At 43.2% G+C, this 129,314-nt stretch overlaps 1 protein-coding gene and 1 non-coding gene across 3 annotated transcripts; one reads left to right on the plus strand and one right to left on the minus strand.

Annotated features, from left to right (window-relative positions):
- Positions 1–16,108: 16,108 nt before the first annotated feature.
- eogt (EGF domain-specific O-linked N-acetylglucosamine (GlcNAc) transferase) lies at positions 16,109–114,804 on the minus strand. 2 transcript variants are annotated; one of them, XM_078543690.1, is made up of 17 exons: positions 114,716–114,804; positions 110,981–111,079; positions 109,784–110,006; positions 105,427–105,527; positions 87,760–87,868; positions 87,512–87,606; positions 86,358–86,462; positions 75,322–75,428; positions 74,801–74,904; positions 43,296–43,388; positions 43,122–43,193; positions 41,341–41,427; positions 40,311–40,379; positions 38,270–38,325; positions 25,096–25,215; positions 18,654–18,756; positions 16,109–16,412 (listed from the first exon to the last, which is right to left on the minus strand). In XM_078543690.1, the coding sequence occupies exons 1-17, from the start codon at positions 114,748–114,750 to the stop codon at positions 16,266–16,268; spliced, it is 1,725 nt and encodes a 574-aa protein (XP_078399816.1). In that variant the 5' UTR covers positions 114,751–114,804; the 3' UTR covers positions 16,109–16,265. The 2 variants fall into 2 exon arrangements, with proteins under 2 accessions (XP_078399816.1, XP_078399814.1); XM_078543688.1 differs by lacking the exon at positions 114,716–114,804 and adding an exon at positions 114,480–114,666.
- On the plus strand, positions 77,210–77,350 carry LOC144682343 (U4 spliceosomal RNA). The gene has a single exon (XR_013576996.1). It is a non-coding gene; the product is annotated as a U4 spliceosomal RNA (small nuclear RNA).
- Positions 114,805–129,314: the final 14,510 nt, after the last annotated feature.

Consider the following 129,314-nt stretch of genomic DNA (forward strand, 5'->3'; position numbering starts at 1 on the left):
ATTAGTGACTGTCAATACAGATTGATAACCGACAATATAGTATGAGTGACTGATTGACAGTACAATATTAATACCGGCTGACAATATAACCTTAGTGGACTAACAACACAGTATTAGTGACTGATCGTCAATACATTATTAATAAACGACACTACAGTATTAGTAACTGGTTGACAGCATAGTATTGATAAACTAAGCAAAGAAACGATGACTTCTCCCATTGATACTCATTGGGTGATTTAACCCATATTTTCAGAATAGCTTCCTGCCGTTTGCATGAAATGTTACAAAAAGATACCCGGTTGTGTTTTATGTTTTCACAATAGGTTCAAATAGTGCACTACGTAGTATGTACAATAGTATGTTCTGTAATCTTGTCATTTGAAGGAGGTGCCCCAGTATTACAGATAGCAGCAGGTTTCTCAGTCGCTGCTTTGATTCTCATTGGTCTGATTTACACAACCTTGGGAACAATTGAAATGATTGTTATATAGTTCAAATCTCCTTTCTCTGAGGCTGTCCTCTTCAATAGTATATATAGGATTTCCTTTCAGCGCAAATAGTGTATATAATGTCATTATTTCGAAACTATACCCCATTCAAGTTTAAGGGAAAACGATTAAAAGCTGCAACAGGGTGAACAGCAGAGGTTTAATGGTCTTAGGTGAACATAAACATCACTTTAATAGGAATGTCCCTGATTCTATGTTTTATTTTCAACCAAGAGTTGTTCTTTCTCTCGTGTTAATGTCCACGACTACTTCAGCTTATACAACAGCAAACCTATCTCTTTGCTCTCCACTGCCGATGTGTAACTCACTAGACTTTCAACTAATTAAATATTTATCATGCAAACCACACACACTCTGTCTGTTGTTTTCCTGAGCCATTTTCTGCAGGGCTGATCTCTAAAGAATCATCATAAATCTAAACTTCAAAATCTGATTGCAGTTTCTCAGGAAATACACGTGTGTGGTTCGGTCGGCAGATTTATTTCTTAGCGGTGATGTTATGCTTTCTGTTGCCTGCCAAGAGGCTGCATCTTTAAATGGACACCACATCGGCCTCTGCAGACAAAAGCTGGGAAATACCGGGGCCAACGTGCATTTTCCTACAGAAACAGGGAGCAACAACCATCCTTTTCAGTCTAGTTTTGTCGCTACTGTTGTGCCTTGATCAACCACCAGAATCTTAAAGCTACTTACATTTCTTTAAATAGCTCCAACATCTGCAACCCCAACCATCACCCTTCCCCAGTTCCCCCTCTTTTTTTCTGGAAGTTGTTGTTGGGATAGATTTCCAAATATCTATAAATTCAGTAGCCCTCCGATATCTGGCCGAGATGAGCCCAGACAATTAACTTTCATTTATATAGCGCTTTTGACGTACTTATGTGGAAAGTGAGAAAGCTGTAGAACTATCAGGGGCATTAATAGCCCTTCCCTGTCCTGCCTTCCACGTAGACACTTTCCAGCAGGAGGTTTTGACAAGAATGGGACTGTGACCTCTAGTTGGTGTGAGATTTACTGGGTTTGGCACCCTCTGGTAGGTGCCTTTACAATTCTACTCAATCAGCAATGAAGAAAATCAAATGGCAAAAGTTTGCTGGGAATTTATTAATGTTCTGTAATCTTGTAATTTGAAGGAGGTGCCCACTATTACAGATAGCAGCAGGTTTCTCAGTCGCTGCTTTGGTTCTTGTTGGTCTGATTTACACAACCTTGGGAACATTTGAAATGATTGTTATATAGTTCAAATCTCCTTTCTCTGAGGCTGTCCTCTTCAATAGTGCTGACATTTAAACCAAGCCAAGTTTAGATTGCCCACTGTTCCCATTGTAAATGGCTGATGTCATTTGACTGACCACTTCGATTCATCATAATTCCCTAGAAAGTTCTTCAAAATTAGATTGCACTGATCCCACATGTCCTCTATCTACCCAAATCTGAAATCGCCATAACCCAGCATCAATATATTTTAATTTAATTCTCAAGACTTGTTTCTAACATAATTTCCCAATTATCAGCAGCTCCGATTTGCTCTGACAAAACGTTCATGGAAAAACTATAGAAAAGGAACAGTCTTTGGAGGACCTACCCCTAATCCTAGTGTGATTCCCTCCTCCTCTGTTTCCTCCCACTTCTTCTCTTCCCACTGCAAGATAATATTGTTGGGCTGCTAGTGGGCAGATTGAAGATGCAAAGCTTCAGCCTGAAAATATTCTTTCGTGACTACGCTGCCAAGCCCAAAACAGAAGTTACATTAGGCTGGGCCAAAACACATGTTGCCATTTGTTATAGATGTAACATGCCTGGTCATAATAGAGGGAACAGCTATAGTCTCCCTTGTTTCATTACCACCCATATAAAATATAATAGTCCTGAATTGGTGTCAGCAGCAAAGCAATGGCAATCACCACTGACCTTGAAGAAAGCTGTTCACAAAGATCTAACAAACTCTTTTTTTCCCCTTTCCTGCTTGCAGTTTAAACCTGGTGTCAAGGCAACGAGGTGCCTTGAGGTGCTGCAGTAGTGATGTCAGCAAGCAGGTAAGCAGCCAATCACATTAAAGTATTCAAACACTGCAAACCAGGAAGTTAAAAGCACTTATTAACCTTTGCTTTTAATTTAAATCATCAGGTGGCATGGTTGTATTAAGATTGTATTGAGATGGAAGCTGAAATAATGATAAACAAACTTTAGAAGTGTTTTAAAAATATATGTGGAACTTTTTATAGTTATGGAGGAATTTGACATTCCACAATAATAAAATTAACATTTCAGGGCCAGAGAGGATGTTTAGTAGTAATTATGGTGTTAGTACACTGGTAGAAACCCAGTTAGATCTCATGTGACACGATATAAATTTTTCAAGGTTTTTCAAGATCAGAAAAACTAACAGGTTACTTGTTTGTTATTATGTTAGTTCTGATTGATTGTAGTCTGGGAGTGCATCAACAGTGCGCCATATGGAGAAGCATAGAATCACTGACAGCAGCTTCTGGATTTCCATGCTATTCTGCAATGTGTGGTCTGTCTCAGTAAAGCAATGACAATGAATGTTGCCATTTTAGTCATCATTACCACTGCAAAGTATGGACCAACATATGGAATAAATGCAATGACTGTGGACAAGCCAGTACCCCACTGGATCCCTCACTTGAATGCTGATTCATTGCTCATCAGAATGCTAAAATCTAACTGAATTGAATGTATATTCATGAACAAGAATGGCAAATTGAATAACTCATTAATTCATATATTCATTAATGAAGGACATTGATTTGACAAAGCAGAATTTATATAATACTGCATAAAAGGAGGGATCTATGCACAAATGGCACCTGGGAGATAAGGTTTGGCTAAAGATTGTGTTTTCTGGACAGCCAGTTAAACTGCATTACCTTTCTGTGCCAAGGTAGTTAAAAAGCTACATTGCAAGAACTTTTGCAAATCTGTGAGTTCAAACGTAACAAACTTTTTTTTTCAGAATTATACATGGGATTATTCTTCTGCACCAATCCTTGGCATCTTGTTTTTAAGGAATAAACATTTGTAAATATGTTGGGGCCACATTTTAAACAATAGCAATAAAAAATAACACCCAGCAGTGGAAACAGCAGAGTTTTGATTATAGCCCAGCAAACAGAACATTATCAGAACACCAAGCATCTGACAAAAAGTCCACACTATGATTTCTCTTTAAAGGTACAGAGATCCTTTCCCTGCACATTTCCAGCATTTTCTGTATGTGCATTTTTTTAAAAAATAAGATGTGATCCAATAGCTTGCATTTATTTAACATGTTTAATGTAGAAAAATGTTATGAGGCCCTTTACAGAAGTCTAATAAAACAAGCAAAACTATTTTCTTTCTCATTTTTTTCTTTTACTCTTGTACTCTGGAAATATTAAATCGCTGCCAAGTTACAGCTCCATAGGCACCAATCACCTTCTGGTGCCTTGTGCGCTTGAGACATGAGAGAAAATGTTGGTAAGATATCACATAGGATATTACAGTCAGCCATGTCTTCACCATGTGCAAGGTTTGGTGGATAATGATCAAAAGTATAAACATTGGCCAATTTGTTTTTCCCTAACCCAGAATATTGAAGTTTACTTCATTACCCTTTCCACCATTCCGGTTGAGATTAGTTAACTCAAAAAAAAAAGAAAGAACATATGTTAAAACAGTGTGTTTCACATCCCCAGGATGTCCCACTCACAGTGCACTCACTGTAATTATGTAGGCAAACAAGAGAGCCAACATACCACAAACTACAACTGAGATGAATGGTCAGGTCATCTGTTCTTGACCATTTTGGTTGAGGAATAAATGCTAGCCAGAATATCAGAAGAACTTCCCTGCCCTTTGTGTAATGTGAGGTTATCTTTTATATTCACATAAACAAGCAGACAAGACATCAGTTTAAGATCTCTTCCAAAAGATTGCACCTCCATCAATGAAACATTCATTCACTACTTCACTGTCAGCCGAGATTATGTGCTCAAATCCTCAAAGGAGCCTTGAGCTCAGAATCTTCCAACTTAGAAGTGACAATACTGCTACTGAGCCAAACTGACACCAATTCAGCAAAGCAATCAAACCTGGAGCCATTCTAGTCTGTATAACTCAACTACTCACTGGATAAATTTTCTCGATTATTGGATTTCATCTTTTAAAATCAGATTTGGGATAAGCAGCATGACGCTACAGGACAGGGACAGGTGCACACTCGAGTCATGCTGGACTGGGATGTGGGAAGAGAAACCCAACAGGGAGACTGATAGCTCAACATGCCCTAACAGCTTCTTACTTAGAAGGTGATAATATTATGGAAAAGGAGCACATTTATCTAAAACGTCAGCAGAGGAATGTTATTTTAAAAATAGTGTGCCACTTCTACTTAGAATCAAAAGCCTTTAATTGGTGACTTGTTTGTTATTGTGTCAGAATAATAGCTGCCTCCTGGGTGGAGGTTGCGTATTTATCATGCCTATTTTGTTTTTCAAAGTATTGCAGTAATGGTATTATGCTATTGGCTTTATTCCGTCCATAGGCACATTGTGTAATATCTGTTAGAAGACACAAAGGGATTGTTGGAGATGAGATATGGAAACTGGGATTTTGTAATTTAATACCTGGAGTGTTTGAAGTTCAAAGGTGTGCTGCTTTTGTTGCAGGAGAGAGAAGACCAGGAATAGGTAGTTTAAATTTATCGGTTCATGTGAAAGCATTTCTTTTATTTTATGTTGCACGCTGGTGTTGAATGTTTAGCTAACAAAATGTTTCGTAGCGCTTTTTGATAAAAGCTGTTCCCTATTAAAAAGCTCTGCAGAAGACAGCTGTAGCTCTTCACCGGAGAATCTCTTCATATATAAAGATATAAAAGACCAAAAAGCACCGGCCCACCATCCAGACCTTTTCTCGGGCTCCTACTTATCATTTTTCTCACACCACCCACCCTTTGCTGAATCACTAATTGACCTCATTTTTGAACGTTGAATGTTCATTGATTGTGCTTATTGTGTTTGGCGCTGTTTATTTCAATCACCGTAAGTCATCCTTCAAGCTGCTGTGGTGAAACTCATGGTCTCACACCGCTATTCAGTAAGTGTGATGTTCAGCCACCGGACTGAAGTTGCACAATCAGTTGCACAGTTGCCCAGGTGACAGTAAAGGCGGCCACAAAGGAATTGTATGCCAATGTATTTGAATTTGTGCCCCAAACCCTGTTGCTCTTGTAACAAATTCCTAATGTTAGCAAAGCGTGATCGGGAGCATTAATCCTCCCGCTGCATGCAAAGTTTGGACAGTTCCCAAGTGGTTTACAGTTAGATACTTCTAACATGTGACTTCAGGCTAGCAGGTGTTATCCTACCCTTTACTGGGGTCTCACACCTCTTCACTCTGGTGGACCCAGCCAGTGGGTCTGACACTCAAGCTCGACTGCCGTTTTTGTATTGACGTGCAGCCAAACACCGTTTCCAATAACATGAACGCAGCAGCAGAGCTGCAGATATTTAGTTGGTTCTCCTCTTGCAGAAACACGTTCTAAATTCACAATATCGCTTTCCCTTTGTAGTCTTTCTGAACACTTAGATCCTATTTCGGGCCGTTATTAATGAATGAAGGTAAATTCAGAAAATGTATCCGTGAAAGAATGACTTCTGCCGGTACTTGAGTGTGAAAGTTTTGTTCAGCCACCTGCAGAGGCGGTTTATGCCACAAAAAGTAATTCAGGTTTACACAATCTAAAATGCCCGTACACTCAATTGATTACATGCTATCATTTAATTTTACAAACCTAATCCTGGTAATACGTATGCGATCAGAGTTCGTGTCTTACTTTGAATAACCTCAAAACTCTATTCCTTGCCCCAAAATAATTGTCCACTTCTCAGTTTCCAAAACGCAAAAAGGTTTAAATTTGCTTATCTAAAAACTGCCTAACGCTAATGGCTATTAATGATTTAGTGAAGTCTCAGCAACAATCGACAGTTTCTTCCAGTCTGCAAATACGTGAAGCAGTAGAATCGTGAACAATTTGTTGTTACTTCACCATAATTTGCTCCATCCTCGTATCTGATCATCCAAGTCCACACTACAATGGACAATGTGCAGTGTTCCGGCGCCATCTACTGACCGCAGTATGCTACACCGGCAGATAATCCTTAGCTCCTTCCCTGGATTCGTGCCACATCTAAATTAACCAGCTTTCCGATTTTTAAGGTGATTTGTGCCCCTCACACTGCAGGATGTAATTGCTGTGATACTCATTTCAGTCACTCAGTCTCAGCATAGTGGGTCAGATTCAATGCATGCAGGAGACCATAATGTGAACTGCACATCGGGCGTTTGACACTCGCAGTGTGGGACACTGGGGCTAACCACAAGGGAATAATGCACCTGCAGCGCCGAGTCTGTGCAGTTGCCCACTCGGCTCATTGCACCGTCCAAAAACATCAAAATTAATGTTGTGCCCTGTTATGAGTCGAGAACGCTCCAACAGCGTCCAGTTAGTCCAAAACTGCAATAAGGTGGACCACTCCCCGGTCCCCCACTCGCGCCCCTTTATGTTGGTTCATCGCTCTCCGAAAAGCCTCAAGATTGCTCCAAGTACCTGTATTTATTTATTTGACCCAACCGGGAAAGATATTTCACTATTTAACTGATTTGGAACAAACTATCGGTTGCTTACATGTGCACTCTTTCTGCTAAATCTGCTCGTTTCCCCAGGGATGTTTCATGATAGCCTGGTTATGGAGACATCCTGATATATTTAATTATTCATCTACGCAGGACCGTGAAGTTGTCCCTGAACAAGGCCCAGACACCGCAAATCTCAAAGGTAACTACCACAAAACTGCAAATACTTCTGCAAAAACCGAGATAGCAATTCCTGGACACGCCTGACTGCTAGTATCACCTTAACAGATAACTCTCAATCTGTCTACTGGACCCTGCCAAATGATGACAAGAGAATGCCATATACTTTTAACATCCCATACAGCCACCTACTCCAAAGCATTTCCCTTCATGGGCACAAGGGGTTTCCGCTCCATGAATGTTAAACTGCTCTGGAACCATAGGTACAGAATCATGCTGAAAAATGCCTACTATCTCACTCATCTGAACCATCCCCACCATTTCCCACACCCTTCCATTGGCACCAAGTAACATTTGTGCTCATATCTCGCACTAGCCCAACCAGGACACATTATAGTATCATTTAAATTAAATGTTATTAACCATAACCGTGTACAGGGTACAGTTAAGTGAACTATATGGTGTGTGTCACAGTACAAAAGATTTTCCAGTGGGAGAAGGGAGTGACATGGATACCAACTGGACATGGATATTAACTGTCACTGTCCATTTGTGGAAATTGAGATATCTGGAATTCTCTCCTGCTGGGTAAGTAGATGGCTCTGCATGTACTTTGGTTATTGTTATTTGAGCGTCACAACTGGATATTACAGATGTGGAGTCATCGAGAGGCATAGCCATTATTTGTGCCACTCAAAATGCACTCCCTCTTATGTGCATTCCCCAGTTGTATGCAGATCCAAAAAGGGCTTTTTTTCTGTAAGAGAGTAATTTGCTATTCACGTGCCCACTAGACATATGTGGGAAGATATGACACTCTGGTGTCTTGTGCTGACGTCATGAGTCACAGTGTTAACAAATCATTATGCTAATGCTACATAATGCCTTGGAACAACATAAACATAATTCTTTTTTTAGAAAGCACATGAAGAGTTGGCAAAATGAATTGGTGCACCAAGTTTACTGTAAAGTGTTAAGATGCACTGTAAATCAATGTTAGGATATTGAGCTATGTATCAGCACACCTGCCTGAGCTACCCATGTAGCTGAATAAATTTCTTCCTCACTTGCTCCCAAGTGAGAAAACATACTCCTGAAGCAGTTTATTTCCAGCAATAATGTATTACATATGCATGATCATTTTTCATCCTAGTGATGTACACAAGACAATGGCCCTGATATTTACAGAGAGCTGGGGAGGCAGGAGAGACTGTTTTGCATTTGGTAAGCCTGGATAAATGGGTTTCCCTCAGGCCCTGCCGAATTTAGTGGCAGTAATTGATTAACAATCTTTGTTTCCGTTCCCTGGCTGCTGCCAGCCAGATCGAGAGAATGACTAGCTATCGGTGGGAAAGCCATAGCCAGGGAGCAGAGAACAAGGAGGGAGAGTCAGAAGGCAGAGGTTCAGGCAGTGGGGGGCAACGTCAGAAGCTGGGGGTTAAGGCAGGGAGATCAGAAAGGCCAGAGGATTGTGGCAGGGGGGCAGATTGGAGTGGAGGGAAGAGATTGAAAAGCAGAGAGTGGGGCTAGGGGAGGGGGTGCAGATCAGAGGCGGGGAAAGGAAATCGAAAAGGCCAGGGGAAAATTGAAAGGAACAGAGGAGGTCAGAAAGTTTGATGTCCAAGATAGGGGAACGGTGGTGGGGGGGGTCAGGGGAGGGGGAAATCCAAGGACAGCTGTGATGTTTCAAGAAGGCCAGGTTGGTGGGAAGATTGTGGCACAGGTGTCTGATGGCGGTCATTGGGCAACTGGCTGATCCTGGGAGTTGTTTACAGGTAAACTTGGGGGTCAAGGGGAAATACTGCAAATTGCTGGAAAGGCATTTACCTCATGGTTCCAGCAGTCCTCGTCTCCCTTTACCCCCCGGGTTTCTTGAGGCCCAGGAAACCTGGCTGACCAGGTTAAAACCAAAAATGGAGAAAAGACATGAAGAATGCAGCCTCACTAAAGTGCCTGTTATGAGCTACCCCACTTCCTGGAAACGGATTTGTCACCCCCACCCCCAACCCATCTTCCTGCCTTTGTTAAAACAAGAAATACATGGGTTGTGTTCATGTTTGTGATTCCTCCAATGTTCTAGTTCACATTAACCACCTAGATTCCATTTCTTTATTTTTCAACTACCCCAAGCTTAGTACACAAAGGATTTATTTTGCATGATTTTAATTTGGAGGTTGTTTCATTTTCAGCTGCTTCATCAATGACCTTTCCTCTATCATAAAGTCAGAGGTGAAAATGTTTGCTGATGATTGCATAAAATTCAGTCCCATTCATAACTCCTCTGATACTGAAGCAGTCCGTGTCCATATGAGGCAAGACCTGGACAACATTCAGGCTAGTGCTGATAAGTGGCAAGTAACATTCATGCCGCACAAGTGCCAGGCAATGACAATCTGCAACAAGAGAGTCTAACCATCTCCCTTTGACATTCAATGGCATTATCGTTACCAGACACCCCAACATCGACATCCTGGGGGTTACCATTGACTAGAAACTTAATTGAACCAGCCATATAAATACTGTGGCTATAAAAGCAGGTTAAGGACTGGGAATTCTGTGATGAGTAACTCAATTTAGGATTCCCCAAAGCCTGACCACCATCTGTAAGACACAAGTCAGGAGTGTGATGGAATACTCTTCACTTGCCTGGAAGAGTGCAGCTCCAAAAGCACTCAAGAAGCTCTACGCCCTCCAGGACAAAGCAGCCCACTTGATCAGCACCCGTTCCTCTACCTTAAACTTTCATTCCTCCCACCAACAGCGTACAATGGCAGCAGTGTGTACATCTACAAGTAGCACTGTAGCAATTCGCTAAGGATCCTTCCAAACCTGTGACCTCTACCACTTAGAACAACAAGGGCAGCAGATGCATGGGAACACCACCACCTGCAAGTTCCCCTCCATGTCATATATCATCCTGACCTTGAAATGTATTGTCGTTCCTTCATTGTCACTGGGTGAAAGTCCTGGAAATCCCTCCCTTAAAGTACTGTCGATGTACCTACACCATATGAAGTACAGCAGTTCAAGAAGATGGCTCACCATCAACTTCTCAAGGGCAATTAGGGATAGGCAATAAATGTTGGCCTTGTCAGCAACACCCATAGAATTAAAAAAAAAGAGATAACCACCCGGAAATAAGAAAACATTCTGTGAATTGAAAAGTCTTAGGTTTAGACCAGGGCCAAATGATTTTGCCACCTGAATTGTGAAAAGATTTGTAGGCTTTTTTGTCTATAACATTACAAGCATTTAGGACAAACTGAATAACCAAATGTTTCAGGAATTTGATTATATTGAAGTATTTATTTATAAAGTCACAATTCCATTATTTAATTAAAAAGCAGTAGCCACTTTTGGCACATTGTTTTTTCATACATGTTTATAAACACTGATGAACCTCCACAAAGTACTGAACAAATATTAACAAACGATAAAAAGGTCAAAAATCAACAGAATAATAAACTAAACTGAAATTGGATTGGAAACTGTTCAAGAGAACATACTGGTCATAAGGGCAGAATCCTCAATTCCTTGATGAATCTTTTGGTCATCTGTCCTAGTATCTCCTTATGTGGCTTGGTGTAAAATTTTGTTTGGCAATGCTTATGTGAAGCACCTTGGGATGTTTCAATGTGTTAAAGGTGGTATATAAATGCAAGTTGTTGTTGTAGTACATGGTGGCCTATGTACTTTGCATGCTGTTGATGACAATGCTCGAAAATGGCTGGATTATGTGCGAGTCTGCATACCCTAAATTACACATTTTTCACTTGTGTCATACCTTCAGTACCAGCTTGTCTCCCCTATGTATCATATGGTATGTTATAGAGATTTAATTATGGCTTAAGTATGAAATCTGAAGTAGCACGATGCAAATCAACTCAATTCTTCAGGTTCTTGACAAGCAAATTGACTGCAGTAGTTTGTAAAGCCCATCGGAAATTGAAATACCAGATTAGAATTTCAACTGGAACTTTGTGTATTTTCTTTACATTTCTTTCCCATTAGAAATCATTACTTATTTGAACATTCTTAGTTTCATAAAGGGAGATCCATCGTTAACCCAGTGCATGGCTACATCAGTGAATTACTGCTCCAATTTACAGTGTATATCAACTGCAGCTATGTCATGTGTTGTACATGCAAAAACATTGGAGAAATCTTTAATAAGTCCCATACCACAACTCTTCCCTCAGTATAAAGATAAATTATCCATATCAATTGCAGAGTCCAAAAACAACTCTGCACTCTAATCAATAAACAAGATTCCTGTAAATTCACTATTTCAAGCCAAAACAGTGGAGCAGCAAACTTTAAATAGTAGGTCAAAAATTCATAGCTGCTTGGCATCTTTTATTCTTCTACACTTTACAATGTCTGTTATGTTGCATTTTCGTGTTCAGTTAAGCATGTCCTTGAATATATAGTGTTTTGGATAAATATTCATAATCTTAGAGCTGAATAAAATATTTACCATAGATTAGCCAGTGTTCAAATCTAGGCTATAGACTTGAGTGTATCTTGTGCACAAATGATTTAGCCAAATATCATCAGATTTGGCTGGACCACATCAAGCGCTCTTCTCCATCAAGATTGTCCACCATTCCAGGACCATCATGGAAAGCCTTACCCTACTTCTCATTTCTTTTCTCCCATTTCTTTGAATCCCTTTCACAGACCCTTCACCCTCACCAAGTGCAATGGGTGCATGGTACACCTTTGTCCCAAAAATTCAGACCATCCATTCCACTATCTCTGCTGTTCTCCCCATCCCCCTTCCCCTTCCACCCCATCCACTTGCCCACCAAGCCAAACCTCTCCTAAACTACCCACCCTGCTCTCGCCGGAACCTCACATTTCTTGATAGTTTCTCTCCTACCTTTTCTCATGCCCTAAGTTCATCTAGTTCCTGACACCCCCCTCCTGCTCCTAAATCCTTGCTCCTCTTTCCACCAACTCCATGTCGGAATCTTTCCAAACTGGTCCAAACCCCATCACAATACCAAAACAACCCAACTCATAAAGTCATAAATCACATTCTCTGATAATACAACTGTGGTGCATTTTCTTGACCTCTCTGCAGCCTTGGGCATGATCGACCATACCATCCTACTCTAACATCTCTCCTCTAATGTCTAGCTGAGTAAAATATCCATTACTTAGGTCCACTCTGACCATCAAGCAATGGCTTCTCCTCTAACCTGGGCACAGCCACCTCTGGAAGTCTTTAAAGATCTATCCTTAGCCCTTTCTACTTGCTCATCTACATGCTTCCTCTTGGCAGCATCATCCAAAAAATATGGTGTCAGCTTCTAAGTGTACACTAACGACACTGAGATCTGGCTCTCTACCAGCTCTCTTGACCTGTTCACTGCCTCCATGCTGTTAAACTGCTTGTCCAACATCCAATCTTGGAATGAGCTAAATTAAACATTGGGAAAACAGAAGCAATTATCTTCAGCCGCCGCCACAAACATGTTGGTCAGAATTTTACGCTGGCGGGATTTTACAGTCCCACCAAAATCAATGGGGTTTAGAATGGCTCACTGCATTTTATGGCCCTGTATGTTTGCCACCAATTCTTTCTCCCTCCCAGTGACACTCAGTGACCAACCTTCCATATCCTCTCCAACACAGGCCACTCATTTCCACCTCCATATTTTCATCCGCCTCCGGTTCTTTTTCAACCTATTTGTTGCTGAAATTCTAATCTTTAGCTTCATCACTTCCAGACTCAGCTATTCCAATGCTCTCCTGGCCATCCTACATACTCTGTAAATAATAGCTCACCCAAACCTCTATATCCTATTCTGCATCAAGTCCTGCTCAATTATTAGTCCTGTTGTTACTGACCTTCAGTGGCTACCTGTTTCTCAACACCTCCAATTTAAAATTCTCATCCTCATATTTAAATCCCTTCACCGCCTTATTTAACCCAATCTTTGTAATCTGCTCACCCACCCACACAGCACCCCCGCTCTGCCCAATCACTTGCAGTCATGCCTTTTGCCATTTTTCCCCACTCTCTGGAATTCCCTCTTTAAACCCTTCCATCTCTCCACCTCCCTCTCCTCCTTTAAGACCCTCCTTAAAAACCACCTCTGACTAAGGTTCTTGTTCTCTCTCCTAATATCTCCCTATTTTGCTAAACATTCATTTTTGTCTGCTTACTATGTTAAAGGCACTAGATAAATGCATTTGTTGCTGTAAACTCAACAGTTTGACAATTATATTCTAATAATATCTGATTGCCTGTATGCATCAATTTAGTGAATTTCCCTACTTTTAAACATTTGATTTGCCTTGATTACGCCTACTGAGGGTAGCAGGCACACAGAATGTACTCTGGATGGGGGACTTCCACATCCAAGACCAAGAGCTACTGATGGAGCTGGTCAAATCCTGAAGGACATATCTGCTAAATTGTGCCAGCGGCAGGTTGCGTGAGGGCCTGCTGCAGGTGGTGAGAGAACCAATTAGAGGGAAACATTTACTTCACCTCATCCTCACCAATCTGTCTGTCGCAGATGCATCTGTCCATTTCAGTATCGGTACGAGTGACCGCCACACAGCCCTTGTGGAGATGAAGTCCCATCTTCACAATGAGGACACCATCCATTGTGTTGTATTGGCACTACCACCGTGCTAAATGAGATAGAATCAGAACAGGTTTAGCAGCTCAAAACTGGACATCTGTGAGGTGTTCTGGGCCATCGGCAGCAGCAGAATTGCATTCAGCTACAATCTGTAAGCCTAGGCTTAGCATAACTCTTACTCTACCATTCAAATCAAGTCAGGGGATCAACTTTGATTCACTGAGGAGTGTAGGAAAGCACTTCTACACAGATATACCATAAATAGATGCCAAGCTGGTAAAGCTACAGCAAAGGACTATATGCATGCTAAACAGAGGAAGTAGCATGCTTTAGATGGAGCCAAGCAATCCCACAACCAAAGGATCAGATCAAAGCTCTGCAGTCCTGTCACATCTGTTCCTGAATGGTGGTAGACAATTAAACAACTAACCAGAGGATGAGGCTCTGCAAACACACCCATCCTCAATTGTTTCTGATGATTATAGAGTCCAGCACAGCAGTGCAAAAGCCAAGGCTGAAGCATTTGCAACCATCTTCAGCCAATAGTGCCGAGTGGATGATCCACCTCAGCCTCCTTCTGAGTTCCCCACCATCATAGATGCCAGTATTCAGCCAATTCGATTCACTCCATGTGATGTCAAGAAATGGCTGAAGGCTATGGATACCGTAAAGGATATGGGCCCTGACAATATCCCAGCTATAGTACTGAAGACTTGTACTCCAGAACCAGCTGTGGCCCTAGCCGAGCTATTGCAGGACAGCTACAACACTGGCATCTACCCAGCTATGTGGAAAATTGCCCAAGTATGGTCTGACCACAAAAAACAGGGCAACTCCAATCCAGCCAATTACCGCCCCATCAGTCTACTATCAATCATCAGCTAAGTGATGGAAGGTGTCACTGACACCTACTCAGCAATAACCTACTGACCGATGCTCAGTTTGGGTTCTGCCAGGGCCCCTCAGCTCCTGACCTCATTTCCGCCTTGGTCGAAACATGGACCAAAGAGCTGAACTCAAGAGGTGAGGTGAGAGTGACTGCCCTTGACATCACTGCAACATTTGATCGAGTACAGCGTCAAGGAGCTGTAGAAAACTGAAATCAGTGGGAATCAGGGGAAAAACTTTCCACTAATTGGAGTCATACCTCGTACAAAAGAGGATGGTTGTGGTTGTTGGGCGCCCAACATCTCAGCCCCAGGGCATTGCTGCAGGAGCTTCTCGGGATATTGTTCCAGGCTCAAACATCTTCAGCTGCTTCAATGGCCTTCCCTCCAACATAAGGTCAGAAGTGGGATGTTTGCTGATGATTACACAGTGCTCAATACTATTTGCAATTCCTCATAGAGTGAAGCAGTCCATGTCCATATGCAACACGAGCTAAACAACATTCAAGCCCTGGCTGTTAAGTCACAGGTAATATTCATGCCACACAAGTGCCAGGCAATGATCATCTCCAACAACAGATAATCTAACCATCTTCCCTTGACAGTTAATGACATAACCATTCCTGAATTTCCCCATCATCAATATCCTGGGGATAACCACTAACCAGAAACTTAACTGAACAAGCCATATAAATGCTACAAGATAATTCAGAGGCTGAGAATTCTGCAGGACCCTAAAGCCCATCCATCATCTACAAGGCACAAGTCAGGAGTGTGACAAAATACTATCCACTTGCCTGGATGAGTGCAGCTCTAACAACACACAAGAAGCTCAACACCATCCAAGACAAAGCAGCCTGCCTGATCAGCATCCCATCCACCGCCTTAAATAATCACTCCCTCTACCACCAGCACATTGTGGCAGCAATGTGTATCATCTACAAGATGAGCTGCAGCAATTCACCAAGCCTTCTTCAACATCACCTTACAAACACAACCTATCACCAAGGAGAGCAGCAGATGCATGGGAACACCACAACTTGCAAGTTTCCATCCAAGTCACAAAACATCTTGGCTTGGAAATATATCGTCGTTCCTTCACTGACACTAGGTCAAAACCCTGGAACTCCCTCCTTATCAGCTTGTGGGTGTGCCGACATCACATGGGCTCCAGTGGTTCAAGAAGGCAGCGCACCACCACCTTCTCAAGGGCAATTAGGGTTGGACAATAAATGTTTATCTTGCTAGCGAATCTCACAACCCAAGAACAAATAAAAAAAAATCTGAAAATATATTTTAAGAATGGTGCATTTAATATGGTACATGTAACATTTAAAAAGACAATCTTATTTGTCCTTACAGGAGTGTTAAAAATGTGATCAATAGCCTTTTAAAATTCAACAGCAAAATTTAAACAGATATATAAATTAAGCTTATATAGGTATATGATGTCATAGTTCATCATGATATCGTGTAAAAGGCCATCTTGGGTGCTGTGTTACTCTCTGTGCAGCAGACAGCACAAGACGCATAAATTCAGTTACATCAAAAGAGTAGTTGGTAAACTTAGGATGGTCTCCGAGGGTTGGATGATGACCCTACATGAATTAAATTGGAAAGAAAGTTGAAGAACTACTAAATCAAGAGATTCTGTCAAATTCTAGAGATGGGGGAAATTAAAGTAGTGCAATAAGGAAGAAGGCATTGTTCTTCACTGTAGATATCAGACAATGACAAAGGATTCTTTTCAAGAACAGTAGCAATAATTTTTTGTATACTGTGATGGAATGGATACACTTCAAAAAGGTCTCTTTAGCAGGTTTTCGCCCCATGCGATCATTTGGTTATTCCAGTTGAACAGATTGAGCAGGACTGGGGACATGAATTTAAACTGCCAGAGTAAGAATAAAATGGATGTTAGGTAGTTCTTCCTTTCCCAGAGGATATTCAACCTCTGGGATTACATTGCCAGCTAGTATGGTGGGCCATGACTCTGCATGTCTTTAACAGAGAGCTGGATCAAGTTCTTGATTGAGGCAGAGATCCCATCATATAGAAGGTAAACATCTGTATAGATAACATTTGGTCCATGTAATATCCCAGACTGGTTTCAATCATCTGAGACGGATGGAGTCAAATTTTACAGATTATTTTTTCCCTTATTGGATTTGTATTTTTTTTCATTATTTTGTCTCTCCCAGGAGATTATTTTGAGGGGAGTGGGGTGGGGGAGGCGGGGGTCGGGGGGAGAGGCACTGTCTAGTCACAATGCTTCAGCTATAACAGTGTATGGGGCAACCTTGATGAACCAGCTGGTCTTTTCCTGCTCATCAATTTTGTATATGCATATGTTTATGCTTTCTTTTTGGAAAAAGAGGCAGCTAAAATATTGGACTCCATGAAGGGGTTTTATAAACAATGATTTTAAAAGCTGAAACTTACAAACTCTAAAGAAATGAAGGGCATCTATAGGTAAGCACCTACTTATAGAGTTATCTTCTGCCTTAAACACATTGTCCTAATGTTTACATCATTCTGTTTACTATTGGGAACAATGACAATGGCGTACTTTATAAACGGGCCATGGTTGGTGCTAGCATATCTCTACAAAGCACAACCACCACCTAGTCACAGACATACCTTATTTTCTATTAGCGTCTAGGCAGATTGCTCGAGTCGAGCTCACTATTTAACAGGAACAATGATGAAAAATGAAGACTAATTGATTAAGAATGAGATTACAGTTAAACAAAATTCAAACCTTGCAGATTGTTACATAATTGGGTCTTAATTAATTCATTTTTTTCCATGCATTTTAAATGGTAGATAGGTTTTCCAGGTATTCTGAAGGGTGCTATTTCATAACATTACAAGATAAATTTTAAAAATCTACAGACTATCCCCTCCATTCTTCCCTCTTTCTTTTCCTTTTCTGAGTTAATTTTCTGGACCAAAGAAAATTGAGGGGAGATTTGATAGAGCTGTACATGATTCTGATAGTTTGGATAAGATAGACAAAAAAAGCTGTTCCTGTTAGTTGATGGTACATGGTCTAAGGGAGATTTAAGGTTTTAGACAAGAGATGGAGACAGGATGTGAGGAAGAACTTTTTTCACACAGTGAGTGATGATGACCTGGAACTAGCTACCTATGATGGCGATGGAAGCAGAAATCTGGATGGGCACTTGAGGGAAATAAATTTGCAGGATTATGGGGATGGAGCGGGGGAATTGGGCTGACTGGATTGCTCTATGAAGAGCTAGCATGGACTTACTGTGCCATAATGACTGTATGAATTTCATTTCAGTGGAAATCAAAATCACATGAAGTATCTCAAGATGCTGCATCTTGATCTCTCTCACCAAGACACATGGAGCAGTTAATAAATGCATTGCATGGTGTGCCAATGCTCCATAAAGACAATGAGTGCTAATTCAAACTCTATTTGATGTAAGTTAGCCTTAGTCAGAATGATAATCATGCTGCTGCAAAGGGGATGTAACTCACAACGAGAGGTGAAAAAAATTATCAGCTGGTAGCATTTGAGAATATTTTCTCATGTGTACTGTTAAAGAAATTGTTTTTTTCTAACTGTCACTGGTCAATTAAAACTGAATAGAAAAAGTATGTTTTCTTAATTTTTACATATAGAAAAATATGGCTCTTTGTCTCTTAGGTTTACTTTGGTTAAGGTTATTTTTCTTTATTCTTTGATTAATTTTTGTAAAGCTATAAAGTTAAATCAGTTCACTATCACATTATTTCCTTTAGGTTAATTTATTGAATATGATTTGAAGACCTGGTTGTAGATCACAGGTGACAATAAAATTATCACAAACCTTATCCTGAGATATGACTTTGTCACTTTTTTCCCAAGTCATATAATGAATTCCTCGGAGTCGAGCCAAATCCAAATAGCAGCGCTCATCTTCACAGTTATACCTGAAAAAAGAACTTGCATTAATATAACAACCTTATCAAATCTCAAAATGTACCCAAGTGTTTCATAACCAATTCATTCATTTTGAAGTGCAGTCACTTTTATGTCGACAAATGCAGCAGCCATTTGAATGCAGTTATATTCAATAAATAGTGAGATACTTGATGAGTTGGCCTGTTTTTATTGGCGGTTGAGGGAGGGACATTACTCCATGTGAACTCCTTACTGTCCTTTAACTTATTCTGTAAGATGTTTTTACATCCACTTGTGCCACCAAAGCAAACAGACAAAGCTTTGGTTTAATGTCCTTTCCTACGATAGCACCTCCATCAATACAGCACTCCTTCAGCGCTGCATGAAATATCAGCCCAGATTTGTGCTCAAGTCCTGGAATGCGTCTTGAAACTACAACCTTCTGACTCAAGTAAAAAAAGTCACTAAATGATATAAGCTGATACACTGGCACCACACATTTACTGTAATGCCTGTTATAGTGCTTTGTCTGCATTGATCAAGAGAAAAATCCACTGCGCTCTGTTCCACATAGCTTGATTGCAAATGGTCACCTCTATTCTAAATGGCATTAACAACAGAAAAAAAGGAGTGCAAAAAATGTGTAGCCATTGCTTCACAAAGAAACAGCAAATTCAGCAGAAAATGGTAAATAACTGATTAGTGTACTGCAATTTTTTTTCAATCTATTAAAGTAATTCATTGCTTAATACTGAGGTAGGAGCTAAAAAAAAGTATAGAGTAGTGCTGTACAAGTATAATTAGTCAAGAAACAAGGTTCCTAGCAAACATAAATAAGGCCCCGAGCTAGCGTATTTTTTAAGGGAGTAACTAGCTTAATCGAGAGGGATGTCATGGCAGGAGAACTCAGACCCATGATATGCTCCTCCTGCAGGATGTGGGAAATGAGGGACGCTTCCAGCGTCTCTGGTGACCATGTGTGTGGAAGGTGTGTCCAAATGCAGCTTCTAGCTAACCGGATTTCGGAGCTGGAGCTGCGGGTGGACTCATTGTGGAGCATCCGCAATGCTGAGCAAGTCATGGATAGCACGTTTAGCGAGGTGGTCACACCATAGGTGAAGATTACACAGGCAGAAAGGGAATGGGTGACCATCAGGAACAGTAAAAAGACTCAGGAAGGTAATGCAGGAGTCCCCTGTGGTCATCCTCCTCTCTAACAGATATACCGCTTTGGATACTGTTGGGGGGGATGGCCTCTCAGGGGAAAGCAGCAACAGCCAAGTTCACGGCACTGTGGGTGGCTCTGCTGCTTAGAGGGGAGGGAGGAAAACAAGTGGCAAGGCTATAGTGAAAGGGGATTCAAAAGTTAGGGGCACAGACAGATGCTTCTGTGGCCGCAAACGTGAATCAAGGATGGTACATTGCCTCCCTGGTGCCAGGGTCCAGGATGTCACGGAGCGGCTGCATGACATTCTGGGGAGGGAAGGTAAGCAGCCAGTGGTTGTGGTACACATAGGTAAATTAAGGGATGAGGACCTGCAAGCTCAGCACATGAAGTTAGGAGATAAATTAAAATGCAGGACCTCAAATGTAGTAATGTCAGGATTACTCCCAGTTCCACGTGCTAGCGAGAGCAGGAATAAGAGGATAGACCAAATGAACACATGGCTGGAGAGATGGTGTAACCGGGAGGGATTCAGATTCTTGAGGCACTGGGACCGGTTCTGGGGAAGGTGGAACCTGTACAAACCGGACGGGCTGCACCCAGGCAGAGCTGGGACCAGTGTCCTTGCGGGGGCTTTTGCTAAATACTCCTCTGTTGGGGAGTATTTAAACAAGTGTGGCAGGGGGATGGGATCCCAGGAGTAGGATCAGATAGGTCAGATTCAGATCAGAAAAATGGAGGTAGAACATTAGCTAGGGACGTTGTGATAGACATGGAGTTACAGGAGAAGCAAAGTTTACAAAGTGTCCAGCAAGGGAAATTGACAGGGTTAAACTGTTTATACATCAATGCAAGGAGTATTACAAACAAGGTAGATGAGTTAAGGGCACAGGTAGACACATGGCAGTAGGATGTCATTGCTATAATGGAGACCTGGCTAAAGGAGGGACAAAACTGACAGCTTAATATTCCTGGTTATAGAGTCTTCAGACATGATGGAGTAGGAGATAAAAAAGGAGGGGGGGGTAGCACTAATGGTTAAAGAATCAATTCCAGTTGTGAGAAGGGATGATATACTAAATGGGTCAACAAACGGGCTTTATGGATTGAGCTTAGAAATAAAAAAGGGGCAGTCACACTACTGGGAGTATACTACAGACCTCCAAATAGTGAAAGGGAGTTGGAGAACAAATATGTAGGCAAATTTCTGCTTCTAAGAACAAGAGGGCAATAATAGTAGGAGACTTCAACTATCCAAATATCAACTGGGATTCAAACAATATAAGGGGCACTGAGGGAGAAAAATTCATGCAATGTGTCCAGGAAAATGTTTTCAACCAATTAGTGACAAACCCAATGAGAGGAGATGCAATTCTAGACCTAGTCTTGGGGAATGAAGAAGGGCAAGTGGGTGAAGTGACAGTTGGCGACCATATTTGGGACAGTGATCACAATTCAGTTAGATTTAGCATTACCATGGAAAAGGACAGACATAAGGCAGGAGTAAAAGGCTTGAACTGGGGGAAGGCAAATTTTGCAGAAATGAAAAGGGACTTGGCTGAGGTGGACTGGACAGCAACTGCTGGAGGATAAAACAGTGGAAAACCAGTGGGAAGCACTGAAAAGCGAGATCCTAATTGTACAAAGTAGACATGTCCCCTACAAAAATAAGAGTAGTACTGCCAAATCTAGACCCCCCTGGTTGTCTAGAGGAATATAGGGGGAGATCAAACAGAAAAAGAAAGCATACGATAGCCACAAAGAACTAAGCACTGCAGATAGCCTAGACGAATATAGGAAGTGCAGGGACGAAGTAAAAAAGGAAATAAGGAAATCAAAGAGAGGGCATGAAAAAAGATTAGCAAGTAAAGTTAAAGATAACCCAAAGATGTTTTACCAATACATTAATGCTAAAAGGTTAGTTAAGGAAAAAGTGGGACCTATCAGAGATGAAGATGGAAACTTATGTGTAGATGCAGAGGCTGTGGGAAGGGTTTTGAATGAACATTTTGTCTCCGTGTTTACAAAGGAAAGGGAAGATGTAGATATAGTAGTCCAGGAGGAACACTGCGAGATATTGGACAGGATAGTCATAAAGGGAGAGGAAGTACTCGAAGGGTTGAAATCCTTGAAAGTTGATAAGTCACCAGGGCCAGATGGATTGTTTCCAAGGCTGCTGAAGGAAGTCAGGGAGGAGATAGCAGATGCTCTGAGGATGATTTTCCAATCTTCACTAGATACAGGGGAGGTACCAGAGGACTGGAGAAATGCAAACGTAGTTCCATTGTTTAAAAAGGGATCAAAGGAAATGCCAAACAATTATAGGCCAGTTAGTCTTACATCGGTGGTGAGCAAATTAGTAGAATCAATCCTGAGAGATAGGATTAATTGACATGTGGAAAGGCATGGACTAGTCAGGGATGGTCAGCATGGATTTGTTAAAGGAAGGTCTTGCCTCACAAATTTGACTGAATTCTTTGAGGAAGTGACAAGAAGGGTTGATGAAGGTAGTGCAGTGGATGTTGTGTACATGGATTTTAGCAAGGCATTTGACAAGGTCCCACATGGCAGATTGGTCAGGAAAGTAAAAGCCCATGGGATTCAGGGTAATGTGGCAAACTGGATAAAAGGTTGGCTTTGTAACAGGAAACAAAGGGTAATGGTCGATGGATGCCTTTGCGAATGGAAAGTTGTCTCAAGTGGTGTTCCACGGGGCTCGGTGTTGGGACCCTTGCTGTTTGTCTTATATATTAACGATTTGGACATGAACGTGGGGGGCACGATTGGAAAATTTGCTGATGACACAAAGATTGGCTGAGTAGTGGATAGTGTAGAGGATAGCCATAATCTCCAAACGATATAGGTGGGTTGGCGGAGTGGGTGGTAAAGTGGCAGATGGATTTTAACATAGAGAAGTGTGAGGTCACACGTTTAGATATATAAGCATATGGAATGCTCTCCTTCATTGGCAGAGGCATAGAATATAAAAGTAAGGATATAATGTTGGAATTGTATAAAACACTGTTGAGGCCACAACTGGAGTATTGTGTGCAGTTCTGGTCACCACATTACAGGAAGGATGTGATAGCTCTGGAGAGAGTGCAGAGGAGGTTTACAAGAATGTTGCCGAGGTCAGAAAAGTGTAGCTACGAGGAGAGATTGGATAGGTTGTGGTTATTTTCCATAGAACAAAGAAGGCTGAGAGGTGACTTGATTGAGGTGTACAAAATTATGAGGGGAATAGATAGAGTGGACAGGATAAAATTGTTTCCCTTGGTGGAGAATTCTAGAACCAGGGGACATAGATTCAAGATAAGTGGCAGAAGGTGTAGGGGAGACATGAGGAAGAACTTTTTTACGCAGAGGGTAGTGGGTGTCTGGAATTCACTGCCCACGTTGGTGGTAGAGGCAGAAACTCTAAACTCTTTTAAAAAGTACCTGAATCTGCACCTTAAGTGCTGTAAGCTGCAGGGCTATGGGTCGGGTGCAGGAAGGTGGGATTAGAAAGGGCACCTGGGTGTCCTCGGGCTGGCATGGACAAGATGGGCCGAATGGCCTCCTTCCGTGCTGCAACTTTTCTATGGTTCTAATTTTCTAACTTAAAATGTACTCAACTTCCCCATCCATTTTTTTGGTTTACTTTATGTTGTACACTGTTTTGCATCTAAGAGGGTAATCAAGCAGGGAATCTTTTCCCAGGCCAATGCCAATTCCCATTTTTGGGCATCTGGTTGGATGCACATGAGAATAGACAAATAACAACTTCTCACCTAATTTTTTAAGCGCGGTTGTGTGAACACAAGATCGAGTTTAATTATAATACTGTGCACAGTTCAATAATATTCTGATATTAACTGCTTAGATCAGGCGAGTTCACCTGTCCATTCAGTACTCAAAGAACACGCGCTCTGTCCTATTTATTTTTATAGTTTTATATTTCTTATTGCTAGTTTGTCCTTTTAGAATTTTGTGGCCCTGGGAATTTTGCAGCTTTGTCTTATTGATGGATATATGATAAATCAGAATACCATGATCTGTTACTATCTGAAGATTGGGATACATTCAAACTAATGGTCACATGGATTTAAACTTTATGGGCAGAATTTCACCCGTGTCGGGCAGGCTCAGCGGGGGCTGGTGGGGGCAATCAGGAAGCCAACTGTGCCCACAATTGGGGCCGGAAGGTGATTTCACGCTGGCGGGCCAATTAAGGCCTGCCCAGCGTGAAATGCGAGCGGCAGTGCTCAGCGCTGCTTGTGCGGGCGGGGAGAGGAGGGCAAGCGCGGACTTCGTGCATGTGCGCGAATGCACGCTTCATAATCTCCCTGAGGCACAGAGCTGCCTCAGGGAGACAGGGAGTTATATTAAAAAAATGAAAATAAAAATGTAACGAAACATGTCCTCTCATCTGACTCTGGCATATGAGCAGGGACATGCCACTAATTAAGATTTAAAATTTTAATTTTATTTACATTTGCTTTAGGAAACCTTATCCTGCCAGTGGATGAGGCTTCCTAAAAAGTACAAAGGTCGCTTGGGCTGAAAAATCCAACTTAATTGATAATTTAATGGCCTTAACAGGTCTTTTAATTGTCGACGGGTGTGCTGCCGACTCCGGCGCACGCCCGCCAAATGAAATATCGCTCAACTGCACAATGACGTCGGGACACTTGCCCGACATCAACGCGCATCATTTTACACTTGAGCGGGTCGGGTGCACGCCCGCCCCCCCGAGCTAAAAATTTTACCCTATGTGTGTTCTCAAGGTTCCATGGTACTCATCAATACGACCCACAAAAACAAAAAGCTCGGACACCTCTGGTCAAGGCATACACTTTAGGAAAGAGTAAGGTATAGGAGGGCTCCTGGCACTCACAGATGCATGGGAACAAAAGTCGCAGTCTCCATGAAAGGCAGGGATAAAAGGGAAGGATTTTTTTTACTGAAACGTGAAGTAGCAGATGCAGCTAACACCTGACAGATATTCTAGATTAGGAAAACCTAACCTAACCTTGTAATCTATCAATTCATGTGCTTTACTGTAATTATGTGCAAACACAGTTCAATTTTTAAACAGATACATCAACAGAAGGTTGGTATTGCCACTTAAATAAAATTACACAGAAAAGCCATATTAACACATGAAGATTCGACTGCAGCATAAATGTTTATAAGAATATATTTTTAAAAATGAAATACATACAATTCAAAAACGACAGCCCAGACAGGTAGAAAAAGCAGATGAGTCAGTCCAGCTCCATGTATGGAGATAAAAATGTCCGAATTGTGCGTTATTTTCAGTTGCTCTAAAAATCTAATGTCTCTGAGAGAAGTAAAAGATGGGCAATGTAAAGACTACACTATACAATAAAACATAATATAATTAACAGTAGCAACTAAAAGACCATTTAGTCTCTTTCACCCATCACAATTTTTCACCTATTTTCAATGCAGCGAGGCAATGAAAGAAAATAGATTTAGAAACTATTCTGACTCAAGATAATACAATGTCTAATGTCAGTACTTAAAGCACAAACCAACTGGTAGCATTTATTTGATATCGCCAGATACTAGCAGTTGCTAGCCAATATGAAAGACTTTTCAAAGTTAATTTCAAACAAAATAAAGTTATGGATTTTATTCAGCACATCATTTTCTATAATGGTGTACCATTTAGCTTCAAAGCAATTTACTCTTCTGATTTTATTTGGATTTGCGTGAAACAAGTAGTTAGATCAGCGTATGTTCAATAATTTCAATATACGTCCAGATTCTTCAGGGTGCATGCTTGTTGAGAAGATTAAGGCCAACGAAATGATAAATAAGATACTATATTTGGTGTGAAATTGCACTTGAAAAGCGAAGTTAGACTAAAGAAAACATTATACATTTTATTTAAGAGGTTCTGATTGAAAAGCTAATCATGATTCCTGCTTAGATGATATTTCAGGGATTTTTTTGAAGCATGAAAATCATAAAGTACAATGCAATTAAATAAAAAACAGCTGTATCACAATATACTCCAAACAATTTACTGCTTTATTTGTCAATTTCATGTTTAATTTTTTAATTGACATGTTGATTTTTCAAAACTGAAAACAAGCATGAAATAGTTCTTAAAAATTCAATGCAACTTTAGAACACTGGCTCATTTAATGATGCAAACTTTATAATTTTGAGAATATTAAATGATATAACATAACATTTTTTTGGATGTAAGCTTACATAGCTTTCTAAATAGATATTATAGCAGGGAAATATTACTATAGTAGAAAATAGTTGTTTGGTAGTACAGAACTTGAGTATTACTGAAAAAAGACATGCTATCAAAGCTTTTTGTCTTTCACTCATCAGGACAGCTCGCAAGATAAACCAACAGTAAAGGCAACAACAACATATACTGCATAAGAAGAGAGTGCAGACTGGTAGGCAAGTGGGCTCTGATTGGTAGAAGCATTGCCCTGGAGAATATAGCAACGAACAGTTAACTGCCAGGCTTTTGTTTAAATCCAAACCAGGCAGGTCGACTCTGATTGGTCAAGGCATTGGCATGGGGAATGAACCAGGGAATGGCTGTCCCCAAAGCTTTTGTTTAGTTGGGAAGGGTGCAATGCGTGGACATACTCCTTCTGTCTGCAAAGGACAGGGCCCTGTGTGCGAAAATATGTGGCTTGTACCGTGCATAAGTGAGCCATACTGCAATCCCAACTGATAATCTTAAATTGGTTTTCAGCGTAATTCTAAGCACAGTCAGGGAGTAGAAGACCTACATTTAGCCTGGTGGATAGCTACAACATCACAGAGTTGGCCAACTGGCCAGACACAGTGTTCTTGAATATGATTTGCTCACATGTGCCATGATTCAGAAGCTGTGGTACAGATATGGAAAGAAAGAAATTCACTATTTGAAAGGCCCTTCCTAGAATGACCATCAAGGAGCTGGATCAACTATGTCCACCCCACCCTTCAAGCTGACAGGATAATGTAGAGAGGGAAAGGGGGTAAGATCTAATTATCTGAAGAGATGACATTATGCTATGTGTTAGACCTAACATTCACAAAGTGCAGCTTAACCCTAGCAAGTTTTAGTATTGGTATATATTTTGAGTTAATTGCCATAAAGCAATTAAAGTCATAAAAAGGCCTAAGTAATGACTTCATACAGATATTCCTTCCTAGTATGAAAAACCATTAACCCTAATTCAAACCACTTTAAGGTGGCACCTCTCCTTATCTGTGTGAAACACCTCTTGAGAAATTCTAGAACAGTAAAAGTTATACGGCACAAAATCTGTCCTCCTGGGGAAAAATTATGCTTCAAATGATAACAGGATCTGATCCACAGAAGGGAATGAGGTCCTCTTGTACCAGCATCATCCAGATAGGTTAAGTGAAAGTAGGGAAACCTCCTTTAAATTAAGGCACTAAAGTAGACAGCTCTGCACACTTAAGGTCAATCAGTGTTAGTCAGTAATAATAGCAACAATTGACAATCAATAGTAACTCCTTTCTAGGGAGAGCAGATTAACTCTCTCTGTCTTGGCAGAAATCAAAGTCTGTTAGGTCACTTGGGTGCTCTTGGTTATGTATGCCTTTACAGACAGCGCATATTAAGACAAGGAGTAAAATACGGAGTTCGCTTGTTACTGCACACAAGCCAGGTCCAGGCAGAGGAAAGTGTCAGAGCAGAGTGGAGCAGTGAGAAAGGCGAGATCAAGCACAGAGCACTGCAATGAGAAAGGCAAGGCCAAGAACAGAGCGCAGCAATGAGAAAGGCAAGGCCAAGAACAGAGTGCAGCAGTGAGAAAGGCAAGGTCAAGAACAGAGCGCAGCACTGAGAAAGGCAAGGTCGAGAACAGAGTGCAGCAATGAGAAAGGCAAGGTCAAGAACAGAGTGCAGCAATGAGAAAGGCAAGGCCAAGAACAGAGCGCAGCAATGAGAAAGGTGAGGTCGAGAACAGAGCGCAGCAATGAGAAAGACGAGGTCAAGAACAGAGCGCAGCAATGAGAAAGGTGAGGTCGAGAACAGAGCGCAGCAATGAGAAAGGCGAGGTCGAGAACAGAGCGCAGCAATGAGAAAGATGAGGTCGAGAACAGAGCGCAGCAATGAGAAAGATGAGGTCGAGAACAGAGCGCAGCTGTGAGAAAGGCGAGGTCGAGAACAGAGCGCAGCAATGAGAAAGGTGAGGTCGAGAACAGAGCGCAGCAATGAGAAAGGCGAGGTCGAGAACAGAGCGCAGCAATGAGAAAGGTGAGGTCGAGAACAGAGCGCAGCAATGAGAAAGGCGAGGTCGAGAACAGAGCGCAGCAATGAGAAAGATGAGGTCGAGAACAGAGCGCAGCTGTGAGAAAGGCGAGGTCGAGAACAGAGCGCAGCAGTGAGAAAGGTGAGGTCGGGAACAGAGCACAGCAATGAGAAAGGCGAGGTCGAGAACAGAGCGCAGCTGTGAGAAAGGCGAGGTCGAGAACAGAGCGCAGCAGTGAGAAAGGTGAGGTCGGGAACAGAGCGCAGCAGTGAGAAAGGTGAGGTCGGGAACAGAGCGCAGCTGTGAGAAAGGTGAGGTCGAGAACAGAGCGCAGCAGTGAGAAAGGTGAGGTCGGGAACAGAGCGCAGCAGTGAGAAAGGTGAGGTCGGGAACAGAGCGCAGCAGTGAGAAAGGTGAGGTCGAGAACAGAGTACAGCAGTGAGAAAGGTGAGGTCGGGAACAGAGTGCAGCAGTGAGAAAGGTGAGGTAGAGAACAGAGTACAGCAGTGAGAAAGGTGAGGTCGAGAACAGAGCGCAGCAGTGAGAAAGGTGAGGTCGGGAACAGAGTGCAGCTGTGAGAAAGGTGAGGTCTAGAACAGAGTACAGCAGTGAGAAAGGTGAGGTCGGGAACAGAGCGCAGCAGTGAGAAAGGTGAGGTCGGGAACAGAGTGCAGCTGTGAGAAAGGTGAGGTCGAGAACAGAGTACAGCAGTGAGAAAGGTGAGGTCGAGAACAGAGTACAGCAGTGAGAAAGGCAATTTCAAGAACAGAGTGCAGCAGTGAGAAAGATGAGGTTGGGAACAGAGTAGAGCAATGAGAAAGGGGAGGTCAAGAACAGAGTGGAGCAGTGAGAAAGGGGAGGTCAAGAACAGAGTGCAGCAGTCAGAAAGGTGAGGTCGAGAACAGGGCGCAGCACTGAGAAAGAGGAAGCTGAGAGTGTGAATGTCACTGGAGAAAAATCACAGTGACATCGCAGCACAAGGAGGGACACATAGTAAGTCTGCAGGTAAAACATCTAAATTAAACTAAATCAATGAGTAGTTTAAAAACTAAAACAAAGCCAAGTTGATTAAATACATAAACTTTACATAATTAAAGAAATACAATAGTGCAGATGATGTGCAGCAATGCAACACGTAGGAATTTATGAAGTGCATCGATACCCCAGACAACCACTCCTGCAGTAAATGGTTATCTTGAAGAACTCCATTTCCAACTCCGAGGTGGAGAGGTTGGGAATTCTACAGTGAGTAACTCGTCTCCTGACTCCCCAGAGTATGTCCATCATCTACAAGGTGCAAGTCAGGAGTGTGATGGAATATTTTCCATTTGCCAGATTAATGCATCTCCAACAATGCACAAGCTCAACACCATCCAGGACAAAGCAGCTCGCTTGATCGGAAGCCCAACCACCACTTTAGTCATGGTTAGACCACACTTAAGAGTAATGTGAGCAGGTCTCATTGCCATATTATAAAGAGGATATAGAGGCACTGGAGGGTGCAGAGAAAATTCACAAGGGTACACTTATCAGGAAAGCATTGTCAGGCCAGATCTCTCTTCTCTCAAAAAAGGCTGAGTGGTGACTTAATAGGATTCTTTAGAATTGTGAAAGGGTTGGATAGAGTGGTTACAGAGAGGATATTTCCTCTTGTGCAGAAGAGCATGACTAGAGGCCATCAATATAGAATTCAGAAGAAACTACTTTACCAAAGAATGGAGAGAATAAAGAACACTCTACCACAGGGAGTGTTTGAAGTGAATCGTATAGATGCATTTAAGGGGAAACTAGACACGCATATGAAAGAGATGGGTATAGAGGGCTCCCATGATAGATTTAATGCAAAAAAGATGGAAGAAGGCTTGATTGGAGCATAAACACTGGCATGAACTGGCTGGGCCAAATAGCCTGTTTCTGTGCTGCAAATTCCATGGGCAGGATTTTTAGGTTGGCGTGCGGGTGCGATTGGCAAGCCTGGGAGCGGCCAGGGAACAGGCCGCTGCCCACAATCAGCCCCCAACTGTGATATGATCAGCACTGCCTGGGTTGGGGGCAGGAGGAGGGCGAGCACTGAAGGCAGCGTGGGGGAATGCTCACAGAAAGCTCCCTGAAGGCAGAGAGCTGCCTCAGGGAGCTGAAGGCTTCAAAAGTATCAAATAAAGAATTTTAAATCCAGAAAAAAATGTCCACGCAACACAAGCAGTCACCTGAGCAAAGACATTATAAAAATTCTGTGCTTAGATTTTTTTAATTTAATAATGGAAACCTCATCCCGCCCTTGGATGAAGTTTCTTGAAAAATGCTAAGGCCGCCTGGCCAATTCCGCCCCCCCCCCCCCCCCCCCCCCCGGCCAACCATAACATTGGGCGGGCAGTGAAAAATCCCAGTTAATTGCACCATTGATGGGCTTAATAGCCCTGTTAATTGCCAGCAGGCATGTTCTGAGTACAGCGCATGCCCGCCGACCGAAATATCGTGTGAGTGCGCAATGACGTTGGGACACTCGCCCAACATCATCATGTGCTATTTTACATTCGAGCTGGTCAGGCGCATGCCTGCCTGCTCAGTGAAAAATTCTGGCCTATATAACTATTCACTCCCTTTACCATCGACACACAATGGCAGCAGTGTGCACCATCTACAATATGCATTGCAGCAACTCAACAAGCCACCTTTAACAGCACCAACAAATCTGTAACCTCTACCACCTAGAAGAACAAGGGTCGCATGGAAACATCACCACCTGCAAGTTCCCCTGCAAGCCAGACACCATCCTGACTTGGATCGCCGTTCCTTCACTACCTCTGGGTCAAAATCCTGGATCTCCCTCCCTAACAGCACTGTGGGTGTATCTGACTGCAGCAGTTCAAGAAGACGGCTCACCACCACCTTCTCAAGGGCAATTAACAGAGGGCAACAAAATCTGCCCTTGTCAATGACGCTCACGTCCCAAGGACAAATAATTAAAAACAAATGAGGGGCATCAGAGAGGGGAAGAATTATCTGTACCCTTTGATCCATGAGGCAGTCATACCATTTAGGTGGTGTGACTGCAGTCAGGCAGGTAACAAGACCCAGAATGCAATGCTGGAGGAGTCTTGGCCTTTGCCCTTATCCAATGGCTATGTCTGATATTTATGTGATGAGAGCAAAGTCTGCAGGGTAGATGAGCAAATTGTCCATGGCACCATGGTACACAAGATCAAATGGGGGGAATGAAAAGGAAGTGGTAGTGATAGGGGACAAAACAGATAAATGTTGTTTTCAGCTGGGGCCAACGGTTGTATTGCCCGCCCTGTGCCGAGGTTAAGCCACTATCTCATGGCTGGAGAAGACTTGGGCCAGGATTTTCCAGCCCTGTCGTGGGTGGGACCACTGCGGGACCAGAAGATCCCGGCGGCAGGCGGGTGCAGAAATTCCTGCCCTTGCAGTGGGAAGAGGATTATCCAGTTGTCGTGGTGCATGTTGAAATCAATGACAGAAGTAGAACTGGAAAAGACGTTCTGCTGAGGGAGCATGAGGAGTTGCGGTTGAAATTAAAATGCAGAGCCTTACTGGTAATAATTTCTAGATTGTTACCTGAGCCATGTGCAAACTGGCATAGCGACTAACAGGTTAAAAGGTTAAATACGTGGCTGAAAAGTGCTGTAAGAGGCAGGGGTTTCAATTCATGAGACACTGGCATAAATGCATGGGAAAGAGGGAACTGTTCCATTGGGATGGGCTCCATGTAAACTGAGTGGTAGAGTAACAATTTGGGTAAAAATCAGCAGAGTGGGTCAGGGACAGAGGGCTTAGCAGAGATCATGGGGCATTAATGATTAAGGTGACATCAGGGAATATAGAAAATAATGAAAGCTAAAGGCACTATATTTGAATGCACAAAGCATTTGCAACAACATAGATTAACTGATAGCACAGATAGAAATTAATGGATTTAATCTAATAGCTATTACGGAAATATGGTTGCTGGGTGACCAAGGTTGGAAATTAAATATTCCAGTATATTTGGCCTTTAGAAGGAATAGACAAAATGCAAAAGGATGGGTATCCCTGATAATAAAGAATGGGATAAAGACAGGAAGGGCAAAGGATCTTAGCTCAGAAAATCAAGATGGAGAATCAGTTTGAGTTGAGCTAAGAAACAGCAAGGGGCAAAAAACACTGGTGAGAATGGTTTACAGGCTCCTTAACAGTATTTGCAGTGTCAGGCAGAAAATAAATCAGGCACGTGTAATAAGGGTAATACGGTAATCGTCTGGATCTTTTATCCTCATAACGGCTGGACAAACCAAGTATGCAATAATGTGTGGAGGATAAGTTCATGGAATGTATTCAAGATAATTTTCTTATGCAGTAAGACAAGGAACAGGCTATTTTAGATCTAGCTTTGTGCAGTGAGACCAGCTTAATTAATAACTTTGTAGTAAAGAAGCTTCTGGGGAAGTGACCATGATATCATAAATTTTACATTGGGTTTGAGAGTGATTTAGTTAAATTTGAAATTAGGGTCTTAAATCTAAACAAACCAAACTATGTATGCATCAGGAGTGAGTTGGCCAAGGTAGATTGGAAAACTAGATGAAAAGAAATGACAGTAAATAGGCAATTGCAAACAGTTAAAGAAGTAATTCATAATTTGCAAGCATTATGTTTTCATTTAAGGAATAAAAGACCCACAGGAAAAGTGGTCCAACCGTGGCTGACAGAATAAAAAACAGAAGAGCCTTTTACTGTTGCCAAAAAGAACATTAGGAGAATTTTAAAATTCAGCAAAGGATGACAAATAAATTGATAAAGAAAGAGAAAATAGGACAGGAGGGTGCATGACTAGAGACATAAAAACAGATTGCAAAAGTTTCCATAGGAATTTAAAAAGGAAGAGATTAGTGAGAGTAAACCTGGGGCTCTTAGAGACAGAGACAGTAAAAATTGTAAAATGGAATTTGGAAGTGACAGAGAAGCCATATAAATTCTGTCCTCACAGTGGAAGGCACAAAAAAAACTGTCCTGAAGTAATGGGGAGCCAAGGATTTAGTGAAAATGAGGAACTTGAGGAGATCAGCATTAGTAACGAAATAGTACTGGAGTAATTAGTGGGATTTAAAAGAGGTAACTATAGAGATAGTGGATGCCTTTATTTTGATCTTCCAGAATTATCTAAATTCTGGAACAGTCCCCATAGGTTGGAAGGTAGCAAACCTAGCCCCACTATTCAAGAAAGGAGGAAAAGAGAAAACAGGGAACTACAGGCTAGCTAACCTGGCATCAGTAGTAGATAAAATGCTAGAAACTATTTTTAGGACCATGATAACAGCACACTTAGAAAATCGCAATATGATTTGAGGGAAGTCAACACAAATGCATAAAAGGACATTATGTTAGATAAATTAATGTAGTTTGAGGGTAAAACTAGTAGAGTAGATAAGGGAAGCCAGTTGATGTTGAGTATCTGGATATGCAAAAAAAACATTCAATAAGTGCCACACCAGAGGTTAACACACAAAATTAAGGCTCAGGGGTTTGGGGGTAAAATATCAGCATGGAGTGAGGCTTGACTGACAGAAAACAGTAAGAATAAGCAGATCATTTTTGGGTTGACTGACAGAAAACAGTAGGAATAAGCGGATCATTTTGGGTTGGCAGGCTGTAACTAGTGGGGTACTGCAAAGATCAATTGCTTAGGCCTCAACTATTTACAATTTGTATCCATGATGTAAATGAAGTTCGCTGACAAAACCAAGTTAGGTCAGAAAGGAAGCTGTGAGGAGGACGGAAAGAGGCTCTGATAGGATTTAGATAGGTTCACTGAGTGAGCAACAACGTTGCAGATGGAATATTGTGTGAAGGTTGTCCACTTTGTTAGGAAAAACAGAAAAGCAGAATTTGTTTTACAGCAAAAAACTGAGAAATGTTGAGATTCAGAGGGATCTGGATCCCCTCGTATATGAATCACAGAAGGTTAACATGCAGGTACAACAGCAATTAGGAAAGCAAACAGTATGTTAACCTTTATTGGAAAGAATTAGACTATAAGAGTAAAGAAGCTATAATGCACACCTGAAGTATAGTGTACAGCTTTTGTCTCCTTACCTAAGAAAGGATATATTTGCCTTAGAGAGCACGTAATGAAGGTTCACTAGACTGATTCCTAGGATGAGGAGATCATCCCATGAGGAGATATTGAGTAGATTAGGCCTAAATTTCCTAGGCCAGAATTTTAGCTCAGTGGGTGGGTGTGCGCCCAATCCAACCGAGCGTGAAATGATACGCGATGATGTCGGCCAAGCGTCCCAACGTCAACACGGAGTCGCGCAACAGTCTGGTTGGCGGGCATGTGCCAGAGCCAGTAGCATGCCCATCGACAATTAAAAGGCTTGTTAAGGCCATTAAGTTATCAACTGAGTTTAATTTTCACTGCCCATTCAACCTAACGGTTGGCGGGCAGGCGAAAAGGCCAAGCAGCCTTTGTATTTTTTGGAAATCTCATTCATGGGCGGGATGAGATTTCCAAAAGCAAATAAAAATAAAAACTTTATTTTTTAATTAAAAACATGTCGTTGCTCATGTGACAGCTCCATGCCTCAGGGAGATTTTTCTGCGCTCTCTCGCACGCATGCATGAAGTTCGTGCTAGGCCTGCTCACACTCCCTCCCCCCACCCAGCGCTCAGCGCTGCCACTCACGTATCATGTAGACCTGCGTAAAATTACGGAGCGCTGCCGATCGCGGGCGGCTTCCTGACCACCCCTGCCGATCCTGCACGCCAAGAGCAAAATTCTGCCCCTAGGATTTAGAAGAATAAGAGGTGATTGGAATGAAACTTATAATATTCCTAAGGGGCTTGAAAAGGTAGATGCAGGGAAGATGTTTCCCCTGGCTGGGAGTCTAGAACTAGGGGTCACTTGTCTCAGAAAAAGGGGTAAGCCAGGACTGAGGTGAGGAGAAATTTTTTCACTCAAAGAGTTGTGACCTTTTGGATTGTCTACAACAGAGAGTTATGGATGCTCAGTCATTGAGTATATTCAAGTCAGAGAAAAAAGATTTTTGGAATCTAAGGGCAGAGATGAGAATGGTGGCCATTACTAAGGAGAAGGTGCTAGGAAAACTGAAAGGTCTGAAGGTGGATAAATCACCTGGACCAGATAGATTACACCCCAGAGTTCTGAAGGAGATAGCTGAAGAGATAGTGGAGGCGTTAGTGGCGATCTTTCAGGAATCACTCGAGTCAGGGAGGGTCCCAGAGGACTGGAAAATCGCTAATGTAACCCCCCTGTTTAAGAAGGGAGTGAGGCAAAAGACGGGAAATTACAGGCCGATTAGCCTGACATCGGTCATTGGTAGGATTTTAGAGTCCATTATTAAGGATGAGATTTCAGAATACTTGGAAGTGCATGGTAAAATCGGGCAAAGTCAGCATGGTTTCATCAAGGGGAGGTCATGCCTGACAAATCTGTTGGAATTCTTTGAGGAGGTAACGAGTAGGTTAGGCAAAGGAGAGCCAATGGATGTTATCTACTTGGACTTCCAGAAGGCCTTTGACAAGGTGCCGCACAGGAGACTGCTCAGTAAGATAAGAGCCCATGGTGTTAGAGGCAAGGTACTAGCATGGATAGAAGATTGGCTGTCTGGCAGGAGGCAGAGAGTGGGGATAAGGGGGTCCTTCTCAGGATGGCGGCCGGTGACTAATGGAGTTCTGCAGGGGTCAGTGTTGGGACCACAACTTTTCACTTTATACATTAATGATCTAGATGAAGGAACTGAGGACATCCTGGCTAAGTTTGCAGATGATACAAAGATAGGTGGAGGGACAGGTAGTATTGAGGAGGCAGGGAAGCTGCAGAAGGATTTGGACAGGTTAGGAGAATGGGCAAAGAAGTGGCATATGGAATACAACGTGGGGAAGTGTGAGGTCATGCACTTTGGTAGGAAGAATAGAGGCATGGACTATTTTCTAAATGGGGAGAGAATTCAGAAATCTGGAGTGCAAAGGGACTTGGGAGTCCTAGTCCAGGATTCTCTTAAGGTTAACTTGCAGGTTGAGTCGGTAGTTAGGAAGGCAAATGCAATGTTGGCATTTATTTCGAGAGGACTAGAATATAAAAGCAGGGATGTGCTGCTGAGGCTTTATAAGGCTCTGGTCAGACCACATTTAGAATATTGTGAGCAATTTTGGGCCCCGTATCTCAGGAAGGATGTGCTGGCCTTGGAGAGGGTCCAGAGGAGGTTCACGAGAATGATCGCAGGAATGAAAGGCTTAACATATGAGGAACGTTTGAGGACTCTGGCTCTATACTCAATGGAGTTTAGAAGGATGAGGGGGGATCTGATTGAAACTTACAGAATACTGAAAGGCCTGGATAGAGTGGACGTGGGGAAGATGTTTCCATTAGTAGGAGAGACTAGGACCCGAGGGCACAGCCTCAGAGTAAAGTGAAGACCTTTTAGAACAGAGATGAGGAGAAACTTCTTTAGCCAGAGAGTGGTGAAATTATGGAATTCATTGCCACAGAAGGCTGTGGAGGCCAGGTCATTGAGTGTATTTTAGACCGAGATAGATAGGTTCTTGATTGGTATGGGGATCAAAGGTTACGGGGAGAAGACGGGAGATTGGGGTTGAGAAACTTATCAACCATGATTGAATGGCGGAGCAGACTCGATGGGCCGATTGGCCTCATTTCTGCTCCTATGTCTTATGGTCTTATGGAATCAAGAGGTATGTGGATAGATCTGTCAGTATTGGCTCTAAGAGCTGAATGGGCTCCTCCTGCACCTATTTTGTATATTCTTATACTCTCCTCCAACTAAAAATATATAGTTTTCTAGATTATGGAAATTAGAGTCTTCGGCTGCTGAGTTATTCCATTCGGCACTTTTTGCCTTCTGCTGAAGGTAGCCTTTTTTCATGGACAGAAGGAAGTCTGCATTAAAGGAGCTAATATGTTGTGCTGTGTACTTCTGACCCTGCAATGTTATGGGGTATGGTAACATAGTTGATATGTTATTAGACTATAGGGGAGATGGTGGTAGCGGTAATGTCACTGGACTAGTAATCCAGAGGCCCAGGATAATACCCTGGGGACACGGGTTTGAATCCTACCACAGCAGCTGGTGGAATTTTAATTTAATTAATAAATAAATTCAATTGATTAATTAAAAAATCTTGAATTCAAAGCTAGTAATTGTGAGCATGAAACTATCATTGATTGTTGCAAAAACCCCATTTTGTTCCCTAACGTCCTTTAGGAAAGGAAATCTGCCAAACTTACCTGGTCTGACCTACATGAGACTCCAGGTCCACAGCAATAACTGCCCTCTGAAATAGCCACACTGTTCAAGGGCAATTAGGGATGGGCAACAAATGCTGGCCTTGCCAGCAACACCCAGATCCCAAGAAAGAATTAAAAAATACTATAGTTCAGACTTCTGAATTATATGATCAGAAATATGAGTTCAAAAGAATTTAAATGCAGTCAGTTAAATAAATATGGAATTTTAAAACAAGCCAGTATCAGTAATGGCGACTATCAAACATAAGATTTTTGCATTGATCCCCATGTCATAGCTTCCCAGGCTTGCTTCATTCTGGGCATTGATGGTTTACCCCTCCACTCTGCAAAGGGCATTTTTCTGTGTACTCATACCCTGTCCATAAATGTGCCATCTATTCTCCCTCTCAGGCACAGCACACTATCTGTACTGACTCAGTTCAGCAGCATTTGTGCAAGTGCTTTCCTGACTTGCCATTTAGTTGAATTTTTCAAATGCACCCAAGCTTCCATAAACCACAATAATAAAGCTGATTATTCCAATGAATGAGTTAAAAAGTGAGAAAAATGTTAATCCCCATCTGAGGTACTTCCTGGGCACTAAGTAATTCTACCTCCAAAAATTTCACGCAACATATAAATAACTGAAATTACCACTTTTTGACATGGCATAACTTTTTCTTTTGCAGTTAATGCTGTGTTAGTAGGATTGCAGAGAAGCTTGGCTTTGAAAAGTGCAAATTCTGAAAATGCAATTTTTATGCGTTGTTAGTTACAAACGGTCTCCTTTTACCACTGAGAAAGAAATTTTAGCACTTCTACCCATGCCCCAACCCCCAATTTATATGATGTTTAACACTTACTTGTAATCCACCACTCTGACATCAAATACTGTTACTGTCTTCAGTGCCTTCACCAGCTGAGGACAAAGTTAAAATATTTGCATTGCATTCAGCAGTTTAATTTTATTGAGCTTTTAATACAATTCGAAAACTATTTAACAAAAAGCTTTCTATAATTTATGAGCAATAAAATATTTAATACAGTGTACTGCCTCCAAAAAAATTAAACACAGCTGTCATTATATAATGAGCACATCTCCCATAATATTGCTCATAGAGAGGCGGAGGATGTGCTGTTTTATGACAGAGATGTTACCAACAGAGTGTGATAGGAAAAATAATACAGATGCGGGACAAACAGGAAATCCATCTTATACATAAGACTTTTAATATGTTCTTTATAACTACTTGACCCCCATGGTGTTGCACATGAGAGTAACACCAAGTTATCTTTCAAAGCTAACTAGCCCAGGCAATTAAACCCCCTTTTAAAGTCATGCATTTTGCCCTTATACTTTGCTCTTCTATATTGTTGCTAAATAACAAAACAGCAGCAATTTAGGAAGCCGAGTTGGATTGGAGCATACAGGTTTCCCGACAGTACAGACGAGGGTGGCCTGCAAGTTGTCTGATAGCGGCAACATTGGCAGGAGGGTGTAATTACAGCATGACAAGTTTACATGGGCTGTTTCCATTTTAAATGTGGATATTGGAATTTATAATGGGAAAGCTGACAGGAAATGCACACAGATGCAGAATTTTTAATATATTAAAGATGTAAAGCAAGTTGTGAAAGAAGGGTAATTTCCTTTTGTTTATTTTTCTAAATCTCTCCCCAGGACTTGAGTCATAGTGGATATTGTCCTGTAGACATTACAATCCTTTTGTACTTTGCCAGTGTGAATATTTATCACGAGTTTAGGCAATCTGTGTTGGCAGATTATTTAACTGTAAACAACACCACTGTCAAGTCTACATTTTTCCTCACCTGACATCACACATTTTCCAGCAATATTTCCTAGTCACAACTGGGAGTGAGAAACTCGCATTATTAATACTCCAGGTGCTGTCTCACCAAGGTTCTATACAATCGCAGCAAGACTTCTTTACTCCTGCACTCAAGTCCTCTTGCAATAAAGGCCAACACACCATTTGCCTTCCTAATTGCTTGCTGCACCTGGTTAGCTTTCAGTGATTTATGAACAAGGACACCCAGGTCCATTTGGGCATCAACATTTCCCAATGTCTCACTATTTCAGAAATACACTGCATTTCTGTTTTTCCTCTCAAAGTGGATAACTTCACATTTTTGCCACATTATATTCCATCTGCCATGTTCTTGCCCAATCTCTTGGCCTGTCTAATTCCCCTTGAAGCCTCTTTGCATGCTCCTCACTACTCACATTCCCACCTAGTTTAGTATCATCAGCAAACTTGGAAATATTACATTTGATCCCCACATCCAAATCATTGATATAGATTGTGAATAGCTGGGATCCAAGCACTGATCCTTGCAGTACCCCACTAGTCACAGCCTGCCAACTAAGAATGACCTGTTTATTCCTACTCTCTGTTTTGTGTTTGTTAACCCATTCCCAGTCCATGCCAGTATATTCCCCCATCCCATGCGCTCTAATTTTACTTAGTAACCTCCTGTGTGGGAGCTGATCGAAAGCCTTCTGAAAGTCCAAATACACCTCTTTCACTGGTTTCTCCTTAACTATTCTACTAGTTACATCCTCAAAAAACTCTGACAGGTTTGTCAAACATGATTTTCCTTTCATAAATCCATGTTGACTCTGCCCAATCCTACCCTTATTTTTCTCAGTGACCAGCTATCACATCCTTTATAATAGATTCTAGTATTTCCCATACTACTGATGTCAGGCTAATAGGTCTGTAGTTTCCTGTTTTCTCTCCCTCCTCCTTTCTTAGATAGTGGGGTTACCTTGCTACCTTCCAATCTGTAGGAACCAACTATTCACAGGTAACTACGGCAAAATTCTATACCGCCTGCTATATATCTTAGGCAACAAAATAATTGCTTCCTTTTGCTACCCACCTCATCCTGATTTAAAATTCTGCGATATTGAGTGCCGCGAACCAGAAGTGTAACACGAATTCTCCCAGTCTTGATAAAAGAAAAGTAGGTTTATTAAGCATATAGCAAGATTTCCAAATATTAAAATATATCTTCTAAATTATCATTTAGAATTTCATAATCAAAATTATCTAAGCATAATTCAGATCTATTTGATCATTCCAAAAGAGTATTTCTATTTTCGTTGAGATGGATAGGCCATGTTAAAGCTGACAAGACAGAGAGTTTATTTTGTATATGATGGCTAAATTCAAAGTTACTGATATTTCCATGTACTCAGGAGCTGTGACAGACTATTTGAAGAAGCAATTGTCCTGCAGATGTGCATGGCATCCTAATTAATAGACAGATCTTCATATTTGAATAGCTGAGTTAGAGCTTAATCCTTAACTAATTTTGAAGCTGCTCCAAAAGAAGTGGGATTAGTCCTGTAGAGATCTTGTTTACTGAGCCATTGCATCAGCCTTCCTATGTGTACGTTGTAAATATCTAGGTATATTCCTATGGCCACTATCAGGTGCTCTGTAGCCAGTGTGAGGAATTGAGAGCACAATAACAATCCACCCTTCTTCCTCAATGAATCAGAATATCATCAAGGCGCTTTATTATGGAGGGGGCATCATAGCCAAGATCATTCTCCCTAACTCAAGGGTACTGAGGCTGATCATAACACCCTCACCACCACCACCCCAGCTGAAATCAGTCTCTAGAGGCATATAGAGAGTGAAGGTGCAACATTTGGAGGTTTTAGGATGTGGGGGCATAGCTTTGTAGGAGTGGATTTCAATTGAAGCGTAAGAAAAAAAACTGCATGGGCAGTAGTTGATCTGGATACAGCAGAATGGGCTTTTTTGGCTAAACAAACAGCTGTCGAAAAGTTGTGAGCTGTTACACTGCAGTGAGTAGCTTATGCCTATGATACCATTCCAAGGTTGTTGGTGGATTTGCTAAATAGATGGGGTTATGGAGCACTCTACAATAGGACACGTACCTGTGGACTTTCTTGTGTAACATTTAACCTAAACAGGACATGCTGTGAAAATGCTCTGAACATTCCTGCACTGAAACAGTCCGGCACCTGTTATTGACAAGTAAAGAAAGCATTAGTACAGTGTTACATGTGGCCAATCACTTAATTGATAAATGCAATACAAAGACATCGAACATATTCTGAACACATAGTTCAGTTCTGATAAAAGGTCATCAAGCTGAAACACTGGGCAGAAATTTTCACTCGGCGGGCGCGCCCAACCCGCTCAAGCGTGAAATGACAAGTGTTGATGTTGGCCGAGCGTGCCGACATCAACGCGCAGTCGTGCAATAGTTCGGTCGGTGGGCATGCGCCAGAGCCGGCAGTGCACCCGCTGACAATTAAAAGGCCTGTTAAGGCCATTAAGTGATCAATTAACTTAAATTTTTCGCTTACCATCCAACCTAACAGTTGGCTGGCAGGCAAAAAGGCCAAGCGGCCTTTGCATTTTCTTGGAAACCTCATCCACAGACGGGACGAGGTTTCCAAAAGCAAATTTTTTTGAAGTTTTAAAATGTAATTAATAACAGAGTCACATGAGGGGACATGTTTTATTACATTTTTATTTTCATTATTTTCTTTTTTTAACAAACCCTTCATCTCCCTGAGGCAGCTCTGTGCCTCAGGGAGATTGTGAAGCGCTCACTCGCACGCATGTTCGTGCTCAGTCCTCTCGCCGCCCTCCCCCCCCACCCCGCACAGGCAGCACTCAGCACTGCCGCCCGTGTTTCACGCTGGGCAGGCCTTAACTGGCCCACCAGCACGAAATCGCTGTCCGGTCCCGATCGCGGGCGGCAGTCGGCTTCCCAACCGCCGAGCCCGCCCGCCAACAGCAAAATTCTGCCCATTAACTCTGCTTCTCTCCCAACAGATGCTGCCAGCGCTGCTGAGTATTTCCATAATTTTCTGTTTATTTCAGATTTCCAGCACCTTCAGTATTTTCTTGTATATTTTATCCATCAGGTTTCGTGTGCTAGAATTGTAGAAATCTGTTGAAATACTTCCAGATAGTCCAAGCCCTATCGCTGACTTGTTAAATGTTATGTTACCATAATAAAAAGACAAGTGCCACTAGTTACGTAAAGGGCATACACTGTTTCTCAGTATGCTTCGTTTCCTCTCCAATATAAAAAAATAGGGTAACTAACTGAAATACAAAAATATGAAAAATATTTGTTAGCTGGATTCATAGTCAAGGAAACAAACTTCCCAACTAACTTACAGGCAAAATGGTCTCAGTCACAGAACTGAACAAAAAGTTCTATGCCAGGCTTCACAATCAAACCACTTGATTTTGGATCTTTTGATCTATCGAAAAACTGTTGCAAGTTTGGTTGATCATTCCAATATCACAAAAAAACTCCAATTTTGCAGCTAACATTTTTTCAGAGTAAACAGTTTATTGGGCCTGTTAAAGTCTGTGATTTGTACAGCATGTGGTCCATAATGGTGTTCAAGTGAGCACTGCTATGTTGGGGCCTGTCCATTGTTTCTTGTTTATAACCACTCAAAAGAAGTGCATTCCTCTCACAAACCATTTTATAATACTGAACATAACTGAAAATCACCCTTACAGAATTCAAGTGAGTTTGCGCTCTACAAAGTATGAGAGCATTCAACAAAGGGGTTAAAAACTCAGCAGTAAGGTTTGTGTGGTCATTTCATTAGAAAGGAAATATATTAAATGAACGTTGTTTTTATGACACAAATAAATAGTTTTGTAATGCATGAAACACACTTACCAAAGGGGTATTGTAAAACAATCCATAGCGCATACGTGGGAGTAATGAAAAGACTACTTCCTTGAAGCATACCTAAATTACCACACACAAAAGGAATAAAACAATGGTGCTTAAGAAGAACACTTCTTAATATGTACAAATTGTAGCTACTCAAATATCAAAAATGTTCAGTACCCTTTTAAAGTCAAATGTCTTTAAATGTATAATATTGTGATCAGCAAATGCTTTCCAGGTATCGCTAAATAAATCACCATATCCATAGGAACTCTGCAAGACAAAACAAGGGAGATTGGCTGGATCAGAACTGAGATTAAAAATATCGACATAGAAAAACATGTTATCTCTGTGCGTCAGAAATAAGTATAAATGCAACCATCTGTAAGCAGTAATAGACTGAGATATATGTACTAGTAACTGCAACCGAGTCTGTGATGTTGTCAAAACAGTTACTTGCAATTTAGTTATTTTGAAGTCTCCAAATTGTAGCTTCAAAAACAGAGAATAAAATCCGTTGAGAAGCCAATAGAAGGAGACATATAAGAACATAAGAACTAGGAGCAGGAGTAGCCAATTCAGCCCCTCGAGCCTGCCCCGCCATTCAATATAATCATGGCTGATCTCATTTCGGCCTCAACTCCAATTTCCCTCCCTCTCCCCATAACCTTTCAACCCATTACTAATTAAAAATCTGTCTAACTCCTCCTTAAATTTATTCAGCGTCCCGGCATCTGCTGTACTCTGAGGTAGTGAATTCCACAGATTCACGACCCTTTGAGAAAAGTAATTCCTCCTCATCTCTGATTTAAATCTACCACCCCTTAGCCTAAAATTATGGCCTCTCATTCTAGAATGCCCCACAAGGGGAAACATCCGCTCCATGTCTACTTTGTCTATCCCCTTTAGCATCTTATATACCTCAATTAGATCTCCTCTCATCCTTCTAAACTATAGCGAGTATAGGCCTAAACTGCTCAATCTCTCCTCATAAGGCAAGCCCCGCATCTCTGGAATCAATCTAGTGAACCTCCTCTGAACCGCCTCCAGTGCAACTACATCCTTCCTCAAGTAAGGGGACCAAAACTGTGCAGTGCTCTGGGTGCAGTCTCACCAATGCCTTGTACAGTTGCAACAACACTTCCCTATTTTTATACTCTATTCCTTTAGCAATAAATGCCAACATTCCATTTACCTTCCTTATTACCTGCTGTACCTGCATACTAGCTTTCAGCAATTCATGCACGAGGACACCCAGATCTCTCTGCACTGAAGCATTCTGAAGTTTCTCTCCATTTAAATAATAAGTCGCCTTTTTATTCTTCCGACCAAAATGGATAACCTCACACTTATCCACGTTAAACTCCATCTTCCAAATTTTAGCCCATTCACCTAACTTGTCCATATCCATTTGTAAATTTCTTATTTCTTCATAACAGTCACCAACACTAATGAAAGTGGAGAGGCATTTAAAATACACAGTTTTCCAAATCAATTTACAAAGAGAGAGCCTGGCTTTAACATGTTTTAATGATGTGATCAGGCCCCAGACTACATCAAAGAAATGAAATCAGTGCTCAATTTATTTTCAAAGTGCAGAATACAGACACAGATAAGCAACCCGCATCAAAGTTCTGGAAATTTTTCCCAAAGTAAAAAATGATATGGCACAACCTGTACAGTCCAATAGTTTGCACATCGTCATATGTGACAAGTTGCAACTAATATCAGAAGTAAAGCACATCACTGTGTGGCAGGAAATAAGAGAATTCCACTGTTTGAGACACTTGTGATCGAGAATCAACAATCTTTGTGCAAGTGGTACCGTTCATTGCTCAAAAGTTTGCCTGTAATTAAGTAATTTTGAAATAATCTGAAATGCAGCTTTTAAAAGAGTTAAGAATCATGCCTGCAGAGAGAGAGGCTAAACTGAGATAGCAGTAGTAGACAAAATAAAATTAACTGTAACAAATATGGAATTGTTTTTCAGAACAATTTAACACAGACTGAAGAATCAGACAAGCTTTAAAATTATCATTTTAATGAAACATTCAGGTTACTGATGACATGAAAGAAGTGAAAGCACTGCTCAATTTATTTTGAAGTACAGGATATCAACATCACCAGAAAACAGATGTCAGAGAAAAGATAAGCAAACCCTTATAAGTAGAATTCAGCATTGAATATTATTATACGCTGTGCTTTGTAAAATACAGGAATACTGTATCACATAGATAGGTTGTGATTAATGGCTACTTTCCCAAAAACCAGGAATTTTAATAATGAACCATATATACATAATTTGAGATAGACCACTTGAGGTTGATGTTGTTGTGAAGACATAATTTTGTATTCTCACTGATAAATTTATTTTATAGATGTAGATTCTCATTGGCTGTAAAGCACTTTGAGACATCCTATGGCCATGAAAGGCACGACATAAATGCAAGGTTTTGCCTACTCACCAGCTATCCTTTCGGCCTTTGTGAGTGATATTGTCAATTATCAACCTGTATTTGTAAATGGGGCAGTTTTAAAGTGTTGTGGGTTGGTGGGAAGTTTAAAACATTTTAAATTTTAAAACCTGACCCCAATCTCACCTACTTCCAGTTTTAACAGAGGTGGGGTTGGCCAGCAGCTGACCAACCTGTTCTCAAAAGGCGGATCAATCACTAAAATGTTTAAGGAGCTTGAATGCCTCCATTTTTACTGGATGTTTATTTTTAACTCATGGAGGCCAGGATTCCCGAGGTTCAGAGATGACAGCAGGTGAAAGGAGATGAGAAAGGCCAGATCCATGAGGTAAATGCACTGTTTGTGGACCAGGCGAAGCAAGAGTGTTTTTTTTTTTATTTTTTTTTTATTGTAAAAATATACTTTATTCATAAAAAATCTTCAATCACATTCAAAACCATTTCAAAAACAACATTACAAGGGTACAATCCAGGTTAAACTTTTACAAAATGTATCACCAGGTGCATCAGTACAAACAATATTACAATCATTTACAGCCTTTCATTTTGATCTGTACAGCCCGAGGGGCTCTAAACAGTTCCCAGTCTCTCGGTGCGCTGTGGTAGAAAGGTCTTAGACAGCGACCCTTCCCCATTGCGCCTTTGCGGCAGCTGCCCCAAGCTTTAGTGCGTCCCTCAGCACGTAGTCCTGGACTTTGGATTGTGCCAGTCCGCAACAATCGGTCGGGGACAACTCTTTGTGCTGGAAGACCAACAAGTTTCGGGCAGACCAAAGCGCGTCTTTCACCGAGTTGATGATCCTCCAGCTGCAGTCGATGTTTGTCTCGGTGTGTGTCCCGAAGAAGATGGCTCATTAAAGTCTTCGCATTCCGACATCTTGAGGATCAGCAAATCCTTTTATGCCGGACTGTATGACGTGAAGCCCACGGACAGCACGGCCTCCCAGTCCTTCCTGTCCTCTATCACGGGGGTCCTAGACCACAGTACGCGGGAGAGCCTAGACAAACCGCTAACTCCTGACGAACTGACTAAGGCCCTCGAGTCCTTCGAGAAGAGTAAAACCCCCGGAAGCGACGGCCTGCCGGCGGAGTTGTATTCGGCTCTGTGGGACTTGATCGGCCCAGACCTGCTAGAAGTGTACGAGAGTATGCTCCTGGCCGGCAGCATGTCAGAATCCATGAGGAAAGGCATCATCACCCTCATCTACAAGCACAAGGGGGAAAGGGAGGAAATTAGAAATTGGCGACCCATTTCACTGTTGAATATGGACTATAAGATTCTGTCCAAGGTCATCGCCAACCGGGTCAAATCCGCTCTGGAATTGGTGATTCACCCTGACCAGACCTGCTCTGTGCCAGGCAGGAAGATCTCTGACAGCCTGGCGCTGCTCAGGGATACGATTGCCTATGTACAGGACAGGGGTGTGGATACCTGCCTCATCAGCTTGGATCAGGAGAAGGCCTTTGACAGAATATCGCACACCTACATGGGGGATGTGCTCTCCAAAATGGGCTTTGGGGAGGGAATTCGAAATTGGATCCAACTGCTCTACACTAACATCAGTAGCGCAGTCTCAATCAATGGGTGGGAAACAGATAGCTTTCCGATTAAATCTGGAGTCAGGCAGGGCTGCCCTCTCTCGCCTGTCCTTTTTGTGTGCTGCATAGAACCCTTTGCCGAGTCCATCAGGAAGGATCCGGGCATAAGAGGAGTGACGATCCCAGGCAGTGGAGGCACTCAGGTAAAAGCCTCCCTGTACATGGACGACGTCGCCGTCTTCTGCTCGGATCCGCTGTCGGTGCGCAGACTGATGCACGTCTGCGACCAGTTCGAACTGGCCTCGGGAGCCAAGGTAAATCGTGGGAAGAGCGAGGCCATGTTCTTTGGGAACTGGGCTGACCGATCCTTTGTCCCCTTCACTGTCAGGGCTGACGGCCTGAAGGTGCTGGGGATATGGTTCGGAGGGACCGGGGCATGCGTTAGAAACTGGAAGGAGCGAGTGGCTATGGTGAAAAGGAAACTGGGCATGTGGGAGCGACGCTCCCTCTCCATTGCGGGTAAGAACCTGGTCATCAGGTGTGAGGTACTCTCGCTGTTGCTGTACGTGGCGCAGGTCTGGCCCATTCCACACTCCTGCGCGATGGCGATCACTCGAGCCATCTTCCGCTTTATCTGGAGGTCGAAAATGGATCGTGTCTGCAGGGACGCGATGTACAAGCCTCTAGATAAAGGGGGAAAAAACGTGCCCAACATCGCCCTCATACTGATGGCCACCTTTGTGTGTGGCTGCATCAAGCGGTGCGTAGACCCTCAGTACGCAAACACCAAGTGTCACTACGTGCTGAGGTTCTACCTGTCCCCGGTGTTGCGAAGGATGGGTCTGGCCACGCTGCCGCGGAACGCTCCAAGTAGTTGGACCGTGCCGTACCACCTGTCCCTGGTGGAAAAATTTATGCGGAAAAACACCTTTGACCACAAGTCCATCAGGCAGTGGTCAGCACGTAACGTCCTAGAGGCCCTGAGGGATAAGGAGAGGGTGGACCCTGTGGGATGGTTCCCCGAGCAGACTGTCAAAGTCATTTGGCAGAATGCCTCATCGCCAGAACTTTCCAACAAGCACCAAGACGTAGCTTGGCTGGTGGTGAGAAAGGCCCTCCCCGTCAGATCCTTCCTACACGCCAGGAGTCTCACCCCCTCTGCACGATGCCCTCGAGGTGGCTGTGGTGGGGAAGAGACCGTTGTTCACCTCCTTGTGGATTGTGCCTTTGCAAAGAAAGTCTGGAGAGAGATGCAGTGGTTGCTGTCGAGGTTTGTCCCGAGCAGTTCTGTGACACAGGACTCTGTGCTCTACGGGCTGTTCCCAGGGACACACACCGAGACAAACGTCAACTGCAGCTGGAGGATCATCAACTCGGTGAAAGACGCTCTTTGGTCTGCCCGAAACTTGTTGGTCTTCCAGCGCAAAGAGTTGTCCCTGACCGAGTGTTGCAGACTGGCACATTCCAAAGTCCAGGACTACGTGCTGAGGGATGCACTAAAGCTTGGGGCAGCCGCCACAAAGGCACAATGGGGAAGGGTCGTTGTCTAAGACATAGTGCACCGAGGGGCTGGGAACTGTTTAAATCCCCTCGGGCTGTACAGCTCAAAATGAATGTAATATTCATTGTATGTATCAATGGATTTCGTGATACGTGTTGTAAAAGTTTGAACCTGTTTGTATTTTTGCGTTGGGGATTTTGAAATGTTTTGGAATGTTGTTTTGAAGATATTTTGTGAATAAAGTATATTTTTGCAAAATAAAAAGAACAGAACTAAAGGGGAACTTCAAGTCGAACTACTTAAACAGAAACTATCAAACTCCCATAATAGTTCACATTCTGTGCTTCAGTTTATGACTGATGGATCAAAAGCACACACCTCAATGACTGAACAAAGCACTTCTAGGACAGCTACATTCAATTCTTTTGTCTAGTTACGTTGCATTTCTATGGAATTTTATAACCAAGTATAACATGAAACACAAGCACGTCAACAGACTTAGCAAGTTTTGTTTATTTTGCTGGGGGCTCACACCCAGTAGTAATTGGATATAAACTGGCAACCTGGGGGTTGGGCGCCACGGGACTGGGAAAGAGCTGCTTGCTGCTGTAATTGCCTACTTCAGAAAATTCCAGATGGACTGAACTGAAACTACATAGTGCCCCGCTGTCGGGTACTCGTGGAAAGTCGCTCATATCTTAAGGTTTCAGACAGTTCAGTTTTATGACGTGGTGCTGTTCCTGGCACCTGTGGCTGCCAACCCCCAAATCATGCCACCCTAGGCAAACTCCTAGGGCAGAATTTTCTGCCAATCTCTGGCGGGCGCGGAGCCGATCCCCACCGGAGAAGCGGGCCGCACCGCCATTTTATGTGGGCAGGTCAATTAAGGCCCACCCAGCGTGATATCTGGGGGGAAGCGCTATGCGCTTCCTGTGCGGCCGGGGGGGATTCCCCAAAAGCGAGAGTGCGCTCTTTCGCGCATGTGCACGAAAGAGCGCACATCTCCCTGAGGCTAAGTGCGGCCTCAGGGAGATTGCTTCCACTTTGAAAAGGATTAAAAATAGAAAAAAAAAATTCCCTAACATGTCCCCCTCATGTGACAATGTCACATGAGATGGGAAATGTTCATAATTTACGCTATAACTTTATTAAACTTTTAAAAACCCTGCATGAAACCTCATCCCGTCGGTGGATGAGTTTTCATGTTTTATCTATTAGCTGCCGGGGCTCCTGGCCTTCCCACCAACCTTAAGGTTGGATGAGTAGGTCCGGAGCTGATTTTGCTGTGCCCCCGTCTTCCTGAAAATTTAAATGGAGCGGGATGACGTCATCCCGCGTCATTTTATGCGTCGGCAAACGGGCCCTACCCCCTGCTCGCCGATGGCAAAATTCTGCCCCTAGTTCGCTTAGTGGTTGTGCTGGCCCTGCCTCTCCAGATTTCTCCAGCTACATGTACCAACATATGCATTTTGCTGTCTCATGTTGGCCTTCTTTGCATCCCTATCTCCTTCCATCCAGTCATAGAGTTTCAAATATCTAGGTGCTATACTCCAGAACACTCTCCGTAAATCCTTCCACTTAGCTACCTCTTCCAGCCTTCAAAGGTTTCCTATAAACCTATCCTTTCCACCATTTCTTTAATTGCCTATCTAAATCCTCTAAAAAATGTTGTATGCATTTCTATTTCAACAAAATGCCTTCAGGTGTTAACTACATTAAAAAAATAGGACCCCCATATTTACTTCAGGTTGGGATTGGAGTGGGTGAATTTAGATTTTTAGGCAGGAATTCCCAGAGGTAAGGGACTTCTGCACATTCTGCAGGAATTAACTGCAGGATTTTACATTTTCAACAGATTTCCCACCTACCAGCCATGCAGGTTGACAGGCTACCCACTCCTGAGAGCCGGTCATCATGATGGGGTTTGGATGTCCTGGAGTTCGGTGAAGTGGTGGAGGTTGGCTGACGGCATGCAGGGAAGCTAGTTGGGCTTAGGAAACACTCTTGCTTCGCCTCGGGAGCACAGAGCTCTCTCTGTGTACCTTTTGGAAGAAGAAACGTGAGCACGTCTCATCCTGCTCCACGGAGCGGACCCTGGAACGGAAGATGATCTTGGAGGCCTCCGAGGCAAAGTGCGAGGCTTGCTGGCTCTTCACCTCTTGGAGTTCCTCCTTGACATCGACCCCCATCGACTGCAGCCGGAGCAGATTCTGCATCTTTTTCTGGAGTCGGGACATTTCCCTCTGTTCCTTTCTAGCTTTCTGGGTGCCTTTGAGGATGAAAAACCTCTTGATGTTTCCCTTGATCGCTTCCCACCAGTGTGTCAGGGACTCAAAGAGGGGTTTCACGGTTCTCCAACCTTTGTAATCCCTCTTGAGCTCCTCAATGTTCTCTGGGGTCAGCAGTTGCACGTTTAGCTTCCATGCCCCCCTGCCCACCCTCTGGTCTTCCTTTAAGTGACAGTCCGCCAGTAGGAGGCAGTGGTCAGAGAAGAACACCAGCTTGACGTCGGTGGATCTGACTGTGAATGCATGGGACACAAACAGGAAGTCTATCCTGGAACGGATGGACCCGTCTGGCCGCGACCAGGTGTATCTACGCTGCGCTCCGTCTGCAGGGTTGCTGAATATGTCGTGCAGCTTGGCATCCTTAACTGTTTCCATCAGGGATCTGGATGAAGCGTCCAATCTGCTGTCGGCCCTGCTGGATCATCCAGCCGCATCGATGATGCAGTTGAAGTCACCGCCCAGAATCACCGGCCTGGAGGTCGCCAGCAGCAGTGGGAGCTGCTGAAAAACCTCCAGCCGCTCGGCCCCTTACGACGGGGCGTACACATTAATTAACTGGAGCGGAGCGTTCTTGTACATTACGTCTGCTACGAGGAGGCGTCCGCCCACCACCTCCTTAACCTCGGAGACGGCGAAGTTGCCTCCCCGCAGCAGAATACCCAGGCCAGAGGAACGAGAGTCGTTTCCGCCCGACCAGATCGATGGCCCGTGGGACCACCATCGTGACCATTGCCTGTAGGAGCTGAGGTGTGGAATCGCACACTCCTGCAGAAACAACAGGTCAGCTTTGACCTTGGCAAGGTAGTCCAAGGTCGCAACACATCGCGTAGTAGATTTAATGCTACGCACATTTATGGATACAATCTTTACACTCATTTTAAAGCGTTTATTTTCTTATCAAACCTGTTGTCTCTGAGGGTCCCAGACCTTCAGTCTGCTCCTTCATACCCGTGGTGAGCTCAAATTGCTTCACTTTGGACGGGCTGAGGAAACGGTCCTGAACCTCCCCATTGGAGATGTTCCACTCAGGTGGCATCTGGGGGTTCGTGTAGAGAACGGGATATGAACTGTCCTCTGTTGGAGAAGCTTCTCCAATCCTCTCCCCCTCTGGAGCATTGCTGCTCCCGGCTTCCTGGAGCTGGGGTGCGCTGAGCGTCTCACTGCTCCCAGATTCCTGGGGCTGGGGTGCGCTGAGCGCTTCATCACTCCCGGCTTCCCGGAGCTGGGGTGTGCTGAGCGCCTCACCACTCCCAGATTCCTGGGGCTGGGGTGTGCTGAGCGCTTCATCGCTCCCGGCTTCCCGGAGCTGGGGTGCGCTGAGCGCCTCACCGCTCCCAGATTCCTGGGGCTGGGGTGTGCTGAGCGCTTCATCACTCCCGGCTTCCCAGAGCTGAGGTGTGCTGAGCAACTCACCGCTCCCAGATTCCTGGGGCTGGGGTGCGCTGGCCTCTTTGGTTTGTGGACAAACTTGGGGAGCGCTGGTCTCCTCTTTGTCTCCAATGTTCTGGAGCTCGGGTGTCTCATCCTCCAACTCCCTAGAGCTTTGCTGCTTCTTCTGTGGGTGCCGCCCTGGCCCTTCTTTGTCCGAAGAACTGCTTCCTTTGTCATCCGTGTCGGATGGGAGACGCCTCTTGCCACTTGTCTGGGAAATGGCTTGGTTCCTTCTTAGCCCCTTCTTCCGTTTGGCTCTTTTCACCAGCTGCCACTCCCCCTGCTGCTTTTCCACTGCTGCCTCCTCCTCTTCCATTGATTCGCTCTCCTGAGGAGTGGGAGATTCAGGGGGCAGTGCTGTTGATAGAGGCAAATCTGTTGCCTCACTCTTTTCCTCCACCTTGTCTCTCTCTTTGTCTTCCTTGTTCCCGATGCTCTCACTGGGGGCCTTGGTGGTTGGAGTGACACGAAGCATTTCTTCTGCTTCCCCCTCGTTGGCTTTGGCTGCCTGTGCGTAAGTACGGCAGCGTTTGGGGCAGGTCCTGTAGAGGTGATCTGCCTCGCCACACAGGCTGCAGCACTTAGCCTGTTTGCAGTCTTTGGTCTGGTGCCCTTCCTGTTTGCAGTTCTTGCAGAGGACGGCGCTGCAGTTGGCCGCCACATGACCAGACTTGCCGCATGAGCGACAAAGTTTGGGTTGCCCAGCATAGACAAGGTAGCCACGGCTTCCCCCGATAGCGAATCTGGAAGGAGGGTGGAAGGTGGCTCCTTTACCGTCGGTCTTGAGCGTGACCTTCACCTGGCGTTTGCATGTCCAGATCCCCAAATCGTCTCTAACCGCGGTGCAGCTTCCCACCTTATCAAAGTGCCTGGTGAGGAAGGTGACCACGTCGGCGACAGGGACGAAGGGGTTGTACAGATGCACCGTCACCACACGGTCCCGTTGCAAAGGCAGAGCAAAGAGCGGCTCCGCTGTCAGGATTTTCATCTCCGGCAGGTCACTCTTCTCCTTGAAAACCTTCAGGAGCTTGACGCAGTCTGCCACTCGCTGGAATGTCACGTCAAAATATCCAGCACTGGGGAAATCCTGCAGGCAGTAGATATCCGCAGCCTCGAAACCGCACACCTTCAGCAGGATCCTCCTGGTGAAGAGAGCCCGGTCCATAGCTGCTCCTCCTTCTTCACTACCCTTCACTGTGACTCGGACAGTGTTGGGTACCCCATGATATGGGGTTTGATTGGTTATAGCCATTTTACCTTTCCCTGGCAGAATTTGTGATCGAGGTTTCTCCCCTTTAGTTCTGTTCATTTTTTTTTTTGCAAAAATATACTTTATTCATAAAATATCTTCAACCTTTAGTTCTGTTCTTTTTTTTTTGCAAAAATATACTTTATTCATAAAATATCTTCGATCACATTCCAAACCATTTCAAAAACAACATTACAAGGGTACAATCCAGGTTAAACTTTTACAAAATGTATCACCAGGTGCATCAGTACAAACAATATTACAATCATTTACAGCCTTTCATTTTGAGCTGTACAGCCCGAGGGGGTTTAAACAGTTCCCAGCCCCTCGGTGCGCTGTGGCAGAAAGGTCTTAGACAGCGACCCTTCCCCATTGCGCCTTTGCGGCAGCTGCCCCAAGCTTTAGTGCGTCCCTCAGCACGTAGTCCTGGACTTTGGATTGTGCCAGTCCGCAACAATCGGTCGGGGACAACTCTTTGTGCTGGAAGACCAACAGGTTTCGGGCAGACCAAAGCGCGTCTTTCACCGAGTTGATGATCCTCCAGCTGCAGTTGATGTTTGTCTCGGTGTGTGTCCCTGGGAACAGCCCGTAGAGCACAGAGTCCTGTGTCATAGAACTGCTCGGGATGAACCTCGACAGCAACCACTGCATCTCTCTCCAGACTTTCTTTGCAAAGGCACAGTCCACAAGGAGGTGAACAACGGTCTCTTCCCCACCACAGCCACCTCGAGGGCAACGTGCAGAGGGGGTGAGACTCCTGGCGTGTAGGAAGGATCTGACGGGGAGGGCCTTTCTCACCACCAGCCAAGCTACGTCTTGGTGCTTGTTGGAAAGTTCTGGCGATGAGGCATTCTGCCAAATGACTTTGACAGTCTGCTCGGGGAACCATCCCACAGGGTCCACCCTCTCCTTTTCCCTCAGGGCCTCTAGGACGTTACGTGCTGACCACTGCCTGATGGACTTGTGGTCAAAGGTGTTTTTCTGCATAAATTTTTCCACCAGGGACAGGTGGTACGGCACGGTCCAACTACTTGGAGCGTTCCGCGGCAGCGTGGCCAGACCCATCCTTCGCAACACCGGGGACAGGTAGAACCTCAGCACGTAGTGACACTTGGTGTTTGCGTACTGAGGGTCTACGCACCGCTTGATGCAGCCACACACAAAGGTGGCCATCAGTATGAGGGCGATGTTGGGCACGTTTTTTCCCCCTTTATCTAGAGGCTTGTACATCGCGTCCCTGCGGACACGATCCATTTTCGACCTCCAGATAAAGCGGAAGATGGCTCGAGTGATCGCCATCGCGCAGGAGTCTGGAATGGGCCAGACCTGCGCCACGTACAGCAACAGCGAGAGTGCCTCACACCTGATGACCAGGTTCTTACCCGCAATGGAGAGGGAGCGTCACTCCCACATGCCCAGTTTCCTTTTCACCGTAGACACTCGCTCCTACCAGTTTCTAACGCATGCCCTGGTCCCTCCGAACCATATCCCCAGCACCTTCAGGCCGTCAGCCCTGACAGTGAAGGGGACAAAGGATCGGTCAGCCCAGTTCCCAAAGAACATGGCCTCGCTCTTCCCACGATTTACCTTGGCTCCCGAGGCCAGTTCAAACTGGTCGCAGATGTGGATCAGTCTGCGCACCGACAGCGGATCCGAGCAGAAGACGGAGACGTCGTCCATGTACAGGGAGGCTTTTACCTGAGTGCCTCCACTGCCTGGGATTGTCACTCCTCTTATGCCCGGATCCTTCCTGATGGACTCGACAAAGGGTTCTATGCAACACACGAAAAGAACAGGCGAGAGAGGACAGCCCTGCCTGACTCCAGATTTAATCGGAAAGCTATCTGTTTCCCACCCATTGATTGAGACTGCGCTATTGATGTTAGTGTAGAGCAGTTGGATCCAATTTCGAATTCCCTCCCCAAACCCCATTTTGGAGAGCACATCCTCCATGTAGGTGTGCGATATTCTGTCAAAGGCCTTCTCCTGATCCAAGCTGATGAGGCAGGTATCCACACCCCTGTCCTGTACATAGGCAATCGTATCCCTGAGCAGCGCCAGGCTGTCAGAGATCTTCCTGCCTGGCACAGAGCAGGTCTGGTCAGGGTGAATCACCAATTCCAGAGCGGATTTGACCCGACTGGCGATGACCTTGGACAGAATCTTATAGTCCACATTCAACAGTGAAATGGGTCGCCAATTTCTAATTTCCTCCCTTTCCCCCTTGTGCTTGTAGATGAGGGTGATGATGCCTTTCCTCATGGATTCTGACATACTACCGGCCAGGAGCATACTCTCGTACACTCCTAGCAGGTCTGGGCCGATTAAGTCCCACAGAGCCGAATACAACTCCGCCGGCAAGCCGTCGCTTCCGGGAGTTTTACTCTTCTCGAAGGACTCAAGGGCCTTAGTCAGTTCATCAGGAGTTAGCGGTTTGTCCAGGCTCTCCCGCGTACTGTCGTCTAAGACCTCCGTGATAGAGGACAGGAAGGACTGGGAGGCCGTGCTGTCCGTGGGCTTCACGTCATACAATCCGGCATAAAAGGATTTGCTGATCCTCAAAATGTCGGACCGTGATGACTTTACTGAGCCGTCTTCTTCCTTCAGGCTGCTGATCACAGAGCTCTCTCTGTGTACCTTTTGGAAGAAGAAACGTGAGCACGTCTCATCCTGCTCCACGGAGCGGACTCTGGAACGGAAGATGATCTTGGAGGCCTCCGAGGCAAAGTGCGAGGCTTGCTGGCTCTTCACCTCTTGGAGCTCCTCCTTGACATCGACCCCCATCGACTGCAGCCGGAGCAGATTCTGCATCTTTTTCTGGAGTCGGGACATTTCCCTCTGTTCCTTTCTAGCTTTCTGGGTGCCTTTGAGGATGAAAAACCTCTTGATGCTTCCCTTGATCGCTTCCCACCAGTGTGTCAGGGACTCAAAGAGGGGTTTCACGGTTCTCCAACCTTTGTAATCCCTCTTGAGCTCCTCAATGTTCTCTGGGGTCAGCAGTTGCACATTTAGCTTCCATGCCCCCCTGCCCACCCTCAGGTCCTTCTCCAAGTGGCAGTCCGCCAGTAGGAGGCAGTGGTCAGAGAAGAACACCGACTTGACCTCGGTGGATCTGATTGTGAATGCACGGGACACAAACAGGAAGTCTATCCTGGAACGAATGGACCCGTCTGGCCGCGACCAGGTGTATCTACGCTGCGCTCTGTCTGCAGGGTTGCTGAAGACGTCGTGCAGCTTGGCATCCTTAACTGTTTCCATCAGGGATCTGGACATAGCGTCCAATCTGCTGCCGGCCCTGCCGGATCGTCCAGCCGCATCGATGATGCAGTTGAAGTCACCGCCCAGAATGACCGGCCTGGAGGTCGCCAGCAGCAGTGGGAGCTGCTGAAAAACCTCCAGCCGCTCAGCCCCTTGTGCCGGGCCATACACGTTAATTAACCGGAGTGGAGCGTTCTTGTACATTACGTCTGCTACGAGGAGTCGCCCGCCCACCACCTCCTTAACCTCGGAGACGGTGAAGTTGCCTCCCCGCAGCAGAATACCCAGGCCGGAGGAACGAGAGTCGTTTCCGCCCGACCAGATCGATGGCCCATGGGACCACCATCGTGACCATTGCCTGTAGGAGCTGAGGTGCGGTATCGCACACTCCTGCAGAAACAACAGGTCAGCTTTGACCTGGGCTAGGTAGTCCAAGGTCGCAACACATCGCGTAGTAGATTTAATGCTACGCACATTTATGGATACAATCTTTAAACCCATTTTAAAGCATTTATTCTCCTACCAAACCCACTGTCTCTGAGAGTCCCAGACCTTTAGTCTGCTCCTTCATACCCGTAGTGAGCTCAAATTCCTTCACTTTGGATGGGCATCGTATTTGAAATAGTCCTAGGCTTTTCTCCTAATTTTTAAGTCAAGTGGCTTTAGTGAAATAAACTTTGCCCAACCCTCCTCAGTGTCAGATGGTCTGTGGGACAGTGATAAGTTGTGATTGCTAATGTTCTTGGACCTTTCATTTGCACTGAGATTCTGAATCATTTCCAAGTGCCATTTATCTCATGAAATGCCGAGCTGCCACCTTCACCGGGATTGCTAGCCCAACCCTTATTTAGCTAGGTCATCACCATAACATTATGATTGGAGTTTCCTCTTCAACCATTCATTGCTGCTGGTCTTTGAAGTTTGCTTCATACTTTTGCTTTTGAATCTTTGGATGTTCACAAGTTATTTCAGACCCTTCCAGTACTCTGCGTCATACCGAAAAACACCAGTTTGGACACTTGAAAATTTAGATTGATTTTCAAACAGCATGTGGCTACAGATTTTGGGAAACTATTTAAGAGATCAAAGTGTTTAGTAGTTAAATTACTTGTGTTGCTTTTCATATAGGTACTTCTTTTGCGAGACACGACACAAAATGCTGTCAGCATTCTAAACAAAACAATCATTTGTACTTTCTGCCAATATAACCTTTTTTTCCTTTGTTCATGAGATGTGGATATCGCTGACTAGGGCAGCATTTATTGCCCATCCCTAATGACCTTGAGAAGGTGGTGGTGTGTTGCCTTCTTAAACGGCCGCAGTCCACAGTGTTGTTAAGGAGTTCCAGGATTTTGACCCAGCCACAGTGAAGGAATGGCGATATAGTTCCAGATCAGGGTGATGTGTGACTTGGAGGGGAATTTGTAGGTGATGTTGTTCCCATACATCTGTTGCCCTTGTCCTTTTGTGTGGTAAGGGTCGTGGGGTTGGAAGGTGCTGTCGAAGGAGCCTTGCTGAGTTGCTGCATTGAATCTTATAGAGTACACACTGCTGCCACTGTGCATCGGTGGTGGAGGGAGTGCACGTTTAAGGTGGTGAATGGGGTGCCAATCAAGTGGGCTGCTTTGTTCTGGATGGTGCGAGCTTTTTGAATGTTGTTGGAGCTGCATTCATCCAGGCAAGTGGTGAGGATGACACAAAGAGTCTACAGAGGGATATAGACAAGTTAAGTGAGTGAGCAAAAACTTGGCAGATAGAATATAAAGTGGGAAAATGTGAGGTTATGCACTATGGCAGGGAGAATAGAGGAGCTGAATATTATTTAAATGGAGAAAGACTGCAGAAAGCTGCAGCACAGAGGGATTTGGGGGCCTTCATGCATGAATCACAAACAGCTAACATACAAGTTCAGCAGGTAATAGGGAAGGCAAATGGAATGTAGGCCTTTATTCCAAAGGGAATGGAATATAAAAATAGGGAAGTCTTGCTAAAACTACACAAGGCACCAGTTAGACCACACCTAGAATACTGTGAACAGTTTTGGTCCCCTTATCTAAGGAAAGATATACTGGCATTGGAGGCAGTCCAGAGAAGGTTCACTAGGCTGATCCTGGGTATGGAGGGATTTTCTTATGAGGAGAGGTTGAGTAGGTTGGGCCTGTACTCATTGGAGCTTAGAAGAATAGAGACGACCTTATTGAGACATGTAAGATTCTTAGGGGGCTTGACAGGGTAGATGCTGAGAGGTTGTTTCCCCTTGTGGGAGAGTCTGGGACCAGAGGGCATAATCTCAGAGTAAGGGGTTGCCCATTTAAGGCAGAGATGAAGAGGAATTTCTTCTCTCTGAGAGTAGTGAATCTGTGGAATTCTTTACCGCAGAGGGCTGTAGATGATGGGTTGTTAAGTATTTTCAAGGCTGAGATAGACAGATTTTCAATCAGTCAGGGAATCAAGAGTTATGGGGAAAAGGCAGGAAAGTGGAATTGAGGATTACCAGGTCAGCCATGATCTCATTGAATGGTGGAACAGATTCAATGGGCTGAAGGGCCTACTTCTGCTCCTACATCGTATGGTCACATGGACACACACCTGATTTGTACCTTGCAGATGTTGGACGGGCTTTGGGGAGTCAGGAGGTGAGTTACTCTCTACAGAATTCCCACCCTCTGACCTGCTCTTGTAGCCACAGTATTTATATAGCTGCTCCAGTTCAGTTTCTGGTCAATGGTAACTCCCAGGATTTTGATAATGGGGTTTCGGTGATGGTAATGCTGTTGAATGTCATTGGATCTCTCTTGTTGGAGATCATCATTGCCTGGCACTTGTGTGAAGCAAATGTTTCTTGCCACTTATCAGCCCAAGCCTGAATATTGCCCAGGTCTTGCTGCATATGGACATAGACTGATTCAGTATCTGAGGAGTAGTGAATGGTTCTGAACATTGTTTGCAAACGATTGCATATACCCACTTCTGACCTTATGATGGAAGGAAGGCCATTGATGAAACAGCGGAAGATGGTTGGGCCTAGGACACTACCCTGAGGAACTCCTGCGATGTCCCAGGACTGAGATGCTTCACTTCCAACAACCACAATCATCTTCCCTTGTGCTAGGTGTGACTCCAACCAGTGGAGTTTTCCCCGATTCTCATTGACTCCATTTTTGCTAGGGCTCCTTGATGTCACACTCAGTCAAATGTTGCCTCGATGTCAAGGGCAGTCACTCTCACCTCACCTCGGGAGTTCAGCTCTTTTGTCCATGTTTGAACCAAGGTTGTAATGAGGTCAGGAGCTGAGTAGCCCTGGCAGAACCCAAACTGAGCATCAGTGAGTAAGTGACAAATGATAGCACTGTCAACCACACTTTCCATCTCTTTGCTGATGATCAAGAGTAGACTGATGGGGCGGTATTTGGCTGGGTTGGATTTGTCCTGCTTTTTGTGCACAGGGCTTACCTGGGCAATTTTCCACATTGTTGGGTAGATGCCAGTGTTGTAGCTGTACTGGAACAGCTTGGCTAGGGGCGCAGCTAGTTCTGGAGCACAAGTCTCCTGTACTATTGCTGGAATGTTGTCAGGGCCCATAGCCTTTGCAGTATCCAGTGCCTTCAGCCGTTTCTTGATATCATGTGGAGTGAATCGAATTGGCTGAAGATCGGCACCTGTGATACTGGGGACCTCAGGAGGCCGAGATGGATCCTCCACTCGGCACTTCTGGATGAAGATTGTTGCTTCAACCTTCTCTTCTGCACTGATGTGCTGGGCTCCCCGATCATTGAGGTTGGGGATATTTGTGGAGCCTCCTCTTCCAGTTAGTTGTTTAATTGTCCACTATCATTCACAACTGGATGTGGCAGGACTGCAGAGCTTAGATCTGATCTGTGGAATCGCTTAGCTCTGTCTAGCGCACGTGACTTCCACTGTTTGGCATGCATGTTGTGTAACTGCTAGAAAGTTTGACTTGGAAGCAAGATCACAATTAAGCCATCTGTAGTGTAGTGGCATAATTAATTATATTTTGCTCATGTGGACAGTATTTTAGGCAATACATTGCTATAAAACAGAAATTGTGTGTGTAAAAGCTGGAACCTGGTAGAGCTGTAAATATTAAGCTGTTACTGAGATCCCTCTCTGTGTGACCTTACTTGTTAATTTGATTTTTAATACTAAAAGTGAAAATTGAAGCAGGCTTTGCTACTGCATTTCTGTGCAGGTCATTTTACCATCTGTAACATCTAGCACCAGTGCAGTCATACACTCAGAAGGTGTATGGATTATTACATTTCCCTCTCCACACAATTTCCAAAACACAAAAGTTTTCATTTCCGGGTACCCAGCTTAAGAAGAATTATTTGAGAAGCGAGACTGCTTTAGTTTTTATTCCTATGCACAACAGTTCATTTCTATTATCCAGCATCATGCGCTGGGAATGGGCGGGGCCGCTATTTAAAAATGCTGGCTACCTAAGAGCTTTGTGTTTTCAAGTTCAACCATTCGAAAAAGCTCCTCGGTGATCTCGTGGTTATGCGGGTTGAGTTCCCGTGAGGGGTGCAGGTGTGGAACGCGCAAATCTAGTGTGTGGCGCAGAGGGAACATTGGCCAGGATATTTCAGATGGCGGGGTATCCCGTCCCGCCAATGGAGAATCAGCGGGGAGAACATCTCTGCTGACACTGCCTGCCCTGCAGCTATTTCATGCTTGGATGTGCGTTAATTGGCTGCAGGTGGGGCTTCCGCCCTCACTCTGGAGGAAGTCCCGTCTTTAAGAGCTGTCGGCCAATCTGATTGTCCAGCAGCGCCAGAAGTTGCAGTGGACAGAAGTGGAAGTTCATGAAGTCACGGAACCTAAGCCCCAGGAATGCCCAGAAAGGTGTTGTCAGGGTCTCAGGGCGGGAAGGTGAGGAAGGCCTGTGGAGATGGAGAGTGGGGTATTGGGGTGAAGGCCTGCAGGGGGAGGGAACCGGCAACCGGACCTTAAGTTCCGGGGGGGGGGGCGCCCGAAGTTCGAAGGGGACTTCTGATGGAGACCGACCCCCCCCCCCCCCCCCCCTGCCCGGGGCCTAAACCCAATCATTTTTGGGCTTCCCTCACATCGAAGAGATCCTCCCACCAGCCTAAAGATTGAGGCTAGGCGGGAAACAGCCCTTTAGTGGTCAACAATTGGCCACTTAAGGGCCTCAACTGGGGCACGGTTGAGTGGCCCATCCGAGGCCTCGCCTGCCCCAGTGTAAAATCATTGAGAGGTCCGGACGAGCGGAAACCAAGCAGGAAGCCCATTTGTGCTATTTCACATTCCCCCTTCCCCTGCCTGAAAACACACCGGCTGGGGCGGGCGGGGAGCGGGACATGAAATTCAGGCCATGGTATTGCAGAAACAGAGCAGTGGAAGGCTGAGAACAGAGCAAGGGCAGAGGACCGGCCATAGATAACAACTACCTGTTAGTTTGACAGTTTTTAGCGATTGTGTGAGCATGTGACCATTCTACTATATTTATTTTCAAAAGTTAAGTGTGGGTGGGGCGGGAGATGATGCCAGGTTGAAGGTTCACCTAGGGCAGCAAATACTCTTACACCAGCCCAGTGGAGAGGTAGGATGAGGTAAGGCTGAAGGGATTGATAAGTGATGAGGATTTTTAATTTAATGGCTTGGGGATGGGGAAACCAATGGAAGTTGGGAAGAATGAGACTGACAGAGAAGCAGAACACATTGATTGAAAGGATGCAGCAGGAGATTTGGACAAATTTAAACATATGTAGAGTATAACATGAAAAGTCAGCAAAGAGAGCTCTGGAGAGTCAAGGCTGGCAGTAACAGATGCTTGGACGAGAGTTTGGCATAAAGGAGGTAAAAAATTAGCATCCACCATAAACTTAAGAATACCACAGTTCATTTTGCATTGGATCCCTTGCAGCCAGCAGAGATTTTTTTTCAACTGATCAACTAAGCTAGATTCATACATATGGAGCACATCCTGTATTTCACAGAACAGAAAGATGTTATTCTATGTTCTTAACAGAATTTTTCTGGTAGCATTGCATCACATAGTTTATCTACCACACTCAACAAAGCAACCCAACACCCAGAATTTCAACAGGCTTTTAGAGTCCCTGACAAGTATCTAGGCAGAGTACTGATGCTAGACTACTTAGGTTAATGCAAGGTTTAACTTACTATTTTATTCCTTGTTTTGTTACATTTTTAAAATTATACCAAAGGCATTATGGGCCCCCACCAGTGTGTTTGAAGGCAGCGGGTTCATAAAATGCAGTGCATGGCCTTCCCACCTGCTACTGACCTGTCTCCAATTTTACAGTGAGCGGGGAAAGTGTCAGGCAGCCTCCCCCCTTGAGCACATTAATAGCCACTTAAATGTCTCATTCCACCTCCACTGCTATTGTACCTACAGCAGGGAGAAGCCCAAGCCAGGTGGGTAGCCCAGCAGCTTTTACTGCACAGACTGGTGTCGGGCAAGTTGGGGGAGAACCTCCTTTGGGGTCCCCCTGTGCCTATCGGAGCCACAAACCCCAACCACCCCCTCCCCCTACAAGTCACACCCCCAACCTTTAATCCACCTCTCCTGGCCTCTCAAACCCAAACGCTCCCCCCATCCCCCTCGCTGGCGTCGGCCAACCAGGTACCACCGATGCACCCGGCTTACTCCTAAATCCGGCTCCACAACTTCCTCTTCTTCGGGGACTGCCTGTAGTCCCAGCAGTGGCCACTGCTTGAACCTGGCGCTACTGGGGCTATACAGAGCGGCCAGCCATCTGATTGGCCAGCAATTCTCTAGGCCAGGACATCCTCTCCAGATCGAGGCAGAAATCTCGACCTTAGACAATTAATGCTGTCTCCAGCGTAAAATGGCTGCAGAGCAGCCTGCTTTTTGGTGGGTGGGCTCCCTACCAACCCCATAAAATCCAGCCCCATGTCTTCAACTGACATATTATTCCCTAGATCACCAAGTTCCACAACTACTATTGGTCAAGTTATGCAAACTTTTTATAATTGTGGGTATTTTCCACTGACAGCAGATCAGAACCTTGATATTTTTAAACTACACACAATTGTAAAAGTTTAAAACTGATGGGTATGTTCAGTTCGTCCTCTGTCAGACGATTTTGAATATGTATTTCACATGCTATACTGTACTGAAGTGGTTCATTTCCGATATGCGAAAACTTAAGTTTAAGTATAGCACAAATTAAGTCAAGAGTAATTGGTAATAAGTAATAAAGTCTACAACTTTTAATCTCTGGCATCTGCCCTCCATCACTTCTCCAGCCCAAGGTCCTGACTCCCACTCCCTGCAGCCCAAAATACCATTAAACTCACTTTCTGCAATTCGGTACCAATCATTTCCGAATGCCCAATGAACCACACAATCATAGCAGATTTGTCCCTGTGCTATTCTCTATAGTTTATAACAGCCAATTGGTTTATATATTTTCCACCTTGTAACATTTTGCACAGCAGAATACAGTCTTGAAAATGGAGCTACAGAGAAATAGCTCAAGTATGTTCAGCAACTCTGTTAACACAAGCAGCAACAAATCAAAATTAAATGCCAGGATCAGGAATGTGGATAGGGAGTGGGGACGGGGATTGGTGTTGGGTGGTGGGGGGGGGGTGGTGCTGTGGGTGTGGGAGTGGTTGTAATTAGATGTCTCCATCCACTGCATAAAATGATAGAAAAGTGAAGTTTTAAGTTAATAGAATTGACAAGTTTCAAAGTCAGACATCAAAGTCAATATATGGCTTTTTTTTTTATTTGTTTAAGTTAGCATTGCTAACATGGCCAGCATTCATTGCCCATCCCTAAGTACCTTTGTGAAGGTGGTCGTGAGCTGCCTTATTGAAGCACTGCAGTCCATGCAGCATAGGTGCACCCACAGTGCCACTGGGAAGGAAGCTCCTGGATTTTGACCCAGCAACAGTGAAAGAACAGCAATATAGTTCCAAGTCCAGGTACCAGTTTGGGTTCTGCCAGGGCCACTCAGCTCCTGACCTCATTACAGCCTTGGTCCAAGCATGAACAAAAGAGCCACATTCAAGAGGTGAGGTGAGACTGACTGCCTTTGACATCAAGGCAGTATTTGACCGAGTGTGGCATCAAGGAGTCCTAGCAAAACTGGAGTCAATGGGAATCATAGGAAAACTCTCTACTGGTTGGAGTCATACCTAGCGCAAAGGAAGATGGTTGTGGTTGTTGGAGACCAATCATCTCAGCCCCAGGATATCGCTGCAGGAGTTCCTCAGGAACTCCTGTCCTAGGCCCAATGATCTTCAGTTGCTTCATCAAAACCTACCCTCCATCATAAGGTTAAAAGTGGAATGTTTGCTGATGGTTGCACCATGTTCAGCACTATTCACGCCTCCTCAGATACTGATGTAGTCCATGTCAATATGCAGCAAGACCTGGACAACATTCAGGCTTGGACTGACAAGTGGCAAATAGCATTTACGCCACACAAGTGCCAGCCAATGACCATCTCCAAGAGAGAATCTAACTATCACCCTTTGATATTCAACAACATTACCATCGCTGAATCCCCCACTATCAACATCCTGAGGGTTACCATTGACCATAAACTTAACTGGAATAGCCACATAAATATAGTGGCTACAAAAGCTGGACAGAGACTAGGAACTCTGCGGCAAGTAACTCATCTCCCGACTCCCCAGAGTCGGTCCACCATCTAGAAGGCACAAGTTAGAAGTGTACTGGAATACTCTCCACTGGCCTGGCTGAGTACTCAAGAAGCTGAATGCTATCCAGGACAAAGCAGTGCATTTTATCAACACCCCATCCATCTTAAACATTCACTCCCTCCTCCACCACCAAGGCACAGTGGCAGCAGTATGTATTGTATACAAGATGCACTGCAGCAACACACCAAGTCTCCTTTAACAGCATCTTCCCAATACGTGACCTCTATCACCTAAAAAGACAAGGGCTGGTGCATGAGAACACCACCGCCTACAAGTTCCCCTCCAAGCCGCACGCCATCCTGATTTGGAACAATATCGTCATTCCTTCACTATCACTGGGTCAAAATCCTGGAACTCCCTTCCTAACAACACTGTGGGTGTAGCTACGCCAAGTGGAATCCAGCAGTTCAAGAAGGTAGCAGACCACTACCTTCTCAAGGGCAGTTAGAGACAAGCAACAAATGCTAACCTTGCCAGAGACGTCCACATCCTATGAAAGAATAAAAAAAAGAAAAATGTCAGGATAGTGTGTGGGCTTGGAGAAGAACTTGCAGGTGGTGGTGTTCCCATGCGTCTGCTGCCCTTATCCTACTAGGTGGTAATGGTTGCAGGTTTGAAAGATTCTGTCAAATGAGCCTTGGTGAGTTGCTGCAGTGCATCTTGTAGATGGTACACGCTGCTGAATCTGTGCAACAGTGGTGGAGGAAATTAATATTTAAGGTAGCAGATGGGGTGCTAATCAAGTGGGTTGCTTTGCCTTGGATGGTGTTGAGCTTCTTGAGGGTTGACGGAACTACGCTCATCCAGGCAAGTGAGGAGTATCCCACCATACTCTTGCCTTGTGCCTTGTGGATGGTGGAAAAGCTTTGGGTAGTCAGGAGGTCAGTTATTTACCACAGAATTCTTTGCCTCTGACCTGCTCTTGTAGCCACAGTATTTATATGGCTGGCCCAGTTAAGTTTCTGGTCAATGGTAACTCCCAGGGTGTTGATGGTAGGGGATTCAGTGATGCTAATGCTGTTGAATGTCAATCAGAGATGGCTATATTTTCTCTTGTTGGAGATAGTAATGCAAATTCTATTTGTCAATTATTAGCCCAAGCCTATGTTATCTAGTTTTTTTCTGCATGCGGGCACAGACTACTTCAGTTTCATGAATCATCAGAGAACAGCCCCATTTCTGACCTTATGATGGAAGAAAAGGTCATCGATGAAGCAGCTGAATTGGCTGGGCCTACCCTGAGGAACTCTTGCAGTGATGTCCTGGGGCTGAGATGATTTACCCCATCAACCACATGCTAGTGATGACTCCAACCAGTGGAGAGTTTTCTAGTGATTCCCAATGGCTTCAATTTTGCTAGGGCACCTTGTTACCACACTCGATCAAATGTTGGCTTTATGTCAAGGGCAGTCACTCTCACCTCACCTCTGGAATTCAGCTCTATTGTCCATGTTTGGACCAAGGCTGTAATGAGGTCAGGAGCTGAGTGCCTTTGGTGGAACCCACACTGAGTGGCAGTGAGCAGGTTCTTACTGAATAAATGCTACTTGATAGCACTGTCAACGATGCCTTCCATCACTTTGTTGACGAGTAGACTGATGGGGCGGTAGTTGGCTGGATTGCATATGTCCCGCTTTCTGTGGACAGGGCATACCTGGGCAATTTTGCATGCTGTTGGGTGTTTTGGCTGTAATGGAACAGCTTGACTAGAGGCATGGTTAGCTCTGGAGCATAACTCTTCAGTACTACAGCTGGGAAGTTGTCAGGGTCCATAGTCTTCAGCTGTTTCTTGATATCACGTGGAATAAATCAAACTGATTGAGGACTGGCATCTGTCATGGTGGAGTCCTCAGGAAGGGGTGCATGTGTGTGCGCAATTATGAAGCTCAATCCACTGAGTTCATCACTTCCTGCCTGTTCTCAAGTTTCAAACTTTCACATGTCTGCTAAAATAATGTAACCAATCTGAAAATAAAATGTAAGAAGGGCAACGATTGTCATAAAATAGGTCAAAGTCTAAAGTTGATGACAATCCTACAACCACAATATTTGTGATCTTGAGTGGCAACACCACTCTAGTCTGCTCCCAACTACTGCTCCAATTTGCCTTTCTACCTCTCTTACACATTGTCTATCTCTGCTGTGCTTATCCTGGCAAAATCTATCATCACTATCATAACCCATACAGTCATCATCCAAACGATCTTAGTTGCATGTGGGAAAAAGAAAGAAACATTTCACATGGCAAAATGTAGATAGCAAGAGTTTATGGTCAATTATTTTTCAAATCATAATATTGAAATATTAAAGAAATCTATTTTTCCTACCTTCTGTCAGTGGAATTCATAATGTTAACAGCAAAATACACATATAACAATCGCTTTGGACAGAAACAAATCATCACAATAAATAGTACTGTATTGCAATATGATTTTAAAATCATTATTTTGCTGTGTGGACACCTAATAGTTACTGCATACTTCTCATTGCAAACTGTTCACATATACCTTTTAGTGTTTCATACAAAATAATTCAAAAAGAAGTACAGTAAAACAAAACACCATAATTCTTTCTTGTAATCAAAGTTACAAATCAATTGCATAAAACATTTGTTGGGCTTAGCTTCAATATCTTGTTACTGACAACTCATTCTGACAATAAATATGTTGTCCATGATATAAGCCTATGAGGCTCATGCCTGTACCTTCAAAATATGGTGTAATTCCCTTTTCACTAAGGTATCCTTTATTTATCCTTCTCTCTGCGAACAGAAGATCGTTCCCCCTCAAGCCTGTTCCTGTATTTTGTTAGATCACGACTAAATAGTACTTGAAATTCATCTACATGGCTCTTCTCCACATTGCTTGCCGATAACAAATCTGTTAATCTGAATGTTGAACATTTCAATTAATTCAGCATCCACAGCCTTTTAAGGGGAGAAAGTTCTAGATTTTCACTAAAATTTTGTGAAAAGAAGTGCTTCTCGATTTCACTTCTAAATGGCCTAATTCTAATTTTAATATTATGCCCCCTTGTCCTGGATTGCCCAACAAATTCCCAGTTATGCTCCCAATATTATATAATACCCTGCAGTAATTCTGTAATATAACCTTTCACATTTCACAACACAAGAAAATGTAGATGCTGGCACATGGTCGAACGGTATAAATGCCACCTTAGAATCAATCCAAACAACAAGAAACTGCTACTATTTCCTGCTATTAAAAACAGAAGACCCTGGAAATACACAGCAGATCAGGCCACATCTGTTGAGAGAGAAACAGAGTTAATTTTTCAGGTTGATGAACTTTTCTGATGAAAGGTCATCAGTCTGGAATATTGGCCTGAATCTTCTGCGAAGCAGCAATCATCGTAGGCTTGCCGCTCCATTCGAACTTTTCCATGCCCCGATGTTGTTCCGCATTTCTTGCCGGGTCTTGGCGCGGGGGGTACACAAGAACTACCCCCTTTTTACTGCACTAGCTGCCATATGGTAAGTTTAAATGGCCAGTGTGAATGTTAGTGAATGGGTGAATTGATGAATGGATAGATTGGGTAGGTGGGTGAGGTAAAAAGGTAAGTGGGTAGGGTGGGTGAGGTAAGTGCATACAGCGGAAGGTGGGTGAGGTGGTCGGTGGAAAGGGTGGCAGGTGGGTGAGGTGACAGGTGGGTAAGATGGCAGCTAAGTAGGGTGGCAGGTGAGTTGGGTGACAGGTGGGTGACATGGTAGGTGGGAGGTGGCAATTGGGTAGGGTGGCAGATGGGTAGGATGGCAGGTGGGTTGGGTGGAAGGTGGGAAGGGCGGAAGGTGGCAAGAGGGTGTCTTGAGTAGACAGGTGAGGTGGGTTGGCTCTGGAGGGAGTCGTGGGGGGGTGGCTCAGAAAGAGTGATGGGGGGGATCAGTTCTGGAGCTACCTTGGAGTTAGACTTGGATTTTTCTGTCTAACTTTTCCTGGGTACATATTCAGGCAAGTAAATCGGAACTATCCAAAGGCTCTGATTCTAACTCAGACTCGGAGACTTTTGCAGGGGGTCTTAGGGAGCAGGGGAATTGCCTGTTGATAGTTCAAACTTCCTAGGCAATTCCCATGGAGGTCAGCATGTCAGGACTTCCGCGGGCTCCCAATGTGCATCTTGCGCTGTGCGTTGGGTCTCTGATGATATGGGGAGTGGAAGATCTGGGCCATGAACTCACTCTCCACAGTTGCTGCATGTCCTGCTGATTATTTCCAGCATTTTCTGCTTTTATTTCAGATTTCCAGCATCTCAAGTATTTTTACTTTGTATTCCTATTTCCTGTTACCAGTGAATGCCTGGTTTTGGTTTAGTTAATCAACCTATGTTTCACCTGCTATTTGATCACAAAGACAGCTACCAGAATAACTCAATGTGCTTCTTATCCCAGTGCAGGCCAGTTTTGATTGCATGCTTCTGACTGGGAGCCTCACCCACCAGGAGCAACTATCGGGGAAATCAAACACACTCCACTCATGATTTTTCATCCATTACAATGCTCATCAATCAGTGTACAAAAGATTGGAAGGAACACGCCTGCCATTTCCTTCTATTAACTTCTAGCGAGAATGGCTCTTCACTGACCCAATGCATTCGGACCTACGGTGCCTACATATCCATAGCAAAACATTTGCTTCTGGCAAATAACTTCATCCTCTCCAAATTGGACTTTTGAACATAGGTTAGCAAGTACTGTGATAAATAGTGTTTATATTGGTCACATTAGAATATGTTGTTAAATCCAATTTTTATTTTTGCAAGACAAATTTTTAGAAAACGTAGTAACTTGAGCAGCATAGCAAATTATGACCATCACCCCTACTGCGCAAGATAGCTACTATCAAGCAGCAAATTTATTTTTAATTGCTTTGGGTGGCAATCTTAAAGGTTACTAGAGTTCAGAGACAGTAATAAATAATTCACATTCAGATTCAGATTACCAGTAATAAATGTGTCATAAATAAACTGCAGAGATGTAGGGCTCTTATCATGAATGCAATTAAGTTTACAGTGTGTAAAATAATTGAACATTAACTTCTTGCTCCACATTCCAAATAATTTAAATTAGACTGTATAATCAGATTATGTTCAATCAATTTTGCCTTTTGTCCCTTCATATATAAATTTTTCAAATTAGGACGTTGACAACCTAAAACTGAACTGATATTAAAAAAAACATAACGGCTGACATAATAGCTGCTTTAGGTCTTCATTTTGAATGATAATAGAACAAGTTTATGGCAGAGTTCAAAAATAATGGTTTTGGTCTTCTTAATCTCCAGTTGAAGAACATTTTGATTCCCCCTACACTTCAGGTCAGACAGAATATCTGAATGGACAAAAAGGTCAAGATGTCAAGGAAAGTGAGGGAGGGGCTGAGTTTAGCATCATCAGCATATATATGAAAACTGACCCTTCGCCTATAGATGATATGGGGCAAAATGTAGATAAGAAAAATGAGTTAATTAAAGGCCCTTTAGTATTGCTAGGGGTTGGAGAGAAGCATTTTGTGGACTGGCTACATTGAAACAGATAGTGCTCTTGCCTGGGCTGAAACCTGTCATAGAGCTGAATAACAAAGGACGGGTGAAGGAGGTGAGTGATATGATCAACAGGTGGGTTTTAAGGGTCACACTGGAGTATAAGAAGATGGAGGAGCAAAGAATTTTGGGGGGGAGGAATTCCAGAGCACAGGGCCCAGATAGCTGAAGACTAACGATAGAGGGAAAGGAACGGGAAGGCACAATTTTGGAGGAACACACGGAGCTCTTAGCAGGTCATAGAGCAGGACGGCATTACATAATGGAAAGAGAGAGAGGGTAAGGCCATGATTCAAACAAGAGGATGATCATTTTAATTTGAGATGTTGGAGGACTACAAGCTAATGTAAATCACTGGGCATAGGGATGACAGGTAAGCTGGGTAGAATAGGGGAATCAGTGTATTGGATGAGCCATAATTTATGGAGGGTCGAGGTTGGCACAGCCAGCAGCACAACATTAGAAATGGCCGATTTGGAATTGTTAAAGACATGTTAAATGTTTCAGCAGCCAATGCTGACGCAGGCACTATCACTGGGGTGAAGTAGGCAGTCTTTGTGATGGAGAGATTAGAGGTCAGAAGCTCAGCTCAGAGTTAAGTAGAATTCCAAATTCTGGCCAGTCTGATTCAACCTGAAACAAGGGCCAGGGAAGGAAACTGAATTGATAGCATGACTGTGGAGTTTGTGGCAGGAGTCGAAGACGATGGTCTTCCCAATGTTTAACCGGAGGAAGTCACAGCGCACCCAAGACTGGATGTCAGATGAGCAGTATGACAACACAAAGACAATGGAGTCATCATGAGATGTGGTGGGCAGGTAGACCTGGGTGTCATCAGCATACACATCTTCAGGATAATGGCATCAAAGGGTGGCATGTGAATGGGATCAAGGTTAGATCCTTAGGGATGCTAGAATTAGCAATGTCAGGGCGGGTAAAGAAGCCACTACTGAAGATGTTCTGGTTGCATAGGCAAGAGTGGAACCAAGTGAGTGCAGTCCCACTGAGTTGGACAATAGAGGAGAGACATTGAAAGACGACTGTGCAGTTGACCTCATCAAAGTGTTAGGGAGAAATTAAAAATGCTAAGAGAGAATACAGTAAGAATTTACTGAAAAACCCTTAAAATCTCCAGGCAGACATGGCTGCTACATTACACAGCCTTGAAGGTCAGACTGGAGACAAAAGTGTGACATAAATTAGATTAAGTGTACTCCCCTCTCACATAGGGAAGGGGCAGATGGTTTTAGCCTAGATATGGGAAGACAAACAATGAACAAAGAGGGGGCTTTAATGAAACACAAACAGTCTTGAGTTGTGGGAACCAAGGTCTTTGTGTACGTGTTTTAATTTTGATTGGATAATATAATTATGTATGCATCCTTTAGAATAATTGGTTAGCAAAATCACCTGTTTATGTACTCAATAGGATAGAGTTAGCATGGGACCAGTGTGTTGGTTACCGATTGAATGTATTCAAATGTACTCAAATGTATTATGATGAGAAAAAGTACAAAAGTAATGAAATGTAATCAATCTGGGAGCTGGGTCTTTACTCTTAGGAATGATTGTGGCTCCCTTGCATATGCTCGAATAAAACCGGTTAAAAGGAAGCCTGAGTCTCTGTGGTCGTTGTGGGATCGGAGAGTGTAACTTCTCCTCTTCAACTGGCCTCTGTGGTCGTTGCGGGATCGCAGAGTGTATCATCTTCGAAAGGTTGCAGAAAAGTTAAGCAACACAGGCAGCAATATTGCACCAGGACGACAAACAGAGAGTATATAATTTTTAACTTTGGTTAGGGTTGTTCTTGTGCTGTTGCAGGGTGGAAACCTGATTTTAGAGAGCTGTAGGAAAGATGGGCCACAGATTTACTTAAGGGATTCAAACAAGGAACTTTGAGAGAGATGGACGAAAAGCTAGGAGGTAACAGTAGTAAACTTATTCCCCAACTCTACTCTCTCTGTCAACTCCTCTTCAGCAAAGGCACCAGCAGATTATTATACAAACACACTTGCTTCAATCTATATTACACAAGAATATTTTGCGAAGAAGAAAATTGGTCCATCAAGCATGTTCTTGCACATCTCTCAACAGGTTCCTTACCATCCTTCTGGAACTAATAGCCCTGCTATTTCCTAGAATTCATCTAGTTCTTTCATAAAATCTACCTTGCAAGTCTGTTCCATCACCCTTACTAGTAATTTGTTTCACAATTCTATCGCTGTCCCACTATGAATTGTTGTTTAAATTTCCTATTTTCCTTTAATAACCTTGACCTAGAACTATGTCTCTAATTTTTGAATTTTGTGGCTGAGAGAACTCTTCAGGATTCAGAATCTCCATATCCATAAAATCTTAAGGACCTCTGATATCCATTCCCAGGTTAGATTACCTTTCCCTATTCTGCAGTCCTCAAAAGTTCAGGAATATTCTACCTCACAGACCTCCTCTGGATTCTCTCCAATAATTCTACATCTTTCCTATTATAAGTTCAAAACAGAAAACAGCACTTCAGAGGTTCAGGTGTGGCATTTCTATAGTCAAATACATTACCCAACACCTTTTGCTCTTTTGCATATGTTACATTATATAATGACACCCCGTTCAAAGAACCACTTTTCAAGTTGTTTTGTCAAACAAGTTGCATTTATATAGTGCTTTTATTGAAGAAAATATCCAACACTTTCCAGAAACAGAAAGGACAAGAATGGGCACTGGGCAAAGGAAGTAGACACTAGAAGGGCTGACTAAAGAAGTGGAGAGTGGGAGGTGGAGATATGCAATGGTATCAGGAGGGAATCCCAGAGCTTGAGGCCTAGGTGGTTGAAGGCCACCACTGATGGAGAAAAGTTAGGGACACGCAAGATGCCAGAGTTGAAAGGAGAGTGCTCTATGAGTGCTGCAGGACTGGAAGATGTACAGACGTAGGGAGGGACGAAGCCACACCAAAGGGATTTAAACATGAGGATAAGTATTCTAAATTGGAGTTTTCTTTTTCCTGTCATTTATGTTTCACTGCATCAAATACAGGCAAAAGGAAAATGCAGATATCCACTGCTCTGTAACTGGCCACAAAAAGAAGCGCAACAGTAATTCAGGAATCCCTCACCATCTGCCATTCTTCTATGTTCCCCACCAGTATCCCTTATGGGATCTAGAATTTACCAGGTAGGGAACTTTGGCTACTAATCCGTCCACTGCAACACAGAGATTTTACCACATCTTCAACCTTGTGAAGGATCTTCTTTTTGAAATGAAATATTATAATGTATGGTAGTGGCAATCAGTTCAGTTGCAGGAAACACCTTCCTGCCTGTTGGCAGACATTGTGAAGCCAAATTTAACAAAATTTAGAATCTTTGGAAAGAATATTGAGCCAGAAGAGATGTATACAGCACCAAAAGTAATTCTTGACTTCGTAATCCAAACAGATATGATTCCATCTAAAATAAACACGGGAAAATACAAAATCTAGGTAGGCTAACAACTGTAGACCAATAAAGAAATGCAAACCAAACTGGGATGTCACATATATTGTGCAGAAATAAAAACTCTCTTGAAGGTATAATAATCCTTATTAAGTTTCCATTACATTCTCTGATTTACCCACAGTAAATAGATGATGACAAATAAAGGTCCTATTATTAGTGCTCTACAATCTGTAGCATATCAATAATGTACTCACCGTGTCCCACATTACTATGTTCACATCAGTATCAAAAGAGTTGTTGATATGTTGGGAAATATAGAGATTAACGAAGTCACAGAAATGGTGGTACATATTGACACCTGAAAGTAAATAATATGTTTAATGAATGAGGCAAGATGTATTTTGCTAAATGCAGCTGGTTAATGTTCAGTTGGGGTCACTTACTATGATATCATCAAACCGTTGGCTTCTTGGTAGAGCACATCCATTAATCACCAACGACTTATTTCTTTCTAGGAGCATATTCAGTGTTTGTCAAAACCCTAACTTGACATTATTTCTGAACTTTTAAAAACAAAATGTAAGTTTTATAAACGCTGAACTGAGCTGCAAGGCTATGATTTAGGACTCAAAGGTCTGTTAATGATTATGAATAAGGAATATAGATAGTTCATACATGTTGAAGAAGAAGTAAAAAGCACTTTACAAAATCTTTCAAGTCCAGTAGAATTGTGCATTCTTGTGACACATATAATAGAAAAATTATTTGACTTTACCTGCATCTAGCTTCATGAAGTAGGTTGGCTTTTCAATAATGAGATCACAATTTCCATCTTCTATCAATTGAAAGTTCAGCTGAGAATATGATTGTAGTTCTGCAAACCTGTGCAAAGAATAGATTATAAATAGTACAAGAATACTGAATCAGTGCTGCCTAAGGATACCAACTGTTTTATAACTTAATCATAATTCAATTTGCTCCAGTTTAAAATGTCAAAGAGTTTCCCAGTGTCATATACACCACCTTTCAAATTAACTGAATATGTTGAAATGTGCCATGCAATAAATGGATGATTTAGTTTCTCAGCGTTGACAAATTCTATTCTAACATTATAATGAAGGCGATTATATCACATTATAATGAAGGTAATTGAGTGGAAATACAAAACTAGTTCGTAAAAACGAAATTAATTAAGGAATATGAGAATCACACTTTGCCATTCACATCACTTGTCTACATTTTTAAATATTATAGACTGTAGCACTGAATTTCAAACTGCTGTGTATTCTTGCTGTTAGGATTGAAACTTTTATGAGGAAAAGTTTAACTGTAGAACTTATTTTTCCATTCCTACTCCTCTATTAATGCTTTTCCACTGTTAGCTACTGGGAGTTCCAAGAAACCAGCCAAGAAAAACTTTTTTTCTCTCTACATTGCCTTCTGATAGCGCAATCAAAACTGGAATCCTCCTCCTGGGTGGGAAAGCATTCAATAAATCCATCAATCTCTGATTCTAGAGTAGTGCACTGATATACATATAAACTGTACTAAAGGTTTAAAAGTTAAGGAAAATATCTCAAAATATCAGTCAACATAGATGTATTAACAAGTCAGAAGATTTTTTACAAATCATTGAACCATACAGCACAGTAGACCATTTAGTCCATCCTGCTGTGCTAGCTCTCTGACATTCCCTGCTCTTTTCCCAAACACCAGACTCTTTTTAACTTTTCAACTATATTTCCAATTGCCTTTTGAAAGTTACTACTGAAGCTGCTTCCACCACCTATTCAGGCACTGCATTCTAGATCATAACAAGTTGCTGTACAAAAATCTCATCTCCGCCTGTTTAGATTAGTAAAGGAATAAGCACACATTCTGATGAGAATTCATAAAAGGAATTACTTTATGCAAACACCAAGTCTGTGCATCATTGTTGAACACAGTGCTCTCAATTAATTTACTTTAATCATGATTCGAAACATGGTGCTAATTCTATTATACTTATAAAATAATAAAAAGTAACTTATATAAAAGCAAAAAACTGCAGATGCTGGAAATCCAAAACAAAAATAAAAATACCTGGAAAAACTCAGCAGGTCTGACAGCATCTGCGGAGAGGAACACAGTTAACGTTCCGAGTCCGTATGACTCTTCAACAGAACTAAGGAAAAAAGTAACTTATAGTTGTTTTGGAGCACAGGATTTGAACATTGCTGAAAAAAAAGAGATTTTTTTGGTCGAAGCTTTTCACCCTGCACTCATCAGGACAATTCGCAAGAAATACCAATGTCAGGGGAAACAACATTTTTATAGTGTATGAGAAGAGAGTGCTGATTGGTTGGCAAGTGGACTCTGAAAACAGCGTTAACTGAGTCGGTTCCAGTAACGTTTGAAACTCCAACACTGCCGACCGCGGATTGCTTCATTTAACTGGATGTCATGAGTAAAATTAGCATATTCATTTCTCCCGTTGCATTTCAACATTCTGGTTGATGAAATAATGTTTGAATCTGCTGAGTTTACTGAAGCAAATAACTTGACAGTTGTTAGAGTTACTTCTGGATGATAATGCACAACATACTGAAATGGATTAATTTTACTCATCATGACTGTGAATGGTGTGTGTCTGATAGACCTGCACTCGGCACCAGTAGATTGTTAGCTTTGCGCAGTGGCAGTATTGTAGCCAATGAAGTTTAACTGAGGCGCGATTATTGCTTATTGAAAACTTTTCCCAATACCCCGCTATGACGACTTGAAATATAGTCGGCAATGGCAATTTTTGATAGTCTCTGCGGAGACTGATAACCAATTAAAAAACAGAATAAAAGGCTTGTTTCCCAATCAGCTATACTTACGCTTCTTGAGTTTATATATGGTTAATTATTGTAAGGTTATCATCAATTTTATAAGCTTTATGTGTGGCCCGATTATATTTGCTACTTATCATGGCAGCTTTTGTTTTCAACCTTGTGAAGGCAAATGCGTCACTTGGAGAAACTCTGCCTTCTTGTGGGGATCTCAACAGCGAGCAAGCAGAATGTCAGGCGTGGCAATCCCCTTCTGACGGCTCGTCTGTATTTCTCCTGTTCAACCCAGTTTGGAGCCACGAGCAAGGGAAGATTTAAAATATGGCTAACCGGAAGTTGCCACCAGGCAGAAGAACCCTGTTTAAATAGCTCTGAATAAATGTACAAATATACAGTACTAATGTTTATCTTTTTAGGGTATCGAAGGTGTGTCCAAGCTACACTGCTTCAAACTTAATCACAATCTTTTTTTCATCAAAAAATGTATTTATTCATTAAGGTGCATTGCAAAGCAGTTCAAATTTGACATTACATAAAGTATAATATACATCAAATTCTTTCAATACTGTACATGAGTTGCCTCACAATACTTAGAAATACAGGTCATGTGTAGAATATATATTTAACATTCATGTCAACATTCTCTGATGCATACGATCCAAGCCATTTTACCAGCCCCTCTGTGTGCTATGGCAGGAGGGCTTTAAACAGTGGCCTTTCCTTATTCAGCCTTTGCGGTGCTGCCCCAAGCTTTACAGCATCCTTCAGCGTGTAATCCTGGACCTTTGCACTGAAACAAGCTCTTTGCACTGAAACAAGTTTCGGGCAGACCAAAGATTTGATGGCCATCTGGCAGCAGTTGATGTTTAATCTCAGCGTGCATCCCTGGGAACAACCTATTGAACGTAGAGTCCGACGTGATGGAGCAATTTGGGATGAACCTCAACAAAAAACACTGCATCTCTTTCCAGAATTTTCAAAGGCACATTCGAGAAAGCAGTGGGTGATGGTTTTTAACCCATCCTTTAGTTGCATGTCAACATATACCTACATTTAATTTTATTGTATCTCTTGTTATCACATCATGAAGCCTGGCAGGCATCATCCTCATTTCACGGGACTACAAATGACAGTTTCTTGTTACATCCTCTCTTATCATTGAAGTGATTTCATCCTTAATCACTAAAGGCCCTCTACCATCCACCCCTCTACCATTTTCCCTATCTTTCCTCTAGACCATATAATCAGCTATGTCTCGGCAATAGTTTCCATGTCATACCTTCCATGTTGAATGCCTGCCTACAATTCATTCAACTTGTTTCTTATGTTGTGTGCGTTTGTACAAAGAACTCTCACTTAGGCTACACACCCAAACATGTCCTCCTGCGTTAATGATCTACTCACACGCTTCTTATTTCTCTTTCCTGGTTTAATTAGTAAACAGCTTATAGTTTTCCCTTTACCTATATTGCTGAAAGCACAAGCTGTGACTGTCACTCTACTGACTACCTGTTTGTTTGTGTTCAAACTGTTGGCTATACAACGTTTTTTCACCTAGGCCCTCCATCCTTCCATTTACTAATTTGAAGTTCTTGTAACCTCCAATATACCTTTTCAACTAGGACTGTGGTTCCAACTAGTTTCACATGGAGCTTTCCCCAACTCCCTATGTGTCGGAATGAATCCATCCTGTACTCCAGCTCAATAACTCTGAGCCAGAGAAATCTACTGCAGATGTGTTTGCTTGGGGTGGAGACCACAGAATTCCCAGTCTGCTCTTGTAGCTACAGTATTTATATGGCTGGTCCAGTTAAGCTTCTGGTCAATGGTAACCCCCAAGGCTGTTGATTGTGGAAGATCCAGCGATAGTAATGCCATTGAATGTCAAGGGGAGAAGGTTAGATTCTGTCTTGTTGGAGATGGTCATTGCTTGGTACTTGTGTGGCGTGAATATTACTTGCCATTACAAGCCTGAATGTTCTCCAGGTCCCAGGTGCCATTACAAGCCTGAATGTTCTCCAGGTCCCAGTACATTGAAGCTGCACCCATCCAGGTCTTCTCATGTAGCCATGACATTTCAATGAATGTTTCCATTAAGCTATCATATTGTGATACATATACATTCAATTTGTAGATTCATTGAGCATGTTGAGGTTTCTGAGAAGGGTTTGAAAGATGAAAGGGACAATTTGGTTTAAGAAATAGATAATTACACAATACTGCATCACAATATGAATCAGGGTATTTTGAAACTTTGCAATTGGTCGCAAAATGGATATGTTACATTTGAAGAGCAGCCAAGGATGTGCAGGACAAAAAAACCAAAAACAACTTACATTTATATAGCACCTTTAACATAGTAAAACATCCAATGTGCTCCATTGATGCCAAAAACAACAACTTACATTCATATCACACTTATGGAGTACAATATCTCAAGGCACTTTACAGGAGTGCCATCAAATAAAATTCACATTCGGAGCTATTAGAAATAAAAATAGAAAATGCTGGAAATGCTTAGCAGGTTAGGCAACATCTGTGGACCGAGAAATAGAGTTCAAGTTTCAGATCAATGACCTTTGAACAGAAGTGGAATTATTAGGAAGATCAAGGAGATAGATCTTAAAGAAGATCTTAAAGGAGGAAAAGGAATGAAGAAATTTAGGAAGAGAATTCCAGAATGTAGCACCCAGACATCGTGAAGGCATAGTGATGGAACGATTAAAATCGAGGATGTGCCCGAGGTCAGGATTTGAGGAGCACAGAGATCTCAGAGAGTTGTATGGCTGGAGTTAGGGAGCGGTGAGACCATGAAGCAATTTGTAAACGAGGGTGAGTGTTTTAAAATTGAGGCATTGCCCAACCAGAAGACATTGTAGGCCAGCAAGCAAAGTCATGAGCTCTGAATAGAACTGGGGTGAGACATGCTACGGGCACAGTGTTTTGGATGAGCTCAAGTGTATGTTGGGGGTTAGATGGAAAGCTGGTCAGGAGATCATTGGAATAGCCAAGTCTAGAGACGACAAAAGTATGGCTGAGGGTTTCAGCAGTGGGTCAACGAAGGCAGGAACAGAGACAGGTGATAAGCGGAAGCTGGAGGTTGGTATTGGTGATGGAGCAGATATGAGGTTGGAAGCTGTTCTTTGACTTAAGTAGAATGCTAATGTTATGGACAGTCTTGTCCAGCTCAGGGACTGGCCAGGGAGAGGGATGGAGTTGGTAGTTGTGGAAAATAGTTTGTGGCATGTACCAAAAACAAAGGTTGTGGTTGTATCAGTATTTAGTAAGAGGAAATTTCTGCTCACCAGACACATCAGAGGGACCAGAGGTGTTGAGAGAGGTGGTGATGAGGTAGAGCTGGGCATCAGTGTGCAAGTGGAACCTACAAACTGGCTGGGATTTTCCGGAAGCGGCTGGGGTCCTGCCAGAATTGGAAGTGGAGATGACTCTGCTTCAGTGGGTGGCAGGACCCAGGGCTGCATTTTATGGGCAGCAGCAATTAAGTGGTTGCCAGCTGGGCTGCCACCCCTATTAAGCACAAGGACCTGCCCCTGAGAGCTGCCAGTCCAATCAGAGGATGACACCAAAGCAGCCTCAGCAGTGCCACTGGGAGCAGGGTCACTGCTGGGGTTGCACCTGAAGGAGGACAAGAATTTACGGTAAGGGGGAGGAGGCTTAGAGGGGATGTGAGGAAGAATTTTTTCACCCAGAGGGTGGTGGGAATCTGGACCTCACTGCCTGAAAGGGTGGTAGAGGCAGAAACCCTCGTAACATTTAAGAAGTATTTGGATGTGCACTTGCAATGCCATGGCATACAAGGCTATGGGCCTAGTGCTGGAAAATGGGATTTGAATAATTAGGTACTTGTTTGACTGGCGCAGGCTTGATTGGCCAAGAGGCCCTTTTTCTGTGCTATAGACCTCTATGACTCTATGATTCTATAAAGCAATGATAGACTTATACCCTCACAGCCAGTAAAGTGGGATCTGGGGATGCCGGGGCCAGTCAGGCATTCCCTGGTGAGGTGGGGAGGGGGATGATAGCTGAAGGCAGCTGGGGACAATGCTGTGAGGGCGACCATTGTCGTTGGGGAGCCCTTTCATGACCCAAAGAGTACCCAAAAAAGGAGGGTGTGCTTCCAGTGAGATACCAGAGGAGGGAATTGTCCATTAATTGATCACTTAAGTGGCTTCAACTGGGTGGGTAGGCTCTGTCTGCCACCTTTCCCATCACTAGAAAAATGGCATGGCAATGGAAATGGATTGGACAATCCCCCACCCAATGCCTTCCCATGTCATTTTGCCAGCCTTCCCACCCATGAGACTGTCCCCAAAGGCCCTTGAAATTGAGTCCTATATTTTAGGATGATGTCACCGAGGGGCTATACACAGATGAGAAATAGGTGGGGGAAAGAATGTACCCTAGGGACTCCAGAGATAATGGTGCAGGAGTAGGAGCAGGGGTACAAGGTGCAACCATTGCAGGCAATTGTCCAGACGTGACTGGATAGTTAGGAATGGAGCAAGGCCATTCTCACCCAGTAGATGATGGAGGAGAGACATTGGAGGAGGATGATTAGGAAAGGAAAAATTAATTAACAAATTGCTAAAACTTTGCAAGAGGATAAAACCCAAATCTGGATGGTATGGGCCCAGGTATACGGAAGGAAAGTAAGGTAGAGACAGCACTAGTTTATATATGATATAAAATTTCCATTGAAGAGGGGTTAGTTCAGAGGATTGGAGGACAGTGAATGTTGGTCCTATATACAAAAAGGGAGATAGAACAATATTTGGAAACTATAGATCAATCAGCTTAGCATTAGTGAGAGAAAAGGTACCATAATCTATATGAAAATACAACATGAATTCCAAAAGGCTAAATTATGCTTAACTAACCTGATATAATTATTTGAAGAGGTAACAAAAAGATTAGACAAGGGGGATGTAATAGATGTCACATAATTGGATTTTACAATAAGGCATCACATGGTAGAGAAATAACAAAGTGGAGTCAGAGGACAAATAACTGAATGGATAGCACATTGGTTAAAAAATAAAAAGCAGGGAGTAGGGAAACAGCTAACTTCACCTGTTGCTCAAATTTTTGAGATACCTTGCCCTGCCAGGATAATCTGAGGTAGACTGGGCACTTTTTAAGGGCTGAAAGTGATGGCCTTGGGCCTGTTCATGAGTTTGCATGATACACAGCCCAAAATGATATGATCAGGGTTGCCATTATCCCGCAGGACGTCTTTGATGTGCCCTATTTTAGCATCAAGCTTGCATAGTAAGCAAATGGCATAGGCCCTATTTACGAGGTTGCCAATAAGGCCAATTTTACAGTGTGCGGAACTGTAAGAGTCCCAACAGGTGTATTGACCAGTGAAGGTAGGCTTGCATCAGACTGTGATAGAGAACCCCCTGGTTCGACATAAAAATGTCTCCTTTTTCAGCAAAGAGTAACTTCTTATATTTGAGAAAGAGAATAAGGATGGCCAGTTAAGTAATAAGTTTCGCAATGGACCTGGAGAAGAAACTCTGCTGAAGTTGGAATTGTGCCACATACTTGGGACAGAATAAAGAGCACTTCAAGCCTTGTTTATACTTTGGCTGCTGGTGGCAGATAGCTGCAAAATCAGTTCCATCTGTTTGTGAATCAAATTCTCAGCAGCATATGCAGAGCTACACAGCAACATTTTAAACACCTTGAGAGCACAGGTAGGAGAATCTATGATCGCAAAACATTTAAATCAGAATCTCTGTAATATTTTTTATTTAACTAATATTTATACTGTTGTGAATAAAACAAAAGATGTTCAGTGACGCAAAAATAGCATTGTCGCAGTAACTTTATTCTGCATTTCTCCCACACTGAGATTTGGCTGGAAGTGCTTGATGATAATATTAGATGCTTGAAATGGAAAACAATTCCATTCCTCAGCACTGATATTTATCACCTTGATTCACACAAATATTCAACAATATATGCACATTTTAAAGTAATAACTTCTTTACCTTCTACGAGGGAGGTGGTGGTGTAGTGGTAAGTGGTAGTGTCACTGGACTGGTAATCCAGAGACCCAGGGTAATGGTCTAGGGACCCGAGTTCAAATCCTACCATGGCAGGTTATTAAGAATCTGGAATTAGAAGCCTAACGATGACTTTGAAACCATTGTTGATTGTTGTAAAAACCCATCTGGTTCACTAATACCTTTAGGTATTCTCAGTGACAGTCTCTGTCCTTCTCAGATTTCTCAGCTCTCAGCTTCTGTTCTAATCATTACTGTGTATTTATCCACCTTGAAGTAGGTAGAAGTTACCAAGTTTGAGGTTTCCACTGGAGCCTAAAGCAACAGGATTCTCCTACATTGTCAATTTAAATATACAGTACATTATAGTATTTTCTTACTGTAACAATTTTATACAAATAAGTGGAATATCCAGCCTTGAAATAGTCCCAACCAAAATCACAATCAGCATTCTGTGACAGACCATGGTAACACTATGCCTTCTGAAAAAAAAGACATGCTGTCAAAACTTTTTGCCTTGCACTCCTCAGGACAGACACAAGAATGCCAAATTTCAAAGGGAAAAACAATTTATACTGCATGAGAAAAGGGTGCAGATTGGTTGGCAAGTCAGCTCTGATTCTTCGAGACATTGCCATGGCAAATGCACCAAGGAATTATTGTTATGGCACAGCAGTTGGTAAAGGCTGAGTTGATTAAATCCCAGTGGGAAACCTGAACAACTGTCATAACCTATATTTTCAACTGGTATGTTTGAGATGCAGCTTTGAATTCAGGAATAAGACCACTGAGCCTCAAGAGGTTTTTTATAAAAAACTAAATTAAACATTTATTAATTTAACAACAAATTAAACACATACACGTGTCTGCAAATTGCTACCATAATAACTTTTAAACAAATCCCCCAAATTAATCACTCCCAGGTAAATCTTCACCAAGGCAACAGTAACCCATAGACTTTAAACAGACACTGGGCAAAGCACGTTTGACCTTAAGAATTCAAAATGAGGTGCCTTGCAATCTGGTTCCCTTGCAGACACAGTTGTAGGCTTACAGGCTGGTTGGATCTTAAATGCCTCTGACTTACACACACAAACTCCTTTCTGTTTATACCTAACTCCCTCTTTGAATGTAAATTTTCCTTCGTATCACCAGGCTGTTAACTTCACATTTTCTAACAATAACATTTTCATCCCACTAATTTTATTAGCAATATAAACATATTGCTTGGCATCTCCTAGCTAGGTGCAAGATTTCACTCCTAATCTGGAATGCTTTATTCAACAAATGCAAATTTACACTTTACCTTCTATCCTCCTTGCGTTTATCTAACTAACATCCCAAAACTACTATATATCAAAGCACCCAGGCTAGCTGGCTTTAATCCAATTAAGATACACACAATCAAACACATAGACACAGACCCCGCTACAATTCCATTTTAAAAATAATTTCCAATAACATTATAGACATTAATATCTCTTCATGACAATTATTGTCCCGTATGTTTTTATTTATTCAAAAAATGTGCAAAGTCTGGATATGTTCCTTTTGCCTGCAGAGTATAGATCCCCTGCACATGAATATATGTAGGTTCTAGCAAGTTTAAGTGAGCTACATTGCAAGTCCGACTGATAATCTTAAATTGGTTGTTAGTGTAATTCTTAGCACACTTGGGATTGTTCAGTATGTGCTACCCAATTGCGGAATCACATCTAACGTTAGACATTATGTTCTGAATTTTGCAGGGGTGAGTTAGTTGAGTACGGTCAGGACTCTGCCTATTGCAGCCGAAGGAAGCTGTTTGATATGATCCTCCAGTCATTGGGACGTATGGCCTATGTAGCTGGCACTGCAACAGCACTGAAATTCATATACCACATTACTTCTTTGTGTGGTATAGAACGTCTTTTTGGCTTGAAGGCAACACCCTGTTAATGAAAAACACCACTCGTGTTGCCACTGCATAGAAGCAGCTTGAAATGGCTAGCTTCATGTGTTGCTCAAATTTTTGAGATGCTTTACCCTTCCGGGGTTCTTTGAGGTAGACTGGGCACTTTTCAGATCCGAAAGTGGCACCCTTAGGCCCATTCATGAGTATGCGTGATATAGGATTCTTGCATCTGTCCTAATGAGTGCAAGATAAAAAGCTTCAACAGCATGTCTCTTTCTTCATCAATACTCAAGTTCTGTACTACCAAGTGACTAATTATGCCTTCTCCTCCTCCCTGCAACCCTTTAGCATGGTTGGCTACACTAATCTCTTCTCCGCGTGCCCAGCTCAGAGAGACTACCTTCACTTGGTTCCACTCATATCCACTCTAACAAAGAGTATCTCTAGTTATCACTTCTCTTCTAGCTATTGTACTGGTACTGCTGAAGCCCTGTAAGGATCTATACTTTACTCCTCCTCTGCCTCATTCACAGACATGAGATCAGCTTCCACATTTATGCTAATGACATCTAACTTTACCTCTCTATCATCTCGTTCAATCACCAACCCGAACCCGGCCTCTTCCCCGTTGCCTCAGTCAAACTGCATATTTATATTCAGTCTCCTACTTTTTTCTCCAGAGAAACATTGGAAAGACTGAAACCATCATCTTTGGCCCTCAACACAAAATCCATTCCCTTGTCAACGCCATTCCCCTCCCCATCCATATTTTAGGAAGATCCAGAATGCTTGCAACTTAGGCCCTGAGCAAGTCTGCCATCCCATATGCTTTCCATCACAAAGACTGTCTGCTTGTGCCTCTGTAACATCTTCAGTCTCTGCCCCTACCTCAGGTCATCTACTGCCGAAACTTTAATCCATGCTTTGGTCACCTTCAGATTCAACCATTCAAACAAAGGATTTAAAAAAAACAAGTTGTAGCTTTTCCATCCAAACACCTTGAAATATGAATGATCGTTCACTCACAAGAAGTGTCTAAATATCATAATACCAAGAAAGTACACAAACTTACCAGGACTGGAGAGGACTCTTATGTTCTCCTTCGGCCAACAGTGCCTTTTTGTCCAATTTACAGTGGCCTCCAATTTCACCATCCTGAAGGAAATCTTCTTTGTATCTGTTGAGGCAAGATCTGCAGCTTTTCTTTACAGTTTTAATAGATTATTAATATTAAGGCCTCTACACTATTATCCTACCATTGCTACAGATAAAATGTAGAACACCACGGGCTTAACTTTTAGTATCCCTTAAGATTTAATTCTTATGAAAGCTCAAAAACTGGCATTCCAAAATAATATGTTCTGAAGAGACACTTACAATTTGAGGTCTGATTAAAAATAAACATACCTTTAGTGGGATGTAAATTCAACACTGAAAGTGTTTGAAGAATCCAGCGAGGCCAAGGACATGAAGGTCTTGCCAAACTTAACAGCAGGTTCTCAATGTCTTCTTTCAATTTTATTTCCCACCCATCAGCAGACCAAATTGATAGCATGGCTAACTGTTGGGCAGCAGCAGCAAGTCATAATGGGGTCCCTTGGGGATGGTCCTCGGTAATCAGGAGGAGGGGAAATCATGTAAAGTGATACAGAGAGGCCGCTATCGGCAGAAGGGAGGTGAAGGTTTCCCTGAGGGGCGAGGGCGGGGGGGAGCACTCCTGCTCCTCCTAACCCACAAGAAATGCTGTAAAAGGTATTTATCTTCACTGCCAGTTTCCTAAGCCTTGGGAAACCCAGATGCCAGCAGTTTAATTTAAATAAAGCTCCCATTGCACTGTGGAAGCCTTGTTTACATGTGTTAATTAAGTGTCCTGTCTCTATAAAATGGGACACTCACACAGCAACCATCATAAAGATAGTGGTAGGCAGATCGGTGTCAGGTTGGGGTTGTGTTTTATACACTTCAGGGGTTAAAACACTTCCCTCCACTCCCAGCCGCTTCGCACCAGTTGGGGTGGGGGCAACTCAGATCCGCAGACTGCTCATTATAGCTACAGTAGAACTGTAGTCTAAGAGGTTATCCCGTTCTTTTCGGAAGGGTATTTGTTATTTTCTTGTTTTCCCATGTGCAGTATTCATTTATTTTTCCACATTAATATCCCAGTGAGTTAAGTCTCACCCAGAGAGTCTGCTATTTGCCACAAATAAGACATTTTAAATCAGAGACCTATCTGTGTTTCTTCTTGGGTTTCTCAAATCAATGTAAAGATTTGTAGCTCTGCAATAGCGAGTATATTTTGAGCACACTAAAGACGAATCTCCCTGAAATAAAACCCCAGAGGAATATATTTAGTTAAACCTGATTAAAATCAAAACACGTTGTTTCACAGAAATAGTTTGGAAAATAATAGCGAATAGAAAGGCCTGAGGTTAATATTAAAATAAGCAAATAAAAAGTAGTTTTCAAAAACTTACTGGTGTGGCTGGTTCACACAGTGTTTTCATCTCATGAAGCATTTCTTTTACATATCCAAAGTCAGCTTGCTTCCAAAAAATATCCTGTGCTGCTTCTATTGTGTTGGCCCTGTGACAAAACATAGAATGAAACCTTGGAAGGCTATTTTGTGTACGATTTACCCATTTACTGGTCAAGCAGCAGGTTCCCCAAATCTTGAGGTCATTCTTCTTTGGAATAACAAGAAAGAAAGAAAAAAAAATACAAAGAAACAAGAAAGAAAAGTATAGAAATAAAAGAAAAAGAAAGACTTGCATTTATATAGCACTTTTCATGAACACCAGATGTCTCAAAGCACTTTACAGCCAATGAAGTACTGTATTAGTCACTGTTGTAATGTAGGAAACACAGCGGCCAATATGCACACAGCAAACTCCCACAAACAGCAATGAAAAATAACAATATAACCTGTTTTTTCACTTGTGATGCTGATTGAGGGATAAATATTGGTCAGGATACTAGGGATAGCCGCCCTGCTCTTTTTCAAATGGTACCATGGGATCATTTACATCCATCTGAGTAGGATGGTGGGGCTTTAATTTAACGTCTCATCCAAAAGACAGCACCTCTGAGAGTGCAGCGCTCTCCACTTTGTTTGTTGTACTTAAGGCTTTGAGTGGGACTTGAACCCAGAAGTTTGTGACTCAGAGACCAGAATGCTACCAACTAAGCCATGGCAGACACTCAAATCACAAGAAAGAAGGGTTTTAGGTACACTCTGAATACCTTCTTGGCAGGCCAAGAATTCAGGAGAAAGGTGCAGTGTTTGAACACTTACATGTTGCACTATTAGAACTAAAATTAACTTGGATCTCAGCGCACATGAAAGAGTACATGCGATATACACATGCTCATACACATTTTAACATCCACAATACTGAAACAAATAACCACTTTGCATCATAAAACAATGTACTATCTCAGACAACATATTGGTTGGGCAAATATCTCAGAAATCTGTAAAATTTTCATTCTACTGCACTTACTAGTTATTTTCTTTAGTTTCTGACAAAGTTAGAAAAATGTCAGTTAAATTGTGGAAGCCATAGAACCACAGAAATTTTCAATCTTGAAGGAGCCCATTCCACCCCTCATATTTGTGCTGGTAGTTTGCTGCAGTAATTCATGATTAACCCCACTGTCCTAAATAACCATTCACTAAGAGCAGTGGATGCAAACTATTTGAATGAGGTACTTTATTCTAATTTAAGAGTGTCTAAACATTTAGAAATCATACATATCCTTTGTTACTTGCTTAATCTCTGCCTCAGTGACAGCAAATCAGCTACGTGAGGCAAATTCTACCAGCACATGGGAGTTACAATACAAAATGTTTTACAAGTGTAAGAAAATAAATAGGATTAAAGAAAATAAATGAGACAAGCCAAGAATAATCTCTCGCACAGTTTATTAGATTATTTTCTTTCTGACTGCGAGTCATAGACCAATAACTGAAGGGTTATCAATAGCAGGCAGTTAGGCTTTCTGTGTTGCGTGTGCACTTGCTCCAACTCGTGTGTTTGGAACTACTTTCTGTTCATTTTCATTTCCTCCAAGTTAAGGGCAGTGGGAAAGGGAAGAATGTTGTGAGTGCTATCACTTTGTTGCTTACAGTTTCTTATGGTATATAGTGAAGAGTGGCAAAGGAGGAGAATGTGACAATTGGCAATGGGGCTGGTGAGTGACAGGTGTAGCATCAACCACACTTACAGCTAGAATGGAATTCAAATAAAATCTGGTCAACATTTCACTGAAGAAGAATAAGATTACAGTTACCAATCGTAAGTAATTTACTAAAACTGAAACTAAGTGTATTTTAAGACTATCCACTAGTACTTCATATATAAAGTTGACTGACTTATGAAAAAGAGTCTGGAACAGGGAGATTTACAGCCTTGAAAATAGTAGGCCTGATGTTGGCATGCAATAAGCTGGTAAATTTATATTTTGTTACTTTATGGAATTCAAGCCATCACTGACCAAGCTCCGCTTCTACTATTCCTGGAAATCTGATATATGACTCAGACAACCTTCCCTCCTCTTGCTGATTAAAAGCAGACATGAAGTAGCTATCTGAATAGGAAAATATTCAATCAAGGAACTACAAATGGAGATACAGAGGCTGTGCCATTCCACACTCCTGACTGAGGAGGTGATCGTTTGATCTGCACTTCAGGGGGTAGTATTTTCCCCTGAAAGAAAATGTTGTAAGATTGAGAATTTTAAGATGAGTGGATAAATCATGTTTGCTTTAATGTCTTCAAATGACACATAATACTCAGGGAGTTACAAAACAGAGTATTTCATAAAACAGCATAATGCACTTTGCACATCGACAGATGTAGGATATAGTAATCTTGCAGGATAAATGGCTTGGCACAAGCATTGAGCATAATGGGATAGAGAGAATATAATGGAACCTAATTCAGCTAACTAAGCATGATTATAATAAACTAACACAATTAAGGCCCAGGGAGATTGGAAAATTACTAAGAGAGAAGGATGAGCTTATCTGAACAAGGTAGGGAACATTACCTTGGGAACTCTAGTTAAGAATTGGGGCCCTTTGCTCCCATGGTATCATGACCAGCAATGTGACATCGGCTGAAGCAGTATGAGTGACAAAGAAACAATTTCAAGAATATGAGATGAGATTTTTTGTAAGGGGAACGACCTTAACTGATCAGCTCCTAGCCTAATGAGTTGCCTGAAGGATAAGTAGATAGATGTATCACTTGCTTGCATTACTCGCAGGCGGTCCAATAAAATGTTTGCCAAGTTGACCTGACAACTTTGTCTCTTGCATTTAATCATAGAGTGTGGATCACTTTGACACCAAAAAGCACACCCAAATGTACGATTATGACTCTGATATTTACTGGGATGGAGTTTTGGAGCAGAGAGGAGGAGTTATAGATTCATAAAATCATAGATTGGTCACAGCAAATTTTTCCTCAAGGCACTGTTGCTTCTTTTGCCAATCACCTTAAATCCACATCCTTTGGTTCTCAGCACTTCTGCCAATAGGAACATTTTCTCCCTATCTTTGATGTCCAGTCCCCTCATGATTTCGAACCCCCTTATCAAATCATCTCTCAACCTTCCCCAAAGAAAACAGCCCCAGCTTTGCCAATTTATTCTCACTGCTGAAGATTCTCATCACCAGAATGATTCTTGTAAATCTTTTCTGCACTTTCACCAATCTCTTCACATCCTTCCTAAAGTGTGGTGCCCAGAATTGGACACAATACTCCAGCTGAGGCCAAACCAGTGTTTTATAAAGGTTCATCATAACTTCCTTACTTTTGTACTCCATGCCTCTATAAAGTTCAGATCTCATATGCCTTATTAACCACTTTTTCAAACTGCCCTTTCACCTTCAATGATTTGTGCACATATATCCTCAAGTCTCTCTGCTCCTGCATCACCTTTAGAATTTTATCCTATCTTTATACTGTCTTTCCTCGTTGCCTTCGCTCATTCTTCCTACCAAAAAATATATCACTTCACATTTCAGTGCATTAAATTTCATCTATCACCCATCTGTCCATTCCACCTGCCTGTCTTGAAGTCAATCATTATCCTGCTCACAGTTCACATTACTTCTAAGTTTTCTGTCATTTTCAAATTTTGAAATTGAGCCCTGCACACCCAAGTCCAGGACATTAATATAGATCAAGAAAAGCAATGGTCCTAATAGCAATTCCTGGGGAACCCCACAATATATCTTCCTCCAGACCAAAAAACAGCTGTTCACCATTACCCTCTGCTTCCCATCAGTCGACTTTGTATCCATGCTGCCATTGTCCCTTTTACTTCATGGGCTTCAACTTTGCTGACAAGTTTATTATGTAGCACTTTGAAAGTCCATGTACACCACATCAAACACATTACCCTCATCAACCCTCTCTGTTACTTCATAGATCTCAATGAAATGAGATCAACATGATTTGCCTTTAACATATCCATGCTGGCTTTCTTTGATTAACCCAGATTTATCCAAGTGACTGTTAATCTTTCCCCAGATAATCATTTCTAAAAGCTTTCCCAACACCGAGGTTAAACTGACTAACTTGTAGTTGCTGGATTTATCCTTACACCGTTTTTTTGAACCAGGGTAAAATAATTGCAATTTTCCAGTCCGCTGGCACCTGATTTATTAATGAATTGAATTTAAATCCCACCAGTTGCTGTGGTAGGAATTGAACTTGTACCTTTGGAACATTAGTCTGGGCTTCTGGATTACTAGTCTAGTAATATTACCACAATGCTATCATTCCCAATGGAGCCTAATAGTCCCACCACATATTTTTTATTCATACTAACAAATGCTGTAGAGTGAATTATCTAGGTGCCAGGAAAATCTTCACTTACTCAAGAAATTGAAAACTGAAAAAATATCTGGGCTTCAATTTGATTTGTGCATATAAAAAATGCAGAAATGACCCAGTGCTTTTGTAAACCATAACATAAAAAAGATTGTATTTTAAGAGAACTAAAAGAGTGCAACATTATTAAACTTTCATTGTTCGGATGCATTTACTGCAATGGGAGCATGGTCTCCAGATTAGATAATATACTACAAGCGGAATCATCCCAGATTTGCACTAAGTGCAGTAGTGGCCACAATGACAGCTTTTCACTCCGTATCGTCCCAAACCCGCTGCATTAATTATGCATTCCCGAGAAACATGCCGTTTCCATGGGGGGGGCAGGTTCTCATTCACCTGCGATGGCATCATCTCACCGCTTCAGCATGCCAGGCACCATATTTAAAGTCCAGCCACGCCTATACCTCTCAGTGCTTCCAGCCCATGGCTGCTGCAAAGAAGGCATGGACCTGAAAGGTAAAAAGACAGCAGCCCCCAGGTTCAATGACGCATCACTCGAGCACCTTTTAGACGCGGTGGAGGCTCGCCATGATGTCCTCTACCCCAGCTCTGGCTGCAGGACGGGCAGCGGCATCACCAACCAGGCTTGGAAGGCGGTGGCAGCAGTGGTCAGGGAAAATGCCCTTCAAAAGAGGACAGCCACCCAGTGCTGCAGGAGGATGAATGATCTCCTCTGTTCCGCCAGAGTAAGACACTCTTCTCATCACTCTCAACTCACAACAAACCCATCACACATCCACAAACCCATCACACATCCACAGGGCCCTCACTCACTGCCGATTCAAGGGATATCACCATTCATTCTTTCACACACACCTTCATTGTCCTCATCCCGTCCATGGGACCTCTCAACCACCCTCATATGCCAGTCATACTTATCACCTGACCTGGCAGGTGTCCTACTTACACTCTCTCCATCTCTATTCATGCAGGGCAAGCTGACACACGACAAGAGGGAGAGGTCACAGGCTGGTGGAGGGCTTCCTGAAATCAAGGTCCTCATGGACTTTGAAAACAGAGCAATCCAGCTGGCCGGCGAGGATCTGGAACATTCCTGTGCTGACGGTGAGTTTGGTGTTGCTCCACCAAATGAGGGTCCAGCAGTGCAACATCCATCAGACAACCATACTGTGAGTGATGTGTCCTGTTTCACAGGCCACTGCCATGCACTAATTATCTCTCCTTGCTTTCACAGGTACATCTGCCAAATAGCCGATGGAGTCCACAACCCAGGGCTTCCAATCAACCTCCAAAGAAACCTCTGAAGAGGAGTCTGGAGGCACACTCCATTAAGTCCCATCACAGCACTCACCCACACACCCCACCAGCGCAGAGACACACACCTTGGTGCGACCTAGCTTTACAGTAGCCTCAGGATCACAATCTGGTGAGCACATCATACTGTCTGATCCACAGAAGGTGGCAGGAGGGACCTCACAGGTGTCCGGCACTCAGAGGACCGCCGGAGGCCAGAAATTTGCTGAGTCTGAGTCAGATGATGAGACTCTGGACTCGGTCATGTCATAGTTGCTGGAGCTGCAAAGGCAAGCTCGGGAACATCAGGAAGGGACATCTGTTGCGCTCCTCAGATTGCAAGGCCCTTCAGGTTGAGGTGATAGCACCGGCATGCCAACACACCAAGGTCAAAACGGGTAGGGTGGCGGCCGCCATGGAGACCTTGGCCCAGGATGTTGCTACTGCACTGCTGCGCAGGCTCAATTCCATCGCTGACGCCATAGTTGGCCTCCAACAGTGTCAACATGAAAAGGGTGCAGGCAGCTCGATCTCACTCCAGCTACTCCATCTTCTCAAGGAGTCAGCCAGCAGCTCTTGGGCACCCATAAAGAGGAGGATCAGCAGGTGATCCCCCAGGGGCCATCCATCCAGGTGACTCCGGGAGTGTCCGGCCCTTCGAATCCTCTCTTCCTGTGACCTCAACAGCTCCAGCTCCACAGGCCGTGGAGGGTGCCACTGCTACAGAGTGGGAACCGGAAAACAGTCTGGGGCCCTCCAAGTCTCAGCCCTCCTGAGGACACCTGCCAAGGTCATCACAGACAGGGCATAGCAGTCCGCAGGCTGCCTCCACCTTTGCTGTGGATAGCTGGGGAGCACCAAAACTTAGCGGCAGGGTTAGGAAGGTTAAGAAGATGTAGTTGCACATCCTGGGCACAGGTATTAATTACTTGTATATAATATTCACTATTGTCAATAAACTCCCAAGAATGTCTCTCTGCCTATGGTTCTGATGAGCAGTGATCGTGTCACTCAGATGTGAAACCTTTCTGCACAAGATAAAGGCCGGTGTGTCAGTCCGGGGCCTCTTCCCGTGCAGCCTTCAGACCAAAGTGATGGTCCGGCCTTACACTCCCTAGACAGATTACTAATGCCTGCGCCTCGTGCTTGCCATTGCTGCCAGAATGTCGTGGGCAGGCATCACAGGGTTCCAACATTCTCTCTGTGTGCACTCAGCACCTTTAGCTGGGGCAGGACCCCATCTCTTCAACATCTGTGACCAGTGACGCTGTGCTCCTGAAGGGGTCAGGTGCTGAAGGCGGATAAAGGATCAAATGCTTTTAAAGTTTCATGGCTGCGTCTCTATGATATGGCCCTGATCACAGAGTGCAAACGAGCTGCCCTCAGACAGACAGGAGTCAGGCATTCTCAGAGGCTAAGTGAAGATCTGTGGAGTTCCCTCACTGCATGTCGTCATCCTCCTGCAATCGAGTGAGTATTAGGGCCTCCACAGCGTCTCCATGACAGGAGCCTTATCACAGAGAGTATGTGAATTACCATAAGCCAGACTGGAGTCAAATATTCATAAATGCAATGTGAGGATTTATGGCATCTCTTCACTGCATATCGTCATCATCTTCCACAAATCTAGCAGTTGTGAAGGCCTCCCAAGCACACCTGCCTTGTCTGGCCAGTGAAAGGGCCTTCTCCCCATCATCGTCACCTTCAAGGACCTCCTCACCCTCATTCCCATTGACATCCTCCTCCTCGGAAGAGATCTGCAGCTCCTCCATCTCCTCCTCAGCCAGCTCCTCTCCCCATTGCAGCGTCAGATTGTAAAGGGCGTAGCAAATGAAGACGATGTGTGACACCCTCTATGGACTATATTACAAGGCTCCACCAAGTTACGAGTTGCAGCATGAGCCTCATTATACCTTCGCTCTGCTGCAGTCTGAGGCCGCCGCATGGGTGTTATCAGCCACGTCCTCTGCAGGTAGCACTTGTCACCATGCAGCCATCCCTGCAGCCTCTCTTGATCCTGGAAGACTTCAGGGACCCTTGACCGGCTCAGAATGTAGGAGTCGTGGACACTCCCTGGAAACCATGTGCAGAGCTGCAGGAGACGTTTGTGGTGGCTGCATCCCAGCTACATATTCAGCGAAAGGAATCCCTTGTGGTTGACATAGTTCACCGCATGTTGCGACGGAGATCTGGGTCCCACGGGAGTGCAGTCAATGGCATCCTGCTCCTGTGGGTAACCCGAGATCTGAGCAAATCCAATCGCTCTCGCATCCTGGCTGTCCTGGTCCCGGGCGAAACGCACAAAGCTGTGTGCCCCCGCGAAGATGGCATCCATGACCTCATGGATGCATTTATGTGTGGAGGCTTGTGATATCCCACAGAGGTCACCTGTGGAGCCCTGTAGGGGCCATTGGCATGGAAATTGAGCACCGCAGTCACTTTCATGGCCACTGGCAGTGGATGCCCTCCATGTCCCTGTGGTGCCAAATCTTACATTAGCTGACCAGTTCCCTTGACACGCACAGTCTTCGACGATACTGATTCTCAGTTATCTGCAGGAATGAAAAGCGGCGTCTATAGGCCTTGGATCTGGCTAGGTGACAACCAGCGATGGCTCGCTGTGGCTCTTCGGCGGCATGTGCGGAAGCCCCAGTCGCCCTTTTTTCCAGAGGGTGCTGCTCCTCCCACTGCGCAGCCAGGAGCCTCAGTCGCTCTCTTCACCATCGTCTTCTCTCTAAACCACGAAGCATATAGCTAGGTCACCAGGGTCCATGATACTGATGTACTCCTCCTGCAGGATGAAAGTTAGTTATGAATGTGAGTTAGCATGGTGCACTAAGAGCCTCTCTTGGTTAAACCTGAAGGTCCCTTTTCGCATCCCAGAGTGTGCTGGCCACCGCTTGGATGGCCAGAGATTAGTGTGGTGCATGGCTGCCCGAAGGACGCGGAGAGCGGCGGGGACTTCAGTTTGGGTACATTGCTGGGAGTCAGAGCGGAGCAGACCTGCGGGAGACAGTCTGGAGTTGAGGAGCGCACATTTTCACTGTTTCAGCTGCTGTGAGGCTGCAGTCGGAAAAAAGAAAAGAAGCACCTGTGACGTCACAGGAAGCTAGTAAGTTGATTGGTTGTTAAGTGCTCAGTCTAAGGGACAGTGTGTAAGAAACTAGCTTAGGACAGGTGAGTTAAGGTAGATCTATAAATAAAAAGAACTAAAACTTTAAAATAATAAACCAAAATTTGAAAACTTTAAACTTAAAATCAAACAATAAAGATAAAAAATAAAAATAAAGTAATTTAAACAAACATCTAAAACACATTCCTTGGAGTTAAGAAGCATATAACCTTTAGTTGTCAGTGGTACTAGCGTTCAATAAACACAGTATATTGTTGCATTCATAGGAAGAAAGTAATTAAAGTAAATTAACTAAATAAAATAAGTTAGAATGGTGGGACAGGTGTTATGTTGCAACTGTGAGATGTGGGAGCTTTGGGATGCCAAGATAATCCATGACAAACACGTTTGCAGGAAGTGTAAGCAGCTTGAGGAATTCCGGATCAGGATTATTGATCTGGAAGCCGAAATGCAGACACTGCGCAACATAAGGGAGGGGGAGAAATACCTGGATACTTTGTTCCAGAAGACAGTCACACCTCTTAGAAGAGGGTCATCTGTTTTGGTCAGCAATGATGGACAGGAGGATGTGACTGTCAGTGAGGCAGGTAACGGGACCGAGCAAACAATAGGGGAAAAACCTCAAGCCTTGCAATTGTCAAACAGGTTTGAGGTGCTCACAACATGTGCGGATGAAAGCGAAGTCTGCAAGGTAGATCAGCTGGCTGGCCACGGCACTGTGGCACAGGAAGCCGTTTAAGCAGGGGAGCAAAAGGGAATGTAATGGTAGTAGGGGATAGTATGATGAGGGGGATTGACACTGTTCTTTACAGCAAAGAGCAATAGTCCAGACGGCTATGTTGCCTGCCCGGAGCCAGGGTTCGGGACATCTGCTCAGGGCTGGAGGGGAACTTGCAGTGGGAGGCAGAGGATCAAATTGTCATGTCCATGTAGGCACCAATAACATAGGCAGAACTAGGAAAGAAGTTCTGCAAAATCAGTATGAGGAGCTAGGTACCAAATTAAGAATCAGAACCTCAAAGGTAATAATCTCTAGATTATTACCTGAGCCAAATGCAAATTGGCATAGGGCAAATAAGATTAAAGAGACGAATGCGTGGCTCAAAGACTGGTGTGGGAGAAGTGGGTTCCGATTTGTGGGGCACTGGCATCAGTACTGGGGAAAGTGGGGCTGCACTGTTGGGACGGTTTACACCTGGAACATGCTGGGACGTGTGTCCTCGCAAATCACATAACTAGGGAAGTAGAGAGGGCTTTAAACTAAACAAGAGGGGTGAGGGATCAAGCCTGCGTAGAGGTAGCAATTCAAGGTGTAGAGTCAAGACAGGAGAGCAAAATAGTAATATGAGAAATGAGGGTCAGAGTGGTAGGATGGGATAGAGAAAAAACCTAAGAATACATCAACAGTCAAGACTAGATGTTACATAGGTAATTAAAAAACAAAACTGAAGGCTCTCTATCTGAATGCATGTAGAATTCATAACAAAGTAAGTGAATTGATGGCTCACATTAAAGTAAATAAATATGATCTGATAACAATTACAGCGACGTGGCTGCAGGAAGACAATGATTGGGTCCTTAATATTGAAGGGTACATGACATTCAAGAAGAATAGGAAGCTAGGTAAAGGAGGAGCGGTAGCACTGTTAATCAAAGGGGGCATTGGTGCAATAGTTAGAGATGACCTTGGTTCAGGAGGACAGGAGGTAGAATCAGTTTGGGCGGAGTTGAGGAATTGTAGGGGAAAAAAGTCATTAGTGGGAGTGGTCAACAGGCCTCCTATCAGTAGCCACAGTGTAGGACAAAGTATTCAAGAGAAAATATTGTGTGCTTGTGATAAAGGGAGGGCAATAATCCTGGGTCATTTTAATCTACGCATAAACTGGAAAAATAAGATTGGCAGTAGTAGTCTCAATGAGGAGCTCTTAGAATGCTTTCGAGAAAGCTTCTTAGAGCAGCATGTTCTGGAAATAACCAGAGAGCAGATTTGGTATTGTGTAAATTGGCAGGATTAATTAATGACCTCAGAGTAAAGGCACCCCTAGAATATGATTGAATTTTACATCCAGTTTGAAAGGGAGAAGTGTGGGTCTAAGACTAGTATCTTAAACTTAAATAAGGGCAACTATGTGGGGATGAAAGCTGAGCTAGCTGAAGTGAACTGGAAAACTAGGCTAGAGGATAGATCAATAAAGAAGCAGTGGCAGACATTTAAGGAGATATTTCAGAGTATTCAGAATAAGTATATTCCTACTATAAAGAAAAGTTCTAAGGAGAGGACCCACCATCCGTGGTTAACTAGAGATGTTAAGAAAAGCATCAAACTTAAGGAAAAAGCATACAACTCCACAAAGATGAGTGGCAGGACATATGATTGTTCAGAATATAAAGAATGGCAGAGAATAGCTAAAAGGTTAATCAGGAGAAAGAAATTAGAGTATGAGAGGAAGCTAGCTGGAAATGTAAAAATGGTTAGCAAGAGTTTCTACAGGTACTTAAAAAGGAAAAGAGTAAATAAAGTGAGTGTTGGTCCTCTGGAGAGTGACAGTGGGGAGTTAATAGTAGATAATAAGGAAATGGCGGAAGAAATGAACAACTATTTTGCTTCTGTGTTCACTATAGAGGATACAAAAAACATTTCATTAATAGCTGCAAATCAGGAGGTGAATGGGAGAAAGGAACTTGGCGGAATTGAAATTACTAGGGAAATGGTACTGAGCAAATTGATGGAGCTGCAGGCTGGCAAGTCTCTGGGTCCCGATGGACTACATCCTAGGGTCTTAAAAGAGGTGGCTAATGAAGTAGTGTTGGATGGTGTCAATTTCTCAAAATTCACTAGTTTCTGTAAAGGTTCCATCAGATTGGAAAGTGGCAAATATAACCCCTCTATTCAAGAAGGGAGGGAGGCAGAAAACAGGAAACTATAGGCCAGTTAGACTGATGCCTCTTGTGGGGAAGTTATTAGAATCGATCATTAACGAGATTATAGCTGGTCACTTAGAAGAGCTCAAGGCAATTGGGGATAGTCAGCATGGTTTTGTGAAAGAAAAATCATGCTTAACCAATTTATTGGAGTTTTTTCAAGAAGTAACATGTACAGTGGATAAAGGGGAGCCTCTAGACATCCTGTACTTGGATTTCCAGAAGGCATTTGATAAGGTGCCACATCAAAGATTATTACAGAAAATAAAAACACATGGTGTAGGAGATAACATATCAACATGGATAGAAAATTGGCTGGCTGGCAGAAAGCAGAGAGGATGCATAAGTGGATCTTTTTCTGTTGGCAGGATGTGATGAGTGGAGTCTCACAGGGTACTGGGACCTCAACATTTTACAATTTACATCAATGACTTAGATGAAGGGAGTGAAGGCATGGTAGCTAAATTTGCAGATGACACAAAGATAGGTAGGAAATTATGTTGTGAAGAGGACATGAGGAGGTTGCAGATGGATATAGATAGGTTGAGTGAGTGGGCAAAGATCTGGCAAATGGAGTTTAATGTGGGAAAATGTGAAGTTGTTCACTTTGGCAGGAAGAACAAAAAAGCAGAGTACTACTTAAATGGAGAATGGCTGCTTAATTCTGAGGTGCAGAAGGATCTAGGTGTTCTAGTACATGAGTCACAAAAAGTTAGTATGAAGGTAAAGCAAGTAATTAAGAAGGCTAATGGAATGCTATCCTTTATTACAAGAGGGATTGAACATAAAAGTAAGGAAGTTATTCTTCAGTTATACAGTGCATTGGTGAGGCCACACCTTGAATACTGTGTGCAGTTTTGGTCTCCTTATTTAAGGAAGGATGTAAATGCATTGGAGGTGGTTCAAAGGAGGTTTACTAGATTGATCGCTGGAATGAGTGGGTTGTCTTATGAGGAAAGGTTGGACAGACTGGGCTTGTTTCCACTGGAGTTTAGAAGAGTAAGGGATGATTTGATTGAAGTATACAAGAAGCTGAATAGCCTTGACAAGATGGATGTCGAAAGGATGTTTCCTCTTGTGGGTGAGTCCAGAACTAAGGGGCACTGTTTTAAAATTAGGGCAGAGGTGAGGAGAATTTTTTTTCTCTCAGAGGGTTGTGCGACTTTGGAATTTTCTGGCTCAGAAGGTAGTGGAGGTGGGGTCACTGAATATTTTTAAGGCAGAGGTGGATAGATTTTTGTTAGGCAAGGGAATCAAAGGTTATTGGAGCTAGACAGGAATGTGGAAATCGAAGAAGATCAAACAAGAAGATCAGCCATGATCTTTATTGTATAATGGAGCAGGCTCGAGGGGCCGAATTGTCTACTCCTGTTCCTATTTCTTATGTTCTTAAGCACTCCCAGTGCCACGTGCAAGTGAATACAGAAATAGGAAGATAAGACAAATGAACGCGTGGCTGGAAAGATGGTGCAGAAGAGGGGGCTTTAGATTCCTGGGACACTGGGACTGGGTCTGAGGGAGTTGGCACCTGTACAAGCCAGACAGGTTGCACCTGAACAGAGCCGGGACTGAGTTCCTTGCAGGGTGTTTTGCTAGTGCTTTTGGGGAGGGTTTAAACTAACTTAGCAGGTGTGGGAACCAGGCGAGAATAGAAGAAAGTAATACCAGGGTGCATGGAATGCTTGGAGAAGCAGATAGCACTAAAATAGAGAATAGTAAGTTAACAGATGGAGTCAAAGAAAGGGAGCAAGTAATGAAGTCTAAAATCAGAGTTACACTACATGTATGTGAATGCATGGAGTATAGTTAATAAAATTGGGGAGTTACAAGCACAGATTGCATTGTGGGATTATGATGTTATGGCGATAATGGAGACCTGACTTAAGGAAGGGCAGGCCTGGGTGTTAAATATTCCTGGTTACACAGTGTTCAGAAAAGATAGGGAAGGGAAAAAAGGAGGGGTGGCGTTTTTGGTTAAGGAGAGTATTGCAGTACTGGAGAAAGAGGATGTGTGAGAGGATTCAAGGACAGAATCAATTTGGCTGGAACTAAGGAAAAAGAAGGGTGCAATTACATTGCTCAGTGTAATATACAGACCACCAGCTAATGGGAAGGATATAGAGGAACAAATCTGCAAGCAAATTACAGAGAGGTGTAAACATCATAGACTAGTTATAATGGGGGCCTTTAATTACCCAAATATAGATTGGGATAGTGGTAGTGTAAGAGGCAGTGAGGGACAGGCATTCCTAGATTGTGTTCAGAAGAATTTCCTGCAGCAGTATGTGTCCAGTCCAACAAGAAAGGAGGCACTGCTAGACCTGGTTCTTGGGAAGGAGGTGGGCCAAGTTGATCAAGTGACAATGCCGGAACATTTAGGGGACAGTGATCGTTGTATCATAAAAGTTTAAGATCACGGTGGAAAATGACATTGGTCAACCCAGAGTAAGAATAATCAATTGGCGGAGAGCAGACTTCAATGGGGCAAGAACGGAGCTGAGCTGGATAGACTGGAACCAAAGGTTGGTGGGAAAAGCAGTAGCTGAACAATGGGCTACCTTCCAAGAGGAGATGGTTTGGGCACATTCAAGGTATGTTCCTTCAAAAGGGAAAGGTAAGACAAACAAATCCAGAGCTCCCTGGATGACAAAGGAGATAGAAATTACATTAAAGAAGAAAAAGTATGCTCACGACAGGTGTCAGGTAGCAAAGACAATTGAGAATCAAGCTGAATACAGAAGGTTCAGAAGGGATGTGAAAAAGCAAAGACGAGAAGCAAAGAGGGATTATGAGAAAGGATTGGCAGCTAACATAAAAGGAAATCCCAAAGTATTCTATAAGCACATCAATAGTAAAAGGGTGGTAAAAGGAGGAGTAGGGCCGACTAGGGACCAAAGAGGGGATTTACACATAGAGGAAAGAGGCATGGCTGAGGTGTTAAATGAATACTTTGCATCTGTCTTTACCTACTAGGCAGATGCTGCCCAGGCCATGGTGACAGAGGAGGAAACTCAGTCACTAGAAGGGTTTAAAATTGATAAGGAGGAGGTATTGGATAAGCTGTCGGTACTTAAAGTTGATAAGGCACCAGGGCCGGATGAGATGCGTACAAGAATATTGAAAGGAGGGACAGTGGAAATTGCAAAGGCACTGGCAATAATCTTTCAATGTTCCCTGGCTTTGGGGGAGGTGCCAGAGGACTGGAGAATTACAAACATTACGCCCTTGTTCAAAAAAGGTTGTAAAGATCTGCCTCTGTAAAGATTTGTAAAGACAGGTCAGTTTAACTTCAGTGGTGGGGAAACTTTTTTAAAAATTCACTCAAGGGCAATTAGGGATGTGGGCTTCACTGGCTAGGCCAGCATTTATTGCACATCCCTAATTGCCCTTGAGAAGGTGGTGGTGAGTTGCCTCCTCGAACCGCTGCAGTCTATGTGGCGTAGGTATACCCACAGTGCTGTTAAGAAGGGAGTTCCAGGATTTTGACCCAGCGAGAGAGAAGGAACGGTGATATATTTCCAAGGTGAGTGACTTGGAGGGTAACTTCCAGGTTGTGGTGTTCCCATCTATCTGCTGCCCTTGACCTTCTAGATGGCAGTGGTCGTGGGTTTGGAAGGTGCTGTCAAAGGAGCCTCGGTGAATTCCTGCAATGCATCTTGTAGATGATACACACTGCTGCTGCTGCGCGTTGGTGGTGGAGGAGGTGAATGTTTATGATTTGGTGCCAGTCAAGCAGGCTGCTTTGTCCTGGATGGTGTCAAGCTTCTTGAGTGTTGTGGGAGCTGCACTCATCCAGGCTGTGGAAACAATTATTCGGGATAGAATTAATAGTCACATAGAAAAATGTGGATTGATTCGGAAGAATCAGCACGCATTTGTTAAAGGAAAATCGTGTCTAACTAACTTGCTGGAATTTTTGAAGAAGTAATAGAGATGGTTGATGAGGGCAAGGCTGTTGATGTGGCGTGTATAGACTTCCAAAAGGCGTTTGATACAGTGCCACACAACAGGCTTATGAGGAAAGTAATAGGTCATGGAATAAAAGGGACAGTAGCAAGGTGGATACAAAATTGACTGAGGGATAGAAAACAGAGAGTAATGGTTAATGGGTATTTTTCAGGCTGGAAGAAGGCTTGTAGTGGAGTTCCCCAGGGGTCGGTATTTGGACCCTTGCTTTTCCTGATATATATAAATGATCTAGATCTTGGTGTGCAGGGGACAATTTCAAAGTTTGCGGATGACACAAAACTTGGGAGAATTGTAAACTGTGAGGAGGACTGTGTAGAACTTCAAAAGGACATTGACACAATGGTGGAGTGGGCAGACAGGTGGCAGATGAAGTTCAATGCAGAGAAGTGAGAGGTGATACACTTTGGTACAAAGAACATGGCGAGATGGTATAAAATAAAGGCTACTATTCTAAAATGTGTGGAGGAGCAAAGAGACCTGGGTGTATATCTACATAAGTCATTAAAGGTGGCAGGACAGTTAGAGAGAGCTGTTTCTAAAGCATACTGTATTGTAGACTTCATTAATTGGGGAATAGAGTACAAGAGCAGGGAGGCTATGATGAACTTATATAGGGCACTGGTTAGACCTCAATAGGGGGTATTGTGTACAGTTCTGGGCACCACACTATAGGAAGGATGTGAACGCATTGGAGAGAATGCAGAAGAGGTTTACGAGAATGGTTCCAGGGATGAGACACTTCAGTTATGAGGAAAGATTGGAGAAGTTGAGACTGTTTTCCTTGGAGAGGGAGAGGAGAAGGCTAAGAGGAGACTTAATAAAAGTTTTCAAAATCATGAGGGGTCTGGACAGAGTAGATAGGGAGAAACTTTTCCTGCTTGTAAACGGATTGAGAACCAGAGGGCACAGTTTTAAAGTGTTTTGCAAAAGGAGCAAATGCAAGGTGAGAAAAAACTTTTTCTCACAGCGCGTAGTTAGGGTTTGGAATGCACTGCCTGAAAGTGTTTAGGAGGCAGGTTCAATTGAGGCATTCAAGAGGGCATTGAATGATTATTTAAATAGAAACAACGTGCAGGTTACGGGCAAAAGGCAGGAGATAGGCACGAAGTTAAAATGCTCAAAGAGCATTTGCAGACACGATGGGCCGAATGGCTTCCTTCTACACCGTAACAATTCTGTGATTCTGTGAATTAACATTACCCCGTTTAGTTCCAACTCTGAAAATTAAAGTGAACAATTATGCCACAACATTTACGCCAATAATTACAAGATAAAAAAGACTTGGGTTTTATCATGCAATGCAGCTGAAGTTCCTGTAACACGAAAATCACTTCAATTTAAAATCTGTGTTTTGCAGGGACACATTCATAGCATATCTTGATAGGTACTGACACAGAAAACAGCAGGTGTTTATAAGAAGTTGATCAAAATTAATTGTTTATGAAGCAATTACAATATTTGGTTAGATTTCATTTATCTTCAGGCAAAAGTTTGAGTTTCCAATTCAGGGTTTACAACAGAGAGTGTTTACTTTTCAAAAAGCTACAATTTACAGTTACTATAAATACAGACTTTCTAGTTACTGACTTTCAAACTTTCCAATACTCATGGCTTAAGTTCTCCATTAAATGCCAACTATTCTTCTGTCCATTAGTGGCTAGTGATCTTTTATTATAAAAATGTGACTAAAGGTTATTGAAAATGATTATACTGAACATTTTCCAGTCCAGGATAGTAAAATGAAGGCCAAGATCCTGCTGGAAGATTACAATATATATTTGAGAAACAGCTGCAGCAGTGATAGGGAAAATCGCATTCTACATTTAACTACACACGTAGCATCAGTGATGTTTGCAGTTATTCCTTTAATTGCTGTCAAAAAAATACAGAATTCTTCACTCAAGAAAGATGTATACCCAAAGCTATACACTGCACTCTTCCTTTGCTAAGGATCTTACCAGCCTGAAGTAGCATCGGTGCACACAGGGTAGCTGAATCTGTATTCTGGCTTGCAATTGTTTTCATAACCCCAGCAGGACTGCAGATTTCTCAAGTGCTTCTACAGCAAAAGCAAACGTGCAATTAACTTAAATTTCTCAAGGTCAGCAATATCTTATCCATCTTTTCATCCAAAATACTGTCTACCTGTTCTTTACATTCAGTAAAAATCTGGTAATGTGGCAACACAATATGAAAAGAGCAAAATGGTCAAAGCAGCAATATAATACACAGAAAAAGATGACTTAATATTAAATTTTTACTGTTATTCCTTATCAAAATTCTTCTTTACTTTGAATTCTAAGTACTTCTGAATACTACCAAAGTTTAACCATGGTGGTCCAAGTAATTCATAAGGTTTATTGTCCGGTAGTGATATAAATGACAGCACAGCCTTTTAAGTCACCACTGTAGTGGACCATAGGTTCACTCCACAATTCCAAACTCTTTAAATGACCAATGTCAGCCCTATAGCTGTTGAGAAAACACTAATTATAATCTCGGTATTTCTCAACTTAGACAGAGAATCAGATGGATAATTATCCCCATCTACTTTCACAGAACAAGTAATGCAACATTTCTGAAGATATGGATGCAGGTTGCCCATTTGCTTGGCTCCAGGCAATTTGCAAAACGGTCCTATGCTTATAATTTTGTTTTAAAAAGCACATGCTTTAGGACTGATAAACCTTTCTTTAATGAAAAAATGCCAAAGCCCTTAATAAAACAGTATCAACAAACATTGCTAAAAACAAAAAACTGCGGATGCTGGAAATCCAAAACAAAAACAGAAATACCTGGAAAAACTCAGCAGGTCTGGCAGCATCGGCGGAGAAGAGCAAAGTTGACGTTTCGAGTCCCCATGACCCTTCAACAGAACTAAGTAGAAATAGGAAAGGGGTGAAATATAAGCTGGTTTAGAGGGGAGTGGGGGGTGGGGAAGAGAGAGAGAGAGAGAGAGAAGTGGGGGGGCTGTTGGGACAAGCAAGCAGTGATAGGAGGAGATAACCAAAAGATGTCACAGACAAAAGAACAAAGAGGTGTTGAAGGTGGTGATATTATCTAAAAGAATGTGCTAATTAAGAGTGGAGAGCAGGACAAGCAAGGTAGCTCTAGTGGGGGTGGGGTGAAATAAGCGATGGGTGGAATACATTTAAAAATAATGGAAATAAGTGGGAAAAGAAAAATCTATATAAATTATTGGAAAAAACAAAAGTGAGGGGGAAGAAACGGAAAGGGGGTGGGGATGGAGGAGGGAGTTCAAGATCTAAAGTTGTTGAACTCAATATTCAGTTCGAAAGGCTGTAAAGTGCCCAGCTGTCCGCATTACCCAGACCTCCCTGTCGCTTGCCATTTTAACACTCCACCCTGCACTCTTGCCCGCATGTCTGTCCTTGGCTTGCTGCATTGTTCCAGTGAAGCTCAACGCAAAATGGAGGAACAGCACCTCATCTTCGGACTAGAGCTACCTTGCTTGTCCTGCTCTCCACTCTTAATTAGCACATTCTTTTAGATAATATCACCACCTTCAACACCTCTTTGTTCTTTTGTCTGTGACATCTTTTGGTTATCTCCTCCTATCACTGCTTGCTTGTCCCAACAACCCCCCCACCCCTCCCCCTTAAACCAGCTTAAATTTCACCCCTTTCCTATTTCTACTTAGTTCTGTTGAAGGGTCATGAGGACTCAAAACGTCAACTTTCCTCTTCTCCACCGATGCTGCCAGACCTGCTGAGTTTTTCCAGGTATTTCTGTTTTTATTCAACAAACATTGCATTTTCTGATTCCCTAGTAAAGGGTAATCATGTCATCTTATTTTTAAAAGTATGTCAAAGCATGTAGAAGATTCACTTTGACATTGAACACAAAACTGTGACCCCCTTTAGGATCTTACAGGCACCATTATCAATTGGTATTATCCTTCTTTTGCATTATTGAAATAGAAATCATTTAAAAATATTCAATACAATCCAAGCATTCCATTGTCAAATTCTAATCCAAACACCAGAAATCCAAAATATTCTGCTTTGGCCACTTGCAGTGAAAGTCCTGAAACCTCACCCACGATTGCTTCAAAATATCCACTTATCTCATAATTCTTATACAAGATGTTCATTTGAGAATTATCAATGTACAAAATCAAGTAAAGAGACTGCAATAACTGGTGCAAATTTAAATAGTTTCATTGTCTGGAATACAGTTAAAACAAGTTTTGTTCATTTTTTAATTATTTTTATTTTTATTAGTCATTATCATATTTAATAATATTTCAGAGAACATTTCATTTTATTGATGCAGTATTTTAAAATTCTATACTTTCAAGGTCCAGGAGCTAATGTTCTGTTTCAGGAGTGCAAATTGCAATCTTGTTTAATGGTAGCATTTTGAACAGCAAGTCAAAATCCGGTAAAACTAATATTGCAGGGATCCCCAGTGGTTCAACTGGTTAAATTAGTGAGCATTATGCAGATAGTGGGTTCTAGATTTGATCGTCATTTTGTGCTTATAGGATCTTTGCTCAGTCAGCAAAATGGGCAATACAATTGGCCTAAATGCCCTGTTAGGCCAAGGTTCCTATTCCTGATGACAATACAATGACCCCTATAGTGCATATATAGGAATCTAGGTAAAAACACAATTAAACTCAGCTATGATGTCTCTATTGAGTAGGTATCAATACTAAATGCATAGGTTCACTAGTAAAAAGTGGCTATTTAAACAAGCTTTTACTATTCAGCAACAGTGATTTCAATGCTCTAAATATCAAAAGGTTAATCCTTAATATTCCAGTCACTGATTAAAAGGGTTATAAATACAGACAAGGTTTGTTGTGTGAGCAAATATGTTAAAGTTTTTATTTCTGAAAATTAATTTCTGTCACACATGAACTGCTTTAATGTTTGTTACATTAATTTGAAATAGTGCTCCTTGGATTAAAGGGAAGAAAGCCAAGATTGTCATCTTCTATTTTATAAGCTATTGACTGAGGATTTATTTTTTGAGGACTAAACCGTTTTTTAATGGTCAACTCTACCTTCCTCCATAACTAACAGTTCCAATTAAATACCAAAAGTAAAGGCTACAAGGTTAGCTTCAAAGATTTATTGAACCAAAGTATGTTATCTGTGGGCCAATCATTGAGTTTTTCTCAATTGACTTTAGCATCAAGGAGAAATTTTGCAAAGCTTTGCCTCAAGGTATTAAGTAAATTAGTAGTGTCTATAACTGGGCTTATCTTCTGAAAGCACTGAATTATGCCAGCGTGGACAATAAGTTTTCATGAAGATCAATAGCCCTCTGGTCCTTTGCCCAAAGAGCCATTCTTCAAATGGGGGCCTAGGCCTTAGTTTTCGGAGTGGCATTCCCAGTCTATGAGGGAATCGCAAGAGATCTGTAAGCTCATCAGATTTGTGCCAGTCATCAAATTTCTGCCTTTTTTATATTTGTTAACTAATATATACACCACCTCTATTGTTGTAGACCAACAAAATATGTTTTGTGCAATGATTTTCCTTTTCAGTAGTAGATGCTGTCCTTTGCAAATAGGGCAGGAGCTTGTCAGGACAGGATTAGCAGGCATTTTTATTTCCTGCTTTTTAACCACATCTGACTTTGAAAGTGCAACGTGCATGTGCCAATCTCCCACTGTTTATACTCAGTTGGGAGCCAGTCTCTCCAGGCATGCTGGGCTCCAGAGACTCAAAGGAACAAATGAAACCATGAGTTCCTGCATTTACACAACTGAAATAAGCTGCCTTATTTTGATGGCAGCATCATAGACTCACATTTTCATGGGTCTACAATACCACTGTTCCCTGGAATAAGGACTGGTTCACACTATGAAGTGAGAGCTGCACAGATGCAGTTGGCATAATCATATAATATTTGCAGGGGTCCTTTTGAATGTTTGTAGGATGTTTTTGAACAGAAAAGTTTGAAAAACACTGGTCTAGACAGCAGGTGTGACTGGGGCAGCAAATTTGTGACTGATTATGAACAGGAACCCACATTACCCACAATATAGAGCAATAAAACGCAAAATACTGCGGGTGCTGGAGATCTGAAATAAAAACAGAAAATGCTGGAAAAACTCAGCAGGTCTGACAACAATTGTGGAGGGAGAAACAGAGTTAACGTTTCGAGTCTATATGGCTCTTCTTCAGAGCTGAAGAAATGTTAACTGTTTCTCTCTCCACAGATGCTGTCAGACCTGCTGAGTTTTTCCAGCATTTTCTGTTTTTATTACACACAATATACCCACTTACTGATTTTCACAAAGTGCAAGAAATGTGCTTTTGTACATCTAATAAAACTTACCTTAAATGGACAGAGAGGGTCTTTTTTGCAACTAGTAGCTATGTGCATGTTATTGTATAGAAAATAAGGAATATGTTCATCAGGTAATCTTATGTTATTGTATAAAGGCACTACTTTGACAGCATCTGTATTATTTTGATCACTGTCTTCCAGTCCAAAAACTCCAGCAGGCTGCATTGCAAACTGAAGCAGCATTAACATCATAAGTGAACAGATGGTAGACCTACAAAAGAAAAATTTAAACTTCTAGCAGATTTTCATTAGTGGTTTTGCAGCAGACAATAATCCAACAATTCCTATTTAAATAAGCAAGTGTCCTGAATACCACACGCAATGCAATCTTCAAACAGTACAGGTTTACTCAGCTTTGATGTAATAGAATGTGTTTTGCTGGAAACATGCTCTTGATCTTCAAAAGATGTTTATATCTAAACAGTAACACTACAACTTACTGCATCTATGACTCACTGATACAATTTCCTTCTCTGCTAATAAATTAAGTCACCTGTTTTAGATTACAATTTAATCTTATCCTTAAAATAAGACATGGAAATAATGAAAAGGGATTACAAAGACATCTGGCTCATTCAAGTTTATGCTTAACCAGACATAATAATCAATTTAATATCGACATGACTTATACATGATTTAAATCCTAGAACAGTACTAGTGACTGCACATCTGTCTAAAATGTATTATTCAGTTATTACCAAATACATCTCTAAGCTTGTTCACTAACACTGCTTCAGGCTAGTGTGCACCACAACTAGGCTCTTCACACAATGTCATTTTGTAAAGCTCAGCTAGTAAGCTATTGGTTTCATGCTCTTAACAGATGATGCTCTTAAAACCCTCCAAGACACTGGGCCAGAGACCAGGTAACCATGGATAGAAACGCAGAAAGTTCCAAGGTGAAATGTCCATCTAGCCTGTTTCTTGCAGTTGTATCCAATAATGTGTTTTCCTCAAGGCACTTCTCTAAATTTGCCTTGAAGGTATCTAACAAGGATAATGATAATGGTGACTTTTTCTGAACATTTCCAAGCCTAGCCTTATTTTTGTAAATTCACTTGTCAATAAAAAACATCAAATCATTATTTTTAGATAAAACACATTTTTCTCCAATTTTTAATGAAACTGTCTGCTCTACTTTGTACTTAAGCTTCCATCTGATAAGGTAAAGTTTTCTCCTCTTACCTGTGCATGTATCCAAATTCATTTTCAATTATGATATTTACTTCCTCTCTTTCGATCCATTCATGGTCCTTTTCAGTTTCACTTTCCCATTTTGATAAGCTAAAGGAACAATAGTTATTTCGCTTCACTTCCTGAGCAAAATTAGTATCCAGTGTTTAACTACAGAATATTTCACTTTTTTAAAGATGTCTCTCTGATTAGTTTGCCTAATGAAAAAAAAATGCTGCTTTATCTTGAACCATCAAATTCCGACAGCAATATTTCAGATTAACTTCAGTACTTCCAACATCCCACCGAATTTAATCTTCAAATTTAATTCTGTAAATAATGATTACTTTCATACGTGCAAAATATGTGAAATTGAATTTTAGGAACAGATTGTACTACTGATAGGCAACACTGTTTTTATAGTCAACCTGGGAACAGACCAACAACTTTATTGTATTGATTTTTGACTCTCCTTGGAAAGACTTTATTTTGCAGGTTTCGATGCAATCTGAATCTCCTAATTATGTTATGGACATAATAATTAACTAGCCATACAACCTGACTTGAATATGATCTCAATAAATTTGCAACAGTTGCATTAGAATCATTACTCCTTCATCACAATGTGTCAACATGTAGTGCACTGAAATGAAAAGAAATAAACTCACAAGTTAATAAAACCAACAAATAGCATGGAGAGCCTACAAACCAGAAAATTAATTTTGGGTTTCAGATGAGTTATAAACTACTCAAGCTTTTCTTTCAGGGTTTATTATCTGAATCATAGGTTTTGATAAAAAGAAAGAAAAACTGCAAAACACACCATTTAAGAAATCATGATAACGGGTGAACACCCATAGTGCAGGGCAGTATCAAGCGTGAAAAGAGAAAATGAGAAGTTGAGGTAAGTCAGAAACGAGTGATTAGGAGATGCCAAGTTTGGCTTTTTAAAATCTAAAGATTGTAGGAGAAAGAAAACACTGAATAAGTTGTTCCAGTTTTCAGGAGAGTGTGTAATGAGTATCGGTCATTATACCTCATGTTCAATTCTTGATTACAACACAGCTGGGATGTTGGAAAGGGAAAGTAAATGTATTATAGTGTATTCGGAGCTTGGAACAAACAGGAGGCTAAAGTTAAATTTCATTTGTTCAGTTAACTATGAAGGAATGACAATAACTGGACAGTAAATGTTTTTACAAGCATATAAAAAGGAAAAGAGTAACTAAAGTAAGTGTCGGTCCTTTATAGAATGAAACTGGGGAATTAATAATGGGAAACAAGGAAATGGAAGAGACTTTGAATAATATTTTGCATCTGCCTTCACAATATCCCAAGAATAATAGAAAATCTAGAGGCAAAAGGGAGGGAGGAACCTAAAATAATTACTATCACGAGAGAAAAAATACTAGGAAAAGTAATGGGAATAAAGGCTGACATGTCTCCTGGGGCTGATGGCCTGCATCCTAGGGTTTTATAAGAAATGGCTGCAGATATAGTGAACACATTGGTTGAAATCTTCCAAACTTTTCTACATTCTGGAAAGGTCTGTGGGGATTGGAAGACTGCAAATGTAACACTTCTTTTCAAGAAAAAATGGAGACAGGAAGCAGGAAACTATAAACCAGTTAGCCTAACATCTGTCATTGTGAAGATGCTGGAATCCATTATTAAGGAAATAGTAGCAAGACATATAGAAAATCATAATAAAGCCATGTTATTTTTATTCATTTACAGGATGTGGGCATCGCTGGCTAGGCCAACATTTATTGCCCATCCCTAATTGCCCTTGAGAAGGTGGTGGTGGTGAGCTGCTTTCTTGAAACACTGCAGTTCCTGTGGTGTAGGAACACCCACAGTGCTGTTAGGGAGGGAGTTCCAGGATTTTGACCCAGCGACACTGAAGGACTTGACCTGATCGTGTTTGACAATTTTATTAGGGTTCTTTGAGAATGTAATATGTAGGATTGATAAAGAGGAACCTGTAGATGTAGCGCATTTGGATTTCCAAAAGGCATTTGATAAGGTACCACATAAAAGGATATGTGACAAGAGCTTATGGTGTTGGGGGTCATATATTAGCATGGATAGAAGGTTGGCTAACTAACAGGAAACAGAGTCAAGTTAAATAGATCATTTGCAGGTTGGAAAACTGTAACTAGTGGAGTGCCACAGGGATTAGTACTGGCACTTCAGCCATTTACAATCTATATTAATGACTTAGGTGAAGGGATCAAGTGTATTGCAGCCAAATTTGTTGATGGCACAAAGATAGGTAGAAAAGCAAGAAAAGAGTTGTAAAGGGATATAGATAGGTTAAGCGAGTAGACAAAAATTTGGCAGATGAATTTTAATGTGGGAAAATGTGAGGTTGCTCACTTTGGTGGGAAGAATGGAAAAGCAGGTTATTTAAATGGAGAGAGACTGCAGAATGTTGCAGTACAGAGGGATCTGGGTGTCCTTGTACATGAATCACAAAAAGTTAGCATGCAGGTACAGCAAGTAATTAGGAAGGCGAAAGGAATGTTGGCCTTTATTGTATGGGGAGTGAGTACATAAGTAGGGAAGTCTTGCTACAACTGCACAGGGAATTGATGAGGCCACTCCAAGAGTACCCTCTCCTTATTTAAGAAGGGATATAATTGCACTGGAAGTTCAGAGAAGGTTCACTAGGCTGATTCCTGGGATGAAGCAGTTGTCTTATGAGGAAAGGTTGAGCAGGCTGGACCTACACTCATTGGAGTTTAGAAAAATGACGTGATCTTTTTGAGACATTCAAGATTCTGAGGCAGCTTGACAGGATAGATGCTGAATGTTTCCCCTCATGGGGAATCCTAAACTAGGGGGCACTGTTTCAAAATAAGAGACCTCCCATTTAAGACCGAGATGAGGAATTTCTTTCTGAGATGGTTCTTAGTATTTGGAATTCTCTCCTCTAGCGAGCAGTGGGGGCTAAATTATCGAATATATTCAACGCTGAGTTAGCCAGATTTTTAATCGACAAGAGATTCAAGGGTTACAGGGGACAGCCAGGAAAATGGATTTAAGGCCACTATCAGATCAGCCATGACCTTATTGAATGGCAGAGCAGGCTCGAGATGTCCAATGGCCTACTCCTGCTCCTATTCCTTCTAATGACACATCCTTACTCTGGTGATATTGGTGGATAGTGATTGGAAATAGAACTACTGTCAATTTGCATTCCCTAACCCGGAGATGCGGAGGCGTCAGCTAGTTCAGCACAGGCCTTCCTATTCTGCATTGTTCAGTTAGCCACTCGGTCAAAATAATGTTTGTACCTCTGGGCTGTTCAGGGGTACGTCACAGAACCTCATGGGTCACATACAAATTGCAAATAAATGCTCCTATTAATGTGCATGTATTTCAAGCCGCAGGTTGCGAAACGTGGGGAACTAATTCTGGATTATTATCCACCAATTAAGCAATAGCACCGTGAACAACTTTCCCCCTCAATCCCCGAACCACCATGGTTTAAACAGGGAGTACGGACATAGATAAGCGGCTTCCCGAGTTCCTTGTGCGTTTTGAATGGGGATAGCTCTTCTTTTTTTCCCTAACGTGGCCCTGCTTTCTGTTTCTCTGAGGGTGAAGAGGCCCCATATCAATGTGTTTTCCGGAGTAAAACTGTTGTACTTGCTCATCCCAGCTCTCGGGTAAACGCCGGGCGGCAGATGGAACTCTCGGAAGCAGTGCGGCTACAATGTATCCATGGGCAGCGTTCCGTACCTGGGCCGGCGTTCCAGAGCCAGGCGCGGCGCCATCACAGGTGCAACATCACAAAGTTCCCCGGACACCACTGAGACCAGAAGAGGGCCCTCCCTCACCATAAAAGTCGGGGGGGGAACCCCTTTCATCTTCAACGTCAAGAATTGATTGCCAGAGAGAAAACAAAACACGTTTGTGCTAAAACCGATTAAGGTTCTACCGCGGGTACATCGTCTTTTGTCATTTTCTTAAGATCATATCTCTTTTAGTTTCAATGTCATTAAAGGGGCTTTGCTGTAAAACTTTTTTCTTTCAAAGTGTAGCGGGCTGTACTATTAATTGTTGTCATTTTTGCAAACAAACGGAATCAGAGAACTCTGCAGCATATATTTTTTTGTAAAAATATACTTTATTCATAAAATATCTTAAATCACATTCAAAACCATTTCAAAAACAACATTACAAGGGTACAATCCAGGTTAAACTTTTACAAAATGTATCACCAGGTGCATCAGTACAAACAATATTACAATCATTTACAGCCTTTCATTTTGATCTGTACAGCCCGAGGGGCTCTAAACAGTTCCCAGTCTCTCGGTGCGCTGTGGTAGAAAGGTCTTAGACAGCGACCCTTCCCCATTGCGCCTTTGCGGCAGCTGCCCCAAGCTTTAGTGCGTCCCTCAGCACGTAGTCCTGGACTTTGGATTGTGCCAGTCCGCAACAATCGGTCGGGGACAACTCTTTGTGCTGGAAGACCAACAAGTTTCGGGCAGACCAAAGCGCGTCTTTCACCGAGTTGATGATCCTCCAGCTGCAGTTGATGTTTGTCTCGGTGTGTGTCCCTGGGAACAGCCCGTAGAGCACAGAGTCCTGTGTCACAGAACTGCTCGGGATGAACCTCGACAGCAACCACTGCATCTCTCTCCAGACTTTCTTTGCAAAGGCACAATCCACAAGGAGGTGAACAACGGTCTCTTCCCCACCACAGCCACCTCGAGGGCAACGTGCAGAGGGGGTGAGCCTCCTGGCATGTAGGAAGGATCTGACGGGGAGGGCCTTTCTCACCACCAGCCAAGCTACGTCTTGGTGCTTGTTGGAAAGTTCTGGCGATGAGGCATTCTGCCAAATGACTTTGACAGTCTGCTCGGGGAACCATCCCACAGGGTCCACCCTCTCCTTATCCCTCAGGGCCTCTAGGACGTTACGTGCTGACCACTGCCTGATGGACTTGTGGTCAAAGGTGTTTTTCTGCATAAATTTTTCCACCAGGGACAGGTGGTACGGCACGGTCCAACTACTTGGAGCGTTCCGCGGCAGCGTGGCCAGACCCATCCTTCGCAACACCGGGGACAGGTAGAACCTCAGCACGTAGTGACACTTGGTGTTTGCGTACTGAGGGTCTACGCACCGCTTGATGCAGCCACACACAAAGGTGGCCATCAGTATGAGGGCGATGTTGGGCACGTTTTTTCCCCCTTTATCTAGAGGCTTGTACATCGCGTCCCTGCGGACACGATCCATTTTCGACCTCCAGATAAAGCGGAAGATGGCTCGAGTGATCGCCATCGCGCAGGAGTCTGGAATGGGCCAGACCTGCGCCACGTACAACAACAGCGAGAGTACCTCACACCTGATGACCAGGTTCTTACCCGCAATGGAGAGGGAGCGTCGCTCCCACATGCCCAGTTTCCTTTTCACCATAGCCACTCGCTCCTTCCAGTTTCTAACGCATGCCCCGGTCCCTCCGAACCATATCCCCAGCACCTTCAGGCCGTCAGCCCTGACAGTGAAGGGGACAAAGGATCGGTCAGCCCAGTTCCCAAAGAACATGGCCTCGCTCTTCCCACGATTTACCTTGGCTCCCGAGGCCAGTTCGAACTGGTCGCAGATGTGCATCAGTCTGCGCACCGACAGCGGATCCGAGCAGAAGACGGCGACGTCGTCCATGTACAGGGAGGCCTTTACCTGAGTGCCTCCACTGCCTGGGATCGTCACTCCTCTTATGCCCGGATCCTTCCTGATGGACTCGGCAAAGGGTTCTATGCAACACATGAAAAGGACAGGCGAGAGAGAACAGCCCTGCCTGACTCCAGATTTAATCGGAAAGCTATCTGTTTCCCACCCATTGATTGAGACTGCGCTACTGATGTTAGTGTAGAGCAGTTGGATCCAATTTCGAATTCCCTCCCCAAAGCCCATTTTGGAGAGCACATCCCCCATGTAGGTGTGCGATATTCTGTCAAAGGCCTTCTCCTGATCCAAGCTGATGAGGCAGGTATCCACACCCCTGTCCTGTACGTAGGCAATCGTATCCCTGAGCAGCGCCAGGCTGTCAGAGATCTTCCTGCCTGGCACAGAGCAGGTCTGGTCAGGGTGAATCACCAATTCCAGAGCGGATTTGACCCGGTTGGCGATGACCTTGGACAGAATCTTATAGTCCACATTCAACAGTGAAATGGGTCGCCAATTTCTAATTTCCTCCCTTTCCCCCTTGTGCTTGTAGATGAGGGTGATGATGCCTTTCCTCATGGATTCTGACATACTACCGGCCAGGAGCATACTCTCGTACACTCCTAGCAGGTCTGGGCCGATCAAGTCCCACAGAGCCGAATACAACTCTGCCGGCAAGCCGTCGCTTCCGGGGGTTTTACTCTTCTCGAAGGACTCGAGGGCCTTAGTCAGTTCATCAGGAGTTAGCGGTTTGTCCAGGCTCTCCCGCGTACTGTGGTCTAAGACCTCCGTGATAGAGGACAGGAAGGACTGGGAGGCCGTGCTGTCCGTGGGCTTCACGTCATACAATCCGGCATAAAAGGATTTGCTGATCCTCAGAATGTCGGACCGTGATGACTTTACTGAGCCGTCTTCTTCCTTCAGGCTGCTGATCACAGAGCGCTCTCTGTGTACCTTTTGGAAGAAGAAACGTGAGCACGTCTCATCCTGCTCCACGGAGCGGACTCTGGAACGGAAGATGATCTTGGAGGCCTCCGAGGCAAAGTGCGAGGCTTGCTGGCCCTTCACCTCTTGGAGCTCCTCCTTGACATCGACCCCCATCGACTGCAGCCGCAGCAGATTCTGCATCTTTTTCTGGAGTCGGGACATTTCCCTCTGTTCCTTTCTAGCTTTCTGGGTGCCTTTGAGGATGAAAAACCTCTTGATGCTTCCCTTGATCGCTTCCCACCAGTGTGTCAGGGACTCAAAGAGGGGTTTCACGGTTCTCCAACCTTTGTAATCCCTCTTGAGCTCCTCAATGTTCTCTGGGGTCAGCAGTTGCACATTTAGTTTCCATGCCCCCCTGCCCACCCTCAGGTCCTTCTCCAAGTGGCAGTCCGCCAGTAGGAGGCAGTGGTCAGAGAAGAACACCGGCTTGACCTCGGTGGATCTGACTGTGAATGCACGGGACACAAACAGGAAGTCTATCCTGGAACGAATGGACCCGTCTGGCCGCGACCAGGTGTATCTACGCTGCGCTCCGTCTGCAGGGTTGCTGAAGACGTCGTGCAGCTTGGCATCCTTAACTGTTTCCATCAGGGATCTGGACGTAGCGTCCAATCTGCTGCCGGCCCTGCCGGATCGTCCAGCCGCATCGATGATGCAGTTGAAGTCACCGCCCAGAATCACCGGCCTGGAGGTCGCCAGCAGCAGTGGGAGCTGCTGATAAACCTCCAGCCGCTCAGCCCCTTGTGCCGGGCCATACACGTTAATTAACCGGAGTGGAGCGTTCTTGTACATTACGTCTGCTACGAGGAGTCGCCCGCCCACCACCTCCTTAACCTCGGAAACGGTGAAGTTGCCTCCCCGCAGCAGAATACCCAGGCCGGAGGAACGAGAGTCGTTTCCGCCCGACCAGATCGATGGCCCGTGGGACCACCATCGTGACCATTGCCTGTAGGAGCTGAGGTGCGGTATCGCACACTCCTGCAGAAACAACAGGTCAGCTTTGACCTTGGCTAGGTAGTCCAAGGTCGCAACACATCGCGTAGTAGATTTAATGCTACGCACATTTATGGATACAATCTTTAAACCCATTTTAAAGCATTTATTCTCCTACCAAACCCACTGTCTCTGAGAGTCCCAGACCTTTAGTCTGCTCCTTCATACCCGTAGTGAGCTCAAATTCCTTCACTTTGGATGGGCTGAGGTAGATCTCCTTGGCCGTGTTCTGCTCCGGTGGCATCTGGAGGTTCACGTAGAGAGTGGGTTTTGAGATGACCTTTGCTGGAGAAGCTTCTCCAAAACTCACCCCCTCTGGGGTGTTGCTGTTCCCGGCTTCCTGGAGCTGGGGTGCAATGATTGCCTCACTGCTCCCAGATTCCAGGGGCTGTGGTGCACTGGCCTCCTCAGGTTGCAGGCAAAGTTGGGGTGCGCTGGTCTCCTTGTTGTCTCCAATTTTCTGGAGCTCGGGTGTCTCGTCCTCCAACGCCCTGGAGCTTTGCCGCCTCTTCTGTCGGTGCCGCCCTGGCACTTCATCATCCGAAGAGCTGCTGCCCTTGTCATCCGTGTCGGATGGGAGACGCCTCTTGCCGCTTCTCTGGGAAACGCCTTTGCTTCTTCTTCGCTCCCTCTTACTTTTCTTGTTCTTCACCGTCCGCCACTCCCCCTGCTGCTTTTCCACTGCTGCCTCCTCCTCCATTGATTCGCTGTCCTGAGGACTGGGAGGTACAGGGGGTAGTGCTGCTGATTGGCTCTCTGTTGCCTCGATCTCTTTCTCCACCTTGTCTCTCTCTGTGTCCTCCTTTGTCCCGTTGAGCTCCCTGGGGGCCTTGGTGGTTGGAGTGACACGAAACATTTCTTCTGCTTCCCCCTCGTCGGCTTTGGCTGCCTGTGCGTAAGTACGGCAGCGTTTGGGGCAGGTCCTGTAGAGGTGACCTGCCTCGCCACACAGGTTGCAGCACTTGGCCTGTTTGCAGTCTTTTGTCTGGTGCCCTTCCTGTTTGCAGATCTTGCAGAGGGAGGCGCTGCAGTTGGCCGCCACATGACCAGCCTTGCCGCATGAGCGACAATGCTTGGGTTGCCCAGCGTAGACCAGGTAGCCACGGTTTCCCCCGATAGCGAAACTGGAAGGAGGGTGGAAAATGGCTCCCTTACCATCGGTCTTTAGCGTGACCTTAAACAGGCGTTTGCCTGTCCAGATCCCCAAGTCGTCTCGAATCTCGGTGCCGCTCCCCACCTTATCGAAGTACCTGGTGAGGAAGGTGACCACGTCGGTGACAGGGACGAAGGGGTTGTACACATGCACCATCACCACACGTTCCCGTTGCAACGGCAGAGTAAAGTGCGGCTCCGCCGTCAGGATCTTCATCTCCGGCAGGTCTCTCTTCTCCTCGAACACCCTCAGGAGCCGGACGCAGTCTGCCACCCGCTTGAACGTCACGTCAAAATAACCACCTTTGCGGGAGTCATGCAGGGTGAAGATCTCCGTAGCTTCGAAGCCGCACGCCTTCAACAGGATCCTCCTGGTGAAGAAGCCCCGATCCATAGGTGATCCTCCCTCGCTGTGGTTCACCGTGACTCGGACGGTGATAGGTAACCCACGGTATGGATTTCGATTGCGATTGGTTATAGCCCTTCCATCCCGACCTTGCCTTGGTAGGACCATGGTGTCGCCCCTGCAACACTTGATCTTAGCCAAAAGGCCGAGAGAACTCTGCAGCATATGTGGGGCCATTCGGGCCGGCCTGCGGCATCGTCTCTTTGAAAGAGCTGTACAATTTAGTTCCTCACTCCAGATTTTCCTCCCTAACTCAGTAAGCTTTTCAAATACCTGTTGCCTTTCGAAATTTCCTATGGACTTTCAACAACCACCCTTTCAGGTAATGCAATTTCAGGTGTGTGTGAGAGATTTTTTTAAAATTCCCCATTATATACCATCAATAACTTGTGGTTATAGGAAACTGTTTCTCTCAACTTGCTCCATCAAAACCCCATCTGTGCTTTTAAAGAAAACAATCATAATTTTTCCAGAACAAAAACAAAAATATCTGGAAAAACTCAGCAGGTCTGACAGCATCTGCGGAGAGGGATACAGTTAACGTTTCGAGTCCATATGACTCTTCATCAGAACTAAACAATATAGAAATAAGATGAAATATAAGCTGGTAGAGGGGCGTGGGAGGGACAGGTAGAGCTGGAGAGGGGGCCAGTGATAGGTGGAGACCAAGAAGAGACTGCCAGAGATGTCATAGACAAAAGGACAAAGGGGTGTTGACGGTGGTGATATTATCTAAAGGATGTGCTAATAATTTTTCCAAACTCTCCACATCAAGTTCCTGCTTAAACCTCCTCTGCACTTTTCCTAAAGGCTAGTGTTCAGAATTGTGTACAATTTTCCAACTGAGGCTTAACCAGTGATTTGTAAAATTTTCAATGCCCAATTTATAAGGCTATGCTATTTAACTGCCTTAATTATCAACTTGACCTGCCACCGTCAAGGGTTTGTAAATATGCACACTCCCAAAATGCACCATTTTGATGGTACCATCTCTCCCTGTTGTTCCTCCCAGATTGCATAATTTAACACATATGCATTAAATTGCATCTGCTGTGTGCCCACCCATTTCACCAGTCGATTTCCAACACAAAAAAAGGTGTATGTCATATGAATTCTACGAGCAAGAATCAGGCCAAATACAATAAGTTGGGAGGAGAAGTGACAAGGAAAATAAGACTGTCAAAGAGAGAATATGAGAATAAATGGGAAGTTAACATAAAAGAGAACCCAAAAAAAACCTTCTACTGGCATATAAAAAATGGAGTGGGGCCTATTAGGGACAACGAGAGTGATATGTGCCTACAGGTGCAGGGCAAGGTGAAAATACTTAATGAGTACTTTGTATCAGTATTCACCAGAGGGCAGGATGATGGTAGAAGTGGAAATGATTGAGATAATTGATGGGATGAAAATTGATGGACAGGATGTACATGATTTTTTTCCCCCTATATATTGTTTCTAAAACCTTACCCACCACTGATGTTAAACTGACCAGCTTAGTTACAAGAAATGTCCCTACGCCTGCTGTTGAGTAAGGGTGTCACCTTTGCCACTTCCCAATCCCCTGGCATTTCCCCTGTATTTTGAGAAGATACATGAAGATTGACTGTGCTTAGAGTGGATAAGTCACCTGGTCCAGATGGCTTGCATCCCAAAGTGCTAAAGGAAGTGGCATGGAAATAGTGAAAGGGGTTGCCATAATCTTCCAATCTTCCCACGATAAGGGGAAATGCCAGAGGATTGGGAAGTGGCAAATGTGACACCCTTACTCATAAGGACATTCCTAGTAACTAGGCCGGTCAGTTTAACATCAATGGTAGGTAAAGTTTTAGAAACAATAATTAGGGGGAAAAAATCAACAGGCACTTGAAGGAGTTTCAGTTAAGTAAGGAGAGCCAGCATAGATTTGTAAAAGGCAAATCGTGCTTAACTAATCAAATTACATTTTTTGATGAAGTAACAGAGAAAGATGATGGGAATGCAATGGATGTTGTCCACATGGATTTTTAATAAAGCATTTGATGAAATACCACATAGAAGGCTAATTAATAAAATTGAGGTTCATGGTTCATCAAGGATGCTTTGTGTCCACTTGATTAAAAAACTGGTTTAAGGACAGAAAACAGTGAGTTATAGTAAACTTTAGGAAGAATGTGAGGTTCCTTGAGAGGGTACAGAGGAGATTAACCAGAATGGTTTCAGGGGTGGGGAATTTTACCGAAAAGGTTAAGTTGGAGAAGCTAGGGTGGTTCACCTTGAGCAAAGAGCAAAGGAGATTTGATAGAGGTGCACAAGATTATGACAGGTAGACAATAAGGTAGACAAAGAAAAGATGCTGCCATACAAGAATTGGAGGACACAGGTTTGAGGTTTTAGATAAGAGATGTAGGAGGGATGTGAGGAAGAACTAGGTAATGGTCTAAAACTCACTGGCTATGAAGGTGGTGGATGCTGAGATGATCAATGACTTCAAAGGAAATTGAATGTTGTTATAGTTCTGAGGTTTATAAGATCTGTATGTTTTGGGACTGTCTTTAGCTTAGGATAAAATGAAGGAAGTCATGTGACCTGTTCAGAAATCTGCCTGACAACAGGCCTGGGTGAGGGGGCTGTTAAAGATTAAAGGAAGGCCCAGATTGTCTTACTGGGAAGAAGGTGTAAAGTGTTTGCACTTGGAGACAATGGCAGCAGCCTGTGTGCTAACAGTGGATATACTGAGAGTCTTCAATGTCCCAGAAAGTGTTGAGAATGTCGGCTTGTAAACAGTTGTGCAGTATGCTGTCCATTTATTTCCAAGATGAAAGAGACTTGGGGACTCAGTGATAGCTAATCAGCATTTCTACCTGGATACAAGGCCCGTGTGATTCATATTGTAATGGAGGTGGGTTTTGAGAGGGGAAGGGTCTAAGATATGCCTGAAAACTTTCAGACAAGTTATCTTCCAGGATCTGTGCAAGAGGGAGCAGCTACAGTTCAAAAGTCTCTATCATTCACCACACAAGAATACAGGTGTGAGTTCATGCTCAGATTGGAAAGGCCAAATTCATAAGGAGTTAACACAAGGCTGGGAGATCTGCCTAGCTTGTGCTAGAGGAAGAATCTTTGGGAAAAAGACCTCACTGTGAAAGAAAGTTCTGAGGTTAAAAGTTATCAGGTTGAGAAAGGGAAAGAACAGAAGCAAACTCTTAGAAGCTGAGAATCATTTTAGACTGGTTCCAGGAAAATTGCTACCACACAAACCCTGGTCACCTGGTCAGGAGCCAATTAAAATGCTGTTGTCAGGCAGCTCCCTTGACCTAGGACTCTTTTCTTAAACTTAGAGAGCTACCAGGATTGAGCAGGAGAATAGGACTGATTGCTCTACAGAGAGTTTGCATGGATTCGATAGCCAAATGGCTTCTTCTGTGCTGTAATGATTCTATACTGCTATGTTCCTCACAATTTAGTACATTGCAAAATTTTTGTAACTATCATAAACTACAAAATTGTATTCCCTGTACCTTAGTCCATTATTAATATCTAACAAAAAAATCAATGTTCCTAATACATATCCCCAGGAAACCCCGCTGCATACTTCTCTCCAATCAGCAAAAACATCCGCTCACTACTACTTTCTGCCTCTTATCCTTTAGCCAATGATGTACCCAAGTTACCAGTGCTCTGTTAATCCATGTTCTTCTATTTTCTGAAGAAGTCTGATCTGTGGGAATTTATCAAATATGTTTTGAAAGTCAATACATGCATCTACTGCACAACCTTCATCAACCCATCTGTTAATACATCAAAGAACAGAATTTACCTTAAATAGTTCCAACAACTTCTGTAGTCCTGCCACAAGTCATGAATGGTGGGGGATAATTAAACAAGCTCCTTTGGATCCTTCCTCTCCTCATCCCTTCGATCCTCTTTCTACTTTGAATCTCACCCTTTGTCCTGTATTCCTGATATCCTTTGACCATTACCTCTCTGGCTCTGAACGATCTGTCCAAAAGCCTCAATTTCACCCCATTAAACCCCAACTCAATGAATTTTGAGCTCAACACAATGGTAAGCTCTTCTTCCATCACCTCCACTTTTGTACCCACCTCTTTGGCCAGGGGTCTTCCTCCCACTTAGTGGACCCTTTTACACGTCTCCAATATTCTTCATCCACCTGAACCCCTCCCTCTAGCCTCTTACTCTTTCCATATCTTTTCATTAAACAGTGCCAGCATTACATTGACCATCTCAATTTCTCTGCTTCCTTCACTCACTCTAACCTGTCTCCCTCTGAATGAGCAGCACGCTCCTCTCTCAGGTCCATCCCTAACGTCATCATAAAACCTGCTGACAAGGGTGGTGCTGTTGTTTATGGCGTTCTGACTTCTATCTAGTAGAGGCTGAACGCCAACTCCCGGCACTTCCTCCTACCTCCCCCCAGCCCCCCGTTCCCAATCATGACCTCCACCATCATAATCAAGCATTATATCCATGACTGTCACTGACCTCATCTCCTATGGAGACATTCCCTCCAAAGCCTCCAACCTCATGAAACCTGCTTCTACCTCCTTTTCAAGATCCCCAAACTGGACTGCCCTGCTAGACTCATTGTTTCAGCCTGTTCCTGCCCACCCTGAACTGATTTCTTCCTATCTCAACACCAAATATAACTGCTCTTTGTCTAGTCTCTTCTGACCTACATCCTTGACTCTTCTGATGCTCTACATTACTCCAACAGTTTCCTGTTTCCTGGTCCTAATCATCACTGAGGATGTCCAATCCCTCTACACCACCATCCTGCACCAGGACTGTCTGAGAGCTCTCCACTTTTTCCTTCAGTGGAGGCCTTACCAGTCTCCACCCATCATCAACCCTTCCTCCAGCCGGGTGAACTTTAACCAGCATTTAACAACTTCTTAAACTCCACTCACTTCCTCCAAATAAAAATTGTCGCTATGGGTACCTGCTTGGGTCCTAGATTTTCCTATGTTGAATACTCCTGGTTCCATTCCTACTCAGGCCCCCTCCGTCACCTCTTTTCTTGGTACATTTGATAACTGTATCAGTACCCCTTCCTGCTCTCAACCCAAACTGGAAAATTTCATTGACTTTGTTTCTAATATCTGCCCTTCTCTCACCACCTGGTCCATCTCTGACTCTTCACCCCCCCCCCCCCCCCCCCACCTTCCCTCCCTTTACTTCTCTGTCCCCATTTCTGGGGATAGGATATCAATTAATATTCACAAGTCCACAGACTCCCACAACTACCTGGACTGCACTTCTTTACGCCCCACTTCCTGTGAGAACTCCATTCCATTCTCCCAGTTTCTCTATCTCTTTATTCTTTTACTTTGCATTCGGATGGTTGCCATCCAGCCATTCACATTTCATCTAGGCTCATCTTTTGACATGTTCTGATGTAGGGTAATCAACCTGAAATGTTAACTTTGTTTCTCTCTAAAGATGCTGCCTGACCTGTGGAGAATTTCCAGCATTTTCTGATTTTATTTCAGATTTCCACCATCTGAAGTGTTTTGCTTTCACATCTTTTGTTTCTTTACTTCACCCACTACCATTCCCTTTGGCTTTTGTACCATGAAACCTTTTGTCATTTAACCTCTCCTGCCCTCCAACCAATCGCAGACCTCCTCTTTTGTTCTTCCTCCAGCCACCCTCACCTCCATCCTACTTGCGCACAACCTATTACATTTTTAACTTTCCTCAGTTCTGATGGAAGGTCAGCGCAGCTCTCCTATAGGACTGAATTAATAACCTAACAATTGACACAGTCGAATGTGTTATTCATTGAATTAATCAACTCAACAGTTTTCTTGAGAAAAGAATGAATTTAAAAATGAATTTCAGACAAAAAATGAATTTGAGGCTTGAAAAAATGTAGAATAATTCAGTCCAGCAACAAGCCAATTAAAAATCTCAAATATATTTTCAATAAGCCTTATACAACTAGTTATGACCTGAATGGTGCAGACCACAAATGGCTGGATATCAAACTGAAAGGAAATTTAAGCTGAATAATCAGCTGACCACAAAATGCATTTGATGTAATTTTGTTAGTGTTGTCAGAACACTTACTGCAATTCCATTGAAAGCTTTCAGTTGCGTAAGGTTTGATTAATGGTTACAATTCTTGAGTCAGTGTGGTCTTGTGGAGCCTAATTGGCCAAATCTCATACCTCACTTGTGGAAAGTTGGCTGAGTGACAGGAGACAGAGTGGGTATTTAACGGAGGCAACGGGGTCTCTCCTGTTGGCTGGAGAGCCAGCAAGAATCCCACATCACCTCTTTTCAGGAGGGCCCACCACATTAAGTGCCAATCAGGCACATAACTAGGCAGCAGCATACTTTCCCTGGGAACAAGGACTCCGGGCGGCTGAAGTCCCACCCACCAAGAACTGTCATCCAGTCAGAGGCTGGTAGTTCTTCATTGCTCAGCATCGCCACTGGCTGCTGCTGGTACTACACCCACAAGTGGCCTAGTCATGGACTCAGCCATTGATGAGTGATGGCGGAAGGGTCGCAGAGTGGAGGTCGCAGGGGAAGGGGTGGAAGGGGGGGTTGGGAACAAGGACAGGGGGTGGCTCTCAGCGGGCCCCCCAGCTCCCAAACACTGAGTGCCTGATGAGGGAAGCCCCTGGTGCCCTCTAGAAAACATGCCAGGATTTTCTTTTCAGGCTTCCCGTATGGCAAGTCCCATGCTCCCCATTGGGTAATTACCAGCAGTGGCGGGATGAAGCCCTGATGGGTTTCAATAGGCAGTGGGGCGGGAAGACCATCCATGAGCCTTCCTGTCATGGACGTAATAGGGACAGTGTGGGAAGGAGGTGGGATCCTCACCAGCCTGATTAAATGGCCCCTGCCACCAAATTTGCCATGGGGGAGGACATTAAATTCTGCCCAGAGATTGGTGGTGAATGGTTGTTTTTCAGACTGGAGGAAGATGTATAGTGGAGTTCTCCAGGATTTATTGATCTATATTAACATCCTAGACTTGGGTGCACAATTTTAAAGTTTGCAGATGACATGAAATTTGAAGATATTGTGAACTGCGAAGATAGTGAGAGACTTCAAGTGGACATAGGTTTGCGGAATGGGTAGACAGGTAGCAGATGAAATATAATGTGTAGAAGTGTGAAGTGTTACATTTTGCGAGGAAGAATGAGGAGATGCAACATAAAGGATTCAATTCTAAAGGGCGTGCAGGAGCAGGGGGGCCTGGGGTATATGTGCACAAAGATCCTGGGCTTTATAAATAGAGGCATAGAGTACTAATACAAGGAGGTCATGGTGAACCTTTATTAAAGGCTGGTTCAGCTTAAATTGTAGACAATTCTGAGAACCACACCTTAGGATGTGAAGGCATTGGTGAGGTCACAGAATGGACATACAAGCATGGTTCCAGGGATGAGGGACTTCAGTTACAAGGCTAGACTGGAGAAGATAAGGCAATTCTCCTCAGAAAATGTTTAGAGATGTTCAAAAACACAAGGGATCTGGACAGAGTAGATAGGGAAAAACTTTACATTGGCAGAAGAGTTCAGAACCAGAGGACACCAATTTAAGGTGAATTGCAAAAGAATCAAAGGCAGTATGAGGGGAAACATTCTTATGCAGTGAATGGTTAGGATCTGAAATGCAGTGTGTGTGTGGTGGTGGCAGATTCAATCATGGCTTCCAAAGGGTATTGAGTAATTATTTGAAGAGAAAAAAATTGCAGGACAACAGGGAAAAGCCAGGGGAGTGGAACAAGCTGAGTTCTTGCAGGCAGCTGTCAAGGGCATGTGGGCCAAATGGCCTCCTCCTGTGCTGTAACTATTCTATGGTTCCAAGCATTAGACTATAATTCTAGTTCTGAATCATTAAAACTCGTATTACAATACTCATACATGAACTACAGAAAGAATTGAAACACCTATGCTCTCTATCCTGTAAGTCAATGGCACCATTATCAAAGGACCATATTATCTAATACCAGTCCAACAGGTTATAGTATAGAAAAAACTTACTTTGGACATTTTAAATCAGAAACCTGGGGGAAAACTTTATGAAAAGGTTGACGGAGGAAACTTTTTTTTAAAAAGAACTTTGGAAAGCAATTATGGTCATTGTAAATAAAATTTATTATGCAATTTATTCAATGCCATTGATAATAAGAACATAAGTGAGATTATGTGGCACATTAATATTATATGATTGGAGGAAACCATTTGTGCCCCAACATAAATATTGAACAAAATAAATTGAATATACCAGCAAAGCAGGGAAATTACCAAATCATTTGAACCTACAGGAATAAAAACCTTCCCCAGTAACGGGATGATTATCCCAATTAACTCTCAAAATATGCATGTTGTAATTTCTACTATACAATACCTTTCAAAAGTCTATTTGGTGACATTTCAATGCTGAGTATTGTAAACTACAAGGGAAATGACCAAATATTTCTATGTTAATATTTAATGATATCCTATGAATAAATAAAAAAATAAAATGTGCTCAACATTTATACTTCTGCAGCAAAGCATCGCTACCCTAGACATCAAAACCTTAAACTAGAAATGTACTAATATAGAGTCACAGTAGTAGCAAATACTTTATCACCAAACATTGACATTTATAATTAAACATGCAAGCACATGTCTGAGATGAAAATGGAAGCCAGTTGAACCGAAATCAAAAATTATTTCAAGATATGAGCATTGATAATTCCCACTGCCCAATTCATATACATTTAGCTCCTCCATAATAAACAAACAAATATTGGAATTACCCAAAAAATTTGCAGGATGAAACTCAGACACTTGCTTTTTAGCGCATTACCATTGCACAATGCACGACAACTGAAAGAAAAATCTGTCCATTCCAGGGTCAGATCAGGACACTGATGCTCTACTAATTAGTAAAACAAATATCTTTTAGAGCCAATTGACTTTGATGACTTAAGCATGATTGCATTTTCTTGTGCGTAGGCACTAAAGGGTGGAGCAGGGGTTTTGCTCATGGTTTCCTTATTTGGTCTCAGTTTTGATGTTCCATAGGTACCAATTTGAGGATAGGCATTTCACAAGAGGGAATGGCGAGGCAAAAAAAAATCACAAATGCAGCTAATCACCTGTCTGATATTACATTCTGTCA

This window comes from Cetorhinus maximus, chromosome 6 (assembly GCF_964194155.1).
Source record: "Cetorhinus maximus chromosome 6, sCetMax3.hap1.1, whole genome shotgun sequence".
Taxonomy (NCBI): Eukaryota; Metazoa; Chordata; class Chondrichthyes; order Lamniformes; family Cetorhinidae; genus Cetorhinus; species Cetorhinus maximus.

Coding starts and splice junctions, on each gene's coding strand:
- eogt (XM_078543688.1), bottom strand. CDS start 114,589: ATGGGGCCTCTTCACCCTCAGAGAAACAGAAAGCAGGGCCACGTTAGG. Junction 86,463..87,511: donor CCAAGAAGAAACACAGATAG/GTCTCTGATTTA, acceptor TTGCCTCAACAG/ATACAAAGAAGATTTCCTTC. Junction 75,429..86,357: donor AAGAGTCCTCTCCAGTCCTG/GTAAGTTTGTGT, acceptor TTCTTTGCACAG/GTTTGCAGAACTACAATCAT.